Source organism: Prionailurus viverrinus, chromosome B2 (genome assembly GCF_022837055.1).
Source record: "Prionailurus viverrinus isolate Anna chromosome B2, UM_Priviv_1.0, whole genome shotgun sequence".
Taxonomy (NCBI): domain Eukaryota; kingdom Metazoa; phylum Chordata; class Mammalia; order Carnivora; family Felidae; genus Prionailurus; species Prionailurus viverrinus.
The window spans coordinates 1,630,607-1,747,576 of record NC_062565.1 but is presented as its reverse complement, the minus strand read 5'-3'; the positions used below and the strand labels follow the sequence as shown (position 1 = coordinate 1,747,576).

At 47.7% G+C, this 116,970-nt stretch overlaps 6 protein-coding genes, 5 non-coding genes and 1 pseudogene across 39 annotated transcripts; 3 read left to right on the top strand and 9 right to left on the bottom strand.

Moving 5' to 3' along the window:
- Positions 1-574: 574 nt before the first annotated feature.
- On the bottom strand, positions 575-34,479 carry ZSCAN31 (zinc finger and SCAN domain containing 31). Of its 4 annotated transcripts, XM_047858530.1 has the most exons (5): positions 9,426-9,660; positions 3,758-3,870; positions 3,172-3,634; positions 2,126-2,276; positions 575-1,651 (listed from the first exon to the last, which is right to left on the bottom strand). In XM_047858530.1, exons 3-5 carry the CDS (start codon positions 3,550-3,552, stop codon positions 876-878), a joined length of 1,308 nt encoding a protein of 435 aa, XP_047714486.1. In that variant the 5' UTR covers positions 3,553-3,634; positions 3,758-3,870; positions 9,426-9,660; the 3' UTR covers positions 575-875. The 4 variants fall into 4 exon arrangements, with proteins under 4 accessions (XP_047714486.1, XP_047714487.1, XP_047714484.1 ...); XM_047858531.1 differs by lacking the exons at positions 3,758-3,870; positions 9,426-9,660 and adding an exon at positions 34,424-34,479; XM_047858528.1 differs by lacking the exon at positions 3,758-3,870.
- LOC125165497 (zinc finger protein with KRAB and SCAN domains 4-like) lies at positions 9,903-23,601 on the top strand. 4 transcript variants are annotated; one of them, XM_047858518.1, is made up of 7 exons: positions 9,903-10,600; positions 11,069-11,124; positions 16,688-17,143; positions 18,647-18,794; positions 19,854-19,936; positions 20,936-21,059; positions 21,954-23,601. In XM_047858518.1, the coding sequence occupies exons 3-7, from the start codon at positions 16,733-16,735 to the stop codon at positions 22,814-22,816; spliced, it is 1,629 nt and encodes a 542-aa protein (XP_047714474.1). In that variant the 5' UTR covers positions 9,903-10,600; positions 11,069-11,124; positions 16,688-16,732; the 3' UTR covers positions 22,817-23,601. The 4 variants fall into 4 exon arrangements, with proteins under 4 accessions (XP_047714474.1, XP_047714472.1, XP_047714473.1 ...); XM_047858516.1 differs by having other exon boundaries at positions 9,903-10,706; positions 11,023-11,124; XM_047858517.1 differs by lacking the exon at positions 11,069-11,124 and having other exon boundaries at positions 9,903-10,706.
- A 4,062-nt stretch (positions 34,480-38,541) lies between the features above and the next one.
- On the bottom strand, positions 38,542-57,516 carry ZSCAN12 (zinc finger and SCAN domain containing 12). Of its 6 annotated transcripts, XR_007152123.1 has the most exons (7): positions 57,385-57,516; positions 56,479-56,934; positions 51,758-51,923; positions 48,650-49,784; positions 41,739-42,051; positions 40,308-40,402; positions 38,543-40,098 (listed from the first exon to the last, which is right to left on the bottom strand). XR_007152123.1 is itself a non-coding variant. In XM_047858511.1 (5 exons), exons 2-5 carry the CDS (start codon positions 56,887-56,889, stop codon positions 41,886-41,888), a joined length of 1,878 nt encoding a protein of 625 aa, XP_047714467.1. In that variant the 5' UTR covers positions 56,890-56,934; positions 57,385-57,516; the 3' UTR covers positions 40,418-41,885. The 6 variants fall into 6 exon arrangements, 2 of the variants coding, with proteins under 2 accessions (XP_047714467.1, XP_047714466.1); XR_007152120.1 differs by having other exon boundaries at positions 38,542-40,402; XR_007152122.1 differs by having other exon boundaries at positions 38,543-40,355.
- A 3,663-nt stretch (positions 57,517-61,179) lies between these two features.
- Positions 61,180-93,058, bottom strand: ZSCAN23 (zinc finger and SCAN domain containing 23). Of its 18 annotated transcripts, XM_047858538.1 has the most exons (9): positions 81,181-81,263; positions 75,089-75,572; positions 74,464-74,614; positions 73,507-74,132; positions 68,427-68,634; positions 67,503-67,616; positions 64,217-64,737; positions 63,114-63,203; positions 61,180-61,820 (listed from the first exon to the last, which is right to left on the bottom strand). In XM_047858538.1, the coding sequence occupies exons 2-5, from the start codon at positions 75,494-75,496 to the stop codon at positions 68,584-68,586; spliced, it is 1,236 nt and encodes a 411-aa protein (XP_047714494.1). In that variant the 5' UTR covers positions 75,497-75,572; positions 81,181-81,263; the 3' UTR covers positions 61,180-61,820; positions 63,114-63,203; positions 64,217-64,737; positions 67,503-67,616; positions 68,427-68,583. The 18 variants fall into 18 exon arrangements, 9 of the variants coding, with proteins under 9 accessions (XP_047714494.1, XP_047714495.1, XP_047714493.1 ...); XM_047858539.1 differs by lacking the exon at positions 67,503-67,616 and having other exon boundaries at positions 64,689-64,737; XM_047858537.1 differs by lacking the exon at positions 67,503-67,616 and having other exon boundaries at positions 63,114-64,737.
- Positions 83,327-88,115, bottom strand: LOC125165508 (zinc finger and SCAN domain-containing protein 31-like; annotated as a pseudogene).
- Positions 91,622-92,587, bottom strand: LOC125165604 (olfactory receptor 2B11-like). The gene has a single exon (XM_047858669.1). The coding sequence runs from the start codon at positions 92,585-92,587 to the stop codon at positions 91,622-91,624; it is 966 nt and encodes a 321-aa protein (XP_047714625.1).
- Positions 93,059-99,428: 6,370 nt separating the features above from the next.
- On the bottom strand, positions 99,429-99,502 carry TRNAT-UGU (transfer RNA threonine (anticodon UGU)). The gene has a single exon. It is a non-coding gene; the product is annotated as a tRNA-Thr (tRNA).
- Positions 99,503-99,952: 450 nt separating this feature from the next.
- Positions 99,953-102,376, top strand: LOC125165603 (translation initiation factor IF-2-like). Its single transcript, XM_047858668.1, has 3 exons — positions 99,953-100,103; positions 100,202-100,265; positions 101,854-102,376. The coding sequence occupies exons 1-3, from the start codon at positions 99,953-99,955 to the stop codon at positions 102,374-102,376; spliced, it is 738 nt and encodes a 245-aa protein (XP_047714624.1).
- Positions 101,786-101,858, bottom strand: TRNAM-CAU (transfer RNA methionine (anticodon CAU)). Its single transcript has one exon. It is a non-coding gene; the product is annotated as a tRNA-Met (tRNA).
- Positions 102,377-104,022: 1,646 nt separating the features above from the next.
- TRNAL-AAG (transfer RNA leucine (anticodon AAG)) lies at positions 104,023-104,104 on the bottom strand. The gene has a single exon. It is a non-coding gene; the product is annotated as a tRNA-Leu (tRNA).
- A 954-nt stretch (positions 104,105-105,058) lies between these two features.
- On the top strand, positions 105,059-105,131 carry TRNAM-CAU (transfer RNA methionine (anticodon CAU)). The gene has a single exon. It is a non-coding gene; the product is annotated as a tRNA-Met (tRNA).
- A 3,374-nt stretch (positions 105,132-108,505) lies between these two features.
- TRNAT-CGU (transfer RNA threonine (anticodon CGU)) lies at positions 108,506-108,579 on the bottom strand. Its single transcript has one exon. It is a non-coding gene; the product is annotated as a tRNA-Thr (tRNA).
- Positions 108,580-116,970: the final 8,391 nt, after the last annotated feature.

Sequence of the window (116,970 nt, the reverse complement as noted above, 5' to 3'; positions counted from 1 at the left end):
ACCTGAAATATGGTAACGACCTGCACTTAGATATCTCCCGGCACACAGCGCTCTAGGCTGTCAGGACCACACGTTTCACGCCACGGACAACGCTGCTTAGAGAGTACACCACCCCCTCTGATGGTCGTCCACCACATTCCTCGGGGAGACCACGGCACTGATTCTCTTTCCCAACCTTTAGGTGTGTATAAAATGTAACTTTTACGGGGGGGTGGGGGGGGGTGGGAAGCACCTCGTCTTAATATTCTCTGAATTTACCCAATCTTTAAATTTTTTTTAATGTTTATTCATTTTTTGAGAGACAGAGAGAGACAGAACATGAGTGGGGGAGGAACCGAGAGAGAGGGAGACACAGGATCCGAAGCAGGCTCCAGGCTCTGAACTGACAGCACAGAGCCCGACATGGGGCTCGAACCCACCAACCGTGAGATCATGACCTGAGCCGAAGTCAGATGCTTAAGCGACGGAGCCACCCAGGCACCCCTGGATTTACCTCATCTTTAAAGAGTACACTGAGGCCCCCGGCGCTCCTGGATTTACCCAATCTTTAAAACGTATACACATACACGGAAACCAGTTTTTCAGAGTTGTTCAGTATTCAGTATCACCCAAGAACAGCCCCTCCGCAGCAATTTATCTCCAGGTGATTTCGGTCTCTTTTGAGGGAAATCATTAGAAAGGAACCGAAGGATCGGGAAGAAGGGGGGTGCCCGGAACCGCCCACAACCACGGCCGTTCACCAGGAGACCCCGGCACCGAGTCTGCAGACGAGCTACTCGTTCCGGAGCACCGTAAATTTGGCCAAAACCAAAAGAGCCACGTGAAAAGCCGACTCTCCGAGACGGCCCCATCTAGGAGTCTGGGGGCCCGGGGAATTAGTCCGGTTTGGCAATGGTATGGATTCTAAAATGCCTGATGAGGTTGCAGTGGTGGCCGAAGGCCTTCCCGCACTCGCCACACGTGTACGGTCTCTCCCCGGTGTGGCTCCTCTGGTGCTTGCCGAGCAGGGTCCGCCGGCTAAAGCGCTTGCCGCACTGGCCGCACTGGAAGGGCTTCTCCCCCGTGTGGACGCGGAGGTGCTGGAAGAGCCCCGCGTTCTGGCTGAAGGCCTTCCCGCACTCGCCACAGCGGTAGCGCTTCTCCCCCGTGTGGATCCTCTGGTGCTGAACGAGGTACGAGCTCAGGCGGAAGGCTCTCCCGCACTCCTCACAGCCGTAGGGCTTCTCCCCCGTGTGGATCCTCCTGTGTCTGATGAGGCCGTTGCTGGCACTGAAGGCTCTCCCGCACTCCTCGCACTCGTAGGGCCTCTCCCCGGTGTGGCTCCGCTGGTGCTCGACCAGGCCGGAGCGCTGGCTGAAGGCTCTCCCGCACTCCTCGCACTCGTAGGGTTTCTCCCCGGTGTGGGTTCTCTGGTGCTGAGTGAGGACCGAGCTCTGAGCGAAGCCTTTCCCGCACTCGCTGCACCTGTGCGGTCGCTCTCCGGCGGCGCGTCCCCTCGGCTTTCCCGCCCTGCTCTCCCGCTTCCAAGCTTCCCGGCACTGGGAGTCCAGGGGAGCGTCTCTTTGGAGTCGGCTATTTCCAAAACGCTCCATTTCCTTCAAAACTTCTTGCCGCACGGCCGACTCCTGGCTTTCTGGTACAGCGTCGGCACCTGGAACGGTAAGTGCACGGACAACGTCACGTCTTTGTCCTTTAGGGGCAGCACAGCCACGGGACGGGGCATCGGAAGATCCTGTCCAAGCACACGCGTTCTGAGGAAGACAAGGGCTCCGGAGGAGCCTGAGACCAGAGCGGGGTCAGGAGCGCTGCTGCGATGGCTGCAGGGGCCCCGGAGAGGGCGAGGCTCCCGAAAGGAGGTGTGTGAGCAGGCGCGGTTCCACCTCTTTCACACACATTAACTCAGCAAATCCCCAAACGACTCTGGGACTGTGATGATTTATTTCCATCCCATGGATGCGTCAACCAAAGGTGCCGGATGGCCACCTGGCCTGCCCAATGTCACAGAGCTGCTAAGTGGCCGTGCTTAAGTTACAACACAGGCACTCTGACCCCAGAGTCCACGGTCTTAACTGCTACCCTACACAGGGCCACCAGAGATCCCAGGTGGGCCCATCAAAGTCCTTACCTTGTTCCCCAAATTTGTGGGGACCAAGAGATTCACATTGGAGCTGTGTCACCGTGGCCTGAAGCTGGATGGTTCTTGATTCCTGCTTGGCCTTCACATGCACCCCATCCTCTGACAGCACTTCTGAATGGCCAGGGGCATCGTCTGGAGCCTGGAGGCAGGTAGGTATATTTGGGTTCATAAGAGAGGGACACGGGAGCCCAGGCTAATATACTATGGAAGGAACCGTCTGAAACGTTGTGTAGAGGGACGGCATGGGGACAGGCCCAGAGTTCAATCCCTACTCCTGCCCGATTCCCTCCTCTTGAGTGTGAGCTGTACTTAGAGACTCAGAAGCAATGGTCTACAACTTCTGCTGAGACTGAGTCATACAAAGCACTGCGGCTCTATCCTCATGCTCCTTTTCTGTCTGTCTGTCTGTCTGTCTCTCTCAGGGAAGACAGCTGATGGGTGAGGACACTCAGCCGAGGCAGAAACCCACGCGGCAAAGAACTAAGCCCTCCGGCCAACACCAGTGAGGAACTGGGGCGCCCACCAGCACCCACGGGGGGAGCAGTCTCAGAAGTGGATCCACCAGCCCCAGGCAAGCCGGAAGGGGGCTCCCCTGTGCACGGGGCTGGAACAGGCCCCAGCCCTACGGCCACCCACTCCAGCGACCCCGGCGCTACACCTCGCCTCACCGTGTCTGGGTTCTGGGTGGCGGGATTAACGGGGGGCCTGTGGCCCTGACTCACTGTAAGGCCCTGTTGCTCTATGCCTCAGTTTCCCTCTCCACCTCAGGAGAGTGGGTTAGATCACCCCAGCCTCAGAGGACTGGTAAAAAGACAATCCAAGTTAAGAAAACAAATCTTCACTGCAACCCCGCGAGAGACCCTCCTAAGCAGCTCCCTAGGTCCTGACGCACAGGGTCCGTGAGGTAGTGCTGGGGTTGTTTAAGCCATCACGCTTGGGGGTAGTTTGTTACACAGCAACTGAGAACTGGCTGCAGCCAGCTGGCCCGGGTCACTCGGTGCGCGGCGTCTGGGAGCCCATCTTCCTACTCTCACCTGGTTTTCAGGCTCACTGAACTCCCTCTCCAGACCCTCCAGCGCCGTCACCACCTCGTCCCCGCTCTCCGGATGGTGCTCCCGCACCCGAGCCTGGAGCTCGGCGGGCAGGACGGTCAGGAACTGCTCCAGCACCAGCAGCTCCAGGATCTGCTCCTTGCTGTGCGTCTCGGGCCGCAGCCACTGGCGGCACAGCTCGCGGAGCCGGCGCAGCGCCTCGCGGGGCCCGGGGGACTCTTGGTAACAAAAGTGCCTGAAAAGTTGGCGGGAGGCCTCCTGAGTAGAAATGCCGCTCTCTCGAAGGAAGGTCTCCTGGTCCCAGACACGGTCCTCCTCCACCTTCACGGCTCTAAGTCCGGGCTGCTCCTCCGCCGAAGCCATCCCGCTCAGAAGGCTCGCCGCAGCCCGGGCAAGGGAAGCGGATTCAAGGCTCCCTGGCCTGCTCTTCTTGAAGAGCACACACCTGACGATAAAACATTATGTATTCATGGAAGTGAAAAAGTGCCGGGAGAAAAAGTAAAGCACGGCAACAACGAACATCGTGCTACCGTTATGTTCACGAATGTACATCTAGGCTTTTACTTACCTTTGTCCAGAATCTGGAGAAAAGCATGTGGCACATAACCGCCCGGCCTCCTCACTCTTTCCAGCGCCTTCCCACTGGGAGTCTGTGCTCAACCACGTGACCGGACCTGGCCACTGTGCCATCAGCAAATGTGACACAAACAAAGGTTTGGGAAGAACTTGTGTGACACAGCCCCCGGGCTTGCTCTCCACGACCGTGAGGAGGAGGACCCACTGCCCCCCCCCCCCCCCATGACAGAGGCACACGGACACTCCCGGCTCAGCTGCCAGGCAGCTGGCCCCGAGACGTGTGAGCCTGGACGCGTCTGCCGAGCCGCTCGGCGGCCCCCCAGCTCGCTGCAGATACGCGGGTAAGCCCTGCCCAATCAGCTGCACCCCACAGATTCTTGTGCTAAATAAATGTGTATCGCTGCAGGCCGCCAAGTTTTACGGTTGTTACACCATGTTATTATGGCCACGAAAAACTGAGACACGGCCTTGGCCACTGGGGAGGGAACCAGGCAGGTGCAGAACAAGAACAAGGGAAATCTACTTTACACAGAATACTCTCTACTTTTCCTGATTTTTGTATCACTTGAAATTCTTATTGCGAGAAAACAAACAAAAATAAATAGTGATTTAAAAACCTGCTAGACAGTCAATACACAGTAGCCTCAGGTAAAGAACAGGACACACAAGACTAGCTGTAAAATCAAATGATGGGGGCGCCGGGGTGGCTCAGTCGGGTGAGCGTCCAACTTCGGCTCAGGTCACAATCTCACGACTCGTGGGTTCGAGCCCCGCATCAGGCTCTGTGCTGACAGCTCAGAGCCTGGAACCTGCTTCTGATTCTGTGATTCCCTCCCTCTCTGCCCCTCCCCTGCTCTCGCTCTGTCTCTGTCTCTCAAAAATAAATAAATGTGAAAAAAAAATCAAGTGATGAGTGCTATAACAGAGGATTTAACCAAATAATCCAGAAAGCAAAGAGTAGGAAAAGATCATTCTGACTGGGTACGGAGCAGTGAAAACATGTGGCTTAGGGGCAAATGCATTTGAATTAGGCCTAAAATAACAAACAGGAATTTGTCAGGCAAAGAGAGGGCGACGGGAGGAGACCCAACAGGACCAAAGCTCTCTAAGGTTACAGGGCACAGAAGATGTAGGGACCGGTGTGGGTGCTGGTGGCTGGACTACAGATTACAGGGTGTGGGCAGAAAACGTGTGGGAAGAGGTAAGGTGGGAACAGAAAACAGCCTTGAACTCCAGGCTGAGATGTTTAGACTCTATCCTATGGAAAACTGAGGGGCAGTGAGGCTTTCGTGTCACTGTCACAGCATTAGATCTGTGTTTAGAAATACTGAGGAAGATTCAGGAAGGAAATCGTGAGAATATGTTGCAGGGTTGTGGACTGTAAGCTGGGAGGCCGAATGGTGGTTACACTGACAGTTTACTTTAATGGTAGCATTTGAGTTTTATACATGGCCTCAGCCCAGTGTTAACAGAATTACTGGGGTGCCTGGGGGGCTCAGTTAAACGTCCGACTTTGGCTCAGGTCATGATCCTGCAGTTTGTGAGTTCGAGCCCCGTGTCGGGCTCTGTGCTGACAGCTCACAGCCTGGAGCCTGCTTCGGATTCTGTGTCTCCCTCTCTCTTTGCCCATCCCCTACTTGCTGCCTCTCTCTCTCTCAAAAATAAACATTAAAAAATAGAATTATCAATGTCTGAGAGAATTTACAAGTTTTCCAGTTGTACTTTATTGCGGGAAAATGCATTTATCCCATTCATCCAAATACATGTGCTGACCAGATGCCTGGCATAGTGCTCAGGTCAGAGCGGTGAGAGGAAACAGACTTGGTCCTTGCCTTTATGGTGCTTATGGTGGGGGAGACAGACGCTCGTGTGCGCTTACGGTGGGGGAGACAGACGCTCGTGTGATATCTACATGAACAACGTCATGGTGTTGAGAAAACGGGAGAGTCACAGAGACTGGAGCTTATGCTTTGCCAATGTCCACGGCCAACTGCATTGTTTTTACTCTTTACTGCAGTAAAGGTTTTTTGAGTCTTCGGTCCAAGAAGACTGTAAGTCTGAGAAGTCCTAACTATGGATTTGCATTTAACTTCATGATTGTTAAAAGTGTGGATTACCACGGGGTTACATTTACAGGCAACAACTGTTCTGTGATTATGCTTAATGCTGCCAAGAACCCCGGAGCAGCGCAGGCAAATCCTCCACACACCCAAAGCCACAGGCGGGCAGCCTCTGTCTGTTCTCCCCACAGCTGCCGGGTGAGATCTTACCTCCTGCTCTTATGCCGCCCTGAACCCGTCTTTACTCATGGAGGTTTGTGGACCAAGAAATGAATTTTCCCTTTTCATTTCATCAAGACGTGGCAAGGAACAGGAAGGGAAGAAGGACGGGAAACACCCTCTTTCCCTTCTCCCCAAGCTCCCCCCTCCACCCCCCCCCCCCCCAGGGATCTGTCAGCATTATCTGGTGCTCCCAGGTCTCTCTCCACTCCCGATCACATCCCAACTTGCTACAGATCTCAAACACCTCTTATGACAAAATGCCTAGAAGACGTACAAGTCTACATTTGCCATAAAATTATGGATGGAACTTTCTTCAATGTTTTACTTACCTGATTTATTCAATTAAGTGCCCTGATTCAATTAAGTACAATTTGGTGTCATCTGATTTCCTAGGAGGAAGCAGGTAGCTGATACACATCTGATGAACCAAATGTAATGAGTTAAAAAAATTTTTTTTAATGTTTACTTATTTTTGAGAGAGAGAGACAGAGACAGAGAGAGAGAGACAGAGCACAAGTGGGGGAGGGCAGAGAGAGAGGGAGACACAGTATCTGAAGCAGTCTCCAGGCTCTGAGCTGTCAGCACAGAGCTCAACGTGGGGCTTAACCCACAAACCACAAGATCATGACATTAGCTGAAGTCGGATGCTTAACTGAGCCACCCAGGTGCCCCCGTCATTGAATTCTTTATGTGACCAAGACCCTTTGGTGACATCCTTGGGATTACTAGGTGAAAGCCTCAGGGCCAGGGAGTCTCTCCAGTTCACGCAGCAACATAATTAAGGTTACTAATTAGTGGACCTTATGAGAGGAAGATAGATCTCTGGGTGGGGCTACACTACTTCTATGACTTTTTAAAAATTTTTAAATTTTATTTTAGAGACAGAAAGAGAGAGAGAGAGAGAGAGAGAGAGAGAGAGAGAGAGAGCATGAGTAGGGGAGGGGACACAGGCAGAGAGAATCTCAAGCAGGCTCCATGTGTAGCCCAACGGAGGGTGGGGTGGGGATCATGACCTGAGCTGAAATCAAGAGTTAGACACTCAACCCTCTGGGCCGCCCTGGTGCTCCCTTACATGATCTCTTTAAATGTAGACTATTCTCTGGCTGGTAGCAGATGAGGAAGTCAGAGATTTGAAGCATGAGGAGGATTTGATGCACATTTGCTGGCTGGTTGCTGGAGGAAGGGGCCACGTGTAAAGGAAGCTGAGACCAGTGTCCTGCTGGCAGCCAGCAAGGAAAGGGGGACCTCAGTTTTACCAGGAACTTCTGTCCTACAACTGCAAGAAATTGAGTTTTGACAACTTGCATTTCTAAAATATAGCGGACAGATTTGGTGCCGTTTTTGTTACACACTCAAAGTTTCAAAGTTTTCCTATTTGATTTCTTCTGATGTCGATTCCTGTGTGCTAGATCGATGTTGCCATTTCCTCACTCATCTTACTCTGTAAACGTTCCCTGAGCACCTACAATGCATCAGGCCACTCAGCGAGGCACCAGAGATACAATCGTCGAGAAGACAGAGCCCGCCCCTGTTTTGCTGGGGCTTATGAAAGACAAAACAAAAGTAAGAGCGACAATGGTAAAAGCGAGGAGGCAAATGATACAGTGACAGTTGTGGGAAGTACTGTGAGGAAAACCAACCACTGAGTTACCAAATAAATGGAGGACCTGTTAAGACAGGCGGGTGGGAGGTAAACGTGTAAGCTGAGCCCTTAACAGCAAAAAGGAGGTGAGCCACGCAAAAAGCAGAGATGGGGGACAGGAAGAGCACGTGACACCGTTCAAGGCCCATGTGGTCACACGCATGAAAGGCTGGAGCGGACACAGACAGAAGAGTGAAGAGTGGCAAAGAATTAGGCCGGCAAGACAAGCCGGATCGTGCAGGGCCAGGAGCATGGGTCTCATCTGAAGCGCAAAAGTCACAGTAGGCTTTTACGAAGGGAAGTGAAGAGACTGGATTCATGTTTTAAGAAGCTGTGCTACTGGATGGCGAATGAGCTTAAGGAATGACGGTGGAGCCAAAGTGCAAGCCGAAAAGCCCAGAGGGGAAAGAAGAGTGGGGAGGGAGGCCGTCGCAGGGGATCCAGAAAGACTTCCGCCTGAGTAATGTATTCTTCAAGTTTGTTTAACTCTGAAAAATACAACTGAAAGGCAAAACAGCTTAATTTTTACTGTACAAAAATGCTTGTCTTTGGACAGATGTTTATGGAGCTGTGCTAAGAGCTGGGTTTACAGAGTTTATAGCTCAAGGGGAGAGAATTACAATTTGGTGAAATACAAGGCATGATTTTGGAGGTGTGTTCAGGCAGACTCCTGGAGGAAGTAAGTGAGCTCATCCTAAATCAAATATTCAGTTTCTTTCTTTCTTTTTTTAAGTTTATTTACTTATTTTGAGAGAGAGAGAGAGAGAGAGAGAGAGAGAGAGAGAGAAAGAAAGAGAGACAGAGAGAGACAGAGAGTGAGTGGGGTAGAATCCCAAGCAGGCTCCACACTGTCAGCACAGAGCCCGACTTGGGGCTCGATTCCACAAACCATGAGATCATGACCTGAGCGGCAATCAAGAGTCGGACGCTCAACCTACTCAGCCACCCCTAATAGTCAGCTCCTAGAATTACCTATAACCCACTAAAGAACTCACAGATACTGTCAATGAGGTGCCAGGCAGCAAACACATGCGTCCTCCTGTTCCTTAGCTGAACTAAAAACACGGGAGGAAAAAGCATAAAAGAGCATTTTTCTTATTAGCTTCAGCGCGTTAGCAACAGAGAGATCACAAAAATCGTAAACCACTTGTGTTGTAAAATACAACCCGAAGCAGACCAACTGCAACGACGAGTAGAGGAACCGCAGGTAAATCCAGAAACGACGGTGCTCTCCTCCTGGAGGTCTGTCAACTCCTCCCTTCAACGGACGGGGAGAAGCGAGGGGAAAGGCAGGACTCGTTTTTAAATGTTAAAAGACAACTGCTTGCAATGAATAGTCTTTAGCTGGATCCTAGTTGGTGCACATCGGTTGGAAAAGACAGCCGTAGGACGACTGGGGACTAGGTGTTAGGTGATCTTAGGGAATGCTCCTACATCTAGTCAGGTGCGTTAGTGATTTGCTTCCATAAAACCTCAATTTTTAAACTAGGAATGACAAGTCATGACGCTTGTGAGGTCTTTCGAACTATTCAGAGAAAAAACAGATGCAATAATGCTAACACTGGCGACGCACAGGGGGCGGGTACCGGGGAGTCCGGCCTTCCCCGGGGAGCAGGACCCGCCGCCGAGCGCCTCTTCCCCGCCCCCTGCGGGGGTCTCTCCCACCGCCCGACGGGGCGGGACCGTCTTCCGGGAGCCCGGGGCGAGGGGCGTGGGGCGAGGGATCCGAAACTCACCTCGGGTCCAGGGAAGCTCCAGGGCCGCGGCGGGTAGCGGCGCCCTGGCAACCAAGGGGCCGTGAAGGCCGGAAGTTCGTCAGCCGCCTGAGCCCCGCTGTCTTCCAGGAGCTTTCCTGGCCTCTCTAGGACCCCCAGGTCGCTGCGTCTCGGTGGCCTCCCCGCCGCCCAGCTCCGGCTCCCGCGAGCCCCGCCAGCCCTCCCGCTTGGGCGGCCTCGGGTACGCAGCAGTTCCGTCAGTTCCAGCGCTCGCCACCCGTGGCTCTCTCGGTGTTGGCCGCGCCACAGGAGATGGTGGTTGTGGGGGTGATTGATTTACTCTTGACCGTCGTCTGGATTCTCGGAGTCGAGGAGGAGACGCGGACACGTGAACAAGTGACTACATAAAGCTGATGTGTAGCCGAAATGAAATAAATGTTTGTAAATCGACCAAGCTGTAGTGACCGCTCTGTACTTAGAACACACACATCCGTACTAAGCCGAGTAGGCGGCCCAGAAGGAATAGGAGAGCTGGCGTAGCGCGGGGAGCATCCGGGGAGAATCAGGGAGGAGCGTGGAGAGCATCGGAGGAGGATCCGGGGAGGAGCATCAGAGGAGGATCAGAGAGGAGCGCGGAGAGCATCGGAGGATCACGGAGGAGCGCGGGGAGCATCGGACGAGGACCAGGGGAGGAGCATGGGGAGAAGCAGGAGGAGAAGCACGACAGGACTGTGTGTGACCACTGCTGGATGGCGCAGGATGGGACTTGTACTGGTCCCTCAGCAGAAGTTAGGTGATGGGAGCACATGTTACTGTGGCTGTGGTCGCAGGATGGGAAGCATCTGAGACGAAGGGGGACCAGTGAGGAGACTACTTCCAGGAGCACAGGCGGCCAGGACCACCGAGTGCACGCTGACAGCCACGCGCCAGGCTCGCAGGTGGCGGGGACCACGCAGCGCACGCGGACGGCAGGCGCGGGGAGCTCTGGTGGCTGGGACCACCGAGTGGCGGCCGGCGGCGGCTAGAGAGGCCCAAAAGTCCTTCGCGCAGCCGCAACCGCAGCCCCGCCCCGCCCCGGGGGCGCTACTTTCGGAACTGTTGGGGTGCGGCGAGCTGGCTCCCCTGGTCCGGTTGGGGTTGCCGAGGAGCCGCCTCCTCCCGCGAGGGGACCCCGGGGAGGCAGCGCCGGCCTCCGGGTAGGTGCCGCAGCCTCGCAGTGTGTGCAATCGGGACTCCGGGTCACACACACACACACACCCGCCGCGACGATGGGGGCCAGATCGCGCACCGTTCGAAGACAAGGTCAGTGCCCGGGTCCTAAGTCTCTGTGCGGTCGGGCCGCCTGGTTCGATTCATCCCCCACGTATTGGCTTTGTGGCTTTTGGCCGGTCCCTTGACCTCTCTGTGCCTCACCTGGCTGCTTTGTAAACCGGGGAAAATGATATCACCTAAGTCGTGGGGTTGTTGTGAGGCTTCAGCGAGTTAAGATGCGTAACACGCACCAGGCACAGAGTAAGAACGATTCAAAGATTTGCTGTTATCATTGCTATTGTTACTTCTCATTATGACGGCCTGTTCTCTTTCATGAGTGATCTTGGCTTTTCTTACGTTTTTTTAGGGCCATCTGTCAGTTTTCTTCGTGATGAACGATTTCTCTATTTTAGAAAGGAAAATAAAATACTCTCAAGAAGAGCCTGTCCCTAAGCAAAGACCCAAGCTGGTATGTGTTGTGTGTTGTGATGCTGAGACTCCCCCAAGGCTTTAAAATTTGGGAGTGCCCCTTCCTCGGGGCGCCTGGATTCACTAGGAGCAGGAATGGTTTAACAGTGAAGGTTTCGGACCCCAGTGTTAGAGGTCACGGGTCCTGTCCCCGAGCTGCAGAGCTTCCAGTTTGCAAGCCTCCAGGAGAGCCCTACGTGCTAGCCTGATGTATTTGTCTGTAACTTAGTGTTTCTACTTGTAGGTTTCCTTGTTACTATTAGTTTGGGAAACTGAGTTCATACCAACACCTGTAACTCCAGTCCTAATAACAGGACTTACACTAGATTTTTTTCCATATTTGTAACTCTCTTCTATGATAATGAGAAATTCTGCTCTCCTTATCTTCAAGATATTTACTTATGTGGTCACACTTCCTGTTTATAGCCGGTCCCCCAATCCAGTGCCTTCTCACTCTGTTCATTTGGGCTTAGACCCCAAATACCACCGGTGGTGAAACCTGGATGGGGAATGTGAGATTGATGGTAGTGATGAATCAGTGCTAATCTTCCTGCCACACGTGCCTCCCCCTAGCTCTGGGGACGCCCTCCTCACACCACTTGGGCTCCCAGGTGGCTGGCCGAGGCCCTCTCACCTCGTGTGACCCCACCTAAATGCTTCTAGACTGTATTGCTCAGGAAGGGAAAAAGGAAGGTAGGATGTTAATTTTTAAATGGGGGGTGGGGGAATGTCTAACCTAGATCAATGTAGAGAGAACACTACCATGAACCCCAGTATGCCCATCACTGAGCTTTAACAACTACTCTCTATGTCCATTTTCTTTTTTAAGTTTATTTTGACAGAGTGTGAGCAGGGGAGGGGCAGAAAGGGAGAGAGAGAATCCCAACCAGGCTCTGCACCATCAGTGCACAGCCCGACAGGGAGCTCAAACTTAAACAAACCGTGAGATCTTGACGTGAGCCAAGAACAAGAGTCGAAAGCTTAACCAACTGAACCACCCAGGAGCCCCTGTTTTGGCCATTTTCTTTCATACCTCTATCCCCTCCTTCCTCTCTCTTTCTTTCCCTTGCCCCCCCCCCATCCTTCCTTCCCTTGTTTCCCTCTTTCTTTCAGTACTTTAAGGAAAATTCCAGCGATCATCTCTGTTCACCCATAAATACAACTACAGTACTTCAATGTTAATTTCTAACAAATAGGATTTTTAATGTAATCATAGCATTATCACACTCAACAAAATTGCCGGTAATTCCTTAATATTGTATTCAAATTTTGCTCATTGTTTGAAATATGTCTTTTAAGATTTTTTCTTATTTTTATTTTTTTATTGTTTATTTTTGAGAGACAGAGCATGAGCAGGGGAGGGGAAGAGAGAGGGAGGCACAGAATCTGAAGCAGGCTCCAGGCTCTGAGCTGTCAGCACAGAGCCCAACTCAGGGCTGGAACTCATGAACTATGAGATCATGACCTGAGCCGAAGTTGGATGCTCAACCGACTGAGCCACCCAGGCGTCCCTAAGATTTTATTTTTAAGTAATCTCTACACCTAACGTGGGGCTCAAACTCACAACCCCAGGGTCAAGAGTTGCATGCTCTACTGACTGAGCCAGCCAGGCACTCCTGAAACGACCTTTTTACAGCTGGTTTTATTTTTTTCCCCTATAGGGTCCAAATACAATTTACCGTTTGCATTTGGCTGATTTGTCTATTCAGTCCTTTTTAATCTATGACATTTTTCTTTCCCTCCTCCTCTCTCTCTCTCTTTTTTTTTTTTTTTTTTTTTTTTTTTTGATGTTTATTTGTTTTAAGAGAGCGAGCAGGGGAGGGGCAGAGAGAAGAGAGAGAATTCCAAGAAGGCCCCGCACTGTCAGTGCAGAGCCTGATAGGGCTCTCCCTTCCACTCTTCTCCCTTTCCTGGATCAGTGGACTCATGGGGTGGGGGGAGTGGCAGGAAAGGTGGGGGAAGAGTTTTCTTACCTGTCTGTGCTAAAATTGGAGGGGACGGATCTATAATCCCATCCTCTTCCATATATTCCAATAAATGCTTCTGTGTATCAGACAGCGTTCTTAAGTGCTTTACAGAGATCACATGTGTAACTGCACGAAGTAGACCCTTTTGTTATCTCCCTTTTAGAGACAGGGAGACCGAGGGACCGAGAAGTTAATAGGCAACATGTCCAGCGTCACTCAGCAAACAAGTGGCAGAGGTGGGATGTGACCCTCATGCCCGTGTTCTAACCACGAGGAGTGGTAGTTTACGCAGCCTGGTGCTGGCACTAGTTACGGTTAATGCCTGCTGTCCTGTGAGGTGGCTCTCCTGTGACCCTCCTGACATCTGACACTCCCCAGTGTCAGAGCAGTGGTCACCCTTCCCTTGGCTCCTCCTTGGGATTGTCTGCAGGGGACACAGACCCCCAGCCTGTTGGCTGCCGGTGTCCAACCAGGGGACACCTGGGTCCCTACAGTGCTTGCCTCTGTTCCCTGGGGGCAGCTTTGCCCTGACTCACCTGCCAGGGGAGTCCTCCTCTGGTCCCAAGTTACTCCCAACTGAGACTAAGCACATTCTGTGAATGCAGGGTTTCCAAACTATGGCCCTTTAGCTCCCAAGGTAAAATTCAGCAATGTCTGGAGACATTTTTTCAATTGTCATAACTGGGGGTGGATGGAGCTACTGGCATTTAGTGGGTGGGGGGGGGGGGGTGTTGCTGAACATCCTACTCTACTGGGAAGCACCCCCAGCCTCCCAGACACACAGTTAATCCCACCAAAATGTCAGTGGTGTCCAAGTGGAGAATCCATGGTTTACAGAAATAACTAATTACCTAGTGCTTTTTTTAAAAAAGTAGGCTCCTCACCCAACTTGGGGGGGGTTTGAACTCACAACCCCAGGGTCAAAAGTCAAATGGTGTACTGACTGAGCCAAGCAGGCACCCTTTGTCTCTAATGCTTTTGCATTCATTCATCGGTTCACTTACTACGTGTCAGGACCTAGGAACACAAACATGGGTAAGCTAAAGACAGAGCTGTTGGCAGGAGGCTCACAGTCCATCAGGTTTGGCAGAATTTTAAATAGAGAACAAAGATGCACAAGGACTGTTGTTTTTCATACGAATTTGAGTACTCCGATGTGCTTTCCATAAGCTCTCTTGTTTGGTTTTCCTGAGGAAGGTAGGAAGTGTCAGGGGAGGAGACCTCATTCTTCCTAAGAGGGTGGAAAAGGTGCTAGGCAGGGGGCATTCCAGCTTCAGAGCTGGCGTGGCTGGCCTGCAGAGATGTGACATCCTGGAAACAAATACTACATTAAGCTGTCAGGTCAGCAGCTGGCCTCCTACAGATTTGGGCAAACTTTGTGCCCGCTGAAAAGCCAATACCTCCGTTGACTGGACACCATCTGAGGGCCTTGGATGGTGAGCCCTACCTGAGCCCCACTGGCTCCTTGGCTGGGTGCATTTAGCAGTTCTCAGCCTGCAGGACCAGAGTTTATTTACCAATTCATGGGCACAGAGGATGAGTAGTGGGTGTGAGAAGAAACAAGTGCTTTACTTGGGTAAGAATGGTAGCAGAAAGGGGCACCTGGGTGGCTCAGTCGGTTAAGTGTCTGACTTTGGCTTAGGTCATGATCTCACTGTTCATGAGTTTGAGCCCCATATCAGGCTCTATGCTGACAGCTCAGAGCCTGGAGCCTGCTTGGGTTTCTCTCTCTCCCTCTCTCTCAAGAATAAACAAACATAAAAAAAAAAAAAAGGAATGGCAGAGGAGGGACTTGATTAAGTATGTATTTTAGAAGAGGTCCCTTGGGGGGGAAGGTGGGGAGGAAGAGAGGCATTGAAAGCAGAAAAGGCTAGAGACAGTGCTGAGGGCCTGGGCCAGGACAAGGGCAAGAGCAGACAAGAAGGGACAGCTCTGGAGACATCCCAAAGGTAGAATAGATGAGGGAAAACCTGGCAGGTGGTGCTGCTGTTTCTAGAGAATGCCAGACTGGGGAAGGAGCAGAGAAGGGGGAAGAAAACCAGCATGGTCTGAATTGGGTTTATTTGTAGGATTTCCAGCCAGAACTGCCTGGGAGGAAGTTCAGAATAGGGATTAGGAGTCTTTAGCCTAGAAGTGAGAGTTAAAATCTTGCAGGTGGTTAAAGACAGTCCTGGGGAAGAATGTGGAGAAAGGAAAGGGTGAAGAACAGAATGGAGAAAGGCCAGTGAACTATATGCTATTAGCTGACATTTACGTGCTATTTACCACCAGCCAGGCAGTGTCATAAGAACTGTATGCACATACTTAATGCTCACAATATCCCTGGTACGGTGGGGGAGGTGAGGCAGAGATGTGGACTAATTTGCCACGGCCACTCAGTAAGGAAGCAGTGGAGCCAAGATCATGAGCCTGGCTGTCTGGCGGGAGAGTTCACCTGACCAGGCTGTAAATGGGGACTGGAAAGAAATGGGAAGGAGAAAAGCAGGAGTGGGGCCCGGGATCAGGGACGAGACTGTTTCCGGAAGTGGACAGCAGCATCAGCTTCTTGAGAAGCAGCCATGGAAAAGGCCAGCTGGGAGCGCACCTCTGGCGCAGGAGCTCTCAGTGGTCACCGCTGGTGGCTTGCTGCTGACAGTGTGCCGAAGGCCAGCGGGAGGCCGGTACTGCAGTCGGAGTCTGGATGTTTCCTTTCAAGAAGTTCAGCTTGAAGGGGAGGAAGAATGGCAGGGTGAGGATTGCTGAGGTCGAGGTGCAGCCACTCTGCAGCACACGGTGGTGGTTTCCACTGCTTTGATGTTTCTCACAGACACTAAAGATCTCCAGCCCAAAGCTGGGAGGGGCCGAGGGAAGCCCTACTTTCAGCTGAATTTGGGTCAGTTTTATGCCTGTTGTTTGGGCAAGACTAACATCAGAGAGAACTGGGAGCCCCACTGGCAGGTGTCCAGGGCTTAAATCCAGTCCTGTTGCTTTTGATTCAGGGCCTGCCTTTTCCTAATCTCTTCCCCCAAATGTGCGGCCTTAATAGCAGAAAAGGAGCTGGTATTCACTTTCCGCTGCTGCCTGACAATCTACACAATCTACCTGCTTAAAACGACCAGATATTCCCCATCCCGTAGGTCAGAAGCCAGGCAGGCTCAGCAGACTCCTCATCTTACAGTCTTCCAAGGCCAATTCAGGGTGCTGGCAGGGCGTTTCTGGGGTGGGATCTGCTTACAAGCTCGTGGAAGTTGGTGGAATTCAGTTCCTTGTGCTCAGTCCAGGCATGAGAGCTACGAGCTACATCATCATATTCAAATCCTGGGACCTGGGCAGGACTCCTTGGGGTCTCAGAACTAGGCCACCCACAGAGCAGGCTGCAAATGGGATGATCTGAGCAGTCACTGTTTCTTTCCTGACTAGTGTTGAGATGGGGGGTGGGGGGTTTCAGGCCCACCCCCTAGGATCCCTAGGAGCCTGTTGTGGGATTATGGTTCCAGGTGCTGCAGAGGATGGAGCTAGAAGAAACCGCAGCTGCCCCCTGGCAATGTCTGGGCCCCAGGGCCTGAGCGAGGGGGCTGCCAGCACTGTCGCTGGTTAATAGTGATTTTCCACCGGCAGGATCCTCCTGCAGGAGCACGGCGGCCCACTAGAGCCAGATCCAGGATGGCTGGAGAATCGGCGGAGAGCACAGCCTGGGACGCCCAGCCCACAGAGAACCACATGGGGCCTCTGGTGGTGAAGACGGAAGCCGGAGAGGCCTCTGCCCCCGTGCGGGACGCCAGCCCCCATCGGGGTCCTGAAGACTCGCGCCCGCGCTTCCGGGGCTTTCGCTACCCTGAGGCCGAGGGGCCCCGCGAGGCGCTGCGCCGGCTCCGCGAGCTGTGCCGCCAGTGGCTGAGCCCGGATATACACACCAAGGAGCAGATCCTGGAGCTGCTGGTGCTGGAGCAGTTCCTGACCATCCTGCCCGCCGAGCTCCAGGCCTGGGTGCGGGGACAGCACCCGGAGAGCGGGGACGAGGTGGTGGTGCTCCTGGAGCACCTGCAGAGACAGCTGGAGGCGCCGACACCGCAGGTAGAGGTCCCGAGCCCGGTTTCTAACCCAAGTCTCGGGCCGAGGGCGGGGCGTGCCGTCAACATCCGAACTTCTCTCTCTCTCTCTCTCTCTCTCTCTCTCTCTGCCACTCGGGTGGAGTCCCTGGGCCCCTCCTCGTAACAGAAGTTTTAGATACATGAAGGATCACAGAAGAACTCGATTATGTTGAAATACAGCCAGCAAAGCATTAAACAAATTAGTGACAACGTTATGTGTGCGTTTTTTTTAAATGTTGCACTAATCGGTAAGACCTGGGCACAGGCCCAATAGCCCCAGTGCAGTTTCAAAGTCGTTAGAAGCATGAGTGACTTTGACACTGTTCGTTGTGCCGTAATATGGTGTGAAAACATCTGCAATTTTTCTTTTTAAAAAATTTTAAGTGTTTATTTTTGAGAGAGACAGAGCATGAGCGGGGAAGGGGCAGAGAGACAGAGGGAGACACAGAATCCAAGGCAGCCTCCATCCAGGCTCTAAGGTGTCAGAACAGAGCCCGATGCGGGGCTCGAACTGAGCCACCCAGGCGCCCCAAAACATCTGCAATTTCTATTGGTGGTGAAGTGCCGCGGCTTATGCCACGTGATCGCTGCTTCAATTTCTAATAGAAGGAAAGGCCACGTTCCCTTAGAGGCTGGTAACAATAAAACTACTCCTTTCCTATTCCAAGTTCATGGACCACATGGGAGGAGTCCAAGGACCCCAGGCTAGAGGACACCCTGGTGGAAAACAGGTTGATCTCCCCACCTCTTCTTGCTTTGCCAGTCTGTTCTAAGGTGGTGTCCTCTGTGCACCAGTTAATGTCCCTTCAGGGGACTGCAGCCAGAGCCTCCTAACCACTGACCAGGAGATCCGGGTCTGCACTGGGGCCCACTGCCCGCGAGCCCTTCACAGTGAAGGCGTTTCCAGTCTCTTAGCTTCAGTCTCCTCAGTCATTACAGAAGATGTGGGGAGTTCTGAGCTGCACGTGAGAAAGTAACTTGACAAGTGCAATTTGCCCATAAATGCATGGAAGCCACCTTTTAGTGGGGATAGACCGTGTGTCCTGCGTTAGGTGATTTCACATTCTGTGATCTTTCTTGGTTCTCAAAACCAATAACCCTGTAAACGAGAAATTATTACCCTCACCTGTCAGATAAGATAGGAGTATTTTGAGAGCCAGCACCGGTTCCCAAAAGTCTTTGTAAAAGCACAACGTATACAACGCGGGAGCACCTGGTAACGGCAAAGAGCACGGGCTCTGGGGTCCCTCTGCCTGAGCGCCCGTCCTAGCACCGCCACTTATTAGCTGGGTGACCTTGGGAAAACTTACACTCTGTGTGCCTTCGCTTCCTCATCGCTGAAACGATCACGGTAACGGTACCCACCTCAAGGTTGCTGTCTGTGTTACCTGAGTTAATATTTTTCGTGCCCCTGGAAACTGTGAGGCACATGGGAAGTGCTCCAGAAATGTCTGACAAATAATGAAAAGGAATGAATAACCTCTAGGTCCCAGGTGGTGACCAGGGCCAAGAGCTTGTCTGTTGCGAGATGGCAGCACTGACACCTTCCCGCGGATCACGGAGTGCCCAGTTCCAGCCGGTGAGGGCTCTGCTCAAGCATGAATCTCTGGGGTCACGGGCCTTACCAGGCACAGGTGAGTGTTCTCTTCTGGGCGCGTGAACCTGCAGACTTCATCCAGCTTCACTGATGATCATCTGATAGGGGCGCTGACCGAGACGTTATTTGGCCATCACTGACGGACTCTACTTTGAGACTGAAAGGGAAATTTGAAACGGTGGTTTGGAAAGAATCCGTTCCCCATTCATTTAACACGTAATTATGCCTCCTACGTGGTAGCCAGTGTGGTTGGTGCTGAGGACCGGCCGCTGGTGAGACAGAGTCCTTCCTGGTGGCACTGGGGTTTACATTCGAGTGGGGAAGACAGCACATACACACAACAGTACAGCTTCCAGTAGTGGTAAGTGCCAAGAAGAAAACGAACAGACTCTGTAGAGCCCGTCGGAATATCCCACAGACTACAGCACTACCGCGGATTAGAGTATAAATGTCTCAACCCTGGGTCTCTTATGAAAATAGCGGGATTTACTCCACAGGACTGGCTGTATGTCCTGCGGTGTCTCCTCACGTGCCCTGAACGTGTCCCAAGACACACAGCACTGAGACGCCGGCCAACACGCAGTCCTGACTTCCAACACGGGCTCTAGCTAAACCAGCTGTTTTGTGCTCCATGTAAAGTTTGCCTCCTCCAGGGAGACCTCGGGTTCTTCTGGACGCTGAGCAAGTTCTGTACAAGCAGATGCCCATTTCTGCCTTCTGGTTCCAGCTTTATTTTGACTCTAGTTCTTCCAAACCAAAGCAGAAAGCCCTTACTGACCACTAAAGGCATTTTAACCGAAATCTTACTTTTCTCCCCTTCGCAAGCAAAACCCAGAGTATCTTCAGAGGAAAAGCTTGTTTTATGTGGTTTAAACTCACCATCCCTTCCAAGGATCCCGCCGTTGTTGCATAGATTTTGTGTGTCGGCAGAGCACAGCACAGGTCTCTAGGCCCCGGGACTGGAGCGGGTGGGGATCGGGCCTTTGGGGAGACACACGCTGTACGAAGTTCCAGGCCCAGTGTTTGAGCTTGGATTCCGCAGGCCAGGGAGGCTGAGTGCCGGGGACGTCTCATCCAGAGCTTCTTTCCTTCCTAGTTCTCCAGGGTCCTGGGCTTGCCCCGGGAGGGCGCTGCAGAGGAGACGCAGTGGTGGCGGCCAGGCTGCCCCCAGAGCCCCAGGTGAGCCGGAGCCCCTCCCTGCCCTTCGCTACCGGGGTGCATCCTGGGAGGGTCGCCCCCTCCCCGTCTACATCCTCCAGCCAAACGCCAGATGGGATGTCAACTTTCTCGTGTATGCTAGTGTCCCGCTGTCTGACTTCCTGGTGCCTAGTTGGGAGCCTCGTCCTATTTCATGACTAGCTTGGGTGCCGTTTCCCAGACCCCTACTCCGTGTCCTTGGCCAGCCCCTTCTTCAGTGGGGTCTTCTTCATCAGTAAGGGTGATTCTGCAAAAGCAAACTGAAGCTTTTGTTGCGACGGTGCTTTTGTTCCGAAGGTTTTCTTTTGCTTTCCTGCCCTGTTACCGGGGGGTAAGCACGTGGTCCCTAAGCTTGCCGGGACGGATACGGCATGCCCACGTGTCTCAACTAGTCACACGACCGCAACAGTCTGTACTTCAACTGGATTGAACTTCTTACCCGGTCCTTCACGCCCTGGAGGCTCTGTGGTGTCCACTGGCTTCCCTGACTTTCCTCACTTCAGACCCACGTTTCCCTGTATCTGAGTAACTGTTAATACAAATGAGCCACCATCACTAGCGGGGGTCAGTTCCGGTCCTTGCAGTGGCGTGGCCTTCGTTTTCCAAGTCTCTTTACCTTCTACCCTGGTGTCCGGCTTATTTGCGTGGCGACCAGGGTGTCCGGCTTACCTGTGTGGAGACGCGGGCGTCCGGAGTATTTGTGTGGAGACACGGGCGACTGGCGTATTTGTGTGAAGACAGCGGTGTCTGGAGCACTTGTGTGGAGACACCTGTCCTCACGTGCTGTCACTCTACTTCCGCAGTGGTTTTGTTGATGAAGCCGTCACTTAAGACCGGGAGAAGTAGCGTTAGGTGCCGCGCTGGCTTGGTCTGCGGAGCCTTCGGGGACTGTCCCCTCACCGCCTGAGCCCCTCTGCGCAGCCCCCGGCTCCGGGAGGGACTCTGGGTAAGAGGAACTAGGAGGCCCGTGTGCCGTTTCAGGGCTTGCTGAAAACGGAAGACGTGGCCCTGGCTTTCTCCTCTGGCTGGGCGCAGCTGGATTCCTCTCGGGGGAGCTTCCACGGAGATGAAGGGCGGGAGAACCCCAGCGGCCTGACCTCCCCGGGTAAGACTGACGGGGCCTGGTTGGTCGTAGGCCTTCGTGGCTTCCTTTGTCGGTTAGAACCTACTGGGCTATAAGACGCCGTCTGAATTCTGTCTGCGTTCAGAGCCACCGTTTCTGAACCCAGCTACTAACCACGTGCGTGACCCGATCTTTAACCCTCCCGGCCCGGCTCCCTTCCTGGCCGGGTTAAGTGGGACACGGCAGGTAGAGCCCCGAGCACAGGCCTGGCTCATAGTAGGGCTGTCACCGTTGGTCCCCTCCCTGTTGCTAGTTCCGACACAGGACGAGAGCTGGGGTGTCCTCAGGAAATGGGCCGTGGGACTGTAGGGCGAGAGCGAGAAGCGAGCTAGAGATCGGGGTGCAGGACACACGGGACAGCCTGACCCGTCTGAGTCGTGCAGCTCGACCATGGTGCAGCGGGAGCTCTGGCTCAGATCTGTCAGCACCGAAGCCCGTCGTGTCGGGGCCCCTGTCTTCGTCTGGGATAAGAGCCACGAGGACCGTCCCTGACTGATGATCGCTTTCTACGTGCCTGCTCCCCTTGTGTCGCACGGAACACTTCCAAGTCCTCACGCGTGCCTGCTCACCGCTGCCGTCTGCCCAGCCCTCCTCGAGTCCAGCCCCAGTGCAGGGCCCTGCCTTCGTCCTCAGGACTTAGAGCCTCTGCGAGTGTCCCCAGCACGGTCCTTCCCACCCTCCTCCACCCCCCATCACCCTGCTTCCAATGACCCCAGGCCCGTTCTCAGTCTCCTTCCTCCCCAGCACCCGTTCTCCCCTTCGTCCCCATCCTCGTTCTTGTACGGAAACCCTCATCCCCGCGTATGTGCAACTGTAGTCACAGCCTTCCTGCGTGGCAGGGCATCACTGACCACGTGTGGCCACTTGTTATTTCAGGTGGTGAAACAGAGGCCGAGATCCGGGCCCTGCCTGTGGACGAGGTCCGGCCAGTACAAGAGGCTGGGGGAATACCACGCCCCCTGCGTGAAGACACTGCCCAGATTCCTGAAGGCACTGAAGCTGGCGAACAGGAGGGCAGGTTCCCGAGAAAGCAGAAAACTGCCACAGGAATTAGGAGGCACTACTGTCATGAATGTGGAAAGAGTTTTGCTCAGAGTTCAGGCCTGACTAAACACAGGAGAATCCACACCGGGGAGAAACCCTATGAATGTGAAGACTGTGGCAAGACCTTCATCGGGAGCTCTGCCCTCGTCATCCATCAGAGAGTCCACACTGGGGAGAAACCCTATGAGTGTGAGGAATGTGGCAAGGTGTTCAGTCACAGCTCAAACCTCATCAAACACCAGAGAACCCATACTGGGGAGAAGCCCTACGAGTGTGAGGAGTGTGGGAAAACCTTCAGCCAGAGTTGCAGCCTCCTTGAACATCACAAAATCCACACGGGGGAGAAGCCGTATCAGTGCAACATGTGTGGCAAAGCTTTTAGGCGGAATTCACATCTCCTCAGACACCAGAGGATCCACGGCGATAAAAACGTGCAGGATCGTGAATGTGCAGAGACCTGGGAGAGTCAGGGGAGGGTGGAAAGCCGGTGGGAAAACGTTGAGGCTCCCGCGTCTTACACATGTAACGAGTGTGACAGGAGTTTCACTCGGAGTAGAAGCCTTATCGAACATCAGAAAATCCACACTGGTGAGAAACCCTATCAGTGTGACACATGTGGGAAAGGCTTCACCCGAACTTCATACCTTGTTCAACACCGGAGGAGCCATGTTGGAAAGAAAGTTCTATCACAGTGAGCCACGTCGTACGTGCCAGAGTTGTTCATTCCTCACAGAACTGGGCTGAGGCTTTACTGACCGCTACATGCCATCCTGTGTTAGAAGGCCGAGTCTGGAGGGATGCATTGTCTTCTACATTCTAGAAGGTGGCTGGGAAACAGCTTGTTTGATAGGAGGCTCTGGGAGAATTGTCTGGCAGAGGTAGGACATGAAATGATTGTTCTCACCTACTGGACTGAAATGGGCCTCCAGACTGGCTGACCACCTCCAGCCAGCACTCGATGACGTCTCCTGGCGAGATGGCTCTGATGTGGGGGCTGCTGCTGTGACTGTTCATTTTCCATATAATGGGTCCTCCACAGTCAGATTTGTGACATCTTATGCCTCCCAGTGTGCCTTAAACACAGGTGCTAATAAACATTAAATTTAACACTGAAATGACCTTTGTAGATCTGCATCACAATACCAACTAGATTTGTGAGGAGCTTCTCATGAAACCTGGTGGAGCTTGTGTCTAATTCGGAGGCTCTAGACTCTGAGTTAATCTAGTGCCGTTTTTGCCAATCAGAGGATTGGCAGTGGGGTGCGTGTGGGGTTACTGTGATAGAAGGAATCCAATTTCTTGACCAGACTAGGAATTTTCATGTGAATACCTCAAACAGGCTCTTCATCATTAAATCACTGTGAATGTGTGCCACTCTTGGGATTCCATTCTTTAATATCACTAGTCTTTGCAGAGAAAATAGTCCTATGCAGACTGTATGAAAATTAATCAAATCAAAATAAAATGATAAATTCTCTAATGCTCAGCATCTTGATTCTCACCTTTTCATTCTCTTGGGCCCAGTGCTCTCTAAAGCTACAGACACTATCCTGCCCATAGCCCACTCCACCGAAAAGGATAGTAGACCGAGTCACGACCTACGCCTCCTAAGTTCAAACTTCCTTTAGGTCGGTAGATTCATACCAAATATTTAAAGCAAGTATTAGTTAGGCTTCAAAATTCCATTATTAATGTGGGACCGTCTTGGTCTTAAATATTAATTTCCATGTCATCAATGTGGTACCATTTCCTTAATTATTCACGATGAGAATTTTAGCCATGAAGTTAATTCATGAGGCTATCTACTTTCCTTAATATTGAAAAAATTTTTTTTAATTTTAGAAAGAGAGAGTGTGAGCAGGGGAGAGGGACATAGCAGGCACCATGCTCAGCACGTAGTCCAACACGGGGCTTGATCCCACAACCCTGGGATCATGACCTGAGCCAAAATCAAGAGTCAGACACTCAACTAAGCCACCCAGGCACCCCTATCACTTTTCTGAAGCACACTTTGTAGACTGTCCTTTTTTCCCCCTCATGATAGTCAAATTTTGTGAGAAAAATTTTTGCAAGTCAGCATTACAGAAGAACAGTGACCCTTGAACAACAGTGGTTTGAACTGTACAGGTCCACTTATTTGCAGATTTTTTTCGATAAATACAGTACTGTCAGTATATTTTCTTTTCCTTACTATTAGTAACATTTTCTTTATTTACTTTAATGTAAGAAAATAGTATATAATTATATATAGCAAAAAAAATACATGTTAATTGACTTTATTTTTGTCTTCTGGGCAACAAGCTATTAGTAATTAAGTTTTGGGGGAGTCAAAAGTTATGTGCAGATTTTCAACTGGACAGGGGTTGCTTTCCCAAGCCTCACATTGTTCAAGAGTCAACTGTAGTATTTTTATTTATTTATTTTTGAGAGAGAGAGAGAAAGAGAGAGAGAGTTTGAGCAGGGGAGGGGCAGAAAGAGAAGGAGACACAGAATCTGAAGCAAGCTCCAGGCTCTGAGCTGTCAGCACAGAGCCCAACAAGGAGCTCGAACTCACAAACTGTGAGATCATGACCTAAGCCACAGTTGGATGCCCAGCCGACTGAGCCACCCAGGTGCTCTTACTTTTCAGTTACTTTAAATCCATGAGAGGTACAGCATCACACAGGTTTTGTGGCCCGTGGCATTAGGAGGAAGGCTGCTTTGGAATTTGTCACAACCCACGCCACTGTTTCTGTAAGCACAAGTTACTTTTACCCAGATTACCCTGGTTTTATTCTGTTTGCCACCAGGAGTCACTGTGGTGTTCTTCGCTTTGTACACATAAGCACATCTCGTGCCTAGACAGAATTCAGTACTGAAGCATAAACACCTTCAATTTTAAGAAGAGCTGTGTGCTCCCTCTGGTTCCGGAGACCCCACTTATAGCCAGCAAAAATGGCTTTGGACCACAGTCTTCCAGACATATTTGTCGTTCCAGGAGTCCTGAACCCACAGGCTCCAAGACGGTGCAAAGAGTCACAGAACAACACTTTTAAATTTTGGTGAAGAAAAAGTTATTAATTGTTCCTTTAATCACCATGCTTTTGATACCAATTCTAAGAATCTTTGCCTAAATCTAGGTCCTGATTATTTCCTATGCTTTCTTCTAAAAGGTTTATAGGTTTTGGTCTTATAATTTCATCCATGATTCATTTTGAGCTGATTTTTGTATAGGGTGTGAGATTTAGGCTGTTTTTGTTCTGTTTGACCTATGGACATCCATTTGTGCCAGCACCATTTTCTGAAAAGGCTATCCTTTCTCCCCTGAATTGCTTCTGCACCTTTGCAAAGAATCAGTTGGGCATTTCCGTGTGGACCTGTGGTCCACAACACTGAACTCTGTTTGCACCACTGTGGATGGTAAGCTTACATCAGGCTCATTGACTCCTCCTACTTTATTCTTTTTCATATTTTAGTTTTTCCCAGATCCCTTGGCTTTCCATATAAATTTTAGAAGAAGCTTATCTGTATCTACGAAAACTCCTTGCTAAGATTTGATAGGATCTGTATCAAACCTGATTATCAGTGTAAGGAGAACAGATCCCTACTGTGTTGTGTCTTTTAATCCATGAACACAGTGTGTCTCCATTCATTCAGATCTTCTTTGCTTTCTTCTATCAGGATTTGGGGAACCCAGTTCTGAATTGAAGTCCACCAATGAACTTGGAATCAGATTCTTTCCAGGTGCCTACCAGGAAGAACCCAACTGGCTGACACCTTGATTCTGGCCCTTGTGAAACCTGGAGTAGAGAAACCAGCTGGGTTAACTGGGACTTCTGAGATAATAAATTTAGGTTGCTTTAAACCACTGAGTTTGTGGTAATCTGTTAAGATGGCAGTAGAAAATGAATAAAGATAATAGAAGTGTCACCTGGGAACTTACTAAAAATTCAGATCCAGACCTACAGATACTGAATCTACATTTAACAGGATCCCAGGTGATTTGCTTACACTCATTTTTGAAAATCACTGGTAAAACTTTGCCTGCTGTAGGAGTGAAACAAACCGAAAAAGAACCCAGGTTTGAATGTTCAAAGAAAGAAATTTTAATGACCAGAAAAGAAAAAGAACACCTTATAAGGAACGCGGGCCAAAGACTCTGGGTTCAGAGAGTCTTATTTTCCCTGTACCAGTCAGGGTTCAACCAGAGAACAGAGGCTATCTGTCTAGCTACCTAACTACCATCTGTGTATCTATCAACAGGCTTATGCCTTTGGGGGACTGGCTAAACAGCCTTCATGAGACTCCAAAGCCCACAAGCAGGTAGTCAGGAAGGGAAGATCACAAGCCAGCAAATACCTGTGTCTGTTCGTTTGACATTTGTGACAAAGGTATCCTGTGGAAAGTGAGCCTGTGTGGAGTTGAACACACAGGGCTGGGTCAGGAGTCAACCAGAAGGAAGATCCAGGTACCTGAGACCAACCGGGTGAGCCAGCGGCTTAGCAACAGCACCTGTGTGCCACCTAGTGGCTGCGGCCTCCTGCCTGCCCGGTAACTCTCAAGGGACCATCTTTGCAGCCCATCCTAATTGCAACATACTCGAAAGAGGATTCTGGGGAGTGTAGTTTAGCTTGGCCAAGCTGACACAACATAAGCCATCAAAATCCACCCCTGTCAACGTGGTACCAATACCCATTTCCTTAACCATACTTAGTCGCCTAATAAAGACAGTTACAAAACTGCACTTCCGTCTAAACGATACTGGAATCCTCATAGAACCATCACCACACTCTGTCCTCAAGAAACAATACAAAGTCCCTCTCCCTCTCCTTACCCCTCCCCTACTTTTTTTTTTTTTTTGTCTTTGCTGATGTTCATCCATCTCCTACCTGATTCACTCCTTTTGAAACCCCATAACCCAAATATTGAGGTATAAAGTTAACTTTATATCGACATGTTACCAGCAACAGATGTTATGTTAAATAAGGAGAGACAACAAAAAATCTGGTTGATACACACAAACTTTCACAGCAAAACAAGAAAGTCATAACTACCACTGTGCTTTTTTTTGCAACTAGTCACATGGTCTTAACTGTTATTTGTAACAACGTTCTTTCACTATCCATTCCATGTTCCCATTGACCCAGCAATCACCTCAGCTGCTTGTGGTTCTCTGCCTCATGGAGTGACCCAAGCCTTCATTCCCAAAGAGACTGAGGCCCGTGCTGGGTTGTCATAGTCATCCACCGACGTTAACCACAGGTCGTATAGCACTAAAATATGCCCAGAAACTCCTGGATTCCTCCTTATTCTTCATTGTCTAGTACCAACCCACTTTCCCCCTGGGGTGATCAGTCACCCGAGCCAGTCTAGTGACACTTTGTTGATTCAGGGGCATTGTGGAGCCCAAAGCGGCCAGCTATCTATCAGTCTCAACTGCCAGTCAATGGAATCCTTGTGGTGCCAGGTGGTGTCGTCTAGGCGAGCATTCCTCCCTAGACCAGCAGAAACTAAGGTCAGTATCAGAAATAAAAATTTTGCTAGTGCATTTCTGGTAGGGGTAGAATGAGTGAAGTATCTTCTATTTCCACCCCTTGATTTCTGGACTTTTTGACCCTCCCTATGGGAGAAATAGAATCATATATTAGATGTTGATTTAGAGCATATATCGCATCCTGGAAAACAATACCAATTCTGCAAGCATGCCCACTTAGCTGAGCCATAATTGAGGCTTTAAAATGCCATTTTACTGTTTAATCAAGCCACGTGCTTCAGGATGATGAGGACTATGGTAAGACCAGGGAGATCCATGAACACAGTCCCAATGCCCACTTCACTTGCTATGAAATGGGTTCCCAGGTCAGAAGTGACGCTGTGTGGGGCAACTGGGTGGCTCAGTCGGTAAGCATCTGGCTTCAGCTCAGGTCACAATCTCACAGTTCATGAGTTCAAGCCCTGAATCGGGCTCTGTGCTGATAGCTCAGAGCCTGGATTCTGCTTCAGATTCTGTGTCTCCCTCTCTCTCTGCTCCTCCCCCACTCACACTCTGTCCTGTCTCAAAAATAAACAAACATTAAAAAAAAAAAGAAAAAAGAAAAAAAAAGAAAAGTGACACTGTGTGGAATACCATGATGGTGGATAAGACATTCTGTAAGTGCACAGAAGGCAGCTTCGGCAGAAGCACTGCAGGCCAGGAAGGCAAATCCATATCCAGAGTAAGTGTCTATTCCAGTGTGAACAAAACACTTCCCTTTCATGGTGGAAGCAGTTGAGTGTACTTAAGTAGCTGGCTGATCACACCGAGAAATGATGCATCCTGAGAGTTTAGTGTTGGTTTCTGTTGTTGACACATAGATTACTCAGCAGCGGCTCTAACAAGGTTGGCCTTGGTGAGTGGAAGTGAGCCCATGCGTAAACTCAATCCCTGCATCCATGGCCACTTTGTTCAGGATCCCATTAAGCAATGACAGGAGTATCTACGGAAAGAGGCTGACAACTATGACACAGGTCACCCTACCCACCCAATTATTAAAATCCTCCGCTGAGGTCACCCTTTGGTGAAACACTTAACGGTACATGTGTAACTTCATGTTCTTGCTCATTTGGAGAGGTCTATTCAGTTTTCCCCAGACCTCCTTCTAATGGTTCCTTGAACATTTCAGCCAAACCAAGAACCACAACCCAAAATTGTTAGACTCCTACTTCTGGCCATCTCTCTCCTAAACAAAATAAACAACCAGGGGCACTGCTTGAAGTTAGGTCTCCTGGGGGACTTCCTTTTATCACTGTTCTAGACTGTCCATCCCAGAGCAGGCCTATAGTGCTGCAATGGTCTACTTTTGTAGATGTCATGCAGATTCATCCGTAAACCAGGCCCAAGTTGTTTTCTTACTCCTTCAACTGGTCATAGAGAACTCCTCATGAGGCTATAGGTTCAGGCAAATAGAGAAGTAATGCAACAAGAGTAAAGGTCTTGAGTACTTGGGTCACTTCCTCATGCAACTTACACTTGTCCGCAAGACTGCTCAGGCCTGACCATATGTATACAACTTCCATTTAATAATGAAGCTGCTGTGCGTGCCCAATTTTAAGGCTTGGTATATCGGATAACATCCAATTCATGATGAACAGATCAGGTTACATGACAACTTAGTGGTCTGTGGCCAAACATTTATTCTCTAGTAAGGTCCAGTAGCAAGCCAACAGCTGTTTCTCAGAAAGAGAATAACTATTTGAAAAGAATGGCATGGCTTTGCTCCAAAACCCTAAGAGTCTGTTCTGTGATTAACCTATAGGGATCTGCCAATGTCCTTTTTTTTTTTGAAAGTTTTTATTTAAATTCCATTTTGTTAACACAGTGTAATATTAGTTTTAGGTGTACAATATTATGATTCAACATTTCCATACAACACCCAGTGCTCATCACAACAAAGTGCCCTCCTTAATCCCCATCACCCATTTAGCCCATCCCCCCCACCCAGCTCCCCTCTGGTGACCATCAGTTTGTTTTCTACAGTTGAGTCTATTTCTTGGTTTGCCTCTCTTTTCCCTCTTTGCTCGTTTGTTTTGTTTCTTAAATTCCACATGAGTGAAATCATACATTTGTCTTTCTCTGACTTATTTCACTTAGGATAATCCTCTCTAGTTCCATCCATCATTGCAAATGGCAAGACTTCATTCTTTTTTATGGTTGAGTAACATATATGTATACACACACACACACACACACACACACACACACACACACATATACATACTACATCTTTATCCATTCTTCAGTCCGATGGACACTTGGGCTATTTCCAAAATTTGGCTACTGTATATAATGCTGCTATAAACATCAGGGTGCATGTATCCCTTTGAATTAGCATTTTTATATTCTTTGGATAAATACCTTCCAGCAAATTGCTGCATGGTACAAGTAGTTCTATTTTCAACTTTTTGCCAACATCTGTTGTTTCTTGTGTTGTTGACGTTAGCCATTCTGACAGATGTGAGGTGATAGCTCACTGTAGTTTTGATTTTCATTTCCCTGACGGTAAGGGACGATGAACATCTTTTCATGTATCTGTTGGCCATCTGTATGTCTTCTTTGGATAAATGTCTATTCATGTCTCCCCACCCCACTTTTTCTTTAAAGTAGGCTCCATGCCCAGTGTGAAGCCCAAAGCAGGTCTTGAACTCATGACTCTGAAATCAAGACCTGAGCTGAGATCAAGAGTTAGACGCTTAACCAACTGAGCCACCCAGGCACCTTTTTTTTTTTTTTTTTTTTTTTTTTTTTCCCCTACTCATGTCTTCTGCTCATTTTTTAAACTGGCTTATTTATTTTTTTGGGTGTTGGGTTTTAAAAGTTCTCTATGTATTTTGGATACTAACCCTTTATCAGATATGTCATTTGCAAATATATTATCCCATTCCATAGGTTCCCTTTTAGTTTCATTGACTGTTTGCTTTGCCGTGCAGAAGCTTTTTCTTTTAAGTGTCCATGGTTTATTTTTGCTTTTGTTTCCCTTGCCTCACGAAACATATCTAGAAAGAAGTTGCTACAGCTTATGTTAAAGAGGTTACTGCCTGTGTTCTCTTCTAGGATTCTGATGATTTCCTGTCTCACATTTTAGGTCTTTAATCCATTTTTTTAATTAAAAAAAATTTTTTTAAATTTATTTTTGAGAGAGAGAGAGAGAGAGAGACAGAGTACAAGTGAGGGAGCAGAAGAAAGAGGGAGACACCAAACCCAAAGCAGGCTCTGAACTGTCAGCACAGAGCCTGACATGTGGCTCAAACTCACGAACCATGAGATCATGACCTGAGACGAAGTTGGACACTCAACCGAGCCATCCAGGAGCCCCAGGTCTTTAATCCATTTTGAATTTATTTTTGTGTATGATGTAAGAAAGTGATCTGGTTTCATTCTTTTGCATGTTGCTGTTCAGTGTTCCCAGCACTATTTGTTGAATAGACTTTTTCCCATTGGATAGTCTTTCCTGCTTTGTTAAAGATTAATTGACCATATAGTTGTGGCTTCATTTCTAGATTTTCTATTCTGTTCTATTGGTCTATGTGTCTATTTTTGTGCCAGTACCATACTGTTTTGATTACTATAGCTTTGTTTATATAACTTGAAGTCCAGAATTGTGACGCCTCCAGCTTTTTTTTTTTTTCAAGTTTGTTATGGCTCTTCAGCATCCTTTGTGATTCCATACAAATTTTAGAACTATTTATTCTAGCTCTGTGGAAAATGCTGTTAGTGTTTTGACAGAGATTGCACTGGGATATGCAGTGTTTTTAAGAAACATCTCTATCCTGGGGCGCCTGGGTGGCGCAGTCGGTTAAGTGTCCGACTTCAGCCAGGTCACGATCTCGTGGTCCGTGGGTTCGAGCCCCGCGTCGGGCTCTGGGCTGATGGCTCAGAGCCTGGAGCCTGTTTCCGATTCTGTGTCTCCCTCTCTCTCTGCCCCTCCCCTGTTCATGCTGTGTCTCTCTCTGTCCCAAAAATAAATAAACGTTGAAAAAAAAAATTAAAAAAAAAAAAAAAAAAGAAACATCTCTATCTAACACTGGATACGCTCTATTATGTGGGAGGAATTTCTAGTTCCTAAAAGAGCACTTAAAGGGGCTGTAATCTGGGGCACCTGAGTGGCTCAGTCGGTTAAGTGGCCGAATTCGGCTCAGGGCATGATCTTGTGGTTTGGGGAGTTTGAGCCCCATGTTGGATTCTGCACTGACAGCTCAGAGCCTGCTTGGGATTCTCTGTCTCCCTCTCTCTCTGCCCCTCCCCAGCTCATGTGTGTGCTCTCTCTCTCTCAATAATGAATAAATAAACTTTAGAAAGAGGGGGGAGGGCGTAATCCTACCTACTTATAAGGGAATCTGGAAAGTTTGGGTTATTTTAGACAGTAGTGAGCCAAAGATGGATTTGACTTAAATGGCCTTTAGATAAGCATGTAAAGAAATGGTCATTGGTAAAGGTTGGGTGCTACTAGACATCTAATGGGGAGGAAAGTAGGTGAAGAGACAAGTACTAGTATTTAGTGACTATCCTCTGTATGCCAGGTACTGTGCTGGGCTTGCATTTATGATGCTTATATTGATGCTTTAATTCCTACAAGTGGCCAATTTAGGTATTATATAATCTGTTTACAAATGAGGAAACTGAAGTTCAGAATAGTTCAGTGATATATGCAAGAAAAAAGGAAGAAACTAAAGCTTTTTTACTTAAACATAGGTCTCTAACTCCAAAATTCATATGCCTTTCACTACTTTGGCCAATTAACTGAAAGAAAGAAAGTAGCTGTAGATTGCAGGGAGGACTATCATTTAGGAAAACTAGATGGAGGAGGGAATAAAGGGGAAAAGGGGGGGTGAAAACGGCAGATAGTTACTAAGTGAGCAAGATGGCTGCCCTTCAAAAGGAGGGCAAGAGTTAAAAGGTGTCATTGTGAGTGCTGGCCTCCTATACCTACATAGGCATGCATTTTGAGGGAAATAGAATTAAAAAAATTTTTTTAACATGTATTCATTTTTGAAAGGCAGAGAGAGACGGAGCGTGAATGGGGGAGGGGCAGAGAGAGAGAGGGAAACACAGAAACAGAAGCAGGCTCCAGGCTCTGAGCTGTCAGCACAGAGCCCGACGCGGGGTTTGAACTCATGGACCTCAAGATCATGACCTGACTACAAGGGACACCAACAAGGATGATGTCTTCTGCCCCAAAAGCCATCTTCTCGGGGAGGTTTTACCCATACAGAGTTAGAAAGTAAAACACGTTGCTATCCAGGCCCCCAAATATATACATTTTTGGAGATGTAAATTTTAAATGATATTAATGACTGATTATTCGGCTAAATTATACTTCCTTATTTGAATATGTACAATTTAGTTGGTACATATATCTTTTAAACCCTCAAGTTATTCAGTGGATGCCTCAGAGTGATTGGATTTCTGTTAATAGAAAAAGTTACGTCCTAGCAATAATCCTATATAATTAATGTTTTGTACCTTCCCCAAAAGATATGTTAAGTGATTAAGGACTCTAAGTATGTTGAATTCCATCTTTTGCTAGTAACACTAAAAATGTGAAGAACATGAAAATGGAGTAGCTAAAATGTCAGAAAACAGAAAATTGTTAATCCCATTTGTCTCATTCCAAGTCCAATAGCAAATATCCCAGATCTGATATCCAAGTAAGTCCCAACGACTCCTACAAAACCCGAAACAATCAACCAGCAAAAATTCCCAGCAAACAAAAACAACCTAAGAGTGAAGCATGTGAGCTAAAGCATTCTCAATGAGATCACAAACACTCCATTTTCCTTTTCATTTCACATTTTAATTTCTACCTGCATTATTTCCAGGGAACAGAGTGTTGTGTTTTTTAGCTCTGTATTCCCTGAAAAATCCAATGTAACCTCAAGTCATTTGGCCACTGATGTTTGTGATGCTGAAATTGAATGCTGGGTAAAAATTAGTATAATAAAACAACCTAGAGTGCCTACTGGTGAGAGGCAAAAATGATTGCATTAGCACTTTCTGTCACTGCTAGCCATGTGGTTCTTTGCTATCTATGTTATACATACATACATACAATTAGCTCTCCTTTTTTCCCTGTTGCCCTAAAAGCCTCTCTCTGCTAAGAATCTCTACCTCCAGCGTCCAGCTCAGTGGCCTACTCAGAAGCATTTACTGACACAGCTTAACTAATCACAGAAAATCTGTTTCCTTTCTTTGTCATAAGGTTCTGGCAAGAACCTCATTCATTCATTCATTCATTCATTCATTCATTCGAGAAACACTGAGTTCCTACTATGTCCCAGGCCTGTTTTAGGCGCCCCAGATGCTGCCTGAACAAAATAGTAACAGTCGACACGTACAGTTGTTAACTCCCGCCAGGCACGGTTCTGGGCAATTTACATTTCTTACTCACGAGTTAAAAACAGACACGAATCTGCCGTCGGGGGCTCAAACCCATGTCGGGGTGGGAGTGAGTTGGCTGTGAGGCAATAAGCAACAGACAAAAACGAAGAGCGGGTTATAGAGGACACGAAGCAGTAGGAGCTGTATGAAGAGCAGTCGGGATGCACGTAGGACAGCCCTCCCTGACGTGACTCCTGAGTCCCGCAGGCCACGGAGCGGGGCCCGGACCCTCCACTCGTGGCCGAAGCCTCCCAAAGGCCCTGCCGCGGCTCCCCAGCCACCACGCGCGGTCCCGCCCCGGGCCGACTTCAGCGCGGGGCCGTCGGGGAGGGGCCAGGAGGGAAGGACGATGGAGGCCTCCCCGGGCCCGACCCCCAACTCCGCGCCCTCCCGGGGCTCCCAGCCCTACCTGCAGAAGACGGCAACCGAGAAGAGCTCCCGCGGCGCACATCCGGCCACCGCGGAAGCCGCCGCGCTTTGCGTCTGCCGGATGCGCTTCCGGGCCGCTCTAGGATGGCACGAAGGTCCCTAACTCGATGGTTGTCCTGAGGACGTTGTAGGGAGCGGCTGGCTGGGCCTAGCGGGCCACGGGATGCGGTTCTCCAGGCTCGCCCTCCCATTCCCTGCCGAAGCTGGCGCTCTGCACCCCTTCCTCCCGCGGACACTGGGGGCTCAACTCCGTCTGTAAGGTTCAGAAGCTTTCCTTATAGGGTTGTTTGCCCACTTGACCAGGCTTATTCTATATGGTCCTTTAGCAAGTAAGTGCTTTGTGAGTACTTGCTAGATAAAAATAGCGCCTTACCCCTACCGGCCTGTTACTTATCTGTCCTGCCTTTGATCAGGGACCAGCCAATGAACATGCAAGATCCACAAGAAGTGCCTTGCTCGTAGGAAATATGAGTGGGCAGCCCTGTTGATTCTTCTTCCTCCTCCTGGTTCTTTCTCCTTTCTCCCCCCTTCTTTCTGTTAATATACCCTGCTGAGAAAACAAACTTCCCACAGAAAAACTTTGTAGGGTATTAAATTCAATACTGGTGGGGACATGAGTCAAAGGATGACGATTTCAGCGTTTCGTTTCCTGGTTGAGAGAATACAGCGTAAGGAATCAGGTAGTACATTTAAAAAGCTAGTCTTGGGGTGTCTGGGTGGCTCAATCAGTTAAGCATCTGACTTTGGCTTAGGTCATGATCTCAGGTTAGTGAGTTCCAGCCCCACATTGGGCTCTCTGCTATCTTCGCAGAGTCAGCTTTGAATCCTCTGTGTTCCTGTCTCTCTGCCCCTCTCCCCTGCTCTCTCTCGCAAAAATAAAATAAACATTAAAAAAAAAAAAAAAAAAAAAAAAAAAAAAAGCAAGCAAGCTCAGAAACGTTCCAGAATTTAAACCAAGAAAACATGTGTTTCCTACTTCCATTTCTTGCCAGTTTTCTTCTTTTCAACAAATCTCTCAACTTCAGCACTATTTACATTTGGGGCTGAATAATTTTGTTGTGAGGGGCTGTCCTGTGCATTGTACCATCAGAAGTATCCCTGACCTCCACCCACTAGATTCCAGTATCTCCTTCCTCTCCCATCCCAACCACTAACTCACCTCCCCCAACACTGACCCCCCACCTTCCTGCCAACTGTGAAACAAGTCTCTTGATATGGTCAAATGACTCCCAGGGGACAAAATCACTCTGGTTGAGAAGACATTTGAAAACACTCATAAAAGACCTTCTTCATATAGTCTTTTCCCACCCACATCTCGTGGCAACTCCACTGAAGCAGTCCAAGCAGCCCCTTTTTCCTGACCTTTCAGATTCTAGTAGTCCATATTAAATCTAAGTTACCTCATTAGAAAAAAAATTGTTTTAAGTTTATTTGAGAGAGTGAGTGGGGGAGGGGCAGAGAGAGAGAGAGGGAGAGAGAGAATACCAAGCAGGCTCCTTGCTGTCAGCACAGAGCCCCGTGCAGGGCTCAAACTCATGAACCATAAGATCATGACTTGAGCTGAAACCAATAGTAAGGCACTTCGACTGAGCCACCTAGGCGCCCCTAAGTTACTTCATTTTTAGCATGAAGTCTAATGATGTGTCACCACTCTACCTCTTCTGTTATGGCTGACAGCATTGCCCTTGTAGGGTAAAAGCAGTGGAATGAAACTGTTTTTTAAAGTTTATTTTGAGAGAGAGAGACAGAGACAGAGAGTGCATAAGCAGGGGAGGGGCAGAGAGAGAGGAGAGAGAGATTCCCAAGAAGGCTATGTGCTCAGTGCAGAGCCCAACGTGGGGCTCGATCCCACAAACCATGAGATCATGACCTGAGCTGAAATCAAGAGTCAGATGCTCAACTGATTGAGCCACCCAGGTGCCCCAGTAGAATGAAACTATGAATAAAGTGTCAGGGCTCCAGATCATGGATTTCTTTCATACCTACAGACCAGCGAAGAAAACTGTATCATGAAAGGATGTATGGAGTGAGGGGTAGTTGGTCATTTCTATGTGATGGCGGTAGCTCCATAGGTATTCTTGGGGTATAAAGTTCTGTGTTCCCAATTAGTAAGTTCCCTAGAGGTTAGAAGGTCATATTTTTCTACCTCACTTTTGCATTTAACAAATGGCTGACCCAGCACAATACACCTATCAAAGCTGACTGACAAAATGCTACTTCTTAGAGAAGGGGAAAAATGGGCAAAAACTTGAACAGATACTTCAGGAAAAGGCTTTATAGGAACGACAAATGCTCCCATGAAAAGATGCTCAATATCTTTAGTCATTAGGAAATGCAAATCACAATTACAATAAGGTACTACTGCACACCTATTAGAACGTGTGAAATGAAAGACCGACCTTACCAAGTATTAGAAGAATGTGTAGTGAAGGAAAGCTCGTGCGCTGCTGGTACGGGTGTGAAAGAGGACAGACACTAGAAAACAATTTGAGTTTCTTTAAAAGTTAAAAATATTCTCATCACGTAGATCCAACCATCCCACTCCTAGGTATTTACTGAAAACAAATGAAAGCATATGTCTATACAAAGACTTGTACACAAATGTTTATACCAACTTCATTTTAGGAGCCCCCAAATGGAAATAACCCAAATGTCCATCAAAGGGTAACTGTATAAACAAACTGGTGTATCCATACAATGAAATACTCAACAATAAAAAGAATGGATTATTGATATATGCAACATGGATGAATATCAAAATAATTATGCTGAATGAAAGAAGCCTAAAAAAGGAAGGAACATACTGTATTCCATCCATACATAATTCTAAAAAATGCAAATTTATAATAATTTATAGGAATTTCTAGCAGAGATTGTCTGGAGATGACGGCAGGGTGCAGGGAAGTGTGGAAGGGAGGAATTACCAAAACACACAAGGCAACTTTTTTGGGTGATCTGTTCGTTATATTGATTGTGGTGATCATTTCACAGGTGTGTACATGTTAAAACATATGTGCAACTGTATACCTTTGCAGTTTACTGTACATCAGTTTCCCTCAATAAAGCTATTTAAAAAGTCATAACTGATTATATTGCAGATTCGAGGCAAATAAATTTTTTTTTTTTTTTTTTTTTTTTTTGGGACAGAGAGACAGAGCATGAACGGGGGAGGGGCAGAGAGAGAGGGAGACACACAGAATCAGAAACAGGCTCCCAGGCTCCGAGCCATCAGCCCAGAGCCTGACGCGGGGCTCGAACTCACGTACGGCGAGATCGTGACCTGGCTGAAGTCAGACGCTTAACCGACTGCGCCACCCAGGCGCCCCAATAAATTTTAAAATATAGATGAAATGGTTAATTTTCTAGGCAAATATTAGATCACCAAAATTGACCCCCATTATAAATAGAAAGCCCAAAAGGGCTTTTTATTTATTTATTTTTAACATTTATTCATTTTTGAGAGAGAGACACAGAGAATGAGTGGGGGAGGGCAGAGAGAGAGAGAGGGAGACACAGGATCTAAAGCAGGCTCCAGGCTCTGTGCCACAGAGCCTGATGTGGGGCTCAAACCCACGAACCACAAGATCATGACCTGAGCTGAAGTCAGATGCCCAGCTGACTGAGCCGCCCAGGTGCCCTCCAAACAGATTATTTTTTAATAGAAGAAACAGAGAAGGTTACCAAGGAACTATCCCACAGAAAAGCACTCAGCCCAGATGGTTTTACATCAGAATTCAAACTCCAGAGACTAGCTAATTCCAATGCTCTATAAATTGTTCTAGAGTATTAACAATGAACAAAAATGTAATTACTTTTAAAATGCAGTTAAAATGTTGAAACCTAGGGGTGCCTGGGTGGCTCACTTGGTTAAGCATCTGGCTTCAGCTCAGGTCATGATCTCATGGCTTGTGGGTTCAAGCCCTGCATCCGGCTCTGTGCTGACAGTTGGGAGTCTAGAGCCTGCTTTGAATTCTTCCCCTTTCTCTCTGCCCCTCCCCTGTTTGCACTCCGTCTCTCTCTCTCTCAAAAATAAATAAAACAGTTTTTAAAAATTTATAAAATGTTGAAACCTAAACCTGAAAAATATAGTACAAAAAAATTACAGACCAATTTCATATAAACATTGAAGAAAATGGAGTAAATAAAATATTAGCAGTCAAACTCATTAACACATTAAGAAAAGAATACACCAAGAATAAGCAGGACTTATTGCAGGAATGCAATGTTGGTTCAATATTAGAAAATCCTTGCACATAATATAATAATGAAGTTAAAAAATAATTTTAAAAAAATGTGATTTCTATAGATGCTAAAAAGACCTTTTATAGAATGCAGTCCATCTACTAAATGGACTGTAATACCTATGCAAAAAAAAAAAATAGGGATGTACAGCAAATACACTCAGAATTCTGAAATAATCATTGCAAAGTTTTAAAATCTATATTTATTCCTATATTTAGGAATTCCTAAATTCCTATATTCCTAAGTATTCCTGTGTTTAGTAACCTAGTATAAAATACATAAGCCTCATTCTCTCTCATAGAGATTGGGCTATATTAACAACTTGCTGAAAAGCTTCTCAACATCTTTTCCCCTTTTAGTTTGTTTCCGAACTGAAAAGGATAATAAGCAAGTTACATAAAGTATTAGCCTTCACATTATATAATGTATTATCTATAAGGGGAAATATCTTCATCATTATTTCTCAATTTCACTATCTTAAAAACAACAACAACAATTAAACCAAAGCTGGAAAATATATACTCTGAAGGATACTTGCACGGCCTTATGCTGGAGAACACAGAAGCAGTCCCAAATTTAGGGGAGCATCCAACAAATTAATGACGTGGTTCTTCATTACATGTACTGAAACTTTATAAATGTGATTTGTGTGTCCTGGGGTACAGACACAAACCTATTCAGCCCATAAACAAGTAAAATAAAATGACCACAGTAGACAGTAGACTGCTCTTGTTCAATGAAGCTCTGAGAAGAGCAGACCTGGGAGAAACATGTCCCCAGTGTGCACTGTCACGCAGGAGACAGTGTCCCAAGTCCTGACATGCAGGTGAGCAGCTCATTTCAAATTCCTGGTTGCTCACATCTACAGACTCCTCTAGATAGCAAGAAAGAACTGCTGACCTTTCCTTTTCTTGACCTGAGGCATCCACCGAATGTTTTTATTGGCCAAATTGGGCAATTAAGAATACCCATTCCATGGGGGAATGGAACCTGTGCACCTACATTAAATTAATTTTTCAATACTGTGGAGATTCTGTTGTTGAGATTTGGTCTCTGCCCATACAACTTCCTGTGATCCTGCCATTTATAAGAACCTCTCTCATACGGATTCACTGATGTTTACCAAGGTGGAACCACCCTGAAGACTTCCATACTCCTCACACTGTCTGGGTTTCTCTTTAGTGCGAATTCTCCACTGCTGAATGATAAAGCTGGTGATTCCACGCAAAGCATGCCCACATTCATCCCGCTGACAAGATCTCCCTCCTGCGTAGACTCTCTGGTGCAGTCGGTCCTGACTTCTGGGCCAAGGTGTTCCCATTTCCTTCACGTACAGTTCGTTGAGGTTCTGTGCTGAATGAAGGCCTCCTCACAGTCACCACATCTATGCAGTCTCTCGTTTGTGTGGATTCTCTGATGTAAAATAAGGCCACAATACACGAAAGCATGCCCCCACTCCTAACACGGAGCACTTTTCCTTGGGGAGGATCCCCTGGCAGGAAAGGAGGGACCCGCTACAAAGAAAAGCCTTTCCAAACCTGTTGCCCTCAAGGAGGTTCTCTGCGGCACCTGTGTTCCCTGATGCGGAGTAAGGACTCACCAGTTACTAAAGCTACACTTACCGCATAGATGTTGCAGTTCTAGAGAGATCCCACCACAGCATTTCACATCTGCAGAATTGGAAACAAGTCCTTATTTTTATTCTTAGGATAACCATCTAAAAAAACGCACAGATAATTCAAATGTCAGTTGTCTCTTCTGCTGAGATAATGAGACTAAAAATGAAGAACAGTGACAAAGGTAAAACCCAGTTTGACTTAAAGTACACGCCTTTATGTGTCTAAACTGTCATCTCAGGTTGGCAAAGTGCCCAAAAATGCACGTGAGGTTCCACTTTGAGTGAGAAGAGACAGCTGGGCAGAAAGTTTGGAAGAGCAAGGAGGATTTTCCCACAAAATGTGACAAAGAACCAGGAAGGTATAACCAAAAAACTTAAGAAGAGATCAGTTTGAATCCAGAGATAAAAAATAGAACATAATGAAATCAAGAGAAATTTTAATTTGTTAGGACTACTTAAAAGGATCATTTATACCAACTGAAATGTACCTAGGCCACTACTACAGACAAATAAATGCTCTACAAATATTGGTTGAGTGAATCAATGAATAGTGGGATATGACAAAAGTTAACTTGAAGCAATAGCTAGGTTTCAGTTATAAAATGCACACTGTTTTGATATGGGAAAATGTTTCAAAATTACATACTATTTTGATATGGAAAAACTAAAGTCGGGAAAAATAATTTTTCCAGTAATGTTCAGGACTAAAACATAAGAAAGCAGCACTTTGAAGTAAAGTAGCTGAATAGGTCAAACCAAACAACAAAACTGCTCACAAATATAGCTGAGTTTCCACCTAAAGAACTGGGCAGACAACAAGGAGACAGGGGCAAGTTTTCAAGGGAAAGGACATGAACTAATGAGAGACCCAAGAAGCTTCTTTTCAAGGATCTCTTCTCTCTGCAGACACCCTTTCTCACTGGCTTTCTGTTTCAAAAGGCAATAATGATGAAAGTCAAACTAAAATTGGGTTTCAACAGGCTGCATGTGAAGCCTCGGATTCCGAAGTACTTTCTCTGCCATATCTTGTTCTATCCTTTAGCCTGGACCCTAGAGCCAATAGGATGAAGCTGGTCTTGGAAAACTGAATTTGAAGTTCAACACTCAGTAAAAACACTCAACCAACAACCCAACATCGGAAGTTTCCCGGTGTGCACAAATACCAGGGGGAATTAAAGCCCCGAGGGAGGCACTGGGTTTTCGCTTCAGAGACATATGGTGGATCCTACAGTTCAGCTTTACTGCTTTCTGCGCCATTCCAGAAGGCTTTCACTAGTCAAGCCATAACATAAGCGATTATCCCGACCCTTTCCACCCGATGGCTTTCCCTCCAAGCTGTCTCCAACTTCTCCAGCACAAGTGATGCCTCTTCTCCACATTCTGGGTATTATCCCTGCCTAACTGTGCAGCTCCCTAGGTAGGTGTCAGGACCTACTTCAGCACCTGCTCCTTGGTCTGTCTCTGATCTCAGCACCTGCAAGTAAAGTTCTCTGAGTCTTCTGGCAGCCCCGGGGTGGGGGGCAGGCAGCTATCTTGGGTAGTAGCAACTTAAAAGTCTGAAGGAATATCCGTGACTTCTTTGTCAGCGTGGTCCCAGGCACAGCCCTCTCCCTCGGCCATCAGTCACGTTAGGGACCTTCCCACAGGAGGAACGCCATTCTGGAATGAGAGCACTCAGGAGAAGATTCACTCCAGCTTGAGGTTCACGCTGGTTTTTCAGAAGTATTTCCTTGTAGTCGGTCTTCTTCCTGGGACACAAAATAACATTGTTAACAAAACCTCTAAACTTTGTTAAGCTCTTTTTTTACTCAAGAACTCACTACTCAGACAACGCACTGAAAGAAAAAGGAACTTTGTTAGGAAGCTAAATACATTAGAAGAGTGGGAGTGGCTTTGCAACTTATTAGCTAGCACCCTATGCTAAAATCTTTTACTTCCTAAATATTAGTTAATAAAGCTAGAAAGACCATGACGCTCTTCCCTTCGGTTCTTCCCAGAGAATACCAAGTAAATGATAAGAGGATAACATGAGAAATGAGAAAATAATAACAGCTAATATTTATTTAAAAGTGACTACAAATTTGCTTATTTAAGTAGACACTATTATAATTCCACTGACAGCTGAATGATACTGTGGCACAGAGGGATCAAATCGTTTGCTAAATCACATAACCGGGAAGTGGCTTCTAGTCGTGAGTCTGATCACCTCCCCAGCCACTCCCACTGTCCCACAGCCAAGGTATCCTAATACAATTCAAAACTCGGAGGCCATCCTTGACTTCCCCTGGAACCCTGAAGTCTGACCGCCCCCCGCCCCCGCAGTCCCAGATGCCGGGTCAGAGGCGGAGCCAGCCCGGCGCGCGCAGGTGCACCGCCCCCTCTCCCTATACAGGTGCGCGCCGAGGCCGGCGGAGCGCGCGCTTCCCGGTCAGCTGCGGGGCCCCAGCCGCGGCGCCGCCGGTCTCCTCTAGGAATCTGGAGGCTTTCTCCTCTCGGTGGTTGCCTGGCAGAGTCCCCGCCCCGCAGAGCATTCCGGCGGGGCCCACCTCCCGTCGCACGACCGAGCCAGAGCCGCCTTCCCCCACCCCCGAAGACAAAGGGCGCGAACCTGGGCTGCGTCATCTCCGGTAACCACGGGGAGGCCTCCCCCTCCCGCTCGGGGAGGCCTGTCCCCACGGAGGACAGTGACTGCGTGACTGGGTGCCGCACCTGGCACCAGTCCTGGGGGAACTGCGCGCGGGGACAGGTGACCTCTGCGGCGGGCGCTCCCGGTGACCGAACGCCGCAAACGGCCGTACAGCACCTCAGAGGCGCTAAGCGCCGTCCAAGTGCTTCGCGTGTAAGCCACTCAGCCCACCTAACTGCCCCAGGAGATGGTGGTACTATTGCCATGTTCCCCAAGGGGAAAGTGAGACCCAAGGCTAGTAAACCGCTTGCCCAAACTCACTCAGCTGGAATTTACAGTAAACTGTAAGCTGCCACTTTTAGCGGGTATGAAATGATGATACCTGCTCCTAAGTATCTCAGTGAAGTAGGCACACCGAAGCACTAGCTCAAAAAGTAAAATGTGCGTATCAGGCTTAGAGAGGAACCAATAAACACCTAACCCTTGGTTGTTACTAGGTACTAGTTACCTTCTAGTACAGTTACCTAACTAGTACAGTTAGGTTACTGGTTACTAGTAACCTTCACTTAGAAAGCCCTTGGGACATCCAGGACCAGGCCTTTTAGGCTAAAGACCTACCCAAAGACCACCTTCAACTGAGACGGGTGGAAGACGAGCCTTGACTGATGGGCTGATGGGCGTTCAGACCCATGGGTGAGAATCAATGGTTTCCATGAAATCAAGGGAAAACTCCTGGCTTTCAACGGCGATCTTACGTGACCGAAGGAGCTGATCAACTGAGAAGCTGAGAATACTCATCACGGTTGGCCTTGTCAAAATCTTATTGTATGTATAAAACATACACAACACACATTTTTATAAAATATATTCATACGTATATACTCTCCCTATATTTACAGAAATACGTGTGTAAAAAATGTGCAAGGACTCCTTACCAATTATACCCAGTATTTGGAATGGCAGGATCTACAGAAATGCCAATAAAAGGAACTGCTAGAGCAGATGTGACAGAACTTTTCAGTGCGAAAGGATGGACGTTGAAAATAAAGGTCATCACATGATTATCACCAAGTTGAACAAGGACTTGTTGCTCAAATTCTGGGCTGTGGGGACAGGACAGGCACCTGAAAGAACTACTTTATATAATAATGATGGTTTCTTTCATCCTAGAAGTGGTATTAGCTACATAGAAGAGATCCATTTGGGCTACTGGGTAGATCCAAAACGAGATAGCTTTCTGATGTGCATCAATGGAGACTGCCAAAAATCTCCTATTCTGTCAGAGTGAATTTTAGCTCTAAGCCAGGAGGGGGATCCCTTTCTCTAAAGAGCCCATTTTTTAGCGGAAATGTCTCCTGTGGGCACCCTCCTTGTGAGGCAACAAGAATTAGGGCTCATGTTATGCTGACCAAATCTTATGCTGACCAAACCTCATCCAAGAGTTGGTATGCAGAGAGGGTGGTGGTGGTATTATTAGCCTTGGGTGTTTGGACCCAGGACTCCGGGGTTTCTGAGGTATCTTCCAGAATAGTGATAGATTTTCCAGATAATTACTTATGACTGCAACACAGGGTTCCTTCAACTGAACTAGACAAGGAAGCATGGGCTCTGGAACTGGGCTGCTGGCCTTCAAATCTTGACCCCACCACATTCCAACTTTGTGACCTGAGGCAGCTCCAACTCCTCCAATTCACAGCTAAAAATAAAACCGTGGCAAGCACTTTAGTAATGCCTGGCCCTTAATAAGCTGTTAATGCTACATGCTACTAACAAATCCTTTTCTTGACTCCAAAAGATGGCCAATAAGGACTCTGACTGTAAGAGTTCTGGAACAGATCATCTATGGGATGTAACAAGAGGCTACTTCCATTCAGGGTATGGGAGTGGAGCTGCTCCACATTCTGGTACCTTTGTGCTCTCCACCTCTGCCCTCAACACACAGCAGACATTTCTCAATTTGAAGCCCTGCTCAGTCCCACTTTTTCTGCATTAGCTTTATCTCATACCTAAAATTCCAGGAGCCTGTTCCTACAACTGAGGTTTCTTTTGGAGGAGGCCCATCTTTCTTCCCTTTGCAACCCCTATTACACCCCCTGGAGCTTCTGTTTGTCACGTTACTTTTCATCCTGAGCCTCCTTCACTTTTCACTGCTTTAGCAATTTGATTCTCCCCCAAACCCTACAGGAGCTTTTTGTCTTAAACACTGAGTATCTTGTTTACCTTGAATCAACCAGAAAAGAGAAGCCAGTCAATCTCACTCTTATCCTTAATGTTATTCCCAAGCCACCGCTTTGCGATTCATCATTTGAGTGTTGCACCAATTGCTCAAGCTGGCTGTTATGTCACTACTCTGGACTGACATTTCTACCTTGGACTTGCTTCAGTGTCCTTTTTCCTTTCCATCCTGCCACCTGTTGTTGATGGTTTCAAAATCTGCGAAGATAAGCTATTCAAACGAGCCTAGAGCCTGTCACTGTTCTCCATCTACCTTCTATTCAGAACGACGTACCGTGGACTTCACTGTGAGGCATTCTCTGTGCACCGCACTCCCCAATTCCATGTCTAACCTCGGTCACATCCTCCACTTGCCCCTCAGGGTCTTCTACTCCTGTGTTGCCCATTTAGCTCCAATTATTCTACTCTATTTTCTTATCCTGGATAGTTTGAGCCCCTTTGACGTCTACCTGGAAACGCCAGGTCACTCACCTTTTCTTGGTAGTGCAACTACATTTAAGCATAAGAAACAACCAGAACAAAACCTCCCCCTTTATTTTTAACCAAGTTATGAACTGTATCCTATATGATAGGCATATCCCACTATTCTGGATCTTTGTCTAGGGTTCATTCATATTAAGCAAATAAAGGTGTTAGAGGCAAATGGAGGAACATGTCTGCCCTGAGCGGATATGTTTAACAGCAGATGAAGGGCGGAACCCAGATAACAGCACTGAGAGCCAAAAGCAAGTTTAAATTAAGAGTCGTGTTCCAGTGAGCAGTAAGATTAGAGGTTTGAGGTTACTATGAAGAGTAACTTCAGTCCGGATAACATGTCTGAAATCAGGCAAGGTGACAAGCATGGACAGCATCTGAAGGACATTCTCATTTGGGTTCTTATCTCTAAGCAACATCCCCTCCATCAAAGAGCTTGCAAGAGTGAGAGACGCATGGCAGGGGAAGCTGGGAAGAGAACAGGAACACACCCGGCTGAGAGCCCCCAGCCTCACTCAGGGAAAAAAAACTCAGTTTTCTGGAGGTAAAAAAGGAGGTACCCAACCCCAGCTGCCTCGACGCCTTCTGTGTGCAGCTCCAGTGTTGGTCTTAGGATATAACACCTCAAGGGTCCTCAACTTGAGAGTGAGCTGTTTTTCAAATGTTCATTTGCTTTCCTCTATTGTCAACTCAGGATGTTTTCCCTTAGTCACAGAAATTGCAATCCCAAAAGCAAATCTGACACACAATGTACCTAAATTATAGTACTAATACATTATTATTATTATTATTATTATTATTATTCTATTATGAAAATGTGCTCACACTTAAAGCTTAGAAGCTAGAACATATCAATTTCTCCAGGGACTTCTGGTTCCAACCAGTGATGATACTATGTTCGGGATAGGGTGATGGACACAGGGGCAAGAGATGGGGGCCGTTGGGAAAGGGGGGCAGAGTACATACAGTAGTGGGGAGGAAACAGGATAGACATGGCAGCTGGACAGAATGGCAGTTAGGAGTAAAGACGCCAACTACCCTCGTTTCTCCCCTGTCCCTTGTGTGTCTCACCACTTCAGGCTCACTAAGGAGCTAGAGGTGTGGGGAGAAGAGGATCCCGGAGTTGTGTGGGATGATCTGGGGGAGGGGGGGTGGGGGCAGTCCCAGAAGTTGTAGGGCCTGTTGCGGTGAGGTACAAAGGGAAGGAAATCAGAGGACATGTCAATGAAGATTAAAAATAATCTCTGTAAATAAAAAGATAAACCGGGCGCCTGGGTGACTCAGTCAGTTAAGCGTCTGACTCTGGATTTCAGCTCAGGTCATGATCCCAGGGCTGTGGATTCAAGCCCCTCCTCGGGCTCTGCACTGTCAGTGCAGAGTCCTCTCTCTCACTCCCTCTCCAAATAAATAAACATTAAAAGAAAAAAAAGAAAAGATAAACTGAGCAGGAGCCACGTGTGCGTGCCTGTTGTCCACGACTGAGTCACAGGCCCTCGTCTACAACAGAACTGCTTACTCAGTGATACAGGAGTCCGGTCAACTAGCTTTTGGTTGATGTTTTTGCACAAGCCTCAAGGGACAGAGTCACTAATCTTTGGCTCTTTTATGTGCTCAAGAAGGTATACAAACCAAAAAATTGTAAACCAGTTTTGAAGGCAACTATTAGGGAATTCAGAACAGAAGCTGGGAAAAAACAGAGGTTAGGAGCAAACCACAACACCAGTACTGTCCCCTAACTAACACACAGCCTTGTGCTCTGGTGACCCCTGGGTGCCTCACAATGTAGGTCAGTCTCCGATTTCCTAAGACTTAAGTTGGAAGAGGTGGAAAGGCCATCCGGAAGCCCCTGATGCTGGATGGTTGTCTAATTTCCCTGTTCACTCCTGTCCTTCAGAGCTTTCCCCAAGCTAAGAATCTGCAGTGGCCTGTGTTTAGTGGCCCGTGTTGACGCTTCCCCACCTCACAGGCGACCATGAAGGCAGCTGCGATTCAATGCAGTGTTCCTCGAATTTTAGAATCAGGTGACTGTGGAACTTGGACAATCCCCATTGGATTCTCGGCCCCCGCCCCAGACTTCACGAAGCAGGATGTGAGGGGGCTGCAGGCATCTTAACCAAACTCCACAGGGGACTCTGACGTGCACTGAAGGGGAGAACCACAAGAGCAAGGGACAGGACAAGTCAGAGACCTACTGCCGGCCCCTCCCTGTGACACTGTAGCTAGGTCACCCTCTCCAGAAGCAGGCGTACCCTCACTTTTAAAACAGAGAAGGATTTTAATTTACAGGCAGATCTTAGGAATTAAAAGTGCTTTGTGCCTTTTGTAAGAGGCACCGTCCGCGCCCTCCCAGCCCGGCCCAAGCCGTTCCCAGGGTATCTCCGCCACCGCCCACCTGAACAGATGCCCCACCTCAGGCTGCCACTGGCGCCACAAGCCCCGAGCGTCCTCGCCTCCCCCTACATGGGCTTTACCCTGGTTTCCACCCCGCCTTCCAAATCTGCCCACGGAACCCCGATCTTCAATACAATCTTGGCTGACCCGCTCAGGCATTGGTGATCCGTCCTTCAGAACGGACAGCACTGGCCGCCACCCGCCACCTCACGGACATGCGGCTCAGATCACTTCTGCCGTCCTGCAGTCCGATCTAAGCTCACACGTGACCTGACGGACCCCAGGCTCCACCGTAAACTGGCGAGAAGAGGACTTTCGTGTTATGCTCTCTGTCCTACACACCAGCCGATGTCACGCACGGCACACGGCGAACCCTTTACGAGACGTCTGAGGTGTCCTTGTAGCAACGGTGACTGCCGTTGGAATCACTCCCAAGCTAGTATTCCTCTCCAGCCTGTACTCTGGGACACAGCGTCCCCGTGGTCATCCCAGAAACAGACTCCTCCCCTTCGTGGACAGTCCGCTGCTGCCTACGAGCTGAGGGCTGCCTGAACGACTCCCCACACTCATTAGAGGGAGCACCTCTACTATGGATTCTCTGGTGTTTGCTAAGATCTGACCTCTGTCTGAAGGCTTTGCCGCACTGGTCACATCGGTAGGGTTTCTCCCCAGTGTGGATCCTGTGATGCTGAATGAGGCTGGTGATGCCTCGGAAGGCGTTCCCACAGTCGTCACACTTGTACGGCCTCTCTCCGGTGTGGGTTCTCTGGTGTTCCGTGAGAACTGATCTCTGAGTGAAGGCCTTCTCACACTTATCACACTTGTAAGGTCTCTCTCCAGTGTGAACTCGCTGATGTTCTACAAGGCTTGTCCTCTGAATAAATGCTTTTGCACATACGTCACACTTGTAAGGTTTCTCCCCAGCGTGGATTCTCTGATGCTGAACAAGGCCACTCTGACTGAAGGATTTCCCACACTCCTTACACTGATGGCCCTTTTCTTTGTGGTGGATCTCCTGGTGGGAAACCAGGGAGGAGTTATAAACGAAGGCTTTCCCGCACTCGCTGCACTCATAGGGCTTTGCCCCAGTGTGAACTCCTTGGTGTTGAGTGAGTATTGAACGCCGACTAAAACTTTTATTGCACTGAGCACAATGGTATGGTTTGTCTCTCGTGTGGATCTTGAGATGGTGAAAGAGGCCCGCTTTCTGGCTAAAGGCTTTGCCGCATTCGTTACAGTGGTAGTGTTTCTCTCCTGTGTGGAGCCTCTGATGTTGGTTAAGAGCTGACCAGCGGCCAAAGGCTTTGCCACACTCATTACATTTATACGGTTTCTCTCCGGTGTGTATTATTTTGTGCCGAATCAGCACGGTTCTCCCACGGAAAGTTTTCCCACATTCCTCACATTTGTAGGGCCTGTCTCCAGTGTGGACCCTCTGATGTTCTAAGAGGTTCGAGTGCTGACTGAAGGCTTTTCCACACTCCTCGCACTCATGAGGTTTTTCTCCTGGACAGACCCTCTGCTGTTCAGTCAGACGGAGTCTGTTCTCCTCACCCGCAGACTGTTCACCTTCCCTGGAGCGTCCAGAAGACTCTTCTGTTTCTGCTTCGGATCCGTCCGCTTCTCTGCACCTAGCCGACTGGGACATGTCCCTTTCAAATCCGCTACACATATTCCCCTGTGGTGCCGCTTCTCCAGACACTTCTTGCTTTAGAGTTAAATCCCTGGACTTATTTCCAGTCTCAACACCTGAAACTGCAATGGATCACAGTTACTAGTTTGCACCTCATCAGACACTCATTATTCAGGTGAAAAACATATTAAGAACCCAGAGTTTCTGCAGGACTGTACAATTAAAACATAGAACAGACCTAATACATAAAACACTCCAAAAATTGTTATGGAAAAGACCAATAATCCAATAAAAACTGGGCAAAGGAAAAGTTGTTTCCAGGAAAGGAAATACAACAGCTCTTAAAGATGCCCACCTCAAAATAAGGAAAAGCAAACTTGAGTATTGAGGTACAATTTGCACCCATCACCTCCGCCCATCAGTAGAACACTGTTCATGAAATGGGTATCACACATCGCCAGTGGGAGTGCAAACTGACCCGGGCTTCATACAGACCAACTTGCCAATATCCATCAAAATGACAACTGTATTTAATCTTGGGGCTAGTAATTCCACACATGGGAATTTATACTGAAGTACTCACACACGCTCACCACAGCACTACCTGTTAGAGCAAATCACTGGGGACAACTGGGGAATGGACAAGTTAATTGTGTGGTTCATCCATACATTAAAATTTTTTTTAACATTTATTTTTGAGAGACAGAGAGAGACAGAGCATGAGCCAGGGAGGGGCAGAGAGAAAGAGAGGAGACACAGAATCTGAAGCAGGCTGCAGGCTCTGAGCAAGCTGTCAGCACAGAGCCTGACGCAGAGCTCGAACCCACAAACCGTAAGATCATGACCTGAGCCGAAGTCGGATGTTCAACTGACTAAGCCACCCAGGCACCCCCATCCATACATTTTAATATTAAGGTGCTGTTAGGAAATAAAAAATATGGGGCGCCTGGGTGGCGTCCGTCTGACTCTTGATTTCGGCTCAGGTCATGATCTCACGGTTGTAAGATAGAGTCCAGAGTCGGGCTTTGCTCTGAGTGGAGAGCCTGCTTGGGACTCTCTCCCCTGCTGCCCTTCCCCCACTCATGTGCGTGCATGCATGCTCTATTTAAAATTTTTTTTTAAGGGGCGCCTGGGTGGCTTAGTCGCTTAAGCATCCGACTTCGGCTCAGGTCACAATCTCACTGTCCGTTGAGTTTGAGCCCCATGTCAGGCTCTGTGCTGACAGCTCAGAGCCTGGAGCCCGCTTCAGATTCTGTGTCTCCCTCTGTCTGCCCCTCCGCTGCTTGCACTCTGTCTCTCGCATTGTCTCAAAAAATAAACATTAAAATAAATAAATAAATAAATAAATAAATAAATAAATAAATATTTTAAAAACGCAAACCTTTACCATCTTAGTAATAAAGAGAAGAAAATGTATTTACTTGAATGTGGAAAAACGTATACATATAAAAAGATCTCTAGGGAAGCACATACAAGAAACAGAACAGTGACAACTCATCTCAGGGCAGGGAGAAGACCAGATGGCCGAGGGAATGAGTGGAAGGAAAACTTGTCACTGGGTAACTTTAAGTTTTTATCTTTGAACTATATGAATTTTTACCTATTTTTAAAAATTAAATGTAGAGAACACAGAGATAAGGAATATGGGGTCTTTCGCACATTCACCAACTTAACATTCCGCCACATTTGCTCTGTTGTTCCTCCTTTTCCTAAGAGTACACATATATATGCTTGCTCCTGAACCATCTGAAAACTGCAGACATCCTGGGCCAAAACCTGGTTACTGAAGGCAGGAGGACAGTAGCACCATCTGACAGGATAAAGGCCAGAAATAGCAGGGAAGTCAGAATGAAGGAAAGTAACTATCAGAAGGACTCAATTAAGTGATCTCATAAAATACTGCAGGAGTGGAGAACAAAATATTAACATGAAGAGAAAACGAGAGTTGAAGCGTGACAAACCGAACCAGCTGAGAGTCCGTGCACGAGAGGTCGTCCTGACTGTGACGAGGAGAAACGGTACACGGAACTAAAGAGGCCCCAGGTCCTGTGCCTGCCTGTCTTCCCTTCCTCCCAAGCTGCTCCGTCTTCCTTACCTTGTTCCTCCGGCTGGGCTCCAGGTCCTGGAGATTCATAGTTCAGCCGGGCAACCCCGGATGGGAGGGACATGCCGGGCTCCCGTCCTGTTCCCACAAGGGCCGTCTCCTGCAAGAGCGTGTCCTGTTGCTCAGTGTGGACAGGGACACAGTGGACACACTCATCCTGCCAACAGGAAACAACGGTATAGGATCCGATCCGAGGCAGTGACACCCGGCTCTCCGGCACCTGCACTTCTTTCCAGACATCAGCCTGCTGTAACGCGCCTCATTCTTCAAGGCCTGTATACAAGCCACCTCCTCCAGGAACCCCGCCCTTCTGTTCTGAACCGCTAAAAAATGCTGGCTGTGCCACCGTCACGTCTTTGTCTTATGCTCAAAGTGGAGATGTGAGAGGAAGAAAATAGGAAGGAGAGAAGGAAGAGAAGGTAAAGGGAAGCAACGAGCACAAGAAAAAAACTTGGGGGAAATTAACAGAAGAGAAAAAGAAAAAAAGGATGGGGTAAGTGAAGAGAAATGATGGAGAAACGAGGCAAAAAGGCAGAGGGAACAAAGGAGAAAGAGGGAGGAAAGACAGGGGATGGGAGGAGGAAGCTGTTCCCTACAGTCTCTGCTCTTCTGAGGCTCCTCCCCCACTTCCTGCCAGGAGATGACCTTGTTCTCTCCTTGTCCAAGGTCATGGTCACATCAGAGATCACCCACTCTTTTCTTCATCACCCCACACACACTTACTCCCTTCCACTTAGAGGAAGAGGCCTTTGCTTCATCAAGGCCCGTACCTTGTAACCTCAACTCTTGCCTTCAACCCCATCCCTTCCTGCACCTCTGACCTCTGCTCCCTAAACTCACTCACTCTGGCTTCCACTCCTCCACGGAATCACTCCCTCTTGTATTTAAAAATAAATCGTATTTCCCCAGCGTGGTATGAAAGGCAGCGATTCGGGGGCCACACTTAGTTGCTTCTTGGTTCAGGAGCTCCATGTCCCTGGGTGGTTTCTCAGACCGTGCATGACTCAGACTGTGCATGAGGCACATTGCGGGGGCACCGGCATACAACAGACCCTCAAGTTACCCCCCAATCCTGCAACAGCTACATTCTGGGAGTAAGAAATCACCACACGCTGCCTCTACTTCCAACACAGCTTCGTTCTGTAACTTCTGACCCCAGAATAAGAGCCAAAGTCAGTAGGATGCTCTCAGAGGCAGACAGAAAAAGGTTTTCAGACCTCAAATTTGGAAGGAGAAAATGGCCGGTACAGTGAGCTGTGCCTTCCTTCCGTCCCTGGATCTCTGGTGAGGCCTCAGAAATCAGGATGAAATTCCATCAGCCACCCCCAGCATGCTTTGAGGGAAAGGGCAGTACAGACAACATGTTTAAAACCAAATTACTTCTGCCCGCACTTGGGAGTGCCATTCTTTCTCCCGGTTCTCTTCCCATCTCCCTGGCCACTCCCTCTCAGTTTCCACCGTCCTGTCGATCCTTTTGTCCCACAGCTTTAAATATCACCCATATTATGACAAGCTCCAATTTTGTTATTTCCAGCACACATCCCTCTGCTGAGTGGAGTTGCTTGCCCAACTTTTCCAATTGGGTTCTAAGAGGAATCTACAATTCAACACGTCCAAAACCTAGTAACTCTAGATTCCCGCCCCTGCTCCAAACCTTCTTCTTTCCCTGCCTTTATCATCTCCTTGAATGACAAACCCATGTGACACGATGCGATGTTCAAACAAATCCCCTCAAGATCCAACTGCATCTTGCTGCTTCCACTGCTACTGTCACAGTTCAAGCCACTGGTACCTCCTGCCTGGATTAGTGCTGACCGGGCTTTCCTGCTTCGACCTTTGACCCTGGGCCTCCTGCACTCCCTACACCAACCCTAATCTAGGACTCTTCCAACAGAGCGGCTGGAGTGATTATTTTTAAAATTTAGGTCATAGGGCGCCTGGGTGGCTCAGTCGGTTAAGTGTCCGACTTCGGCTCAGGGTCATAATCTCACGGTTCGTGGGTTCGAGCCCCGCGTTGGGCTCTGTGCCGACAGCTGGGAGCCTGAAGCCTGCTTCGGATTCTGTGTCTCCCTCTCCCTCTGCCCTCGTCCTCCTCATGCTCTTTCTCTCAAAAATAAACAAACATTAAAAAATAAAAATAAATAAATAACATTTAGGTCAGATTAAACCTCTCTTCTGTTCAAAACCCTCCAATGACTTTCCATCTCAGAATAAGATCCAAAGTCCTTACAATGGCCTGTAAGTGCCCCCATGATTTGATCTCGTTCTAACTACCTCATTTCATCTCCTGCATCTCTACCACGATAAGCACATTCTCACCTGCCCACTATTTCCTCTGGCTGAATGTCCTCAGCCTAGGTGACTGCACAGCCTGATCTCTGCTCTAAATGTCACCCCATCTGGAAGGCCTTCCCTCACCAGTCTGTCAAAAATCCCACAGTCTCCACTTCATTCACTGTTTACCTTTTTTCCGCTTCATTGCTGTTTTCATATAGGATTTATCTCCACCTGGCACCACCTGGTTACTACTCTCATTAGACTAGAATCTGTTTACAAGACAGAGGCAACTTCTGGGCTTTGTGCACTGCTGCGTTTCCAGTGCCTAGAATGGTGCCTGGTGCGTATTAAACATTCAATAAACGTCTTCTGAACGAATGAACTTTCCCCCAATCCACCATCCCCGATAGCCTTGAACTCTGTTAGGAGCACCTCAATTACACTAGTCTCTCAAGCTTGAAATCCCCTGCACTTAGCCTAGAATAGATTGCTCCGTAGAGAGTTTTCCCTTTTTTATCCATCTAATCTATCATCGTTTCCAATTAATACTTACCTAAGACATGCCTCATCCTTCATAGCCTCACCGTCTTGACTCTACTTCAAACTCAGATCTTCAAACTCTGCCACATGTTCCTCCCCCTTGCCAATGCTGGGTTGCACTTCTTGTTTTATTACTTCCCTGTTTTATACTCTTCATACCAAGACTTCTGAGTCTTGATTCTATTGACATGTTGGGTCAGAAAAATCCTTGTCATAAGACGCCATCCTATACGTTATAAGATATTCCAAAACATCCTTACCCTTTAGCCGCTCGATGCCAGTAGCACCTCCCCCCACTATGACAACCAAAAATGTGCCAAGACATCACCAAATGCCCTTTAGGGCAGAAAATTGCCACTGGTTGAGAACCGCTGTCTTTTATCAATGTTGGAACAAAACAGAACAGAATTCTACATAATTTGGTTAGATCCTGGCGTTAGAGAAGCTCACTTAAAGAGAAAAGGTTAGAAGCTTGTGTCCTACAGAACAGACTCTACACTCCACAGGTGATACTCAAGGTCCTGGACTCTGTTCTCAACCCTTCTACTCACTACCCATGTGTCGGACCTAACTGGGCTCTACTACTCCAGGAATCTCGTCCCTGCTCTCTGAACCTTCCTCTCTGCTCTGACCTCACATTCCTCCAAGATGGTGACCTTGATTTCTCCATCTTTTAATCCTTTAATGGATGCAGAGCAGTGCATATACCTGCAAGACCTTATTTCTTAATTACTTGTATCCTGCAACAGAAGCGATGTCCCTTCCAAGAGACTGCTGCGCACCCCGTTACGCTCACTTAACATTTTCTCTTAGAAATCTTATTTCTAAAGAAGACATCCAGATGGCTGACACGTGAAAAAATGCTCAACATCACTCATCATCAGGGAACTACAAACCAAAACCACAATGAGATACCACCTGACACCTGTCAGAATGGCTAACAGTAACAGTAATGCTAGTCAGGCAACAACAGGTGTTGGCGAGGATGTGGAGAAAGAGGAACCCTTTTGCGCTGCTGGTGGGAATGCAAGCTGGTGCAGCCACTCTGGAAAACGGTATGGAGGTTCCTCAAAAAATTAAAAGTAGAACTACCCTACGACCCAGCATTGCACTACTAGGTATTTACCAAGGGATACAGGTGGGCTGTTTCGAAGGGACACATGCATCCCCATGTTTATAGCAGCACTATCGACAATAGCCAAAGTATGGAAAGAGCCCAGATGTCCATCAACAGATGAATGGATAAAGAAGATATGGTATATATATGTGTGTGTGTGTGTGTGTGTGTGTGTGTGTGTGTGTAAACACAACGGAGTATCACTCGGCAATCAAAAAGAATGAAATCTTGACATTTGCAACTACATGGATGGAACTGGAGGGTATTATGCTAAGCGAAATTAGTCACAGAAAAACAAGTATCATATGACTTCACTCACATGAGGAATTTAAAATACAAAACAGATGAACATAAGGGAAGGGAAGCAAAAATAATATAACAACAGGGAGGGGGACAAAACAGAAGAGACTCATAAATATGGAGAACAAACTGAGGGTTATGAGAGGGGTTGTGGGAGGGGGGGAGAGGCTAAATGGGTAAGGGGCACTAAGGAATCTACTCCTGAAATCATTGTTGCACTATATGCTAACTTGGATGTAAATTAAAAAAATAATAATGAAATAAATCTTGTTTCTAATGTTTTTGAGTAGCATTTCATCAACTAGAAACCATAAGCTCATTACAGAAATACAGGATCCTCCCACAAAAAAGATATAAATAAGTTAGGTCTACATTAACCAAATTTCCATGACTTGGTGGAATAATGCTGTCCTTCGCTCTGGCCTACAAATCTGTAACTTACCTTATCTCAGTCACAAACCATCTCTCATTTTCTCACCTGCTCTCCAGGCTCGTCCAGCTCCCGTTCCAGATCCTCCAGCACGGTCACCACCTCGTCCCCGCTCTCCGGGTGCTGTCCCCGCACCCAGGCCTGGAGCTCCTCGGGCAGGATGGTCAGGAACTGCTCCAGCACCAGCAGCTCCAGGATCTGCTCCTTGGTGTGTGTTTCTGGGCTCAGCCACTGGCGGCACAGCTCGCGGAGCCGGCGCAGCGCCTCGCGGGGTCCAGGCGTCTCCTGGTAACAGAAGTGTCTGAAGTACTGTCGGAAGACCTCCCTGCTGTGGGTGTTGTTCTTCTGCAGGTTCTGATCCCATCTGGTGGTATTCCTGTACCCCTCCTCCTCCTCCACCTTTACTTCCAGAAGCGCACCCTGTTCCTCGTGGGCCGGCGCAGCCCAGGCCGACGCCATCGCGGCCGTGCAGAAGCTCTAGCGGTGCTTCCAGCAAGGGTGGACCTGAGGGAGAAGCCGTCGCTTTTAACACAAGCTACACCATAAGCGAAAACTCAAATTCTAACAATTTACTTCTGCGCTTTGCAAGCCACCCCCAGGGTAATTCACGACACTCACGGAAACTGAATACGAAAGACTTAAGAACACATTAAAGAGAAAGATTCAGTAAAAGGTGCTAAGGGTTTAAGGACTTCACAAAGGCAACACTTCCATTTAGCCCTAGAATAAAGGAGGACCAAATGGAACACAACCAACGTTGAGAGCAAACAAGTAATAATAAAACACTGAGACGGCCTCTTTTAACGGGCAGGCGTGTGGCGGAAACCACGAAACCGGCGCGGCAGCCCCGCAGCAGGTGAAAGGGCGGCGGACGCCGCTCCCGAAGGCTGCTCCCCGCCCCTGCGGCTTCTCGGGCCGGCGGGGAAGGGCAGGGGAGAGCAGCAGCGCGCTCACCTGCAGCTCCCGAGGCCGGCAGCCGGGTCCCTCCCGGGGAGACCACGGGTCACGCGGTCCAAGCCGCCGGGAGCCCAAACAGCCCACAGCGCCCCACAAAGGCCGGAAGCGAGCCGGGAGGGAGCGCGCGCACTTCCGCTCCAGCCTCAGGAAGGGGCGGGCACTCGCCGGGCGGATCCCGCGCTGCCCCACGAGGTCGCGAGAGTTGGCCCGGTGGGCGCGAGCGCACTTCCGCTACAGCCGGAGGCCCCACGGGTCGCGGCAGGTGGCTGATGTTGCAGGTCTCGGCCCTGCCGGTCCCGCCCGCCGTCCCCGCTGCCCCGCCCCACGGTGAGCGAGGCCTGGCACACCTGGAATCGGTGCCACTTTGTAATGTGTGTAATTCTTTTTATAGATTTTTAGCGTCAACTTGCCAGTGTTTTGTTGGGGACTTGGCGTCTCTGCTCGTGGGACGTCTTGGCCTGTCGTCTTCCCTTCTGTGACTTCGTCCGATTCTGTAGGCTCCGCCGCGTGGGTGCCAGCCCCCGGCACGACCTGCGCGCTGCGAGTCTCGTCACCGGTGCAAGTGCCAGGAGAAAGCACCTGCGCGTCGAGGGGCAAGACACGGGAAGCCGAGGAGCAGAGTTCCTGTCTCGTACACGCGGGAAACCCAGGGATGTAGGGGCACAGAATAGACGTTAGTTTATTACTAACATTTGGACAATTTATAAACCAGGTGATTCCAACATTTAAAAAATGCCGTCTAGGGGCGCCTGGGTGGCGCAGTCGGTTAGGCGTCCGACTTCAGCCAGGTCACGATCTCGCGGTCCGGGAGTTCGAGCCCCGCGTCGGGCTCTGGGCTGATGGCTCAGAGCCTGGAGCCTGTTTCCAATTCTGTGTCTCCCTCTCTCTCTGCCCCTCCCCCGTTCATGCTCTGTCTCTCTCTGTCCCAAAAATAAATAAACGTTGAAAAAAAAAATTTAAAAAAAAAAAAAAAAATGCCGTCTCCTGTGATATTTTGATAAGCCTTCTAACTACTTCTAAAATGAAAAGAGAAAAATTCACTCAAATGGTGAAACTGTAATGTCAGATCACTTTGTTACTTTGTACATAAAAAATGAGCATAGATACACTTGATTAGCTCAGAGTCATGCTGGGTGTCTTTAGGGAAGTTAAAAAGGAAGCAAGAAAGGAGAAAAAAAATTAAACAATTATATAGAGAATCCAAAAAGAACTTTATTATTTTTTCCCCAGGCTTTATATCTGGGTAGATAAGGGTATTTTGGAAAATTAAAGATGACTACAAATTCTTCCATGCTTTTCCTGTTTAGTTGTGGAGTCTATGTCATTTTCCCTTGAGTCTTGAGTGGGCTTGAGGACAGCTCAAATAAAATACAGTAAAACTGATGCTGTTTTAGTTTCCCAGCCTGAGCCCTTAAGGACAGCAGCAGCTTTCACTGTTTTTTGGAACAACTGCTCCTGGAGTCCGGAGCCACCACAGAAAGAGTCCGACGGCCCTACTGCAAAGATCACATAAGGAGGCCCCAAGACCGTCCTTCTAGCTGTTCTCGCCCCAAGGCACTGGGCATGGCAGTGCAGCTTGGATTTTCCAGCAAACCCAGCTGCCAGATAAACACCACCAAGTGCCACTGTAAGATGCCACACGCACGAAATGGAAGAAACTTCCAGCTGAGACCTCACCAAATTCCTGGCCCAAAATCTCCTGGGATGGTTATTCTAAGCCACTGTTTCGTTTTTTTGTTTGCTTGTTTAAGTTTATTTACTTTGAGAAAGCATGAGCAGAGGTGAAGCAGGGAGGGAGGGAGACAGAGAACCCCAAGCAGGCTCCGCACAGTCAGCCCAGAGTCTGATGTGGGGCTTGAACTCACAAACTGTGAGATCATGACCTGAGCCAAAATCAAGAGTCGGATGCTTAACCCACTGAGCCACCCAGGCGCTCCCAACTATACTCTTAAGTGCCTGTAGAAGCAAAAGTAAATCTAGAGGAAGGTAACATCATTCAGAACCTCAGCTTTTTCCCACAAATTTTCACACGTAGTGTGACTCTTGATCTTGGGGTCCTGAGTTTGAGCTCTACACTGGGGGTAGGGATTACTTTTAAAAAAACTTTAAAAACTGAAAAAAAAAAAAACCATTTTCTTTGTATACAGTATGTGATGCATATAACATACAAAATATGTGTTCAGCTCTTCAGGTTATCAGCAAGTCTTCTGGTCAATAGTAGGCTCTTGATGATTAAGTGTTTGGGGGTCAAGTTATATTGAGATTTTTGTGTAGGGGATCAGTACCCCTAACCGCATGTTGTCCAAGGGTCAACTGTACTATACTCAAGAGTAGGAAAAGATCATTGTTTATGGTGGTCGCAATGAATAATTAACCTGATCATCTTTCTCCTGTAGAATTCAAAATAAAGAGAATCCTAACAATTTCCCTGAACTTAATGCAATGTAAAATAATGGTTTTTGTTTTTCTTTGTGACTCTAGGATTGCTTCCTTTATTTTTATTACCTGCCTTTCCTGGGCATTTGAGTTTGCTTATTCTCCCTTGAACACTAACTTGGGTCTTTTCTGTTTTCCTAATACAAATCAATACACCTCTTTTTGAAAAAAAGATGCACCTGGGGCTCCTGGGTGGCTCAGTCGGTTGAGTGTCCAAACTCTTGGTTTCAGCTCAGGTCATGATCTCACGGTTCGTGAGTTCAATCTCCGTATTGGGCTCCCTGCTTACCGTGGAGCCTGCTTGGGATCCTCTCTTGCCACTTCCCTGCTCATGTGTGCACACTCTTTCTCTCAAAAAAAAAAAAAAAAAAAAAAAAAACTTTAAAAAATAAATAAAGATGCATCTTTCTTGTCTGGAGTCTTTACTGGGGGCTACATGTCACACATCATACCCTAGATAGGAACGGAAGGCGCAAGAACTCACCATGTCATTACTAAAAAGATGCTGAACAAGTTTTTTGACTTGGCAAATCATAACTGCAGCATTTAAAATAATTAACCATCTAATAACATTCCTATTTGTCTTTTATACATAACTTAAATTTTCACTAAAATAATTTAACAGCCCAAGCTTTTGTGAGAACTGTATTTAAGAACTAATTAAAACATCTGGAAATCTGAACTGGTGGTCCATAAGCAGCCCTTTGAATCACTAAAATAATGTAGCTGCTTGAGGAGACTTCAAAAAATTTTTTTTTCAATGTTTATTTTTGAGAAAGAGTGCAAGTTGGGGAGGGGCAGACAGAGAGACACAGAATCTGAAGCAGGATCCAGGCTCTGAGTTGTCAGCACAGAGCTGGACACAGGGCTCAAATTCATGAGCTGCGAGATCATGACCTGAGCTGAAGCTGGACATTCAACTGACTGAACCACCCAGGCACCTTGCTTGAGGAGACGATTAAGGAAAAGTAAATGGTTTGTTCTGTTCAATCTGACAAGGTTTTGAGGGACATTCTGAAAGGCCAGTTCCCATCAAAGACCACCCAGAGGTCTGGTATGAAGAAATTCTGCCTTGCTGATTTCACATGCTGGACACTTTAAGAGTTTGTTCTGTTTTGTTTACAGAGAGCAAGCGAGCGCAAGCAGGGCAGATGGGCAAGAGAATCTTAAGCAGGCTCCATGCCGAATGTAGAGCCTGACATGGGCCTTGATATCACAACCCCAAGATCATGACCTGAGCTGAAATAGACACTTAACTGACTGAGCCACCCAGGCTCCCCTAAAATTTTTAATGTTAGATGAGATGCTACTGTTCACAGGCTTTTCCATTCACATTTATCAACTTCTCACACTCTCGAGTTTTCTGGTATTTAATAAGGAATGAAATATCCAGGAAAATTCTTACTACATTGATTAAACGAAGAGTTTCTCTCCAACACAAACTCTGATAGTGAAAAATCTCTGTGTTCTGACTGTAACCTTTCCCACACTTGTTAAGATGGTAACACCTCTCCTTGGTGTGAAGTCTCTGGTCCTGGTTAAGGGCTGACCGTCCAAGGCTTTGCCATACTTGTCACTTTTATTATAGGGTCTCTCTCCAGCATGGGTTCTCTATGATGAACTAGTCCAGTGTCCGCACTGAGAGCTTTTCCATATTCTCCATATCTGTGGGTCTAATTCAGTGGGAATTCTCTTATCTTCAATGAAGCCAGCACTCTTGGACTACAAGCTTTTCCACATTTCTCATTTTCATGGCATTTCTCCTGTGTATCTCAGATGCTGGATAAGGACGGAGCTCTGAAACTCATTCCACATTCATCACTTATGCAATCATAGATCTATTTCTAGGGTTCTCTGGTATTTTGGGACTTCTACATAACTCAGGCACTTAAGAACATTGCCATCAAATCTAGCAGTGTGTCCCTGTTGGCATGTTATTTCTTCAGATTTCTTCCACTTTGGAAACACCTTCTCATTTTCCATTTTGACCAAATCACCTGAAAGAGGAGATTGAAAATTTCAGCCTAATTCCCTCATTCACACATACCTTACTCAGTTACTTGCTCACTGAACAAGTCTCATTCAAACTACATGCTAGAGGGAAGAAAAAAAAAATGTTTCATGTAAGACAGATGTGTATTGAGTTTATGACATAAACTATACTGTTACTTTAATTTTTTTTATTATTTAAAAAATTTTTTAATGTTTATTTATTTTTGAGAGAAAGAGCAAGCAGAGGAGAGGCAGAGAGAGGGAGACACAGAATCCGAAGCAGGGTCCAGGCTGAGCTGTCAGCACAGAGCCCGATGCAGGGTTTGAACTCACAAACTGTGAGATCATGACCTGAGCTAAAGTCAGATGCTTAACTGACTGAGCCACTAGGCGCCCCTATAGTGTGTTATTTTTAAAAGGGAAGGGTGTGCATGTACACATGTGCCTATAATAAATAAATAATAAAAGGATAAACCATTAAAGAGCAAAAAAGGTTACCTATATGAGAGAGGGAACAGGAGGAGGAAAAGGAGAATTTCCTTGAAAACATTTTATAGATTTCATGTATAAAATTTTGTATTTCACATAATTTAAAAAATGAAAAAAAAAATTTTTAATAAAAAATACAATAAAAAAAGCAATCCCTAAACATTGAAACAGAAATGAAACAAACTGAATTTAAATGTGTACCTGCTGGTGACATAACCACACAAAAGAGAAATTATTTCCAATGTCCTTTGAAGAGTAATTTTTTTGTATATACCCAATGATATAGAACTTAAGGACAAAAGAATGGAAAAATCAGGCACCACCATTAAGCTGTTTATAAAAACCATATTTGATGGTAATGCTAACATTTTTTTTGAGGCCACTGAGATACTGTGGGATAAAACAGATGAGTATTTGATACTCTATCATTCCCGGTGTCTTTGAGAAGTCTCCAAAAGGAGATGCAGATGAAAGATTAAGGCCCTGAATTTGAACTCGAACTGTCAGTATGAATTCACAATACATACTTTATCTTAAATTCTTCCTAGCTCTGAGCACTGAAAGGCCTAGGAACAATGTCCAATAACAATATGAGCATTCCTAGCACCTTATCTTTGGTTTTAAAATACCATTTCTTACTAAACAGAATCTGGGGTCCTTGGGAAAATGATTGATTTCAGGAGGAGGAAAGGAATTAGAGGAGTTTATACTTCTTTTTATACCAGAAGCAAGAAAGCTGTCAAATGCCTAGACTCATGTCATAAATATAGGAGACCAGCAGCTGAGAAGTGTGCAGAAGAGAAACCCACCATGTAAGACAAGAAGCCTGCTGCATAAGCTTCAGTTTATTTGTTCCATAAACGTCAAATCATTCTGGACAGCTAATTTTTAATAAAGACCTGATTAAAGTAAAAACGAAAAATAATTTGATATCTGTACAATGGAACTTATGTCAGCCATATGTATATACATTACATGTAACTCTTGGGAAATATGTCCATAATGTAATACTAAATTTAAAAGTAGTGTCAGTTGGGATGTTCAGTATGATTACAATTTGGGCATATATGTGTGCTTGTCCAATGAGCACATAGAAATACTAAGTTTTGTTTTCTACACGAAGTCTTTGAGAATGCACATTTAATAACTTTTCTATCGTATGTAGCCTTTGAGTCATTTTCTATTGGCTTCAATGTAGAAAAATGCTGTCCTGCCTTTGGCATAAAAGGTCAGGCCCAGGGAAGCTGGCAGTATTCAGTTAGAATGGAGAAACAACCATTCAATAGAAGCAGGATTTCCAACAACGTTGGTGCAAAGTAGTGAAGGGAGAATGACAATCAAGGTTAAAACAATGTGCTTAGAGGGACAAGGTAAAAATGAAACAAGACATCAAGTGAAAGATAGGCAAAAGGTTTAGTGATGAGGTTCATTTGGAAAAATGCAAAAGACATTTCTGATCTTTTCCCCAGTAGGATCTCCTCTTTCTCCTCAGTAGACTCAGAACTGAGCTGCCCTGTTTCTGGCTGGAGCTGCCCTGCCCTCCCCGCCCCGTGAGTCTTAATGCTGCTGCCAGGCAAGCCATTTGCCCTTAGGGCCCTCGTTTGCCCTTCCTGTCCCCATAGGAGGACAAAGGACCCAGGGACAATTAGAGAAATTTGACCAGGGTGATATCTGCTAGGGTTCTAGAGCTTAGATCCCAGTATTAATCGGGGAACAGAAGAGGAGGACAGAAAGCAGAGTTTCCTTTGACCTACAAGGACAGGGAATAAATGGACAGGGAGGGGAACACAACTCTGGCCAACGCATCTTAGCCATTTCCTCTCACTACACTTGAGAGGAAACTTCAAGTCTCTGCTCTCTCTCTGGAGAGAATACCTGCCTCTGGTAATAGATTGTTTCTTCCTTATCTCACCTTCCTCCTGGATGGTCCAGCTTCCTCAACAAGCCCCCAGTCCACTAACAGCCTCCTCCCTATACACTGGATGCTGCCCCACACCCAGGCCTGGAGCTCCGCGGGCAGGATGGTCATGAGCTGCTCCAGCACCAGCAGCTCCAGGATCTGCTCCTTGCTGTGTGTCTCGGGCCGCAGCCACTGGCGGCGGAGAGCCTGCCTGGAGCTGGACTCCCGAGGCCCAAGGGAATCCTCCTAACAGAACTGCCATGAGTTTTGTCCGAAGAACTGTCAGAAGCACCATTTCTGTGCAGGCTAGATGCTTTAACTATTTGACATCCCTTCTGTTCTTCTGCAGCCCAAAAGGGTTGGACTGAATCATTGCTGGGCAAAGCAGTTCACCACAACAGTAGCAGGGGCTTAATAAGGCTGGTGATAAGGCATAACACATCACTGTTAACAGAGATCAACTCCAAACTAAGAACATATTTACTCAGAGTGAATCGCTGTGGTCAAGTCAATGATTTGAAGGTAAAGACGCCCTGTAAAAGATAAGCACAAAATGTCATTAGAAAAATGTCCTAAAATTGACTTATAGACAATTCGGTTACTTTAGGACTAAAGAACAATACTAGTAGCTTTTAGATCTAGAAACTGAAGTGAAATATTCAGATAACGTGAAATATCCCGATAACAAAAACAATGCAAACAGCTTTGCTTACTTGAATTGCGCGTCACAGATTTAGTCAATCATATTTATAAATCAACCTCTCTGTGCCAAGAATTATGCTAGATTCTTTCAAAGGCATTTTTAGTTTTAGAAAAGAACAGTGTGCACGTCAGTTGGGGTGTCCCACATTTGAGTTAGGGGTCCCAAGTCAATTAACCAAAGCCCCCCTTGTTTTTTTGTTTTTTTTTAATAATTTTTTTTTTCAACGTTTATTTATTTTTGGGACAGAGAGAGTCAGAGCATGAACGGGGGAGGGGCAGAGAGAGAGGGAGACACAGAATCGGAAACAGGCTCCAGGCTCTGAGCCATCTGCCCAGAGCCCGAAGCGGGGCTCGAACTCCCGGACCGCGAGATCGTGACCTGGCTGAAGTCGGACGCTCAACCGACTGCGCCACCCAGGCGCCCCCCAAAGCCCCCCTTGTATACAAACCCAGTGAGTATTTTTCGGTCCTTTACTTACCAGATGCCCCCCGCAGTCCCTAACACTCTAACCACTCCCAATCTTCTAAGGAACTGCAATCTTCTGGCTGTTTTCCCATGAGCTGGCTTTTGTAAAGTGCTTAGACCAACACTTGGTGCTCAAGCTTCTATAAGGGCTTGTCAAAAGCTCATTCTTAAGTCCACTTTGTGGCTTTTCTTCAGCTTGCCAAGAAATGTCTTCAGCTTACCCTAAGCCGGGATCTGGCCTTCTCATTCCACATTCATTCTGGGCAATCTCGTCCATTCAGTAGCATCTGAGAACTGAGACGCTTTCACCTAACAACTCCTACATCTATTCTCTTTTCCCAGCCTTACTTTGGAGATCAAGACCATTATAGTCCAATGGTATAAGACTCTTCCAGTCCTAGGTCTTAAAAGCACCTCAACACCACCAAAAATTAACTCATCATTTTCCCCTCATAATCAATGGCTCTTCCAAAATTACTCATTTCTTTTTTTTTTTTTTTTTTTTTTAACTTTACTTTGCTCTGGCACTGTCAGCACAGAGCCCAACTAGGGCTCCCACAAACCACAAGATCTTGAGCAGAAACCAAGAGCCGGACACTTAACGACTGAGCCATTCAGGCGGGCCTACCCATTTCTTTAAAAATGACACATTCATTCCCCTTACCATCTATCCAATCCAAAAACCTAATTATCCCTAACTATATTAAAAATAAAGCTTGTAATACGTACTACGTGCCGGGCATTGTGCTCAGCACCTTTTCAACAATCTTTCTCCCTTAGACGTCAAGTGGAGTTAAATCCGCGTCTTCCACACAATCCACTCCACCCTCGTCACTTCCACGGCCAGCACCTGGCTTTCACCAACTTACAGTACCGGCTCTTTCCGTGACGCCTGCGCATCTCTCCTCTCTCTTGCTTCCAGTCCTACCCCCTTCCAATCCATTTGCCACCCCGCTCCTGGAATTTCTAGAAGCCTAGTAAGATGACGCTACTCCCGTGCGTGAAGACAGGGACTCCCGTCTCTGCGGAGTCCGCCTCCCGGAGCAGCGCCGGCACATTGACCACCTGGGCTACGAGGTGGCCGCGCGCGGACCCGGGGCAGCGTAGCCGGGGCCTGCTCCCTTCTGCGAGGCAGTGTGCGCACACACATCGCGTGCATTCTGTGCGGGAGCCGTCACACGGAAAGGACGGAGAGGCACACTACCTTTTCAAGTCCAAGTTCCCTGGGGTATCGCAGCTGTCACCTGCTCATCCTCTCTACCCCGGCCACAGCACACCCAGCTTCCCTCGGCCGCCTCCGGCCGCCCGTTTCCGCTCAGCTCTCCGCCTCACCGGGAGGTGCCCCCACCCCCGGCTCCGGGCATCCGCGCGGTATCGCAGGGGTGTTCCCCTCTTCCCCACGGCACTGTGAGCTGGAGGGGTCTTAAAAGCACCTGGAGACCCGCACTACGCGACCGGCAGCCCATGTCCGCTCGAAGGACGCGCTCACTTCTCAACGTTCTCTGAGCCGAGGAAATCACACTTTCCTCCGTTTTCTAAGTCCTGAGACCCCGTCACCATACGTCCTCCGAGACGAACCCTCCCGGCACAGGCGTGCAAGGTCATGACCACCGCCACGAAGGCCTCGATGAAAACAGGACTCCGGAGGGGGACAGAAAACCACCGCCGGCCTTCAAGACGCACCAGCGCCCGGAGCCCCGAAGCGGGTGGTCCGCGCAGCGCTCGCGTCCACGTCCGCGGGCGGCGAAACAGACGAGCCTGCGTCTCGGGGAGCGGCCACCAAGCCTCGCGGGCGCCTCCCGCCGGAAAAGGCTCGCGCTAGCTGTGGCTCACACGAGGCCGGAAGTACGTCACGACGCCCGGGCACGCCTCCACCCGCTCCTCACCGCTCCTCTAGGAAGCACAGAGGTCCCACATCTCAGTGGTTGGCCGGCTCCCACCGCAGGGGCCCTCGGTTGGCCTCTGCACAGCGCAGGCGGGTCCACCGGGTGTCCAGCAGCCACTCAGCCTGGGCCCGTCTCTCTGTTACACTGAGGGAATGCGACGCAGTCCCCCGTTCCTAGTACCCTGGTCCCGTGATACCCATTGTCCACTCGGCCCCCAGGGTCCGAAGCAATAATCGATACCCACCTGAGCAAAGCGGCATTAAGAGGGACAGGTGCTGGCTTGCTGTCCACCGTCTCAATCTTTGTGCATGTGACTCCGGTCTTTTTGAGTAACCTAACCACTTACAGATCCCTGACTCTGCAGAATTAGCAGAAAGTGAGGGGAAGCCACATGCCCGTCCCCCGCTGTGAATGGCCCCGGGGCAACTGCGGAATGTGGGGCCTGGTCAGCCTGTGTTTGGTACCCTGCGGTGTTAAGAGCGCTCTGGTTGCACAGCCCGTGAAGAATGTGCATCAATTATGATAACTTAGGAAACTTGGCACAATATCTGGACCTCATTCATCCTAGCTACTTGCTTCAAACGGCTTGCCCTCTGCCTTATTCCTGCGAGGTTGTGATCTGGCGCGCTATTTTCCCACGCTTCCTCTGTATGTTAGAGGTGAACAGCCCATACTGGTCCATCGATCCTATACCACTGAAATGCTCCTATGCTTCTGGAACGTCATCTCTCGTCTGGTAAGCCATAGTCTCAACAGGCTCATCTTAGGTAACTAGCTATTTTAAGCGTTTTGTTGTTGTTTGTGGGTTTTTGGGGGGAGAGGGAGGCTTTTCTGGGTGGGTGTTGTTTTTATAGGCATACCCACCCCTTCTTACCTAATCCAATAAATGTGTTAACGGGGATTATTTCAAACCAGGCAGACGGTGGCTACTTTGGTCTAGGTGGCTACACCTAAACATCCCACAGCCTCCTTCATAGATGCTCTACCTTAGCTTTCATGAGACCATTGTATTCTTTCTGTCTCTTCTTCTATCTCCTCAGCAGGAAAAGTCTTAAGTAGGAAGACCATACATCCTGATTTATGCCTCTTGGCTGGCTGTAATTATTAACAGCAATCCCTTTCATTCTCAGAAGTGTCCTAGATTGGGCAATACATTATATATAGTTACCTCAAGTCTGACAACCACCAATACCCTAGCTGAAATGCAGATTCCCAGGTCCTGCCTTCACAAACATTCAGCCAGTCTGTGGTAGTGCCCAGGAAACTGCAGTTCAAACAACCCAGGTGATTCTAACACAGGTACATATTCAGAAGCAGCGGCTTCATCATAGAGCTGAGACGTTGGCATGGAAAACTGGGTGTGAGTCCAGAGAGACCTAAAAAAAAGAAATCAGTGATTTACACACTGTGCTTGCCTCCTCTTTGTTACGTAGAGCACGGAGAAGAGTGAGGAGTGAAGAGCAGTGGGACTCTTTTCACTGCTAAGACACATGGACCAATTGAGAGCCGGAGGGCTAATAGGTATTATTTATGGACAAAGCACGTTTCTTGGTAACAACGTCTCTTTTTATTTTTTCCTTCTCTTTGGTCACCACTTGTTGGCCTAATCCAGTTTTAGCGTGTAAGTTTGCCTGGTTCCTTTTTATGTTCTCACATTTCGTTCTTCCTTTTCCTTTTTCCATCCTGTTTTGTTGCTGCTGTTGCTGTTTGCAGAGGCCTAAAAGGTTCTGAGCCTCCAAGTCCAAGTGCCTGTGAAACCTCATATAATTCACAATGATCTTTGTACACAGTTTTGTTTTAAAAATTTTTAAGATTTTTAACTTTAAAATTTTTAATGTGATTAAAAAATAGATCACAGCGAGTGTTTAACCACTTTGGACTTCACTTTTCCCATGCAGGTATGAAATTGCTCAACTCAAAATTTCTTCTTAAAGCTAATATTTTCTGATTTTTTGTTAAGAAACTCCTATAGCACAACAAAATACTTTCAATGATTCCATTATGCTTTAACAAAGTGTTCCGTGACCTCTGCATCTGGCCCCCACCCCTGCACACTCATGGCTCTTGAGCCTGTCTTAGCTGGGCCTTCTTCACCCCGTTTCCTCTATTGAAGATACTTTCCGCTATCTTCCAGCTCCTTCTACAAATAATCTACTTTTCTCTCAACTTTTACGTTCTCTCTCAACTTCTAACTCAACATTTAACCAGTGACACACATGTATACTGGTACATAGATTTCAAAACTGCTCCTGAGAAGATACTTCATATTTTATAATTTTGACTTTAGATATGCCATTGTTTTAAAATTTTCTCAGAGGTATTTTTTGTCTTATTGGAAAAATGTAAAACAATCTTCCACTATAAATTGTTTTTTAAAGGAAAAATATTGTCAGATAGAGAAACTAGAAGTCATTTTCAAATACAAAATCTGGACAGAGACTTGGTTCTCCTCGAAGATTTGGTTCCTCAAATAAAAATTATAGTGAAAGAGAGTCTTCAGGGCTTTTACCTACAGCTCTAGATAGCTTTCAGTTGCAAAATTCTCAGTCATTTCTTGACATACAGTGTCCACTGTCCTAACAATGCTCAGAGGGGTGCTGTACTATCCCTCAAGAACCAGTAAGGCTTTTTTATATTTTTAGTAACCTCTACACCCAACGTGGGGCTCAAAATCATGACCCTGTGATCAAGAGTCACACACTCTTCTGAGTGAGACAGTCAGGCATCCCTCGAACCAATAAGTCTTTTTAATTGGATTTGAATCAGTACTTCTTACACCTCGCTCAGCCATAAAACTGACCAGTCTTTCAGACTGGGGCTTTTCAAAGGCATAAGGAGAGATGGTTACTGGTTTACAGAGCAGCTGAAAGGAGATCAATGCCAGAGACTCGATGGGTTGAGTGAAAAGAGCCAGGGTAGAAAAAGAAAAGAGAAGTGAGGGTAATTCAGAAATGTAAAGGGAGACAACACCTAAGAGCACCCTGCCAGGAAGGCTGGAGTAATCATAGGAAAGGCCAGGGCCTACATGCCCCTGTCTAGTGGTTACGTCAACTAATGACAAATGTGCATCCCAGATAAAAGAATTAGAAGAATAATCCGTATCAGAAAACAAGGCAAGTTAGTTTGGTGAACTGTCAGTAGTTTTAATCATGTTAACCATCACTGCACTCGAGTGGTATATGCCTCTACAGCACAGATAACATCTTTTCTTTCTTGGCATTTTTATCAGTTATTGAGAAAATTTAGAATTTTTGAAAAGCTGTGAAAACAAAAAAACAAAAACAAGCACAAAACAAACCAAACATTCAATCTTCAATTGCAGCTGTAAAAACAATCCATTAGAACTATATCCTTTAAAATCCTGATCTGTTCATATTTTAAATCTTTTAAGAGCTGATATAATGGAATTATCCAAACATGCTGTTTTGGCATATGCAGAGGTATCTGTGATGCTTACAAACTCAGATTATTAGAGTGTATGTCTCATATTATTGAATGGAATATATGTTTACTTGAGAAGTTGATTTTATTTCAAACTTAAGTCTACTATATTTTTCTTCACTTTAAAATCTATATGTATTTCCTTTGGAAATAGTTAAACCTCAAGATACAGTAAAATACAATCTTGAGAAAATAAGATTTTTGAGAAGACCTACAATTACCCATAAGCGGCGACACTAATGGGTTGAAATGCTGAGAATACCTAACAGAGCCAAATACACGAGACTGAAACCGTCCCCATCACTCTGCATTTCTCTGTGGAAGAATTATGTCCACCTCTAGTTGCCGAAACCCTGTTTTCCAGCTCACGTGGAAGTTGTTAGCTTTTAAAGTTTGACTTGAAGTACATTTGGGAGGAGAATGAAATAATTTGTAACATTTCAAAGTAGTGGTTGTGCATTTACACCAGTGTGTTAAAGTATGGAGCACCAGCAAATGAGATACTGTCCACGTGTAAACAGAGAGGAAGCTGGCTGTTTCTCTAAAGATTGTATTGTTTCATGAACACAGCAAGGGGTTGAAGAGTGTAAATATACACCATCTTTCCGTGGAACAAAGGAAATAAGGTTATATATGTTCACGTTTTCTTGTATTTCCATGAAGAAACACTGAAGATATGTAAGATACTAGAAAAATGGCTATCTATGAGGGAAAAGATAGGCTCCCTTTTTAATGTGGCTTTCATACTTGAATCAGATGAAGAATTGAAAGGGCGGACCTACACCAGCCGACTCCATCTTGTTCTGTGTCCTTCACCTAGACCACGCCTCCTCCCCTTGAGTAACCTCCCGCTCACCCATTCAAACTTCCTGATCAAAACAGGCCCAGCGACCTTCCTAACAGGACTGACCCTTCCCCAGCCAATTGGCCGAGGCCACGCCCCTTCCCCAGCCAATCGGCTGCCCCTAGACCCCTATAAAACCTTTGTGCTTTTGAAACTCGCTTTCTCTCCCTGGTATCTCACCGCTGCTTCGGTACAGGTAGGGGACTGAGCTCGAGCTAGCTCGAATAAAGGCTCTTTTGCTTTTGCATCGGACTTGGCTCCCTGGTGGTCTTTGGGGATCACGAATTCTGGGCATAACAGAATGAATTATCTTATTGAAAAGTCCCTCTAAGTAAATTAAGAGTTAAAAAAAAAAATCATTCACTACAAAAATAAATAAGGGGCACATGAGTGGCTCAGTTGGTAAGCGTCTGACTTCAGCTCAGGTCATGATCTCGCGGTTTGTGGGTTCATGCCCCGCGTCGGGCTCTGTGCTGACAGCTCAGAGCCTGGAGCCTGCTTTGGATTCTGTGTCTCCCTCTCTCTCTGCCCCTCCCCTGCTTGCGTTTTGTGTCTGTCTCAAAAATAAATAAACATTAAAAATAAATAAATAAAATGCCCCAAATGAGGGATCAGTGGAAGGAGTCCTTCCTGGAACTCGGCTGTAAACCGAACAGAGCAACATGCACAGACGGGAGGCTTTACTGAGCTGTGCCTCAGTGCCTTCTAAATCCTGGAAGTTCCTTCTAACCTCAGTGCCTTCTAAATCCTGGAAGTTCCTTATACTAGTCATTTCTACGTGGTGATAAAATGCTTCCAGATGCTTAGAAAGAACACTAGGAATCAGGAGACAGGGTTCCAGCTCCAGCTCGGTGAACCAGCTGAAAGGTCTGCAGTCACTTCCAGCCTCCGTTTCTGTATCATATAAGGGACACAGAAGTGATCTGTAGGGTCCCTTATGATGTTTCTATCATGGTTAAGTGACCTGCAGTGTATTTGGTACTCTAATCTGGATTGTCATCACCATAGATTCCCATTTCTTTGTGTCCTAGGCTTAGTATAAAGCTTGGTAAACGTTCAATCAGTGTTAAGGGAAAGAAGTTTTTTTAAGCATGACCTTGGTGGTAATTAATAGGTAATGCTGAGAAGCATGGAGCTTATAAAAAACAATCAACGTGGAAGGCTGATCACACTTTTCAACTTCTGTATATGTTTGAAATTTTGTATAACTAAGGGTTAAATAAAGCAAAATCCAAAAATGCTTATAAATCACAGGAAAAATGCAAAGAGGCCTATATTTTCGTAATGAAGATCAGAAGTGAGATACCAGATTTTTAGATAAGTTTCTTGGTCTACAGAAATCTGAAATCTCGAGCAACAGTAACACATTGATGTGTCCTCACTTGGGTCCTTGGTTCCTCACTGAAGGCGGAGTCAGTGGAACTCTACAGAGCTCTTAACAGGGAGAAGCCTTCTGTGTATCTATGGGAGGATTTATCTGTCCCCTTTTGTAGGTTAAAAAGCAAATTATCATATCTTATGAGAAAACAAATCATTTAAGTTGCAAGTTTTACTGCCATTATTTTTAAATTAATTTTTAAATACTCGAACTACTTTTAACATAATTGTGTATTCAGGTAGCATGTAATTTTTTTAAACTTTTTTTAAAAAAGTTTCTTAGAACTCGGACGAAGGAGTTTTCCTAGAGCACACCTGGAGAACTTTCTGCACAGACAGGTGTGGGACCAGTTGATGAAGTCACAACATTGTTCACTACTGCAAACACGGATGTCACAGACCCCAGAGAAGCTGACAGATGGACTTAACATGTTATGCTTCTCTCAGCATAAAAACACGGACAACTTCCACAGTCTGCCCTCCAGAAGAGCGAACGATTCTTTTCCTAGGACTCTGCTTCAGGGACAAAGTGAGAGCCTGCCCCACCACCTCCACGAGGGTCCGACACCGGGAGCCTCTGCCCTACCTGCTCCAGGGGGCTAGCGGCACCCACCCCAGGGTGGACCTTCCGATGCTGGACGAGGTTGCAGTGATAAATAAAGTTCTTGCCACAGTCTTCACATTCATAAGGCCTTTCTCCAGTGTGAATTCGCTGATGCTTAATGAGGACAGAACGTCGGCTGAAGCTCTTCCTGCACTGGCTGCACTGGAAGGGCTTCTCCCCCGTGTGGATCCGGAGGTGATGGAAGAGCCCCGCGTTCTGGCTGAACGCTTTGCCACAGATGCCACACTGGTAGCGCTTCTCCCCGGTGTGGAGTCTCTGGTGCTGGAACAGACCCGAGCGCTGGCTGAAGGCCCGTCCGCACTCATCACACCCGTAGGGCTTCTCCCCGGTGTGTGTCCTCTGGTGCTCGATCAGGATGGAGTTCTGGGTGAAGCTCTTCCCACACTCACCGCAGACGTAGGGTCTCTCCGCCGAGGAGCTGGCCCGCTGCCTCTCCCACCTGCCCTCCTGGTCACATGTGTCTGCACACTCAGGCCCCAGAAAAGTGTCACCGTTCAGTTTCTCAGGAACTTCCACAAGATGTTTCTTCTCTTTACAGAGCTCCCTCTTTGGGGCTGACTGCACACTCCAAGTCCCAGCCTCATCCCCTGAAACGAGAAATGGATCACATGAATGTCATGTTTCCAAACGGAAAAGAAAAAAGCAACCAGGAGGGTGGGGGGTAGGGGACACATAAGCACGGTTCTGTGTACTTCCCCCACCTAGACAAGGATGCCCGGACCTCAGGGAGAAGACACACTGAACTGTAACTGTCAGGGGACTGTCTTCCCCCCACCAGGCCGCAAGCTTCCCCCCACCACCCGTCCTTGCCGGTCACAGTGTCCTCAGGACAAAGCACAACGCCTGGCACACAGCAGACGCTGAGCAGATGGACGGTGAGGGAGTGAGGGAGGCCTCTGAGGAAGTTCCAGTCCTCACCGATCTCCCGAAGCAGGCACACCTCCCGCGACCTGCACTGACGCGGCCCTTCCAAGGTTGGGGGCTGGCCGCTTGATGAGTCCTGGGCTGCTCCCCGACCTGCCTCCTCTTTCACCAACTCTTCCTGCTCACGGGCACAGGCTGGAACCTGCTGGAAATTAAGGACGGTTAGAAATCAAATGTCAGGGGGGTGCCTGGGTGGCGCAGTCGGTTAAGCGTCCAACTTCAGCCAGGTCACGATCTCGCGGTCCTTGAGTTCGAGCCCCGCGTCGGGCTCTGGGCTGAAGGCTCAGAGCCTGGAGCCTGTTTCCGATTCTGTGTCTCCCTCTCTCTCTGCCCCTCCCCCGTTCATGCTCTGTCTCTCTCTGTCCCAAAAATAAATAAACGTTGAAAAAAAAAAAAAAAAGAAATCAAATGTCAGAGAAGACATCGTAAGGAGGCCTCCTCAGGCCCACTGCACGGGAAAAGAAGGACCAAGAAACTGGCAGGAAGAAACAGGCAGAAGGATGGGGCACCCACAATAGACCACATCAGGCACAAAGAAATCCTCGTCCTCTTCCTCTTGCTGCACAGAAACCCCACACTCGTTCTTAGAGCTACCGACCTCTGTCCTGCCCTCTCCCACCTGTTCTCCCGGCTCGTCCAGCTCCCGCTCCAGATCCTCCAGCACGGTCACCGCCTGCTCCCCGCTCTCCGGGTGCTGTCCCCGCACCCAGGCCTGGAGCTCCTCGGGCAGGATGGTCAGGAACTGCTCCAGCACCACCAAGTCCAACATCTGCTCCTTGGTGTGTATATCCGGGCTCAGCCACTGGCGGCACAGCTCGCGGAGCCTTCGAAGAGCTTCGCGGGGTCCAGGGGTCTCCTGGTAGCAGAACTGCCTGAAGCGTTTACGGAAGATCTCTCTGCTATGCGGGTGATCTCTCCACGGGCCAGATTCCTGCCCAGAGGCACAATCCCCCTCTTCCTCTTCTACCTTTACTGCCAGACGTACTTCCTGCATCTCTGGAGTCTGAAGGACTGAGGCTGTGGCCATTTTAGGCTTCACTATTCAGAAAAAGAATCTATCCTTGATGACTCCCTTTGATCTTTTCTTCTGAAAATCCTAAAATCTAAAACATAATTTGCAGAGGAAAAAAAACATTAAAATGTAGAAAATCTTTTCTGCTCGCGGGCACTGGGGTATTTAGTGAAGAGCAGAGAATGCATGACGAACAGTAAGGACTTTGCAAATCCTGAGGCAGGTGATACAGGGGAAGGAAAACAGAAACAGAACACGTTCCCCAGAACTGCCCCCCCACCCCCACGGTTTTATTGAAGAAGGGACCATTTTGATCATCCGCAATGAATCAGCTCAAGTAACTCAGAATCAACTGAGTTTCCATTTGAATGGCAAGATCCTAGACGTGGCCTAAATGTCATGCTGAATGGAGGTAAACGAGCATCATGGTGCCAAGTGGTCACAGAGGACGCTAAGAGTCAAGGAGAAAAGGGAAACAAAATGGAGAAGGGAGAAGTAAAGATAAAAGGACAGAATGAGGAGCAAAAGAAATGTACTGGGGAGGAGAGGCCAAGTCTGTCCAGTCGGGTGAGGTGTGGAGGAAAGAGTTCTGTATTTGCGCTGAGACCCGATCTTCCAGGTACAATCTGCGCGGGCCCATCTTTCTAGGGGATATGAAGATAAAATAAGATCATGGATAAAGAGCACGAGAAGCTGGCAGCTTGGTAAATCCTAAAGTATTGTAAATTACTACTATTGTTATTTTTCTTATAAATCTTATTGAAGGAATAAATGAACCCTAGCAATCAAAACACCATGGCAAAAGAATCAGAAAGTAGTCAAGAGATATTAAAATGAAAGAAATATTGTTCTGATATTTTAGAATTTTTTTTTTTTTAATTTGAGAGAGAGAAAAAGAGAGCGCACGTGTGCACACGGCGGAGGGGCAGAGGACCAGGGAAAATCTTGAGCAGGCTCCACACTCAGTAAGCAGCCCAATGCAGGGCTCGATCCCACAACCCTGGGATCGTGACCTGAGCCTACTGAGTTGGACATTCAATCGACTGATCCAAGCCTCTGGTCCTGATATTTTAAAACAGGGGTAGGGTCTGAGCTGTATCTTGTCCTTTAATTTCCTGGAAATTGTTTATCTTTGAGACTTTGAGGATGGACAGTGGACAGCAATGCGTAAAATAAAACCAGTGCTCATAAAGACACAAATGTCTATGACCACATAAAGCTTATGAAAGAATCTAAACCAGAATAGTAATTAATGAAAGCAATTTTCTGAAAGAATATTATGTAGCCTAGTGATTTCAAAGGATCATTTTTGGTCAGAGGCTTTCAAACTTTTTTGACCAGGACCCACAGTAAGAGCTATTTTATACTGAGACCCAGAACACATATATGCATGTGTATGTACATGAATGTATATGAGACACGCACACATATAACTGAAATAATAACTTCACAAAACACTAAGCACCCTTATTTATGTGATATGTATTATTCTTTTTCTAAATCCTGGTTGTTGTTTTTAAACCCCAAAACAAAAAACCCTGGTCACAGCCCACATGGACTTCATGATCCACATGAGTCATGACCTATAGCTTTAAAAGTTGCCAAATTTAAGTAAAATTATTATAATTCATTGTAAATATAAACCAACACTGTTCTTAGGTATTGGAATCCATCACAAAATAAAAAGAAAAACCAAGGAGAGGGTATTTAATTACAACTGAACATGGATCACTTACGAGTACAAGAGAAGTTAAATCTGCATCGCCAGTATTAGGCATACTTATCAAGAAAAGAAAGACTACCAGGGCAGGGAAGCATCGTTCTGGGTAATCTGCAAATATTATCCTTTCCACAAATTCCTAACATTTCTGGCTTCACTAAGTTTCGCAGGCCTAGGTGGGGAAGCCGCCTTTTAAACCCCACAAATCTAACTTCAGAATTCAGTCTTGAGCACTACACCACTCGTTCTCCTCTACGTGGGAAGGAAGACGGAAGGGGCCAACAGGGACAGACGGTAACATGCCAAACAGCAGCAAACGCTACAGAGAAAATTCAAGGTAAAGGAGATGGGGAGAAAGGTCTCCATTTCATGTGGGGCATCAGGGAAGGCCTTGCGAATAAGGTAACGTCTGAGCAGAGACTCGAGAGGTGAGTGGCGGTCACAGGACCCCGTGGAGAAGGATGGTTCCATGCAAAGGGAACTGAGTCCTTGGAGGCCGGAGCACGGCTGGGTTCTTCAAGCAACAACCAGTTGAACAATGTGGTGACAGCAGAGAGAGCAAAGGGTACAGTGATAGAGTCAGGTCGGGAGATTATGAAACGCCATGTGAGGGCTCTGCCTTCTAGTCTAAGACATGTGGAAAGCCATTGAGGTTTACAGTGGGGTGGGGGGTGGCGACGAAATGTTACTTACACTTAATATGAAAGTATAACTGGCTGCCGTGATAACAGACTATGGGAAAAGTGGAAGCAGAGACAGAAGCTATCTAGTCTTTGAGGGAGCGATGATTGTGGCTGCAAGCGTGGTCTGCAGGGTCTATTCTAGGGTGTGGAAGTTTGGGGTGCAAGTATCAAACAGGTAAATGAAGGACACGCGCTCTGATGTCACTCAGTTAACCGAACACAGGTTCAAAGGATTAAACGGCGACTCATGCCCTCTTGTTTTGTCAATCTTCTAGGCCCTGAAAAAGGTCTCTTTCCTATTTGCTGCCCGTCTGCTTTGGCTTTAAGTCAAAGATTTTCTATTCACAGAAAATGCAGCTGAAGCTTTGAGTTCTGCTCATAGAAAGTCATCTCCGCTCTGTGGTGTTTCAAATCTTTACTCAGTTTCACGAAGATCGATTTCCCTCTCTTCTCTGTATAGGCTCCCTTTCGCTTTCCTTCAGATTTCATTTCTGTCTGGTGGCCTCACACCGGCACATCTTTGCTGCTTTTTGAACCCAGTGCTGCCCTCCTGCTCACAAACATACAGCTATTAATCTCACTTAGGTTCACCACCCCATTGTACACACCTTCCTTGACTTACCGTGGGGCTACGTCCTGATGAACCCACCATGAGTTGAAAATATCATAGGCTGAAAATGCACTGAGTCCACCTAAGCGACCACACATCACAGCTTAGCCTCACTTACTGTAAACATGAGCCTACAGCGGGGCAAAATCACCTAACACAAATCCTGTTTTGTTGTTAAGTGCTGAAGATCTCATGTACCTTAGGGAATGTTGTCCTGACAGTGAAAAACAGAATGGTTATAAATGTATCCGTTATTTCTCACAAGCAACTCGAGAAAGATCAAACTCATAATTCGAAGTAGTATGAATGTGTACCACCCTTGGTCGGGGGACCATCCGTACATGCCAGGTAGAGAATTAGCATAATAATCTCCCACACTTAAAAGAACCACATCTGCATTTTAAAGCTGGTTTCTCCTAGAGTCTCAGCAAGCGTGATACTCCCAAATCTACCACTGCCCTCAGGGAGGAATGCTCTTTACCAAAGAAATACACGCTGCTGAAGATCAAGCAGCATGCAACCAAGTATGTCTTTATCGTAACGCACCCCCAAACCCTCTCCCCTGACATCACCATCTAAGGCCCCCACTACTTACTGGATGCAGCCACGGACTCTCCCCGCTGAGGTCACCACCTAAGGCCCCCGACTACTTACTGTACGCACTCCCAAGCCCTCCCCCCTGATATCACCATTTAAGGCCCCCGAAACACTCAAGCTCGGCTCAAGACCAGTCAGGTCTCTAGCTGCAACTGTTGGGTCCCTCTTGTTTTCCCATATTCCACATGCAAAACCTGCCCGCTCCACTCCGGCTTCTCTTCTCACTGTTCTTTAGTCAGGCTTTCCTCATCCCTGCTCCGTGTCCGTGGTCTTGCCAGCTGCACTTGTTCCAACCCTACCCAACCTCTGCACCTTGATTTGAATCTCACATCCTTTGAGGTCTTCCTCATGCATTCCAGCCCACCCTCTTCTTCCTTCCAGCTCTTCTATCATTTTGCCCCCAGTCTCTATCTTGCAGTTAGCTCTCATAATTAAAACAAAATCCCAGAAGTACAGAATAGCCAATTCCTTCATCAAGCTCTACTCCCCAGAAGTAGACACAGTTAACGATTAGACTGTATCAGGGGTGCCTGGGGGGCTCAGTCGGTTGAGCGTCCGACTTTGGCTCAAGTCACGATCTTGTGGTTTGTGGGTTCGGGCCCCGCGTCGGGCTCTGTGCTGACAGCTCAGAGCCTGGAGCCCGCTTCGGATTCTGTCTCCCTCTCTCTCTGCCCCTCCCCTGCTCATGCTCTGTCTCTCTCTGTCTCAAAAATAAATAGAAACATTAAAAAAAATTTTAAAAAGATTAGAATGTATCTTTTCGTTGTCTGTGCATCTTTAATGTGTGCACGCACACACACACACTCACACACACACAACCTTTCCTATTCATCTGCAGTAAGTAGAAAGTGGTATAAGGTAGCAGATTTAGTTATGAATTTTGACTTACTAACAACGTGATCTTGAGCAAGTTACTTGACCGGTTTTTCTGATCCTCAATCTCGTGTACAAAATGAGGACAGCTCCTTTGCAAAGTTGTCAAGAGTATTACAGGAGACAGTGCATACAAAATGGTTCGGCGCAAAGCCTGGCACACAATAAACTTCCACCTTTTAAAGAAATACTGTACAATTTTTGGCTTCGGGTGGCTTAATCGATACCTGCTACCTACCCCTGGGGCCAAGACTGTAAGGTTTCCTTCCTATTGCCCAAAGCACAGCAAGGGTAAGTGGGCGGGGAAGCACGTGTTAACACACCACTAAAGTAGCTGTTTCACCAACCTTGCAGACATACTCTGGAAGACATCCATGTGTTCAGATAACACTTTTCTCTACTCTTTTTTAAAATTTTTTTTTTTTTCAACGTTTATTTATTTTTTTTTGGGACAGAGAGAGACAGAGCATGAACGGGGCAGGGGCAGAGAGAGAGGGAGACACAGAATCGGAAACAGGCTCCAGGCTCTGAGCCATCAGCCCAGAGCCTGACGCGGGGCTCGAACTCACGGACCGCGAGATCGTGACCTGGCTGAAGTCGGACGCTTAACCGACTGCGCCACCCAGGCGCCCCACTTTTCTCTACTCTTAAATCCTAACCGGAAGCCCAGGACTCCTGAGGCCCGAAAGTGGGGAGGACCAGATTCAAACGAGGTAAGTAACCCCTGGGCTGTGGCCGTGAAGCTAATACAGAAAAGAGAACAGAGTCAGCACAGCAGGTTAAGAAAACGGCCTGGATCTGAACCCTGACTACACCCCTTACCAGCTGGTATGAGTTGGGTCGAGTGAGCGGGCCTCACTTTCCTTCTCGATGTTAGAAAAGGGGGCAGGAGAGGGCTGGTCCGTACTCGGAGCCTACCTACATACGTTATTACCTGGAAAGTGCTTTGAACAACGCCTGCCCAGAACGTACTACCTGCTGCTGAAATAGTCGCTTAACAAACATGAGCAAATCGCGAGCGCCCCTGTGGGTGGTGAACCAGACCCCGAGAGGCCGAGAGGAACGCTCCTCCATCGGCGCCTGTCCCCTCATCCTACTATGGGGACGGAGACGGCCCGCGGCGCCCGAGCTCGGGTCCGGCCGGGACGCCCCCGCCTCCCGCACCCGGCCCGGTGACAGAGCTCACACACCGGCGCGGCCCGACTCCGAAGCTCACCGAGCATCCGCGGGAGGAGAGGCCACCCCACCAGGCCCCACCGCCTCCCGGTCCTTGACAACCACAGCCCGCACAGTGACCGGCTACAAAGGCCGGAAGTGCGTCACGCGCGCCACCTCCGGGACGGCGTTCCGGCCGCTTTCCTTCTAGCGAGCCCGGAGGTCTCACGCCTCTATGGTCGCCCCGCCGAATCGGCTCCACAGATGGAGTGAGGCGCTGGGAGGTGTATTCTGCCCCGCGGGGGCAATGGGACAACAGCCAACATAGTGTTTAGCCCATATTAACTTATTCATTCTGCATTGCAACCCTGTAAGTTAGATACAGTTATCCCCATTTAACAGATGACGAAACTGACGCACGTTCCCTCTGCATTTGTTGCCATTCCTGCAAAGAAATCATTTTTGTGCACTTTACTTAATTGCACGACATATTCCAGGTTCACTTTATATATTACCTGCCCTAGACCTAGAATCCACCATTGTTCCATAAAGCATGAAGCTCTGGTTCCTTTCAGTGGAGAATGGTATACAGAAACCAGCCGATAAGCCATGGGTAGTAGGATATATCACTGCTTCTAGGCCGTATCAGTGAGTATATATATTATTTTTTTCCTTCAGGATTTTATCTCATTTTTTATACAATTTTTAAAGTTTATTTATTTTGAGAGAGAGAGGGAGCAGGGGAGGGGCAGAGAGAGAGAGTCCCAAGCAGGCACGGAATTCAATGTGGGGCTCCATTTCACAAACGGTGAGCTGAAATCAAGAGCTGGCTGCTTAAGCGACTGAGCCACCCAGGTGCCCGGAAAGTTACACATGATTTTTTTTTTAATTTTTTTTTCAACGTTTATTTATTTTTGGGACAGAGAGAGACAGAGCATGAACGGGAGAGGGGCAGAGAGAGAGGGAGACACAGAATCGGAAACAGGCTCCAGGCTCTGAGCCATCAGCCCAGAGCCCGACGCGGGGCTCGAACTCACGGACCGCGAGATCGTGACCTGGCTGAAGTCGGATGCTTAACCGACTGCGCCACTCAGGCGCCCCATGATGATTTTTGACTGCACAGGGGTCAGAACGCCAATCCCTGCCTTGTTCAAGGGTCAGCTATATACTCATGCCCCATTTTCATTAGTTTTAATTTATCCTGTCCTTCCTTCCTCTTTCCTTCCTTCTCTCCTCTCCTTTCTCTTGCAAAAATAAGCACCTGCCTTCTTTACCTCCATAAATTATATTATATACACTCTTGTATACCTTGCTTTATCACTTATTAAAAAACCTGGAAATTATTCTAAATTTGTTCATTGAAATAGTCTTTTTTTTTTTTTACAGTGGCATAGTACTCCATCGTGTGGCTTTTTCAACTAGTCTTTGAGGGATAGGTATTTGGATTGTTTCCAATATTTTAACAAACAATGCTGCAATGATCAATGATCAATGAAGAAACAGAAATGAGAAGTGAGGAGAGAGAAAGGGAGGTGTCTTTGTAAGGGCTGTATTACTTTGCACTCTGAGATTGCCTGTTTTCACATAGCCCCCCAGACTGTATGTTCTTAAACATTCAAATTTTGTTAATATGACAGGTCATTAGGTATTTCTTATGCAATCATAACCCCAATGATTAAATCCTTGTTAAAAATGGATTCATAGTATATTATGAATAATTGAAAAAGTTAAAGATAACAGAAACAAAGATATTCCATGCTCATTAACTGCAAGAACCAATATTGTTAAAACATGCACACTACCCAATGCAATCTACTGATTAAATGCAATCTCTAACGAAATACTAGAAACATTTTTCACAGAACTAGAACAAATAATACTAAAATTTGTATGGAACCACAAGACCTTGAATAATCAAAGCAATCTTGAAAAAGAACAAAGCTGGAGGTATTACAATCCAGATTTCAAGATATACTATAAAGCTGTCATAATCAGAACAGTGTGGTACTGGCACAAAAACAGACACACAGATCAATGGAACAGAATGGAAACCCCACATATAAACCCACACATATGTGGTCAATTAATCTTCGACAAAGGAGTTAAGAATATCCAATGGGGTAAAAGACAGTCTCTTCAATGAATGGTGCTTGGAAAACTGAATAGCTACATGCAAAAGAATGGAACTGGACCACTTTCTTCACCATACACAAAAATAAGCTAACAGATTAAAGACCTAAATATGAGACCTAAAACCATAAAACTCCTAGGAGAAAACATAGGCAGTCATTTCTTTGACATTGACCGTGGAATCATTTTTCTGGATATGTCTCCTCTGGCAAGGGAAACAAAAGCAAAATTAAACTATTTAGACTACACCAAAATAAACAGCTTTTGCACAGCAAAGGAAAGCATCAACAAAATAACAAGGCAATCTACCGAATGGGAGAAGATATTTGCAAATGATATATCCAATAAAGGGCTAACATACAAAATATATAAGGAATTTCTATAACTCAGCACCAAAAAGGCCCAAATAATCCGATTAAAACATGGGCACAGGACCTGAATAGACTTTTCCATGGAAGCATTGAGATGGCTAACAGACACGTGAAAAGATGCTCAACATCACAAATCATCAGGAAAATGTGAATCAAAACCACAGTATCACTTCACACCTGTCAGAATGGCTAAAATAAAAAAGACAAGAAATCAAGAAATAACAAGTGTTGATGAGGATGTGGAGAAAGAGGAATGCTGTACGCTACCGGTGGGCATGTAAATTGGTACCACCACTGTGGAAAACAGTATGGAGGTTCCTCAAAAAAAAAATTAACAGAATTGCCACATGATCAAACGGAAGGCCTTCCCACATTCATCACATTCATAGGGTTTCTCTCCAGAGTGGATTCTGTGATGTCTGTTCAGGTCAGAACTTCCACTAAAGGCTTTCCCACATTCATCACATTCCTAGGGTTTTTCTCCTATATGAACTCGCTCATGTCTGGTGAGGTTTGAACTCACTGAAAACCCTCCCACAGTCAGTGTGCTGGTTTAAGGAACGGCATCTCCAATGAGCGAGTCCTGTGCTGTTACTGAAGGTTTTACCACGTTCGCTCCTCATAAGCTTCCTCCCCGGTGTGATTTCTCTGACATCTAAGAAGGACTGAGTCTTGACTAAAACTTTTTCCACACTGATCACACTAATATCGTTTTTCACCCATGTGAATCAGGGGCACTTAAAAAGCTTTGTTTTGACTAAAGGCTCTCCCACTCTTCACATTGAAAGGGCTTTTCCCCCGTGTGGATTCTCTGACATCCAAGAAGACTGATGCTGTGCATGAAGCTTTTCCCACACTGATCACATCTGTGTGGCTCTCCTTCCTCTGAATTTCCTTGATGCCTGCCAGACCTGTCCTTGCATTCATGAAGGTCTCCAAGATGGGTCCCCTGGAAACTGGTCCTGCCTCTGCAGATTCCACAGAGAATCATCTTCTGTGATTCCATTCCTTTGGACACTTCCTGCCTCCCAGCCAATGTCCCAGCCTTGGGCTTGGTCTTACTATCTAAACTAGGACATGGATGGGGCGCCTGGGTGGCACAGTCGGTTAAGCGTCCGACTTCAGCCAGGTCACGATCTCGCGGTCCGTGAGTTCGAGCCCCGTGTCAGGCTCTGGGCTGATGGCTCGGAGCCTGGAGCCTGTTTCCGATTCTTGTCTCCCTCTCTCTCTGCCCCTCCCCCGTTCATGCTCTATCTCTCTCTGTCCCAAAAATAAATAAAAAACGTTGAAAACAAAATTTTTTTTAAACTAGGACATGGATCGTTCCAATGTCACTTTCTTTCCAAACTTTTTGTTATGGAAAATTTTAAACATCTATAAAAGTAAGCAAAATGGAAATGTCACCTGTTTCAGCTGATGGACTATTACACCCCAAGGGACCGTTTTTCTCTTTTGTAGTCATGTTCCCCCAACAATCAATAAATATCTCTTCAGCTCAGTTAAGGAAGGAAAGTACTAGAGAGGAAAGGTGAAAGTGGTACTTACCAAGGTAGGACAGAGAACAATATTTACCAAAGGGCACAGATTATTAAAATGTTTGTTAAAAGTCTAAGTTTATAGGAGGTGCCTGGGTGGCTCTGTTGGTTAAGCATCAGACTCTTCATTTCAACTCATGATCTCGTGGTTTGTGGGATCAAGCCCCGAGTCAGGCTCTGCACTAACAGCACAGAGACTGCTTGGGATTTTCTCTCTGTTCCTCCCCAGCTTGTGCTTGCTCTCTCTCTCTCAAAATACATAAATAAACTTAAGAAAAAAGTCTAAGTGTATAAAGAGCACTTTAAACTGCAATCAAATTCAATTATAGCAGAAAAGCAAAAGTGTATTCATTCTTTTTTTTTTTTTTTTCAAAAGTTCTAAATTTTATCAACGTTTATTTATTTTTGGGACAGAGAGAGACAGAGCATGAACGGGGGAGGGGCAGAGAGAGAGGGAGACACAGAATTGGAAACAGGCTCCAGGCTCCGAGCCATCAGCCCAGAGCCCGACACGGGGCTCGAACTCACGGACCGCGAGATCGTGACCTGGCTGAAGTCGGACGCCTAACCGACTGCGCCACCCAGGCGCCCCAAAAGTGTATTCATTCTATTGCTTGGAAAGAAAACTTCCTCTTAATCTTCCCCCAAATAGGGCACTCCTTGGAGATTCAGTGTAAACTGATAATTCCCTTATATTAACTAAGATACGGAAAAAAGTTTTACTGAAATTTGGCCCGAGGGAGATAAATGTCCCACCAAACTCATTAACATGAAGATTCTACCTCAACTCAAAGGAAATACCGGAAAAGGTCTGATTTCTTGGCTGTTCTGGTCACTCTATTCCTATCTTCTGGAGATTGTGAAGGGGATCAGGACGTAAAAAGGGGATCAGGAAACTTTGTCAGTGGGAAGCACATCTGACATGCTGTGTATGAAGTTCTTCCTGACATGGAGAGAATGTGGGAGGGAAAAAGGATTGAAAGTAGACTGGAGTAACATGCAGGGGAAGGTATGGGCATGAAAACAGGAGGGAATTTAATGTGGAAGAAGATAGGAGCAGTGCAGTCAAAGCGAAAGGTTTAAAAGGTGGCTCTATCCTAATGGGTAGAGAAAACTTAAAAAGACAGGATAGGGCAAGGCACTGAGGAGGCCTCTGTAAAGATCATAATGGAGACATAATATAAGAAGCCACTGAATGATGTGATAATTCCACGCTTTTTTAATGAAAAGCAAAGATGAGTATGTTAAAGTAAGTAAGTAAATACGTAAATACAAATCTTTTGCTTAAAAGGTCAAGAATACCGGTTATACTTTGCAAATAGAAAGGCAGATGAGCCAGGGAGGATTTTGGGTGAAATCATGCATGGCCATCAGTCTTCTTGGATACTACTCCTGATTAAACTGTAAAGAATGGCTGTGCCTGGCCAAGCAGGAACCCTGATCCACCTTTCCAGACAGATCCTCCTCTTTCTCACCTCTCTCTAGGGAATGGGGCTCCAAGGTCATGCTGGGGGGGTGGTCTCCACATGCTGGAGTTGATCACATGGTAACTGGCAGCCGGGCCCCAGGGATGTCACTTCCTCCCAGAGCACTTCCTGTCCATCTGCTTGGAATGCGCCCTGGGGACAATTAGGGACCATGGGGCTTGGGAAGAAAGTGCCCTGAGAACTAGACGTAAAACCTTGGGAAGTACTTCCCATGGAGCCAGGACAGGGAGAAAGGACTCAACAGGCTTAGAAGGAGAGATGAGGCAGGAAAAGGAACAGACAGAAACAATGATGCAGGACAGGGACAGAAGCTCATGGCTGCCCTCACGGCTCTCCTACTGACCTAACCGGTAAATGCTGCACTTTGTCACCACAGAACATGCCTCTCTTCCCACCTGCTCTCCGGGCTCGTCCAGCAACCGCTCCAGATCCTCCAGCACGGTCACCGCCTGCTCCCCGCTCTCCGGGTGCTGTCCCTGCACCCAGGCCTGGAGCTCGGCGGGCAGGATGGTCAGGAACTGCTCCAGCACCAGCAGCTCCAGGATCTGCTCCTTGCTGTGTATATCCGGGCTCAGCCACTGGCGGCCCAGCTCGCGGAGCCGGCGCAGCGCCTCGTGGGGTCCAGGGGGTCTCCTGGTAAGGGAAGAGCCTGAAGCGCTGGTGGAAGATCTGACTGGACTGGCTGTTCAGCTGCAAGTCAGTTTCTTGTAGGTAAAAGTGATCTTCCTCCACCTTTACCATCGCAGGTCCTTCCTGTTGTCCATCTTGGATAAGATCTGTAGCCATTTTCTCTCAGCTGGGGGCGAGGGGAGGGGTCCACGAAGACGGCTCTCTGCTGCAAGGAGATTCCCCTTCACAAAATGTAGGAAAGTGCTAAGATGAAAAAGTGCCACCAGTTAAAAAGGAAAATCTACAATTTAATCTACGTTAAAGGCTGCCCAGAACACTTTGAGAAAAAGAGGACAGAAAAGATTTTTGAAGTTTGGCTATCAATGATTGATGTAGATGATTTGAGGAGTTGACATTCTTGGTAATGGAATTTTTTTTTTCTAATGGAAATTTCCGACTATTTTCGAAATTAAGGTTATAATCCTTTTCCTACCAATCTTTTCTGTGCTCACTCTACTCCAATTAAACCCTTTTCAATTTTATTAAATTTTATTCAAGTTTATTTATTTTTCTTGAGAAAGAGGGAGAGCACACACAAGTTGGGGAGAGACAGGGAAAGGGGAGAGGGAATCCCAAGCAGGCTCGGCCTGCTTTGCAAACAGCATAGCGCCGGATTCGGGGCTCCCCTCTGACACTCCGGACAGCCCTGGGGAGGGGAGCCGCCGGGGCGGGCCCTCGTGGGTCACCAGGAGACCCGTCTCCTGCATGCGGGGTCTTACCCTCGGCGCGGCGGGTCCGGAGCTAAGTCGGTGAGCTTGGGCTCACTCACCCAGAAGCCCAGAAACCCCACTTCCGGCCGGCCTATAACCCGGAAGTGCGCCGTACCGCTCTAGGAGTTCTCGTCTCTGTGGCTCCCGCCGGCCGGAAACCGCTGCGTTTTGTCCCAGGTGGTCCCGCGTGGCCTGGGAATTGGCAGAACCAGGGCTCTGCCGGGTCAGCACCTGGCTGGCTGGTCCAGAAATGACCGTCAGTCTGGAGATACTGATTTTGTTCTTCTTCCACTCCCCCCCCCCCCCCCCACGGTTTTCCTCTTCCTCTCTCCACCTCTGCCATCCCGAAGTCTACACTTCCCCTTGTCCCTTTCCGCATTTTCCTCCTGGCTCGTGTGATCATATATGCAGACGCATGTTCAAGTGCAATTACAGACGGGCACTGTGGTGTTTAACCGGTCGGTTAGTTTTGTGCTATGGATTGTGGGGGAGCAAGAATACCTGTTGCCCTAAAGATCCTTCTAGCCCAACAAGAATCAAATTGACGGATTGAAGGGAGAACATCAAATTTAATAGTATACGTGAGGGGAAGCCACACAGACATGAAATTCCAAAGACTGGCAAAATGAGGCACATATGTCATTCTCAACTAAAGAGAAGGGGTCGGAGTCTGAGACTCCAAGGGAAGGAATGCAGTTCACCAGATGAAAAAGAGTTAAGTGTCTGGTAAACAAACGTTTTCACGACCGCTCAGAAACAGTGGGAAATAGAAGAGGACCCTGATCAAAGAAGCCTTGCCAGGTTCCTCTCTCCACCATGCCTACTTCATACCATAGTGTGGTTGTCCATGGTTACCGCTCTTCCGGGAGCAGCTCTTCTACCTAAATTCTTTTTAGGTAATTGTGGGGGGCGGTAAAGAGCTTTTCCAGAATCTGCTGGGTTTCTATTGCTTTTTAACTCAAAATAGCCTTCACACCTAGGAGGCCCATCTTGGGACAGCCTGCCCTTGGTCCCTACAGGATCCAGTTACTAAATCTCTGTGAACCTCATTTCCTTATCTGTAAAATAAGAATAACAGTACACATACCAGGCAGTTATCATGTGTAAAGAGCCCCTACAGCCAGATAGATCCTTCCAAGTCATCTGGAATAATTTTTAAGCATTATTTTTAATGGTCTTAAGACATTTATTTTAATAGCTAATTTACTATCAATAGCATACTAAAATATATTTCTTTTTGTTTTGGCATTTCTTTATTTCTAAAGAGAGATAAAGCACGCAGGAAAGGGGCAGAGAGAGGGAGAGAGAGAATCTCAAGCAGGCTTCCCACTGTCAATGCAGAGCTCAACTCAGGGCTCGATCCCACAACTGTGAGATCACAACCCCAGCTGATATCAAGGCTTGGACACTTAACTAACGGAGCCATCCAGGATCCCCCTTAAAAATATTTCTTTGTTGTTGTTGTTGTTGTTGTTATAATGAACAAGTCTGCAATATTTATTCTTTTTTAAAATTTTTTAAATGTTTATTTATTTTGAGAGACAGAGAGAGACAGAGCACAAGTGGGGAAGGAGCAGAGAGAGAGGAAGACACAGAATCTGAAGCGGGCTCCAGGCTCTGAGCTGTCAGCACAAAGCCTGACTCCGGGCTCAAACTCATGAACCACGAGATCATGACCTGAGCGGAAGTTGGCTCTTAACCAACTGAGCCACCCATGTGCCCCTGCAGCATTTATTCTTATGCATGCCCTCCTCACAGATGATTTTATTTCTAGTAAAATTGCTGGGTAGAAGAACATATATATTTTTAATAATAACAGGTCCTGTTAGATTGCTTTCCAAAAGGCTGTAACCACCTCATATTTCAAAGAACAACAGACATCTTAGCTTTTCCAAAATGAGGACAAGGATCCCCTCATGTCACATGGGAGCGAGAAGGTTTTCCCAAGATTATCCTCTAGTCTTGGCCCTCAAAGCTCTTTCTCTAGGGTCCTGTTGCCCTCCAGATAACAGCACTAAGCTAATTTACATATTCCAACTATTTCTCACATTTAAAAAATGTTATTTTCTAAAACCCATCAGCTTCTTTCATATACCTATCACATTTCCCAGCTTGTATTAGCAGAAGGAGCCAGGAACCCACCTCAGTTTGCAACCTTGTCTGCATTTTAAAAAATTTGTTTGTAAGACCAAGTTTTGTCACATAATGGTATATTACCCTATATTTCCCCATACATAAACTATCTGTATATTTATCTATTAGCTGTTGCTTATCTAGTGATTGCAGGGTAATATATATATTATATAATTATTATATTTTGCATAGAAAAAAATATAATATTGGCTACACTTTCAAAACCACAACTTTACTTTTTATGTTTATTTTGTGACATACATCTTTATCATTTCTATTCATCTTGTTTGGTCTTACATTCCATTTATTCAATTGTCATAAATTCAATTCCCTTCTACAAATGTGACAGAAAAATATATTATTTTTAATGAAAAGCTTTTTAAAATGTTAACTTTTTGATTCAAATATAATTTGTTATAATTTATACTATGAAGAATAGACCCAAATTAAGTAGTTACCATACCAACTTTTTGATTCACATTTAATTTGTTGCGATTAACAACACCTGTTGTAAATGTGTTTTTTATGAAGGTGCTTATTTTCATAAGCAAAGTGTGAGAAAAAGAAATATATATTTGGTCTTTGTCCCCAGTTCCTGACACAGAACTTGTGTTTTCCTGAGTGATAGGGGTGATAGGAGCATCTTTTATTATTCATAACAAGCCCTTCCAGTCATACTTGAGTTTATCCTAATAACGTGATTCATGGCCTCAGGATGAAGGGGCTGGTTGCCAGAGGGAACAACCTCTATTGAGGGTTGGAATTTCTGGCCCCTTCCCTGGATTCCCCAAAAGGGAAGAGGCTGGAGATTGAATCACTCACCAATAATTTAATCAATCATGCTTATGTAGTGGAGCTTTCATAAAACCCCCTAAACAATGGGGTTTAGAGAGTTTCAAGTTTGGTAAACACATTGAGGTGCTGGGAGGTGTCATGCTCTGAGAATGAATGGACATCCTACCCACCACCCCTCCCTGCCAAGCCTCACCACATGCACCTCTTGCATTCAGCACTTCCTAGGTGGTTTTGTTTTGTTTTGTTTTTTTAGTAACAAACTGGTAAAAGTAAGAAAAGTGTTTCCTTGAGTTTTATATACTGTTCTGGCCAATTATCAAACCTGAGGAGGTTGTAGAAATCCTTGACTTAGTTTGTGGGTCATAAGTATAGGTGGCCTGGACTTCTGATTGACATCCAAGGTGGAGGCTGTTTTTGTGGGACTGAGCCCTTAAGTTGTGGAGTCTATGCTAACTCTGGGTAGTTAGTATCAGAATTGAATCGAATTGTAGGCCACCCCATTGGTGTCAGAGATTTGGCTGGTGTTGGAAATAAACCAACATAACTGGTGTTAAAAGTGGTGTAGGTAAATATAGCACATGAAGGTTTTCTTGAGTTGGCTTTTGAGCACAATTCTGGAGAAACATATATTTAAAGGAGGATATATTTCAGTTTATTGTTGAGCTTTTCAATTCAGAGTAAAGCATCATTTTCTCGTATTCTTTTGGACAAAATGGCACTCCTCAGAAATCTCCTCAAAGCTCCTTTAACATCCTTGTTCCTCAAGGTGTAGATGAATGGGTTGGCCATAGGAGTAATAACACAGTAAAACAGTGTCAGAGCTTTGGTAAGGTCTTGAGGGCTGTCCCCTGAGGGCTGCATGTAGATGTAGATGCCGGGGCCATAAAATAAAGACACCACCAGTAAGTGTGATGAACAAGTGTTGAAGGCCTTAAGTCTCCTATCAGCAGAAGGGATTCGAAATACAGCTTGGGCAATACAACTGTAAGAGACAAGAATCATGGAGAGGGGTCCCATTATCAGAAAGGTGGCCACCACTGCTAAAGTGACCTCATTGATTGTGGTGTCCGTGCAAGCCATCTTAATAAGCCCGGGCAGCTCACAAAAGAAGTGATCTAGCTCCTGATTCCCACACAGGGGCAGCTGGACTGTGAGCGTCGACTGCAGCAGTGAATTTGCCAGACCAATGAGCCAGGCTGAGCTGGAGAGCTGCTGGCAGTGCTTGTGGTCCATGATTACAGAGTACCTCAGAGGCTTACACACAGCCACATAGCGGTCTAAGGCCATGATGCCAAGCAGGACACATTCAGTACAGCCCAGCCAGTGAAATATATAGGCCTGCACCATACAGCCTATATAAGTGATGTTCTTGTTGGAGCCTCCCAAGTTGAACAGCATTTGGGGTACAGTCGTGGTGGTGAAACAGAGGTCCAAAAAGGAGAGGTTTGTGAGGAAGAAATACATAGGACTTTGGAGTTGGGAATCTAGTTGAGAAACCAGAATAATAGCAATATTTCCCAACAGCGTCAACGTGTAGGAAATCAGGAGGGCAAAGAAGAGAGGGAGATCCAACCAAGGGTATTTGGTAAAACCCATAAGAATTAAGTCTTCTGGAAAACTTTCATTCATGTGCTTCATTGAATTTTGATGGGAGACACCTGCTAAGATCAAGGAAGATAAGGTTGATTTTAAAACCCCAAGTTAGCAGAAGTTTTGAAGACATGAGAAAAAATATACTTTTATGCGAGACATGTGGGGGACATGCTCAATATAAATCATAACATTAATGAATATCATAATTATAATTAACATTAGAAAGTAACATTTGAAAAGCCCTTTCAGTAGAGAAAGTGCTTTCAAATCTATATCTATATCATCTATATCTACTATATCTATATCTATATCTATCTCTATGTATCTATATCTATCTATCTATCTATCTCTTTCCTAAATCAAAGCACTGTGTGATAGGTTAGTGGACATTAGTGGTTGTGGCTCTTCTGTATGATTAAAGAAGCCATTGGGAGGTGGGCAGTGTATTCTTCTCCCAGCAACCTTGAGCTAAGGGTACGTGTGATCTACATGTGGTCAGTCAGACTCTTCTACACAGGATTTGAATCTTGGTAAAATGATGCAAAAGAATGGGGAGGAGGAAACGGACTGTCAGAGCAGGTGCCTCCCTGACTGATGTCCCATGTGACAACATTAAAGGATATATCCTTCATCGTCTTTCTGGAGTGGGATCTTGGCTGTGTCTTGCTTCCCTTCATTTCTGCTTGTTGATCAAGTTTGGTTCTTCTCCTTTTGCCTTGATGCTGTAAACTACCACTCTTCCAATATCTCCTTTCTGCTTAACTTATCAGAATCATTATCTTTGTTTACGACCAGGGACCTTGACTGAAACAGAAAATGGTACCAGAAAGTGGGTTGAAACTTTCTGCAGGTCTCTCGTAAGTCAGGGCACTGAGGAGGAAAGAGAGGGACTCCAAGAATTGGAATGAGAATATAGGTGGCATCCAGATAAATCAGGATGACAGGATCCCAAAGACTTCCAGAGGGGAAAATATGCATATGAAGTCCAATAAAATAAAAAATGGTACTGAACTTCCTAACAGCAACCATGGAAGTGAGAAGGGAAGGGCGATGATTTTAAAATTCTCAAGGAAATGATTTCTAACCTGGAATTCTATTCACAACCGAGCAATCAAGTATGAAGTTAGAAGAAGACATTTGAAGGCATGAACAAAACCCCAAATGCCATTTCCCAGGCACCATTTCTTAGGGAGTTATTGGAAGCTATGTACCTTCAAAATAAGGGAGAGAACAAAACAATAGGACGACCCCAGGAGACAGGGAACCTAGGATGAGGGGCAATCCCATAACAACAGTAATGGGACGTCTTGGGAACGTGTTAGAGTACAGCAAGGGTCGAACAGCATAGCTCCAAAAATGAAAAAAATAAAAACAAAAAAAAAAAGGAATTTTGTACCATCTGCGATAGAACTGAGAGTTTCAAGCAGCTGTGGTTCATTAGATGATTCCATCATTACTAACGTTTACACAGTCACGAAAGCGTAAACCCTCAATGCTGCTGTAACTAAACAGTGTGATGTGTGAATACTCGGAGGGTGAGGCATAGAGCGCTCTCTCTCTCTGTCTTCTCTCTCTCATTTGCTCTTCCTTTCACTCTCTCTTTGTTATGTAAGGGTTAAAGTTTCTCATTTTTCATAGTAAATAATAAACAAATCATGTTTAAAGTGAAAAAATCCAAATAGAATGAAAGCTGGTTATTAGGAAATATGGGTGAATAGAAGAAAACACCAAAATTGTTAAAAATGTGTTGGGGCGCCTGGGTGGCGCAGTCGGTGAAGCGTCCGACTTCAGCCAGGTCACGATCTCGCGGTCCGTGAGTTCGAGCCCCGCGTCAGGCTCTGGGCTGATGGCTCAGAGCCTGGAGCCTGTTTCCGATTCTGTGTCTCTCTCTCTCTCTGCCCCTCCCCCGTTCATGCTCTGTCTCTCTCTGTCCCAAAAATAAATAAACGTTGAAAAAAAATTTTTAAAAAATGTGTTACCTCAGGCGAACAGGAATCAAGAGTGAAGAGTGATGAGGAAGGTTTTTCGATGCGAGCTCATAGTATTCTTTTTTCTTAACTTTGAACATAAATGAAAATTAAATGAAAAGGGATGGAAGGGGAGCTTGAGATCTCTAAGTGATGGCAAAGGGCATTAGAGAGAGACGCATTTTTTTGAAAACTGGAAGCACGCACTGATGATGCAGCCTAGGATGCATAGACTGGTGCAATGGAAAACCAGGTTGTAGAAATAACTCGGGTCCAGGATACAGAAAATCTTGAATATGAGGTTAAGGGGTCTGAGCAAATCAGGACTTTTTTCAGAAGGCCTGTGAAAATGACGGGAGGGGCACTCCGAACATTTACTAGGGCCGCAGAATGAGGGATTGAGGGGAGGAGACTGGAAACTGGGGGGTCGGTTGGAAATTTGCTGCAGGAGTCCAGGGAGAGAGGCTGAGAGTGTCAGCTAGGAAATGATCAGGAGCCAGGTATGTGTGCAAGACAGAGGAAGCAGTGGAGAGAAATCTGAAGTGTTAGTCCGAGGTGCTGAGAGAATGGAAATGCAATGAACAGGAAGGGGCTTGTATGTGAGGATTGATACGAGTATGTGAGTTAACCAAAAAAGGCATCCTAAAAAAAGGTAAATTTAAAGCCTGGCCTGTAACAATGGGTCCTCAGGGTCCAGAGGATGAATTCTGCTTCTCAAGTCACTTCTGTGTCAACTTGACCAACTTCCCATTCACGAAGTGTCACACAACCACCTGAATCTACGGTTAGGACGCTTTGTTGCTGCTATTTCACCACCAAGGACAGATATCAGGGCAGAGGCAGTGGTAAGGGAACGTGTCTCCGAAAACAGAGGACAGGGGCACCCAGGGTGGCTCAGTCGGTTAAGTGGGCAACTTTGTCTCAGGTCATGATCTCGCTGTTCGTTGGTTCAAGCCCCATGTTGGGCTCTGGGCTGACAGCTCAGCCTGGAGCCTGCTTCAGATTCTGTCTCCCTCTCTCTCTGCCCCCCTTACTCATGCTCTGTCTTTCTCTCTCTCTCTCTCTCTCTCTCTCTCAAAAATAAATTAAAAACACAAAACAGAGAACATAATAAACTACATTTGCCAGGAAGTTCCTACATCTGCATATGAAATGGCAGAGGAAAAGAATAAAACAAGATCCCACAGCATCCCCTCCCCCACCAAAAATCCTCAATACTTTGGCTTATTGGTCATTGTTCACAACGTTTGATCTTCACATTTATCTTCAGAGTATTGGCCTTTAGAGAACTGATTTTTAGTGACACCTGCTCTCTTTCCTCCTGTCTCCTAGACAATGGGATCTTTTGCACATAATTCTGGACTGAAGTGGATACACGCTAGCCATTGGTCTGGCAGAATGAGAATTCATTTAGCTCATGGGGTCGCCTCATCATGCTTGATCTTGTTCACAGTTTGGAACCTTCACTTTCTGTCTCAAAACAAAACTGAACAATACCCATTTCCCTCTTGGCTGGTGTGACTAGAAGGAGACATCACCAGAACATACCTCTTCTCATTTGAACTTGTATTAAGCAGGTGTCTTTAGCTATAGAAGCTTTTAGTCAGGAGAAAGATTGCAAAAGGGTTGGATCCCAAAAGTCCTGGGAGAGGGAAGCAAGCACGATTCGGCTTCAGTAAGAGCCACTAAGGGTCTTGATCTGGCAGGTAGGGTGAATGTGTTTCCTGAGGCCTGGGTTCCAAGTCTGGTTCAAAGGCATATAAAGCCAGTTCTCACCCATTATGCCAGTGGCCCCTGGGGGCGGGGTGGGGCACATCCCTGGCAAGTGAATCTCCCTGGAGAAACAGCATCCATCTTTCATTTACAGTTTGGGTTATGATTATAGAGGGCATCACTGCCTCCACTCATTAGTCCCATCATAATAGCAAGGGGGAGTAGGATTTACCCCAACAATTTGCAGAAAGCATATATTGCATTAATGATGATGATGATGATAGTAACTTCATATATCCTAGACGCTTTACACGAATGTTCTCATACAGTGCTCCTAACAACTCCTTGAGATGGGCACTATGAATGTTCTCATTTTATTTTATTTTTTAATGTTTATTTTCTTTTGAGAGAGAGAGAGAGAGAGTACAAGCAGGGGAGGGACAGAGAGAGAGAGAGAGAGAGAGAGAGAGACGGAGACACAGAATCTGAAGCAGGCTTCAGGCTCTGAGCTGTCAGCCCAGAGCCCAACGCAGGGCTTGAACTCACAAACCAAGAGATCATGACCTGAGCCAAAGGTGGACACTTAACCAACTGAGCCACCCAGGCGCCCCTAATGTCCTAATTTTATAGCTGAGGAACTTGAAGCTTAAAAAGGTGTAATTTGTCCAATGTACCCAAGGCTCACACATTTCCAGAATTCAGACACCAAGTGAATTCTTTTTTTTTTTTCAATGTTTATTTATTTTTGGGACAGAGAGAGACAGAGCATGAACGGGGGAGGGGCAGAGAGAGAGGGAGACACAGAATCGGAAACAGGCTCCAGGCTCTGAGCCATCAGCCCAGAGCCCGACGCGGGGCTTGAACTCACAGACCATGGGGGCTTGAACTCACAGACCACGAGATTGTGACCTGGCTGAAGTCGGACGCTTAACCGACTGCGCCACCCAGGCGCCCCTGACACCAAGTGAATTCTTTGCAAATGTCATGAGTAAGCATTGGTTTTCTTATGTCTGTAGTGTTTAGGATATGTGTTTATTTGGTCTTTTCAACCATATTGGAGGTTCCTTGGAGACAAGGCTCATGTCTTTCTCAGCTGGCTTCAGGACGGTGTTAATCAAATTAAGTCTTCCTTTTATTTCCTACAAAGGCTGGGACAATTTCCAGCTATCTCCATTATGATATGGGAGAATATGTCAGACCAGGTCACTCCTCAGGACCAGGCAGAACAGAAAAAGCAATTTAAAAAGTGTTTTAAAGGCCAAATCCTTGCTAACTATATGACAACACTTTTTTTCTCAACACTTTCTTCACATCCACAAAGCTCCCTTTTCAGCAGGTAACACTTTCGCAGCTCTTAGATGCCGTCATGACGAAGTTGTTACTCAGAGCTCAGCCACACAGTTCTCCCTCTCCTGCTTGTTATGGGCTGAGTTGTGTCCCCCCACCCCCGCCCTTCCAACTCGTAACTCATATGTTGAAGCCCTAATCCCTAACGTGCCTATATTTGGGGATAGGGTCTTTAAGGAATTAAGATGAACTGAGGTCATAAGGGTGGTGCCCTTAATAAGACTGGTGTCCTGATAAGAAGGGAAAGAGCTACCAGATCGATCACAGTGTCTCACTGTCTCTCTCTCTCCTTGAAAAGCCATGTGAGGATTCAGCAGGAAGGCTGATGTCTACAAGGTGGAGGAGAGGCCTCACCAGAAAACCACTCTGATGGCACCTTGATCTTGGACTTTTAGCCTCCAGAACTACGAGAAGATAAACTTCTGTTGTTTAAACCACCCAGTCTGTGATATTTTGTTACAGCAGCCCCAGCTGACTAATACACTATGTTTAAATCAAAAGAAGCAGGGGATGAGGAGAGCTTGTCCAGGGCAAAAGAAGATAGATCCTAGGAGACAGGCCCGGCTTGTTCACAGGGCCTGCTCATTCCTCATGGAGAACTTCTTACATCATTTCCTGAGGTTTTGTTTTACATTTTCCTCTTCCATGATTCAAACATGAGTTGAGCAGTCGTTCACTGGGCAAGAATTTTCTCAAACAAACAAACAAACAAACACACACCAGAGTTATCTCCTGCTCCCAAACCCATTGGACCAGGTTTGAGATGAGTCCAAGTCACTTAACTTTGTTCAGCTCTGTGACCAAAGACTTCATTATTGACTCTAATAAAATAGAAGACATGTATCATGAGAAAAGCATGGGTTCTAGAATCAGACAGACAGGCTTGGGTTTGACATTGAACTTTGTCCTTAACTATGTGTCTGTGAACATTATGGAGGCTGTTTTCTCATTGACAAAGAGCTATTTATTACACGTGTTCGACAGGATTGGTGGGTTAAGAGAGGGTGGGTCTGGAAACACCTGGAATATTGTAGACGTCCCACGATTCAAACTTGATGATAGGAGGGTAAGTGGATGTTCGTGAACCAGCATGAAAATGCGAAGGGCATACAGCCACCTCCCTCTGGGTTCAGCTCTGTCTGTAATATTTTAAGCTGGAGTTTTGCAAAGGTAATTGCTAAAAGTACACACAGCTGGGTCCTTCACCAAATTAAAACCTCTGGGGATGAGTCCCAAGAAACTGTTTTAACAAGTTCCCTAGGTGACTCCAGTGCATACCCAGCTTGGCAATCCCTGCGTTGTCGGATCGTTCTGCGTTTTAAACTGCAGAACTGAAGTTCAGTTTCCCGTGGGGCCAATTTATTTAGTTCCTTGGGGACTAAAAGCCTCCCTTGAAGACTGAAGACACATAAGAAAATATAAATTACTATTTTATAATTTAGTAGTATTTGGAAAATCACATGTAAAACATACCATGCTGGGTTTTCTAGAATCACTAATAAATTCTGTGGGAGTTCGGAAAAAGGTTTTAAGAGTTGGGAACATTTATATTCTCTCCCCCCTTCCCTCGCCACGTCCCTCCCCCCAAAAAGCCAGGACACAGAGGAGCTTCAGCAAAGTAGGGAGTTGCCGATTTCTGTGTTTCTCGCCTCTGAGAGTCACCGGAGGCCCATTTCTATTGATTCCCTCTCTTACAGTTGTTATCACTTTGATCATAAAGGAACATCACTTTCCCTTGAGAGTGAGAGTTTCACAGTCACAAGTGCTTTACGAGTGATTGTGTCAGAATTTATAGAAACACTAAATACAGTGCAGAACAAGGAACAGAAGGGGTTAATGGATCAATAAGAGAAAAGCCGAGGCCCCACTGGGACTCGAACCCAGGATCTCCTGTTTACAAGACAGGCGCTTTAACCAACTAAGCCATGGGGCCTGCGCACACAGCGGGGTCGGTGCTGGGTCTGTCCTTGCTCTCAGACTAAACGTTCCCGCCCCAGCAGGTGCAGGTGCAGGACCCGGTGGGAAGCGGACACGCTCGGCGCCTCTGCCCCGTTAGGCCTCCCAGCGCTTCGTTCGGTCCAAGGATAACCCACAGCACCTCTCTCAGGCCGAGGCTAGCCCTCAGTAAGTCGACGCCATCCCCCGTAACCCCCAAGCGGGATGACGTCTTCCAAAATCACACCTTGCGGGGGCTGCGCCTCGTCTGTAACGTGGACTCCACCTTCGAATGTGCGAAGTTGGGGTCTCTAACAAAGGAGCTTCACGCAGGACTCTCGGAGCGCCGCCCGGGCACCCGGCACCTGCACTGCGCAAGCAGTCACTTGCAGGGAGGGTCAGGAGCTGGGAGCGGAATGCCGGGGTGTGGACCTCGGCCAAGCGAGGCATGCCGCGTCTCCAATCCACGACGCCCGCGCCGCGCGGAGGGCGCTGCCGGGACCCGCGCAGGTGCCCCGCTGGAGGCGAAGGGGAGGCGGAGAGGCCCCCGGCGCCCCAGCTGGTTCCTGGGTCCGGGTCGGCCCTCCTGGGGCTTTACGGTTCCGGCGAACGCTGCTCCGCCCACCCGGCGCAGCCCGGGCCGCCTGAGAGGGAGGGGCGTCTTCAGCTGGCGACCGGGACGCCTTCTCCCCTCTAGCACCACCCCCCGAGGTCGCATCCCCCGCGGTGATCCGCCCCAACCCCCGAGGTCGCACCAACCCGTGACCCGCTCCCCGACTCCCCCTCGAAGTCGCATCCCTCGCGGTGACCCGCCCCCCCGGCCCCCCAAGTCTCACCCAGCCGTGACCCGCCCCCTCCCCCCGCCTCCCCGACGTAGCACCCCACGGTGACCTGACCCACGCCCTCGAGGTCGCACCTCCCTTCAGTGACCCGCCCCCCAGGCCCCCCGAGGTCGCATCCCTCTCGGTGACCCGCACCCCGCACCCGAGGTCGCACCCCAGTGATCGCCCGCACCCCCTCCCCAAGGTCGTACCCAGGGCGCCGAGAGCCAGGCGCACAAGCTGGCACCTGGTCTCGCTGCGCCCCCGGAAAGGCTCCGCGACTGACCGGGGTGGGGTCTGGGACTGGGGGGATGTCTGCGGGCAGGGGTCCTGGACGCCCGGAGGTGAGGGGCGGAGGGCGGGAGACCGGGAGGCAGAACCGGCGTGGGAGGACGCGCCCAGGCCGCGTGTGGACTCTGCCCCGTGTGACATCCGCACCGAATTCCAAAGGATCCTGGCCCTAAACTCCTCGTCTTTGTTTTTCTCCCTCCCTCCCTCCCCAAACTTCTCTCCCTCCCTCCCTTCCCCTCCTCCCAGCCCCCCTCCGCCAGTCGGGCAAGCACAACCCCGAGTGCAGCTCCCCTGGGGGGGGTGGGAGGCAGGGATGGGGAGGGATCCCGGGTGACTTCCACCTGCAGACCTTGAAAACATTTCCCTGCTGTCTACCCGGACCGCAGACCCGAGACTCAACACAGCCTGATTGATAGATTCAAGGAAATCCCAATCCAAACTCCAGCAAGTTACTTAGAATATTGACAAACCCATTCTAAAATTGAGACACATGGCTCAGAATAACCAACACAAAACTGAAGAACAGATTTCGAGGACTGTCACTATCTGTCCTCGGATTTACTAGAAAGCCATAGTGATCAAGACAGTGTGGTGTTGGTGGGAAAAATAGAATGGAACAGAATAGAGCCCAGAAATAGATCCAAAAGGGACTGGGGAACTTCATTTTGAACTTGCCCAGGACTGGTGCCTCCTTCTTCCCTCAAGGGCTTCCCTTTGCAGGGGGAGTGTCTACCATGGTTATCTACGCCTGTCCCACCGCTGCATTTGGGGGAGCAGATAGCCTGTGAATTTCACACATTTGCAAACGGGGAGGAATTGTGTCCAGAATCGCTCACACCTAGAGCCACCGCTCACACACCCTTCGTAACTGGGCTACTTAGACGAGTCGACGCTGAAATGAGTTGAGATCTGGGGAGACTGGGCCGGGGTGTGTGTTTTGTCCTGGGGGACCCGTGGAAGGCTTTGGGGAGCAGGGGGCAGGTTGTTAGGTGCCATAGCGTCTCCCCGCCCCCTCCCCGGGATCTCCGCTTCCCAACCTCCAAACCTGTGAGCACGGTATCCTGCACGGCAAAAGGGGCGTGGAGGACGGGAGCGAGTCACGGGTCTTGAGGCGCGGCAGTGGCCTGGCTTCTTGGTCCACAAGGCGTGCGGAGGGGACAAAAGTCGCGTGCCTTCTCTGAGGCTCGAACTCAGGACCTTCAGATTATGAGACTGACGCGCTGCCCGCTGCGCTAAGAAGGCACCTGCCCGGCGGGCCTCCCGGCCTCTCCATCCGGTCCAGCCCTGGCACCCGAGGCACACCCCGGACCCGGGAGGTCCTGCCCGCTGTCGTGCGGCCCTCCGCGGACACTGTGTCCCCGGCAGGTCACAGTGACCGATCCGAGTCCCCGGGGTTTACCCTCGAGGAAAGAAACCGCCCCGAGCGGCGCCGCCACAGGGCTGATTTCACGTCGGCCCCGCGTGGGACCAGGGCGCGCACCCTCCCCAGCCCCCGACCCCCGCGGGACCTCCGGGCCGCGGGCCCCGCGCCTGCCCCGCACACCCGCCCCCTGCCCCCGGGCGGCCGCGACCCCCGTCCCCGACGTCCAGGCAGCAGGTGCAGCGGCGGGACCTCCGAGGACGGGGAAGGAGCCGCCGGGTCGGCCCCGGAAGACCACCGGCCGCGCGGGCCGCGTCCTGACTCAGTGCAGGCCTCCCACGTGCCATGTGGCAGCCCAGGAAACGATTCGCTTGGTTTTTCTGCGAGTAGAAGTTCCTGATTGGAAGGGCTTCGTGGAAGGGCTTCGTGATGTGCAAAACGGGATGACGTCCAACAGGAGTGTTGACGCCACCGAACCCTGGACACACGGCGGCCGCGGATGCTCGGGAGGCACGCGGGTAGTGACAGTGATTGGTATAGCAAATAAAAAGTCCAAAGGAGGGAGCGGCAAATATATACATTAGAGTATGATAACAGTGGTAACTAAGTAAACATCATATGGTGTTGAGTAGTTATTTGGGAAAAGAAAGCTTACATCAATACACCACCTGCAATAATAAAAAAGATTCCAAGCAGATATAAATTTTAGAAGTGGGGGGGGACCAGAAATATAATTATTAGCACTGCCAAGGGAGACATTTTTATAATTTTGGTGTAGAAAACTAATTTTTGCAAAAAATTCAGAAACAATGAAAGTGACATAACTCACTATATTAAAGCCATATTCTGCTTAGATACTCCGTCATCCCCTCAAAGAAATTGCATAAGCGAAGTGAAAAATCAAATGCACAAATGGTGGGGGAATGTGTAAGTTGTGTTGTGAAGTTAATTTTCCTAATGTAGGTAACTTCTATACCTCAGCAAGTACATTCCAACTCACAGGAAAGACGTGCAAAGGGTGTAGACACTGAGTTCATGAAAAAGGAAAAACAAATGGCTGTGAAACATGGAAATATTATTAATCTTTTAATAATTATAAGATTTATGAGATTATAATAAGTAATATTCTTAAGAGAAATGCAAAAATGCAGCTACAGAACTGCAGTGAAACCCCACTTTGCACCTGTCGGGCTGGCAATCAAAGAAGCTAACAAAAACAATTGTTTGGGCTGGTGTTGCTTAGCATTTACACACACTGATTTAGAGTCCCAGGCTCCTGTGACAGGTTACCACCGGCTCAGCAGCTTGAAGCTACAGGTATTTCCTCCCAGCGAGGGAGGCCACGAGTCCCAGCGTCAGTGTTACTGGGGGGGGGGGGGGGAATCAAGGCGCCGACAAGGTCCCAGTGGCTTGTCTCGGCCTCCTATCCATACCCTTTTTCTCTCCCCCTCTCTCTTGGACAGTTGTGAGGCAGTTAAGGTCCGCCTGAACCATCCAGGATAATTTCCCCATTTCAACTTTTTGCCATATAAGGTGATATTTACAGCTTCCAGGAATGGGGAGGAAGGGGTATTTTTCAGTCTACTACAGTCACTACGTCCTGAATCCACCTACAGGCACGGGGTTTCCTGGTCTTAACTTTAGTCTCCTTCTCTCCTTGCATCTCTAATGTAAATCTCCTCGTGTGTTATTGAGAATATTAGATGGCTTAATATGTGTAAGGAACCCATGACAGTATCAGGGGACTAGCAGGACACACGTGGCAGTTGTGATGCTCACACTGCGCGACAGGCTGGCGGGGAACCAGGACCTTCCCAGGCGGTATAGGAAGACAGTTTAGTAACATCTGGGGGAGGCCAGACTCAACAAAAGTGCCACCCCAGGTCGGGTCTCACGACCGCTCCCCTGGTACCGCGCACCTGCCGTTTAGGGAGCTCGGTGTGGCTGGTGGAGGTCTCACTTCCGTGTGAACCTCATGACCTTACATTACATATAAATAATTGGCAGCCAGACTTTTTTTCTAAGGTCTGCTCACAATATAAAGGCTGGCAGCGGTGGGATTCGAACCCACGCCCCCGAAGAGACTGGAGCCTTAATCCAGCGCCTTAGACCGCTCGGCCACGCTACCGCACGCCTGCCGTTCGTGGATCCTGCGGGTGATGAGAAACCTCCCTCCCCCGCCCCTCCGCCCTGCGATCCTTCCCCGGGGTTCTCCCCCTCCCACGACCCCCGGGGCCAGAACACCGCACACCCCGCGGCCTCCGCACGGGGGGCGGGCGCCGCTTAGAGCCCCAGCGCCGCAGCGTGCACCCCCGCCCCCCTCCCTCCCAGGCCCGGGCCACTGCCCATCTACACCGTGGACACGACACAAACGTGCGCACAGAAGTGATGGAGAGACGCGTGTCGCTTCAGGTAAGTGGCTTCAAAGAGCACGTCCCAGGGGAGCTCACTGTCACTACCCGCGTGCCCCCCGAGCATCCGCGGCCGCCGTGTGTCCAGGGTTCGGTGGCGTCAACACTCCTGTTGGACGTCATCCCGTTTCGCACATCACGAAGCCCTTCCAATCAGGAACTTCTACTCGCAGGAAAACCAAGCGAATCGTTTCCTGGGCTGCCACATGGCACGTGGGAGGCCTGCACTGAGTCAGGACGCGGCCCGCGCGGCCGGTGGTCTTCCGGGGCCGACCCGGCGGCTCCTTCCCCGTCCTCGGAGGTCCCGCCGCTGCACCTGCTGCCTGGACGTCGGGGACGGGGGTCGCGGCCGCCCGGGGGCAGGGGGCGGGTGTGCGGGGCAGGCGCGGGGCCCGCGGCCCGGAGGTCCCGCGGGGGTCGGGGGCTGGGGAGGGTGCGCGCCCTGGTCCCACGCGGGGCCGACGTGAAATCAGCCCTGTGGCGGCGCCGCTCGGGGCGGTTTCTTTCCTCGAGGGTAAACCCCGGGGACTCGGATCGGTCACTGTGACCTGCCGGGGACACAGTGTCCGCGGAGGGCCGCACGACAGCGGGCAGGACCTCCCGGGTCCGGGGTGTGCCTCGGGTGCCAGGGCTGGACCGGATGGAGAGGCCGGGAGGCCCGCCGGGCAGGTGCCTTCTTAGCGCAGCGGGCAGCGCGTCAGTCTCATAATCTGAAGGTCCTGAGTTCGAGCCTCAGAGAAGGCACGCGACTTTTGTCCCCTCCGCACGCCTTGTGGACCAAGAAGCCAGGCCACTGCCGCGCCTCAAGACCCGTGACTCGCTCCCGTCCTCCACGCCCCTTTTGCCGTGCAGGATACCGTGCTCACAGGTTTGGAGGTTGGGAAGCGGAGATCCCGGGGAGGGGGCGGGGAGACGCTATGGCACCTAACAACCTGCCCCCTGCTCCCCAAAGCCTTCCACGGGTCCCCCAGGACAAAACACACACCCCGGCCCAGTCTCCCCAGATCTCAACTCATTTCAGCGTCGACTCGTCTAAGTAGCCCAGTTACGAAGGGTGTGTGAGCGGTGGCTCTAGGTGTGAGCGATTCTGGACACAATTCCTCCCCGTTTGCAAATGTGTGAAATTCACAGGCTATCTGCTCCCCCAAATGCAGCGGTGGGACAGGCGTAGATAACCATGGTAGACACTCCCCCTGCAAAGGGAAGCCCTTGAGGGAAGAAGGAGGCACCAGTCCTGGGCAAGTTCAAAATGAAGTTCCCCAGTCCCTTTTGGATTTTCGTGTTGGGCCGGCTCTCCAGGCCTGGGAAAAATCCCTTCCCGCCCGGTCTCCGCCATGGGAGTTGGGCTTCCTTCCCCCTGAAGGCAGCACATGTTCCCGGCCAGGCAGGATGCTCAGGCGGCTCCCTCACTCTGACATCTTGGGAGTTAAGCGTCCTTCAGGGTGGTCCGCCTTCTGTCCCAGTTGGCAGAGTGTCTGCCCATCTCACACTCAAGACCCGGGTGAGTGTCCTGTGGATGCCATGCAGAGTGTGTGCTCCACGGATGACAGGCTTGGGGCAGGAGGCCCTTCCTCCCCGAAGTCGCCAGGCTCCAGATCACCCTTTTCCGTAAAAGACTTCATTCAGTTGGTCTCAAGTCCCCGCACCTCCTGGAAGGCGGTTTGAGGAGGAAACGGTAAAGAAATCACCATTTCTATCCCAGGTCTACATGGGCTTTTCTCAGAATCCATTCAGCGTGGACAAGGGTGAAGTACTGAGAGGCGTTACTGCTACATCACACGGTGAGACTCTGTTTCATTTTGTAAGAAACTGCCAGGCTCTCTTCCAGGGTGGCTGCCCCATTTTGCATCCGCACCGGCAATGAATCAGAGCTCCTGTTGCTCCACGTGGTCACCAACAGTTGGTGTTGTTCGTGTACTGGAGTTTGGCCATAGCAGTAGCCACCTAGTGGTATCCCAGTGCTGTTTCAGTCTGCAATCCCCTGATAGGGCAGACGGTGTCGAACACCTTTCCATATGCTTATTTGCTGACTCTATCTCGGTTGCGTTGCTTGTTCAGATATTTGCACATTTAAAAAATTGAGTGGTTTGGGATTACATCAAAATGCAAAGCTTCTGCACAGCAAAGGAAACAATCAACAACACTGAAAGGCAACCGACAGAATGGGAGAAGATATTTGCAAATGACATATCAGATAAAAGGTTAGTATCCAAAATCTATAAAGAACTGATACAACACCCAAAAAACAAATGACCCAATTAAAAATGGGTAGAAGACATGAACAGACATTTCTCCAAAGAAGCCATACAGATGGCCAGGGGTGCCAGGGTGGATCAGTCAGTTAAGCCTCTGACTCTCGATTTTGGCTCATGTAATGATCTCAAAGTTTGTGAGATTGAACCCCGCATGTGAGCTCTGTGCTGACAGCTTGGAGCCTACTTGGAAACTTCTCTCTGCCTCTTCCCCGTTCTCTCTTCCTCCCTCTCAGAATAAATAAATAAACCTTAAACATAAAAAAAAGAAGACTTCCAGATGGCTAACAGACACATGAAAATATGCTCAACATCACTCATCATCAGGGAAATACAAATAAAACCCATAATGAACTATCACCTCACACAAAACGGCTAACATCAAAAACCCAAGAAATAATTAGTGTTGGTGAGGATGTGGACAAAAAGGACCCCTCTTGCAGTGTTGGTGGGAATGCAAATTGGTGCAGCTGCTGTGGAAAACTGTATGGAGTTTCCTCAAATAATTAAAAATAAAACGAACCTATGATCCAGGAATCACACCACTACTTACCCCCCCAAAATATGAAAACACTAATTCTAAGGTATACACGCACCTGGATGTTTATTGCAGCATTATCTACAATAGCCAAATTATGGAAACGTCCCAAGTGTCCATGGATACATGAATGGATAAAGAAGATGTGGCATAGAATATACAGTGGAATATTACTCAGCCTTAAAAAGAATGAAAATTTGCCATTTGCAACAAGATGGATGGAGCTAGAGAGTATAATGCTGAGCAAAATGTCAGTCAGTCAGAGAAAGACAAATACCATATGACCACTCACATGTGGAATTTAAGAGACGAAATAGGCAAAGGAAAACGAGAAAGAGAGAGAGAGAGAGAGAGAGAGAGAGAGAGAGAGAGAGAGAGAAACCAAGAAACAGACTCCTAACTATAGAGAACTGATGGTTACTGGAGGGGAGGTAGGTGGGGGGCTGGGGGAGATAGGGAGTAGGGATTAAAGAGTACTACAGGTATCATGATTAAAAAAATAAAATAATTGAGTTGTTTGGGGTTTTTTTAGGAGTTATCTTTTCATGTGTCTGTTAGCCATCTGGATGTCTTCTTTTTTTATTTTTAAGGTTTATTTATTTATTTTGAGAGGGAGGGAGAGAGAGCAGGGGAGGGGCAGGGAGAGAGAGGGGGAGAGAGAGAGAGAGAGAGAGAGAGAGAGAGAGAGAGAGAGAGAATTCCAAGCAGGCTCCAAGCTGTCAGTACAGAGCCCACACGCAGGGTTCAATCTTACAAACTTCATTTCAAACGAAGTGGCCTTAGGTGTCCCCCAACCTGTTCTTTTCCCACAGTAACTTTGTCCTCCCCTGGGAATTCTTGGGTCCCGGACATTATAACTTCTAGTTGATCATTATTCCTAAAGTTTCCTTAAGAGGATTAACAAGGGATCTTAACTGTTTATTCTCCACCCTCCTCCCCCGCAAACACCCCAAGTTTTCTTTGTAGTGAACACAGGATTCATGGTTCATGGATTTTATGAAATCATTATAAATAGAGCTGGAGATTGCTAGAATCTAGAGACATTACGCATTTCTCCGTGTCTGCCTGCTTTAAACTGTAACACCCCGCAGGTGCTCAAAAACCCTCCTACTAGGAAAAGCATCCTTCCTCGGCAGTGGGTCGCATTTGAACTGTCATCTCCCTAAGAATCCACTTTTCAGGAGCAAGGAGCTCGAGCAAGCTGCAACCGAACAGCTCGGGTTCCACCGCCGGGAGATTGGTGAGAGCTTGGGGGGTGAGTAGGACTGACTCGAGGGGCCTGGCCAACGTAAAACGATTCTCAGGAAGAGTGGGTTTCAGAAAACGCCAGGCCCTACTGGGAGTCGAACCCAGGATCTCCTGTTTACGAGACAGGCGCTTTAACCAGCTAAGCCATAGAGCCACCCGGGAGCCGGGACCGCGCTGAGGCCTCGTGTCCCTTGGACAGGGTGGAAGCGAGCGCGCATCGCGGTCGTCTCCGGAAGACACGCAGGTGCGGAGGGAGGCTTCTCTCCCGCAGGACGCGCTGGGGGCAGAACACCAGAAGCACCAGGAGGCCGCAGGGGCGGACCAAGGGTTTTTCTATTACCCGGAGGAAGAGTGCCACAGAGAGTCGAGGCCACGCAATCCGTGGTGAAGACCGTGACAAGAAGGGCTATTTACGACTTAAACATGACCGCAGGATTTGCACAGAGCGTCTGGGCCCGGGCACCCGCGTACCTGCCCGAGGCGCCTGCAGCCTCCAGATCCGGGACACGAAGAGTCGCGCGTCCCCGGGCGAGCGGAGGAGGCCGGGGTCAGGGGGCCCTCGGCGACAGGTGGCAGCGGGCCCCCGGCCCTGTTCCAGGGCTCGGCCAACATCTGCGGGAACGACTCTGTAGGGGGCGCCTCTCGGGAGGGGTGCGGAGTGCGAGCCACGTGGTCAAGTTTTGAAGCATCCACGAGGAAAAAGCCGTTTGTCGGCTGGTTTCCCGCATCTCCGGTCCCCTCGGTTGCTCTCGGCGACAGTCTGAAAATCAGCTCGCCAAGCATGGCAGGCCTGCTCCGCTCGAACCCGCCGCGCCCTCAGGTGACCCCCCCCCCCGCCCCCGAGGTCGCCCCCTGAAGTGACCTGCCCCTCCCAGGTCACCCCTGCCCCCTCCAGGTCGCCCCCCTGCAGTGGCTCGCCCCCCCCAGGTCATCCCTGCCCCCCTCCCGAGGTCGCACCCCTGCGGTGACCACCCTCCACCCTCGAGGTCGCAGCCCCGCGGTGACCCTCACCTCCTCGGTTGCACCCTGGACCCGGAAGGCGCCCAGTTGCGCTGCGCGCGCGGGAGGCGCGGCGTCAGGGCGGGGCGGGGCCTGGGACCCGAGGGTCTGCGGGGTGGGGGAGGGGACCTGGAGGGGCCGGGACTGGGGGCGGCGGGAGGGCGGCTGGGAGGCCGGAACGGCGATGGGGGTAGAGTCGGGGACCCACCCGGACCGCGCGGGGGTTCGGGGCCGGATTTTATTCCCCGGCCGTGTCCCCCTCCGCACCCCCAGCCCCGTGTCCCGGGGGCAGGGTTCAGGCGGACGATCCAATCCGGGGGCTCGGTACCTGCCCTCCAGTGGGTGGGCTCAAGGGGCGGTCTAAGCACACGCGTCGACTCGGACTGTGCGGGTTGCAGGTCGTGGGACTCCCGACGCCTGTGCCAAAGGGAGTGGGTGATGCTCACCGGGCCGCCTGGTGTGTCTTCTCTACGTGGGAAACAGCTCCGAAAGAATCGTGTGTGTCCGCGCGCGTGTGTGCGCGCGCATGTGTGTGGGGGGCGCGTGTGCGCGATGAACTGTGAATACTACCTTTGGGTCAGTTCCTCATTTATCTTTTCACTTTACTTGGAAGTTTTGTTTTGTTTGTTTTTTGAATCTCGGCAAACTATTTTGAGGTTCACAAACTGAGGGAACATAGACGTTACTCACCAAACACTTGAGGGATCTGAAGTGTCTATTGTGGTCATGGAGGTAGGAGAGAGGTGCTGGCCGCTCTATTTCGCCAGAAGTCATGAGACCACAGTCTGCATTTGTAAAATGAGTTTTGCCATTAAAAAAAAAAAAAAAAATCCTTGGACTCCTGGAGTGAGTTTTGTTTGGTGCTGTTGAATTAACTATTCTTGCTGGATTCTTATATTTTATTTGAGATGTGGATCTTTAGACGTTAGAGTTGAATTGTTCTCACTTGGTTTTCTTTTGGGTGCTACTTATATCAGGTTTTGGTGGCCCTGACCAGCGGATCAGGCAGCTTTCCATTTCTTATGCCCTGGAACTGTTTTCAACTGGCCACGGGAGTGATCTGATCCTTGGCAATTTGAAGGAACTTGCCTAAGGGAGTGAGTGCTTCTCAGAGTGGAAAAGGGGCCTGACGCCCTGTTCATTTGCTTCTCTGGTTAACATTCCAGCAGAATGTTTAACTTGGGCATGTCCTACCGTCTGTGATTCCCGGTGTATTTGTTGAGAGACAACGACACTAAAAGACTAACTGATCCACTGTGTCTATTGTCCTCGTATATTGTCCTCCTGGCACAGGCAAGCCTTCAGTCAATGTTGCTCATTATTATTATCACATCAATGTTGGCCACTTATATCGTCCCAAACTCAGTCATTCATTACTCTTATCACCAGATACAGAGGTATGAAGTTGTAAATAATATTTGATTTTTGCTTAAACTATCTCTCATCTATTCATATATCTACACTTTCCTTACTAATTTTGAATTCTGATTTTATATTTTCCTGTGATTAGACTTGCCACTGGGTTGTATTTTGGTTTCATTTGTCAAGAAGACTTTTTTTTAGCTCTCCTAGCATGTAAACAGTTTTTCTTTCTAAATTTCTTCCATTTTCATTTGGTAGGTTTTGTGGTCTTTTATTTACTTTTTAAGTGGTATACTAAACAGTAATTCAGTCATTTTTCATCTTATTCTTTAAAAAATGCATCTGAGGTTATGAATTGTTCTCACTGACATGCTTTAGTTACATCCTACTGGTAATGATATATGTTGTCTTCTCATTCTGTTGTGCATAGCCTTCAGTTTTAGTTTTCATTTTCTCTTTGAGATATTTTAAGAAGAATTTGATTTTTTAAGCAAAAAAATTATATTTTTAAATTATATTTTGATTCTTATTTTTACCCTTATTTTCTAGTACATTATTTTCTAAATTAAGAAAATATTTTGACAGTTTCTTACTGACCAATATATAGTCAAGTTATGAAATTCCATGGGTAATTTTAAAATGGTGTATTCCCCATCTTTAGGAAATAATTTGTATTTATTGGGTTAGTTTTATTGATTATTTTTAAAGTTTCTTATTGCTTATTTCTTTGTCCATTGATATGTCTTGGAGTGACAATGGTAAATTAAAGCCAATTATTAATTGTGTCTTTCTGCTTGTATCTCTGATGAATTTCTGCTGAATGAAAATTGCTGCTTTATTTTTTTGAGCATAAGTATTGAAAGGCAAAAATCTTTGTAACTCCACTTATAACTTTTAGTATTTTTAAATCCATGGTTTTGAAATTTTAAAATGCTGGGAAAAACTGCAATTGAGATTTTTGAATAGACCTACTGTGTGCCTTTTAGAGAAATTCTAGGGGTAATGGAATCTCTCATTCTGGCCAAGAACTTCCCAGAGACTTGAATAAAATGTGTTTCTGACCTGAAAATCTGGGGCGAGTGGGAGAATCACCCTTTTAATGTTGGTGTTTTCTAGGTCCCATCCTTCATTGTCCTACTTTTCCTGGAGAGAATATTCATACTATTCCGTACATTCACATCTCCCAACTACCCAAAATAGGCTGATGGCTTCTAAATATCTTTCTCACAAAGACCTCTGTAGAATTTCATAGGATCGTAGACAGCTGCCTATGCGACATTTCCACCTTATCATCTCACAGACACCTGAGCACATCCAGTCCTTCCTAGTCTTTTCTCCTTGTTAACACCACAATCCAGAAACCGGGTAAGTACCCGAGATGATGCTCCATCATCCATTCCCTCCTCACGCATGTATTCATAAGGGAATATGCAGTCACGGCTATTTAGGCTCAAATAGGGATCTTTTCCTAACTCACCACGGCAATCACAGCATTAGTAGAGTGTTCCAAGTGGCGCCTGCTGCTGTGAAATCATAATTTGATGTCATTGAGAGTTTTTGCTATTAATGCAGGTAACCCATCAATAAGCCAGCTATTCCAAAGATACAATTCTAGTTTTAATCTGATATTGTCTCTAAAGAACCTTGTAGTTTAAGTAGATACAAACCTGAGTTTTTGCCTGGACAAAAACATTCTGGATCAAGTTTCCCATGAGGGATAGTTGAATTTGCCCCCCAAATTATGAAAAACAATCCGAAATGATGCTATGTAGTGTCCCAAGTTTGTCCTTCTTGGCATGGAGGGAGTTGTAGACATCGGGTGACCTCCTGGCTGGGACCATGAAGGGCAGAATGAGCCGCAGCCCCGTGGCACCTCAAAACTTCAAGGCAAGCGTTTTGTCCTCGCGTTCTTGGACCTTCTGTCCCCTGACGGACGGTGCCTCTTAAAATGCAGGACAGGTGTGGGCTTTGGTTCCCGATGAATAATCCAGTTATGGAGTGCCTGCCACAGTCTGGCGTCCCCAGGTCTTACGCTCCATGTGGCTAATGCCAGGCTCACATCAACTACTCATCCTCTTTGCACTGAGAGAAGACAAGTAGAAAGTTTAAAGTTAGCTCACATTTTGGCTAGGGTTTTTAGACATGGTCCGTGAAAATGTACTGGCATAAAGTGGCTGATTTCAGGAGAACTTGATAGCAGACGTAGAGGCATGGCTTCTACATAACTTTGCAAATTAGGAATATATGTTGAAGCCAGGAGATACCCTTAGAACACAGTGATTGATCACGATTTATTTTATATTAGAATGTTATTATTTTTAAAATTTTTGTTTATTTATTTTGAAAGAAAGAGACGGAGAAAGAGAGAGAGAAAGAGAGAGAGAATCCCAAGCAGGCTCCACACTGTCAGCACAGAGCCCGACGTGGGGCTCAAACCTACAAACCATGAGATCATGACCTGAGCCGAAATCAAGAGTCAGACACTTAACTGACTCCGTCACCCAGGCACCCCCAATTTTATATTAGAATTTTATAATTTTTTTTTCAACGTTTATTTATTTTTGGGACAGAGAGAGACAGAGCATGAACGGGGGAGGGGCAGAGAGAGAGGGAGACACAGAATCGGAAACAGGCTCCAGGCTCTGAGCCATCAGCCCAGAGCCTGACGCGGGGCTCGAACTCATGGACCGCGAGATCGTGACCTGGCTGAAGTTGGACGCTTAACCGACTGCGCCACCCAGGCGCCCCTTATATTAGAATTTTAAATAGACTATTAAAGTCGTAAATTATTTTCTCTCCTTTGGTGGGAAGTCACTGTCTGAGACTCAGTTTTCCCTAATTAAGGGAATAGAAAAATTGCCCTGCTGAGTATCATTTAGTTTTGATTACCATTTCTACTCCTTTCTAAGTAACAGTCCTCTTTGTTCCATCATATAATCCGTGCATTCCATGTATTCCTTATATTCCATTTAGTTTATCTTCCAAGTTACTCATGTCCTTGGTATCTATACTGAACACAATTCAACACAATTCAACACAATTAGGAATTCCGCCTGTCTCACCAGCGACTTATTATCTATGCTTCCCACATCCTATGAAGTTTTGCCTTTATCTCATGAGCTACTACCTTAATTACCCCCTAGATAGGCTTTATCCATCCAATTTGCTTTCCCACTTTCCATATCACATATTATCAAATAGCACAGCAAACTCATATTTCATGACCCACCAACTGAGCATTCTGTATTTCTGGGCAGGCTGCCAGTGTCCTGTACACGAACGGTCCTGAGGTCCCGGAGGTGAAGACAGAGCTCCAGGCCCAGGCTGGCGGGGTTACCGTGTGAGGCTCAAGGTGTCAGCATATCGGGTTCTTCAAAACTAATTTGTGGGGTGATACTCAATTTCAATTCCTTACAGATTTGCCTGCCGGAAGCAAAGAAATTGGAAAGAGAGAAAAGATATGAAAAAAGAAAACATCCCCAGTCATCTTTTCTCTAGTCCCTCTGAAATTATAATCTAAAAATTGACGGGGTGCCTGGGTGGCTCAGTTGGTTGGGCGTCCGACTTCAGATTATGATCTCATGGCTCATGGGTTCAAGCCCCGCGTCGGGCTCTGGGCTGACAGCTCGGAGCCTGGAGCTGCTTCCGATTCTGTGTCTCCCTCTCTCTCCGTACTCCCCTGCTCATGCTGTCTCTCTCAAAAATGAATAAATGTTATAAGAATTTTTTACAAAATAAAAAAACCCTAAAACTAAGAATTGGCATGAGCTGTACGTCTGCCCTAGGTGTCGCTCTGAGGTGACGAAATGGTTTGCACAGTGTCGAGGCCACTACATTTCTGAGGCCAAACGGCGTCTGAAAGAATTCAACGTACGTTGCTCTTTCCTTTTAGAAGAACAAAAGGGTGGGTAGTCTGTGTGATTTCACAAGGAAAACTTGGGCAGGGGGGAAGGGGAACAGAATCTCTATCAGGAACTTCCCAGAATCAAAGAAAATAATGTTTCTGACCTGAAACTTGAGGAAAGCAAGAGAAAATTCTGTAGTCAGAGCAGCGGGTGAGGTGGGCTGGCAGGCGGGGTGGTGACGGGAGAAGAGAAAGTGAGACTTTTCCTGGGCTCCAAATCACATTGCAAGTCTGAGTCTTTGGGAAGATAAAGGAAAATTGTTTCGACTTGTTCAAGCGGACAGAAGACTTTATCTAAGACATCTGCAACGGAGCCCAAAGTTTGGAAATAGGGGAGCCAGACTGAACTCCGCTCTGCACACAGCAGGGACGTGTGGGCACTTACAGCTGACACGCAGGGTGAGGGGAAGTGGGCCAAGCACTGCTGAGATGTAGGATTCTTGGCAAAGCCTGGCCAACGTCAAGTCCTAGTTGAGAAGGGGGATCGGAGGAGCCTGACCAAGGTCTGGTCAAGGAGGAGGTGTGTGAGATGATACACCTTGAATTTGGGCCCACGTGGAGACCACAGAGGTCAGACACTGAGGGCACTGACAGCCGGGGGATGGCCGAACGGCCCATGTCAACCCTGGGTCTTAGGAGCACCTACCGGCTGAACGGGGGAGGCAGTGGGGCTGAGGCTGAGCACAGTGGGCGACCACGTGAAGTGCAGGGGCAATTCTTTCATCCTGTGTCAAGACACCAGCATTTTGTGCACAGCCTCCACTCCCCGGGGCAGCATATACTAGGATCGCCCGGAAGGCCTTTTAAAGCACACACTGCTGTCCTCACCCCCAGAGTTTCTGATTCAGTAAGTCTGGGAGCGAGCTAAAAACTGCATTTCTTTGTCAAATATTTTTAATGTTTATTCATTTTTGAGACGAGGGGGGAGGGGCAGAGAGAGGAGGACAGAGGATGTGAAGCAGGCTCTGTGCTGACAACACAGAGCCCAATGCGGGGCTCCAACTCAGGCACCACGAGATCATGACCTGGGCTGAAGTCGGACGCTCAACCGACTGAGCCCCCAGGCGCCCCTCAGAACTGTGTTTCTAACAAGTTCTCGGGTGATGCTGTTGCTACTGGTCCTGATCAGGACACATCGCTGAGAGAATGAACTCCCTATGGATGGAGGGTGAGGAGGGGAACACGTGGGTGGGTGGAGACTCTCGGGGGTCCCTCTGGGTAAGGAACTGTGGAGGGTAGTGGGCAGTCTCCATGGCCTTACCCAGGTCTGCTTTGGCAGGATGGTGCCCTGGCCCCCGCCTGTGGCTCCCAGCCGCCCCTTCCAGCCAGAGGAGTCACCTCACCCAGAGGTCTCACCCTGGGGCTGGGGGCGACCCCACAGCCAATGGTTGACTGACCTGGGTTACAAAAGACCATCCCTCTTCCTTCAAGGTGGAATGATGATAGCGGGCTTTATCCTGAGGTAATCTCCAGCAGAAATCCCGCGTTATCTTCTTTCTTCCTCTGCCCCATCCTGCATCACTGGTCCCTTCTTCTGAGACCACTCAGTAAGCGACATGTGTCCAAATCTCAGTCTCAGTCTGCTTCCTGGGAACCGAAGCCAAGTCAAGGGGTATTTGTGAGGGTCACAGGATGAGATCCGATGTGCTCTGGCATGGACCCTGGCCCTCCCTTTCTCAGATTTGGGGACTCCAGCTTCCAGAAGGAACAGGTGCTCCCAAAGCCCAGGAACGCCAACGTTCATGCAGTCCTCGGGGAGGCCTGGTTTCTACGTGGTAACTGCCGGAGGGAGAGTGTGCTGGGGTCTGGCCACCAGTAGTGGCCGCATCTCAACTCTGGGAGTGGGCGGTTAGAGGGTCTGAGTCCTGGTTCCCTGGACTTTGGAAACCGCACCCCACCCCCCATCCCGCCTGGGGACTGTCCTCAAAGGTTTTGTGATCCGCAGAGCAATAGTCATTTCAGACACCTGTTAGGTGGCTGGTGGGGTAGATGCCTGTGAAAACACCGCACCGAGTGTATCTAATTTGCATGATAGTTTGTGGGAACTTCTTGTTGGAAGAAAAAACTCCGCAGCAATAATAGAGCCAGTGAGGTCATGATGAGCACCAAGACGGCAACAGTAAGGTTCCAACTTCCTTAACGGACCTGAGCAGTCCTGCGCAGCCCGCCCGCTCCCAGAGGTTCTGTGTGTGGCTTTCCCGGGGGACCAAGATCTGTCACAGGGGTCGGTGAGGAGGGGAGAAGTGGGCACTTTATCTCCGGGTCCCCCCTTTATAAAGA

Coding starts and splice junctions, on each gene's coding strand:
- LOC125165497 (XM_047858516.1), top strand. CDS start 11,047: ATGAACGATTTCTCTATTTTAGAAAGGAAAATAAAATACTCTCAAGAA. Junction 19,937..20,935: donor GGCTGCCCCCAGAGCCCCAG/GTGAGCCGGAGC, acceptor GTGCCGTTTCAG/GGCTTGCTGAAAACGGAAGA. Junction 21,060..21,953: donor CAGCGGCCTGACCTCCCCGG/GTAAGACTGACG, acceptor TTGTTATTTCAG/GTGGTGAAACAGAGGCCGAG.
- LOC125165603 (XM_047858668.1), top strand. CDS start 99,953: ATGCCGCGTCTCCAATCCACGACGCCCGCGCCGCGCGGAGGGCGCTGC. Junction 100,104..100,201: donor GGCCCTCCTGGGGCTTTACG/GTTCCGGCGAAC, acceptor TCTCCCCTCTAG/CACCACCCCCCGAGGTCGCA. Junction 100,266..101,853: donor CCCCGAGGTCGCACCAACCC/GTGACCCGCTCC, acceptor CGCTGCGCTAAG/AAGGCACCTGCCCGGCGGGC.
- ZSCAN12 (XM_047858510.1), bottom strand. CDS start 56,889: ATGGCGTCGGCCTGGGCTGCGCCGGCCCACGAGGAACAGGGTGCGCTT. Junction 51,924..56,478: donor TGGACGAGCCTGGAGAGCAG/GTGAGAAAATGA, acceptor TCCTGTTGGCAG/GATGAGTGTGTCCACTGTGT. Junction 49,785..51,757: donor AGCCCAGCCGGAGGAACAAG/GTAAGGAAGACG, acceptor GATCCATTGCAG/TTTCAGGTGTTGAGACTGGA.
- LOC125165604 (XM_047858669.1), bottom strand. CDS start 92,587: ATGAAGCACATGAATGAAAGTTTTCCAGAAGACTTAATTCTTATGGGT.
- ZSCAN31 (XM_047858527.1), bottom strand. CDS start 3,879: ATGGCACAGTGGCCAGGTCCGGTCACGTGGTTGAGCACAGACTCCCAG. Junction 3,635..3,757: donor TCTCCAGATTCTGGACAAAG/GTAAGTAAAAGC, acceptor TTTTATCGTCAG/GTGTGTGCTCTTCAAGAAGA. Junction 1,652..2,125: donor CCACAAATTTGGGGAACAAG/GTAAGGACTTTG, acceptor TTACCGTTCCAG/GTGCCGACGCTGTACCAGAA.
- ZSCAN23 (XM_047858533.1), bottom strand. CDS start 75,496: ATGGCCACAGCCTCAGTCCTTCAGACTCCAGAGATGCAGGAAGTACGT. Junction 74,615..75,088: donor TGGACGAGCCGGGAGAACAG/GTGGGAGAGGGC, acceptor CTTAATTTCCAG/CAGGTTCCAGCCTGTGCCCG. Junction 74,133..74,463: donor GTGCCTGCTTCGGGAGATCG/GTGAGGACTGGA, acceptor TTCTCGTTTCAG/GGGATGAGGCTGGGACTTGG.